General features: G+C 33.6%; 1 protein-coding gene across 1 annotated transcript; it reads left to right on the plus strand.

Moving 5' to 3' along the window:
• Positions 1-21067: 21067 nt before the first annotated feature.
• On the plus strand, positions 21068-111507 carry LOC126887982 (microfibril-associated glycoprotein 4-like). The gene is made up of 6 exons (XM_050655954.1): positions 21068-21204; positions 52750-52879; positions 76399-76617; positions 76808-77029; positions 84928-85158; positions 111227-111507. Exons 1-6 carry the CDS (start codon positions 21142-21144, stop codon positions 111391-111393), a joined length of 1032 nt encoding a protein of 343 aa, XP_050511911.1. The 5' UTR covers positions 21068-21141; the 3' UTR covers positions 111394-111507.
• The last annotated feature ends 32672 nt before the right edge of the window (positions 111508-144179 follow it).

The raw sequence follows: 144179 nt of genomic DNA on the forward strand, positions 1-144179 counted from the left end.
TGGATAGATGTTACGTAACAATACAAAAGAACCTAAATTTAACGTTAATGTAACGTTATCTTGCTAGCTGGGTGGTATACCCGCAAACTTGCCCTGCTATTTCTAAGTTTATTGCTTTGAATGGGATCCACTTTTCTTCCACATTTCTAATTTGTATTCTCTTTTAAATCATTGCAAAATGTTTTTCTGTTTTCTCTATATACTCGTTTCGTGTTTGCAAGTTTTTCAGATAAGTTTTTATTGTTCCGCTAGAGTTTTTGTTGTGTATCTGCTTGAGTTCTTCGACTTTGTTGTTATTTCTGAATACTTCCTCTAGTAGATAATGGTCTCCACCTATTTTATTGCTTCTTTTTATTCTGACATCTTTAACTTCACTCCTTTTTTTTTCGAGGCACAATTATTATGAAGTCTATTATTTTTTTTTCATTTCGTTGATACTTAGGCCCCCATATAAAATTATTATTTATGACCACACCGTTGAAACTTGTTATTACTTGTACGTATTACTTGTACGTATTACTTGTACCGTACTTGTTATTTGGGTGGAGTCGGACAAATTTCGAGCTTAGCGCATCATGGCAGTGGGGCGTTTGTCTGTCAAGCGGTCACGAAGTTGTCAATTTTATGCAAGAAAAAAATTTATAACCACATTGGTCATTTTATTTTAATCAATGGTTTTTATCGTATAAACAGCGAAAATAATTTTGTCGGACAAAAATATTGGGGCATACGACGCGTCGGACACGCTAAATATGTCAAATTTATGGAAATAAAAAATTTATTACCACATTGCTAATTTTATCAGAATATACCATAAAACATTTTTACAATAATGTGGTAACCTTGTCGGACAATTTTCACGGGGCATATGCACAGTCGGACGCGCCGAAGATGTCAATTTCCTGAAAATTTTTTATTTATTACCACAGATGTCATTTTTATTTTGTGCTGTTCTTTTACATGTGTAATGCATATTGGATCACTTGTCGGACAAAAATAATGGGGCGTTTTGGAGATACAGGGTGTCAAAGTTAAACTTTTTTTTTATTTATTATCGAATATTTCCTGACAGGTATGAGATAACAACATGAAATTTGGTATGTGGGGGTTTCTTGGGTCGAGGAAACTAAATTCCCTACCAAAAATTATGCATTGCCCAGAGGGCGCCACATACGCCTTTCAGCACTCATTTATTAAGTTCAATTTTTTTATTCCTCACTCTGTATAATTTTGACATTAAAATTTTTATTGTCCTATTAGTTTTACTTAAAAAAGGTATACTTCTTTCATCTCCCTAAACTCAACCGTTTTCGAGATAAACGCATTTTAATTCTGCGATACACCATCATTTTTAGCATAATAAAATATCATTGTAGTTACACCCGAAAAATAACTTAAAACCATAAAATTATCCAAAAATGTATCGCAAATTTCTTCAAATGGAATTTGCGATGCAATGACATAAATTTGAGAACTGCTATATATTATGCTAATATTATGCTAAAAATGATGGTGTATCGCAGATTTAAAATGCGTTTATCTCGAAAACGGTTGAGTTTAGGGAGATCAAAGAAGTATACCTTTTTTAAGTAAAAATAATAGGAAAATAAAAATTTTAATGTCAAAATTATACAGAGTGAGGTATAAAAAAAATTGAACGTAATAAATGAGTGCTGAAAGGCGTATGTGGCGCCCTCTGGGCAATACATAATTTTTGGTAGGGAATTTAGTTTTCTCGATCCAAAAACCCCCACATACCAATTTTCATGTTGTTATCTCGTACCTGTCAGGAAATATTCAATAATATATAAAAAAAATTTTAACTTTGATATCCTGTATCTCGGTTATTATAAAATTTGTACTAAGATAAGTTTAAATCTAAGCTAACTAACTAAGCTTAAATCGGTCTATTTTTACCTCAGGAACCTGACGTTAAGCTATGGCCCATTATTTACGAAATTTTACCTGTATATAAATTAAATGAAATTGAATGTATTGTTTCTCGATTCCACGTTAAGATATATATGGTCGCCTTCTATGATTATCTCTCAAATGATCTAGTGTCCATCGAATGTACACTAGAGTTTTTTTTCTATTCGAAATAGAATAAAAAATTATTTTAATGGCCGGTAAATGAACTCGTATTGCTCTATTTTTATATAAATCTATCTAAATTTAGCGTCGCAACCACTACAACTACATAAACCATTTCGGCGATAATGATCAAATGGATTATACTTTTGGAACTAGATACCTTCTAATCGGTATTACCGAATTTGATCACTAAATATGAGTTTGAAACGTATTGAGAAGTAGTGTCTGATGCATCCAAGGTCAAGTAGGATAACCGAAGGTATTATAGGACTATTGAGCTTGAAAAACCGGTTTTCCTATAGGAAATAGATTTGATCACACTTATGAAGGCTATAACTTAAAAATTCGAATTTTTCCAGATAGAGGTATACACCGATAGACGCATCTGGAGTCCTCCTTATTTGTTGGCGCAATTTGTAGGTTGAAATTTTGAGTAATTGTCTAAAAACCAAAATTTTCAAAGTTTAGTTTTTCGGTTTTTCAGCTGTACTGAGCCGTGTGTATCTCTGATCTTAACCACTTAAGCACTATTTGAAAGCTTAACTCAACGCTATTAATTTGGTGTACTTTTGGTTTTCCTGTCTCTTCTTGAACCTAAGATTTATACCCCCAAAAAATATGCCGTTTTGTACCTACCAAGTCCTATAGCTGGCTTATGGGTGGTCGAAAGTCACAAGCTATACCGGTTCTGAATCGGCCCTGACCCCCTCTTAAAACATAGAAAAGAAATTCAGATCGGTATAACTTTTCCACAAACATACAAAACATTTTCCCCTTTTTAAATAGAAATTGAGTAAAATTTCTGAGATCGGTAACTTTTGAATGATATATACAATTTTCAAAATGGCAATGGGATAAGACAGAGAGATTCCCTGAGTCCTCTGTTGTTCAACCTGATCATGGACGAAATAATAAAAAAAGTATTAAAAAAGTATATTATTAAAAGTATTATAAAATAACAAAAAAAGGATACCAAATGGGAGAAAAACCACTTAAAATAATCTGCTATGCAGACGACGCAATACTAATCTCTCAAAGTGAAGATGATTTACAACGTATGCTGCACGAATTTAATATAACCGCTAGAAAATTTAACATTTTAATTTCCCCAAAAAAGACTAAATGCATGGTTACAACAGTAGATCTAATAAGGTGTAAATTAGAACTGGAGGGTCAAATAATAGAACAAGTCATGGAGTTTAAATATCTAGGCATCAAACTATGCAACTACGGAAAGCTCGAAACAAAAGTGGAAGATCAGATGAATAAAGCAAACAGAGCCGCAGGTTGCCTGATTGAAACAATATGGAGAAATAAAAACATCAGAAAAGAAGTGAAAGGCAGAATTTACAAAAGAGTCATCAAACCAATAACGACATACGCGGCAGAAACACAACCTGATACAGAAAGGACAAAAAAAGCTATAGAAACAGCAGAGATGAAAACATTGCGAAAAATTAATGGTAAGACGCTGTGGGATATAGCGAGAAGTGTAGATATATGAAGGGGATGCAAGGTGGACAACATTAATAACTGGATGAAAAGCAGAAGGGTAGAATGGAACGACCACATAAGCCGAATGACAACAAATAGAGTAGTAAGAAAGGACAGAGACGGTTCCCCAATAGGAAGACGATCAGGGGGAAGACCACGAAAAAGATGGAATGACAACTTACTGGAGGCACATTGAAAAACAGACAGAGTAATGTCTATATAAAAAGAAGAAGAAGAAGAGAAGAATTTTCAAAATTAAACATGCGTTGAAAATCGGACTTAAATTTTCGAAATTTTTGGGAGATTTGGGGACGAGAACGAAAAACAGACCCTAAATGGGAATGGCCGTAACATCCACACCCTTGTACCAAAATGGATGGTGACATATTTCTCTCTTCCTATATTTTAAGATTGGATTTGGCCCAATGTTTTCAATTCAGTCACATTTAGAAAATCAAAAATTTCTTGTATAATATAGTGTCGCATGTACGGGAACAGCCGTTCTCTGGGATATAAAAAATAATAAGCATCAAGGAGACCAAAGCGAACTATAAACTATTTTTCTCGGTTAGATCTACATAGATCAAACTGAAAATTTGTAGAAATACTCCTTATAATGTTTATAAGGACGTAACGTAGAGAACATTCCAAAATTTTAGAAAAATTTTCCGAAATTTTCCCTCTTGTCGGAAAATCTTTTTGGAAAATTTTGGGTAAAACTCACCGTCATGCCCTTTTAAGTGTTGTACATAGCGTATGTACCAATTTATAGATAAATCGATTCAAAAGCAACCGAGAAACACTGTTTTAAATTTTTTTTTGATAATACCTCCTCCTCGATAGCCTAAAAGACTTAAGCTTTCTGTTCGTTTGCCCCAACATTTTTTTCAGACAATTAGATTTTTTGTTCAAGAATATAATTACTTGTAACTTACTGCCTTTGTCGGAAAATTGGTTTTAACGATAAGGGATGCACGAACCCAGCAGAGTTTAAAAGTATAATTTATTAATAAAAATTAAATTTTTTTGTCCGACTTTGGATTTGACCCAATATTTTTGTCGGACACTTAGATTTTTTTATTTAGAATATGTGGGTACAGCTCTACGTCATACCCTTTTAAATGTTTTACTTAGTGTGTGTACCAATTTTCATCTATATCGATTTAAAAATAACCGAGAAAAACTGTTTTAAATTTTTTTTTAATAATACCTCCTCGTCGATAGCATAAAAGAATTCAGTTTTCTGTTCGTTTGCCCCAACATTTTTGTCAAACAATTACATTTTTTGTTTAAGAATATAATTAATTGTAACTTACTACCTTTGTCGGAAAAATGGTTGTAAAGATAAGGGATACACGAACCCAGCATAGTTTAAAAGTATAGTTTATCAATAAAAATTAAATTTTTTGTCCGACTTTGGATTTGCCCCAATATTTTTGTCGGGCACTTAGATTTTTTGATTTGGAATATAACTACTTATAACCTGATACATGTGCTGAAAATTTTTTTTAATTCGAGAAAAAAATACAGAACGATGTTTGTCGTTGTTCAAGGAGTATGTACACAAATTATCAGATCACAATTTTTCTAAAATTTTCCCTCTTGTCGGAAAATTTTTTAAGAAAATTTTGGGTTCCGATCTACGTCATACCCTTTTAAATGCTTTACTTAGCGTGTGTACCAATTTTCAGCTAAATCGATTCAAAAGTAACCGAGAAACACTGTTTTAAATTTTTTTTTTGATAATACCTCCTCGTCGATAGCCTAAAAGAATTAAGTTTTCTGTTCGTTTGCCCCAACATTTTTGTCAGACAATTACATTTTTTGTTTAAGAATATAATTACTTGTAACCTACTACTTTTGTCGGAAAAATGGTTGTAAAGATAAGGGATGCACGAACCCAGCATAATTTGAAAGTATACTTTACTAATAAAAATTAAATTTTTTGTCCGACTGTCGAGTTGCCCCAATATTTTTGTCCGACACTTTGATTTTTTGATTAAGAATATAATTACTTATAACCTACTAATGTTGTCGGAAAAATGGTTTTAAAGGTAAGGGTTGCACGAACCCAGTATTGTTTAAAAGACAGTTTATTAATAAAAATTAAATTTTTTGTCCGACTTTGGATTTGACCCAATATTTTTGTCGGACACTTAGATTTTTTGATTTGGAATATAACTACTTATAACCTGATACTTGTGTCGGAAATTTTTTTTAATTGGAAAAAAAAACTACAGAACGATGTTTGTCGTTGTTCAAGGAGTATGTACGCAAATATCAGATCACAATTTTTCTAAAATTTTCCCTCTGGTCGGAAAACTTTTTGGGACAATTTTGGGTACAGCTCTACGTCATACCCTTTTAAATGTTTTACTTAGCGTGTGTACCAATTTTCAGCTATATCGATTTAAAAATAACCGAGAAAAACTGTTTTAAAAATTTTTTTTTTGGTAATACCTCCTCGTCGATAGCCTAAAAGAGTTAAGATTTCTGTTCGTTTGCCCCAACATTTTTGTCAGACAATTAGATTTTTTGTTTAAGAATATAATTACTTGTAACTCACTACCTTTGTCGGAAAAATGGTTGTAAAAATAAGGGCTGCACGAACCCAGCATAATTTAAAAGTATAGTTTATCAATAAAAATTAAATTTTTTGTCCGACTTTGGATTTGCCCCAATATTTTTGTCGGACACTTAGATTTTTTGATTTGGAATATAACTAGATACTTATAACCTGATACATGTGCTGGAAATTTTTTTTTAATTCGAGAAAAAAAACTACAGAACGATGTTTGTCGTTGTTTAATGAGTATGTACACAAATTATCAGATCACAATTTTTCTAAAATTTTCCCTCTTGTCGGAAAATTTTTTAAGAAAATTTTGGGTACAACTCTAAGTCATACACTTTTAAATGTTTTACTTAGTGTGTGTACCAATTTTCAGCTAAATCGATTTAAAAATAACCGAGAAAAACTGTTTTAAAATATTTTTGGATAATACCTCCTCGTCCATAGCCTAAAAGAATTAAGTTTCCTGTTCGTTTGCCCCAACATTTTTGTCAGACAATTAAATTTTTTGTTTAAGAGTATAATTACTTGTATCCTACTACTTTTGTCGGAAAAATGGTTGTAAAGATAAGGGATGCACGAACCCAGAATAGTTTAAAAGTATAGTTTATTAATAAAAATTAAATTTTTTGTCCGACTTTGGATGTGCCCCACTATTTATGTCGGGCACTTAGATTTTTTGATTTGGAATATAACTACTTATAACCTGATACATGTGCTGAATTTTTTTTTTAATTCGAGAAAAAAATACAGAACGATGTTTGTCGTTGTTCAAGGAGTATGTACACAAATTATCAGATCACAATTTTTCTAAAATTTTCCCTCTTGTCGGAAAATTTTTTAAGAAAATTTTGGGTTCCGATCTACGTCATACCCTTTTAAATGCTTTACTTAGCGTGTGTACTAATTTTCAGCTAAATCGATTCAAAAGTAACCGAGAAACACTGTTATAAATTTTTTTTTGATAATACTTCCTCGTCGATAGCCTAAAAGAATTAAGTTTTCTGTTCGTTTGCCCCAACATTTTTGTCAGACAATTACATTTTTTGTTTAAGAATATAATGACTTGTAACCTACTACTTTTGTCGGAAAAATGGTTGTAAAGATAAGGGATGCACGAACCCAGCATAATTTGAAAGTATACTTTACTAATAAAAATTAAATTTTTTGTCCGACTGTCGAGTTGCCCCAATATTTTTGTCCGACACTTTGATTTTTTGATTAAAAATATAATTACTTATAACCTACTAATGTTGTCGGAAAAATGGTTTTAAAGGTAAGGGTTGCACGAACCCAGTATTGTTTAAAAGACAGTTTATTAATAAAAATTAAATTTTTTGTCCGACTTTGGATTTGACCCAATATTTTTGTCGGACACTTAGATTTTTTGATTTAGAATATAACTACTTATAACCTGATACTTGTGTCGGAAATTTTTTTTAATTGGAAAAAAACTACAGAACGATGTTTTTCGTTGTTCAAGGAGTATGTATGCAAATATCAGATCACAATTTTTCTAAAATTTTCCCTCTTGTCGGAAAATTTTTTAAAAAAATTTTGGGTACAGCTCTACGTCATACCCTTTTAAATATTTTACTTAGTGTGTGTACCAATTTTGAGCTAAATCGATTCAAAAATAACCGAGAAAACTCTTTTAAAATTTTTGATATTACTTTCTCGTCGATAGCCTAAAAGAATTAAGTTTTCTGTTCGTTTGCCCCAAGATTTTTGTCAAACAATTACATTTTTTGTTTAAGAATATAATTACTTGTAACTTACTACCTTTGTCGGAAAAATGGTTGTAAAGATAAGGGATACACGAGCCCAGCATACTTTAAAAGTATAGTTTATCAATAAAAATTAAATTTTTTGTCTGACTTTGGATTTGCCCCAATATTTTTGTCGGACACTTAGATTTTTTGATTTGGAATATAACTACTTATAACCTGATACATGTGCTGAAAATTTTTTTATTTCGAGAAAAAAATACAGAACGATGTTTGTCGTTGTTCAAGGAGTATGTACACAAATTATCAGATCACAATTTTTCTAAAATTTTCTCTCTTGTCGGAAAATTTTTTAAGAAAATTTTGGGTTCCGATCTACGTCATACCCTTTTAAATGCTTTACTTAGCGTGTGTACCTATTTTCAGCTAAATCGATTCAAAAGTAACCGAGAAACACTGTTTTAAATTTTTTTTTGATAATACCTCCTCGTCGATAGCCTAAAAGAATTAAGTTTTCTGTTCGTTTGCCCCAACATTTTTGTCAGACAATTACATTTTTTGTTTAAGAATATAATGACTTGTAACCTACTACTTTTGTCGGAAAAATGGTTGTAAAGATAAGGGATGCACGAACCCAGCATAATTTGAAAGTATACTTTACTAATAAAAATTAAATTTTTTGTCCGATTGTCGAGTTGCCCCAATATTTTTGTCCGACACTTTGATTTTTTGATTAAGAATATAATTACTTATAACCTGCTAATGTTGTCGGAAAAATGGTTTTAAAGGTAAGGGTTGCACGAACCCCGTATTTTTTAAAAGAGAGTTTATTAATAAAAATTAAATTTTTTGTCCGACTTTGGATTTGACCCAATATTTTTGTCGGACACTTAGATTTTTTGATTTAGAATATAACGACTTATAACCTGATACTTGTGTCGGAAATTTTTTTTAATTGGAAAAAAAAACTACAGAACGATGTTTGTCGTTGTTCAAGGAGTATGTACGCAAATATCAGATCACAATTTTTCTAAAATTTTCCCTCTTGTCCGAAATTTTTTTGGGAAAATTTTGGGTACAGCTCTACGTCATACCCTTTTAAATGTTTTACTTAGTGTGTGTACCAATATTCAGCTAAATCGATTCAAAAATAACCGAGAAAATCTGTTTTAAAATATTTTTGGATAGTACCTCCTCGTCCATAACCTAAAAGAATTAAGTTTCCTGTTCGTTTGCCCCAACATTTTTGTCAGACAATTACATTTTTTGTTTAAAAGTATAATTACTTGTATCCTACTACTTTTGTCGGAAAAATGGTGGTAAAGATAAGGGATGCACGAACCCAGAATTGTTTAAAAGTATAGTTAATTAATAAAAATTAAATTTTTTGTCCGACTTTGGATGTGCCCCACTATTTATGTCGGGCACTTAGATTTTTTGATTTGGAATATATCTACTTATAACCTGATACATGTGCTGAAATTTTTTTTTTAATTCAAGAAAAAATACAGAACGACGTTTGTCGTTGTTCAAGGAGTATGTACACAAATTATCAGATCAAAATTTTTCTAAAATTTTCCCTCTTTTCGGAAAATTTTTTAAGAAAATTTTGGGTTCCGATCTACGTCATACCCTTTTAAATGCTTTACTTTGTGTGTGTACCAATTTTCAGCTAAATCGATTTAAAAGTAACCGAGAAACACTGTTTTAAAATTTATTTTTGATAATACCTCCTCGTCGATAGCCTAAAAGAATTAAGTTTTCTGTTCGTTTGGCCCAACATTTTTGTCAGACAATTACATTTTTTGTTTAAGAATATAATTACTTGTAACCTACTACTTTTGTCGGAAAAATGGTTGTAAAGATAAGGGATGCACGAACCCAGCATAATTTGGAAGTATACTTTACTAATAAAAATTAAATTTTTTGTCCGACTGTCGAGTTGCTTTGATTTTTTGATTAAGAATATAATTACTTATAACCTACTAATGTTGTCGGAAAAATGGTTGTAAATAAAAAAATTTCAGGAAATTGACATCTTCGGCGCGTCCGACTGCGCATATGCCCCGTGAAAATTGTCCGACAAGGTTACCACATTATTGTAAAAATGTTTTATGGTAGATACCGTTAAAATTATCCATGTGGTAATAAATTTATTATTTTCATAAATTTGACATATTTAGCGTGTCCGACGCGTCATATGCCCCAATATTTTTGCCCGACAAAATTGTTTTCGTTGTTTATATGATAAAATCCATTGATTAAAATAGAATGACCAATGTGGTAATAAATTTTTTTCTTGCATAAAATTGACAATTTCGTCACCGCTTGACAGACAAACGCCCCACTACCATAATGCGCCAAGCTCAAAATTTGTCCGACTCCACAAAAATAACAAGTACAAAAAGTTTCAACGGTGTGGTCATAAATAATAATTGTATATGCGGGCCCAAGGCCTATGAGGAATTGCTCTTGTTATCTTGTGTATTTCTTTGTGCGCAAAGAAAGTGTTGGCTAAATCGTTAGGTATCTATATAATCTAAGATCCGATATCAGGTCGAACTTCACCCATCTGTTTAATGGAAAAAAATTATTTTATATGTAAATTAGTATGTTAAACATTATAAAAAACAAGGGGTGCCTGATATAATCCTGTTCTGACTATAATTAATTAATAATTAAAAATTATTTTTTTTATAAATTTGAGTGACCTGTTTAACAAAAAAAAATGATCACTATCGGTAAGTGCAAAGCCTATAGGATATGTAAAAATAGGGTTGCCTGCAAAAAGCCTGTTCTAAATGGGGGTTGCCTAATTTTTAAAATTTTACAGCGTCTACTTATGAATAATTGAGCATGTGTAAAACTTTGTTATTACTAATTTTACGAAAAAAAGTTATTCTTTATAAAAAGTTCTGCATGATGTAAGTCCTATGATTCAACCATCAGATATCAAATGTGGTCAATCTGATACGAGTTATATCAAAAAATGTTAATTTCGGTCAAGAGTGACTACGACCTTTTGAAAATTGTTATTATGAAATGGTATTAATAATCAAAAAATATGTATTAGTGCGCAATTACATCATTACAATTAAAAATTTGCAAATTTTTCCGAAATTAGATTCTAAACTTCATTTTTATTTCTTACAAGTAGGATAACTCTTTTATTATCAATTTTGCGAAAAAAAAGCAATTGTTCATAAAAAGCTTTGAATTGTCTAAAACGTAAGGTGCAGCCATCATCAATTTTATAAATTTTATACGGGGTATGTCAAAAAATACGAATTTCGCTCGGGAAAATTTATTCAGCATTAAAAGTATGTTGCAATATAGAATTATATCCTTAAAATTGGAATATTCTGAAATATAAAAGTATGAAACAACTCTTGAGCGAAATTCGTTGGCAAAATTGGCAAAAAAAGGAAAATCACTGGCAAAAGCTCGCAATATATGTAGGTACTTATATAATTACAAGTACTATGAAATATCCAATAATTTTGAAATATATTTACATATTAAATATATTAGATTAATTTAAAAAAAACTGTAAACATTAAATATTGAAATATAATATATTTTTCAATACAAATCCTATTCGGTCAGGAATTTAGACATTTTTGACAACTTTTTTGAAAGGAACGTTCGATATTTCCATATATTTAGCTGTTGCCTGGAAACGAAAAATATCTGTATGGAAATCTTATTTACTTACAGGAATTTCCTGTAAGGAATAGTATACTGTACAGTAAATAAGAAAAAACGACATATTTCTCATGAGCGCTGACATTTGTTGGCACGAGCCGAGGAACTAGGCGAGGGCCGCAAATCAAGCGAGGGAGAAATATGTAATTTTCTCATGTGTTGTACACTGTACTTTTTCTATGGATGCGGTTTTGTCAAGAGTTCAAACTTCAAAATTTAATAGTTTAGGCGCTTTTAGGTAAATTATATGCACAAATTGAAATAAAATTATCACATTTCCGACTCACTGTAGCCTTCTTTTTTAATTTTAAGTTCAACTTCCTTCTCTTTACCTATTCTTCTCAGTACTTCATTGTCCGTAACTCTATCTACCCAGAAAACCCTCACAATTATTCTATAGGTCCACATTTCAAAGGCGTTAAGTCGTCTCATTGTCTCCACATTTAACGTCCATGGTCCATACCTTATGGTTTTGAATAATAAAATTCTTGTACTGAATCTACCGAAAAATCGGTAGCTGTGGCATCACTGTATTGTGGTAGGTTTGGCCCCCCCTTTTATGAATTTCTGGATCCGTGCCTGCTAGTGTAGATGTTAAATTTAGCGAGAGTAACTTATAGATTGACATTATATTGATTGTTATCCACCTTTAAACGTATCGGACGAGTTTGAGGAATGCCACTCTCACAGTGACAGTTTTAGTTGACATACTCCTCTGATACGTCTAAAGGTGGGAAAAAATCAATATAATGTGAATCTATAAGTTACTATCGCTAAATTTAACAACTCTACTAATTTTGTTCCCTTTTATCTCACAATTTAATATGTTCTCCATCTTTTCCGCTATTTTGCCAGTTAGCACGCTCATCACTGTATACATATATTGCGAGTTTTTGGCAGTGATTTTCCCTTTTTGCCAATTTTGCCAAGTTGGCCGATTTTGCCAATGAATTTCGAAATTTTTTATACCTTTATATATTTCAGAATCTTTCAAATTATAAGAATATTCTTCTATATTGCAACATATATTTAATACTGAATAACTTTTCTCCGGAGCGAAATTCAAATTTTTTTTATATACCTCGTGTAAAGTATATAAAATTGATGATGGCTGCACCTTAGTTTTTAGACAATTCAAAGCTATTTATGAGCAATTGCTTTTTTCGCAAAATTGGTAATAAAAGAGTTATCCTACTTGTAAGAAATAAAAATGAAATTTAGAATCTAATTTCAGAAAAATTTGCAATTTTTTTTTAATTATAATGATGTAAAACATATTTTTTGATTATTAATACCGTTTTATAATAACAATTTTCGAAAGGCCGAAGTCACTCTTGGCCGAAATTAACATTTTTTGACATAACTCGTATAAAATTGACAAAATTTGACATCTGATGATTGAATCATAGGATTTACATCATGCAGAACTTTTTATAAAGAATAACTTTTTTTCGTAAAATTAGTAATAACAAAGTTTTACACATGTTCAATTATCCATAAGTAGAAGCTGTAAAATTTTAAAAATTAGGCAACCCCTATTTAGACAAGCTTTTTACAGGCACCCCTATTTTTACATATCCTATTCGCGGTGTGCAAGTACTTGGAAAGGATACGCGAAACGATCGTGCGCGAGTAGCGGAGAAATATTGCAACTTTCTTAAATAATTCATATTGTCAACTGAAATTGTCAAATTGACGTACATTTCATACCTATTGTCATTTAAGAAGAAAAATTATATATTGATTCACAATATCGATATGATATGCAATTATTATATGTATAAAGGTAAATTTAATTAATTGTATTTTGCTTGAAATACTGAATTTTAATAACTAATTTTATTTACTACATACAATTGTTTACGTTTGAACTTACTCTTTCTTCTTATTATTTTTTTTGACTATGGCCTTGACAATTATCCAGTAACCAGGACCATATGATTGGCCAATATAATAAAAAGTGCGAATAAAAGTTCAGAGCGTAGAAATAGGTGTCGCTTTTCCGAACTTGCACGGTCCCAATAGGCTTTGCACGTACCGATAGTGTTAATTTTTTTTGTTAAACACGTCAGGCAAAATTATAAAAAAATCATTTTTTAATTATTAATTAGTCAGAACAGGATTATATCAGGCACCCCTTGTTTTTTATAATGTTGAACATACTAATTGAAGACATAAGTGGATAAAGGTCATATGTCGCATTTTTTGAGAAAATTGTTTTATTAGGTTTTTGTTCTTATAATATGTTGTTTTACCTTTTAAAATTTTAAAATATGTATCCTATTTTTAGCTAAATAAAAATAACAGGAAGGTATTAAAGCAATATGTCCCACTAGATTTTCGAATTCAAGTGGATAAAGGTATTATGTCCAAAATCGCATTTGGACATAATACCTTTATCCATGTAAAATGTGTAAATATAGAGAATTTTTTCTACTACTTTGAAGATCTGCTGACGAACCTCTATTTGTGTAAAAAGCAAACAAACACTTCAAATCAAAAGGTCAATTTTCGTGTTACGTAGACTGGATAAGAATGGACGAATTTGGCTTCTATCTCTATAAGACATAGATACCTTAATGACTACATGCGATTTCAGTAAGTAGATTTAAGAAAAAAAAGGACAGCACATCTGACCACAACTGAATATAGACCAAGAAGACTTGAAAATAAAACTGATAATTTGAGTTTGGAAAAACTGGAAAATTTAGGAGACCGAATAAAATTTGTTCCCGAAGAGTTAGATGGTTTTATGAAAACGCGATGGAGGAAAATAAAGAAAATCCCAAAAAGAAAAGAACAACCTATTTGTTAGATTTTCTAACATAAAGCTAATTATCATTTCTACTTATATAAGAATCTTAATAAAATTCGTCGAATCATTGATAATTTCAAACGAACACATCTGCCCTTTGTAGCTTCCAAAATTAACCAATTCCGAGAAAACATTTGCTTGTCCCGTGGCCTCCCATTTCAGTCGGCGATACAAGGACCCGTGCACTACGAAAACATTCTAGGTTAAGATATATCCGGTTCCCAGGGTTTGGATCGAAATTAAGAACAATTCTTTCAACTTGACAATGTGTGAAGCTGTCTTGCTGTCGGATTTATGTATCCTTAAACCAATAAAGGCCTTTGTCGTTACTGGACTAAATTAAACCTTCTGTTTATTTCTGAACGTAAATTAGACACGCATAGGACATTGATGAATGAGTTCCACTTCTTTTTGGGGACCCAAAGGAAAAAGGAATCCTTATGCCTAAGTCGTTTTTAGTCTCTCGTCTCTCAACCACTTATTCGTCAACCACCGAAATAATCGGTCGCGTCTCTCGCTCAACTCTGAAAGTATTCACGTCTCGCATTTTCCTATCACATTACACGGTTTTTCACGCGAATCTTCTCTCACTCGTTATTAATCACATGTTTCACTCTTAAATCGCGGTTCACTTTACTGTCAATTGTACATAGCAAATTTATGTATGTTTTTGTTGTAGTAAACACAATAATAATTATTTTGTACAATACTTGTAAATATTAGTGTTTGTGTTAAATAAACTAATTATACCACACGTATTTTAATCATTTCAACACCGATTTACACCTTGCTTCGACTCAACAAAGAATATCAGAGTCTAATTATATCAACCACTATAGAAGCTGGTTCCCCTCTTGTGTGAAGGACAGGAGATATTCACCAGGTCCTTTTACCACAGGTGAAGCGTCCTACACATAATTTGGTACCCCTGGTGGGACGATTCAAAGAATCGTCTGCATACCCAGAAGCAAGGCTCGCGGTGTTGAAATTGAATCGAATCGTTATCGGCTGTTCCGGTGATCCTATTACCTCTACTTGGACCGTTGCTGTCCCGCTGACCGCCTCTACCTTGGACCGTTGCTGTCCCGCTGATCGACTCCACCTTGGACCGTTGTTGTCCCGCTGATCGCCACCACGTTGGACCATTGCTGTCCCGCTGACCGTCTCCACCTTGGACCGTTGCTGTCCCGCGGATCGACTCCACCTTGGACCGTTGCTGTCCCGCTGACCGTCTCCACCTTGGACCGTTGCTGTCCCGCTGATCGACTCCACCTTGGACCATTGCTGTCCCGCTGACCGTCTCCACCTTGGACCGTTGCTGTCCCGCTGACCGCCTCTACCTTGGACCGTTGCTGTCCCGCTGATCGACTCCACCTTGGACCATTGCTGTCCCGCTGAACGTTTCCACCTTGGACCGTTGCTGTCCTGCTGATCGCCTCCAGCTTGGACCGTCGCTGTCCCGCTGACCGCCTCCACCTTGGACCGTTGCTGTCCCGCTGATCGCCTCCACCTTGGACCATTGCTGTCCCGCTGAACGTTTCCACCTTGGACCGTTGCTGTCCTGCTGATCGCCTCCAGCTTGGACCGTCGCTGTCCCGCTGACCGCCTCCACCTTGGACCGTTGCTGTCCCGCTGATCGCCTCCACCTTGGACCGTCGCTGTCCCACTGACTGCCTCCACCTTGGACCGTTGCTGTCCCGCTGATCGCCTCCACCTTGGACCGTTGCTGTCCCGCTGACCGCCTTCAACTTGGACCGTTGCTGTCCCGCTGATCGCCTCCACCTCGGCCTGGTTCTGCTCCCGCTGCCCGCCGCCACGCTGACACAGTCCCATTCTTCAAGAACAACGCTTTCTTGACGCATACTAAGGTAACATCGCAATAATAAAAAAAACTTTATGAACTTTTATTTTATTTCCTTAAATATTACTCCACATATTATCTTTCACTCAATAAGTTTGTGTACGCATGTGCTTTAAAGGACAATTTATTTGTTTACTCTTTATTTTTTATATATATCTGCTCATCTCCTTTTTAAATATTTTGCATAATTTTTATTTCTTTTTACACTACATACTCACTATATTTTCAACCACGATCTCTCTTTGTGTACCGTTAAAATCACAATATTTACAGATTGTCACTGGACAATCAATATTTTAATTTTTTAAATTTTATATATTTTAATTATGGACGCACTGAAGAGGGAGATTGGTACATGCAAATCATCATTTGAACGAAATGTAAACTGGATAAGCAATTTTCTCGAAAGTCAAACTGATACATTTGAACTTAGTCACAGAAGAACGCACTTAATTAATGCATTTAATAATTATAATGACATTTGTAATAAGATAGACACTCACAAGAATGCTGATTTGCACACAGAAAATAGAGAAGAAGTTGAAAATAAATACTTCTCTGCTATGTCTCGAATTGACGGTAAATTGGCGCAATTTTCGAAAGTTAATTCTTCTTCTTCGGTACCTTCTCAGTATCAACACGGTAATCATGGTAATTCCAACGTACGCCTCCCCCCTGTTTCTGTTCCAATATATCATGGCGAGCCCAGTAAATGGGTCTCATTTTACCAATTGTTTTCCTCCATTATAAAGGATAATCAAACACTCACCAAAGCTCAAAAGCTAATTTATTTGAAATCTTCCCTCCGCGGAGAACCCTTAAATTTAATTGATTCGCTTGACGTAACTAACGAAAACTTTGATCTCGCTATTGACATACTCGAAAAGAAGTACGACAACAGTCTTGCTATTATCAATTCTCACATCAATCTTATCATAGATTTCCCTACACTCACAAGGAGCAACTATCGGTCACTAAGTGATTTTACAAACGATTTAAAAAGAAATATTGACTCCTTAAAGGCTCTACAAGCTCCCGTCGAATCGTGGGATTATCTCTTAATTAATTTAATAACAAGAAAGCTCGATTTTGCCACCAAACGATATTATGGGGAAAGAAGAGATAGAAATTACACTCCCACAATTGTCGAACTTTTTGAGATCCTCAATGAACGCTGCAACATTCTCGCAGACCTCACAAATATCCCAGAATCAAAAAGGGACAAATCACACGCTAAATCTAACTCCACTTCTCTTCTCTCAAATACATCTCCACCTCTCTCCTCTAGTAATCATATCAAATGCAATTACTGTAATAATTCAGCGCACAAAATATATTCCTGTAGGCAATTCGCTGCCCTCTCTCACTCAGAAAAATATAATTTTTTAAAATCGCGAGACATGTGCTCTAACTGTCTTGGTACAAAACACACTCATGCTCAGTGTACTTCTCGCGGTTGTTTTATTTGTTCTAAAAACCATCACACCCTTCTGCACCAAAACTCGTATGCAGAAAACACTAAACGTACTCGTTCTTCTCACGCTTCTCACCCCGAAGATAATCGCAATGCAAGCACACATGTAAATTCTGCTAGATTTACGCCCTATGCACAAACCGATCAACAGAATAGTAACAGAAATACACGTTATAATGCTTCTCGTTTTAATAATAATGCAAATTCGCAAGCACAAGTTGCTGATGCTCGCAGTCTCTCACACCGCACCACAAATGTCATAAATTCCACTAACTCACTCCACGCAAATATTGCTCAGCCATCTTCTTTTAATGACTCTCAAGAAGATGAATGTAACCCTAACGTAGCTGTAACCGTTACAAATAAACCTTTTACACACTCTTCGACTCTTTTACCCACCGCTCAAGTAATTTTAATTGACAAATCTGGAAATGCCATATTTGCTAAGGCAATCCTTGACTCTGGTAGTCAAAATTCTTTTATAACGGAAAATCTCGCTAATAAAATTAATCCCGAAATTTCTCGCAATGAACTACAAGTTTGTGGCATTGCCCAAAGTTCTCACACTTCGAAATCAATGGCAAAAATCATGCTTTACACACCTGGTTTCGAACGTAATGTCAATTTAAACTGTGCAATAATTCCAAAGATTTCTTGCCAGCTACCGCAATTAGATATCAACCCTGATTTTCTTAAAATTCCAAAAGATCTCAGCCTGGCTGATAAATATTTTTATATGGAATCAAATATTGAAATTCTGATAGGAGCAGATGCTTACTACGAAATCCTCTTACCGGGTATCGTAAAATTAGGAAAAAATCTACCCACACTCTTCAATACAATATTTGGATGGGTAATCGCCGGTAATATTCCAAACGCAGCCCATTCTAAACAACAAAACATTTCTTTATTTTCTCACTCTACAAATGTGTATTTTGACAAAATCAATTTAACCCATAAAACACCATCCGAGAATTTGAATATTGACGAATCATTTCCTATCCCAAGAAAACGTCTAAAATCTCATTTTAAAAGGCATTAACAAAAATGAAAATATTTCTTCCCTTTTTACGAAACACAGTTCAATAACCGACCTTACCCTCAAAATATTACCGCTAGCATTGTATAACTAGACAATGCCTCTATCTACTCAAGTACCCAAGTCACCCGCACTTTCACTTGTTGACAATAAATTTGAAAAATAAAAACACCACAACAGTTCACTCAGGGCAAAACGCCTTTAATTTATGACACATTTACAGTTACCCTCGACAACTGATTTGTAAATTTAGGTCAAAACCCTTTTGTACAAAATAGTATATACACTAAGAAAAATGAAAAAAAAAACAAGTTTTGTTTATTATTGTAAAGAATTATCTCTTGATTTTTCGCAATTTATTTGTAAATATAATTTTTAAATAACTCAAAACTGAAGATAAAGTTTCCCATAATCTCTTCTTCTCTTAAGCAAATTTACTAAAAACCGCACTCTCTCTCTCTCCCTCTCTCGCTCTCTCTCTCTCTTTCGATCTCTCTCTCCCAATCGCTATCTCTCTCCATCGCTCTCTCTTTCTCTATCTTGCTCTTAACATTTATTTTTCCTCCTCTGGCGCGGGGGGCAATTTATGTTAGATTTTCTAACATAAAGCTAATTATCATTTCTACTTATATAAGAATCTTAATAAAATTCGTCGAATCATTGATAATTTCAAACGAACACATCTGCCCTTTGTAGCTTCCAAAATTAACCAATTCCGAGAAAACATTTGCTTGTCCCGTGGCCTCCCATTTCAGTCGGCGATACAAGGACCCGTGCACTACGAAAACATTCTAGGTTAAGATATATCCGGTTCCCAGGGTTTGGATCGAAATTAAGAACAATTCTTTCAACTTGACAATGTGTGAAGCTGTCTTGCTGTCGGATTTATGTATCCTTAAACCAATAAAGGCCTTTGTCGTTACTGGACTAAATTAAACCTTCTGTTTATTTCTGAACGTAAATTAGACACGCATAGGACATTGATGAATGAGTTCCACTTCTTTTTGGGGACCCAAAGGAAAAAGGAATCCTTATGCCTAAGTCGTTTTTAGTCTCTCGTCTCTCAACCACTTATTCGTCAACCACCGAAATAATCGGTCGCGTCTCTCGCTCAACTCTGAAAGTATTCACGTCTCGCATTTTCCTATCACATTACACGGTTTTTCACGCGAATCTTCTCTCACTCGTTATTAATCACATGTTTCACTCTTAAATCGCGGTTCACTTTACTGTCAATTGTACATAGCAAATTTATGTATGTTTTTGTTGTAGTAAACACAATAATAATTATTTTGTACAATACTTGTAAATATTAGTGTTTGTGTTAAATAAACTAATTATACCACACGTATTTTAATCATTTCAACACCGATTTACACCTTGCTTCGACTCAACAAAGAATATCAGAGTCTAATTATATCAACCACTATAGAAGCTCGTTCCCCTCTTGTGTGAAGGACAGGAGATATTCACCAGGTCCTTTTACCACAGGTGAAGCGTCCTACACACTATTAAAAAATAGGTTTTTATTAATTTTACAATTCGTATTGCAATTTCTTTAGGCAATAAATGCCTATTTTTGATACTTAACTCTTTTATCCACTTAACCTTAACATTTTTTAATTATTTTTATTATGTGGATAAAGGTAATATGTCCACAAAATTTAAAATATTTGGCTTAAAGTAACTTTTTTTAAATTCAATTTAAAGTGTGAAAAAAGTACCTTCAAGTACCTGTTTAAAAAAGTGTAGCAATGCAAATTTATAAAATAAATAACTAACTTGGGACAAAAGACACTAAAATGCTCATTACTCAAAAGCATTATTTTGTGACATATGACCTTTATCCACTTATGTCTTCAATTTACATATAAAATATTTTTTTTTTCATTAAAAAGATCGGTGCAGTTCGACCTTATATCGTATTCTCTACTCATACAAAACTCTAGAAATATTTTCCCATTTATATTAATTGTGTGTTCTCAGTGCCTACCTATAGCTCCTTGTCATTTCATGTTTTCGTTTCCCACTCTAGCGTTGAAATTATTGAATACAGAAGTCGTCATTTTTTAATTTATCTCTGTCAACCATTTTTAAATATAAAATGATATTTTACAATCATTATCTAATGAATTTTCCTATCTCGGAGTTCAGTAAATCGGAGCTGTTGATAATAACAAAAATTGTTATTATTATAACAGTAAATAAAGAAATTCCGCATAAAAGATATCAAAACCCTAGAAATCTGGTGACAGTGGGTGTCAAATAATAGATTAGAATGTTAAAATGCGATATTCTTTTCCTGTATAATCAAAATTATAAATAGCAAATAATATATGATTTTTGTTTAGTAAGTCATCATGATTTCGTCTATAGTTATTCTCTTATGTATTTACTCGAGTGAATATGTTGTGTCAGAAAAAGTAAGTCAGTCTTCTTTTATTAACAACAATTACCAGTGTTAGTAACACTAATATTGAATGTATCGATATTCAAACGTACTTTTTATTTAATTTTTTATTCCAAATTATTATCATTTTTAGATCACTATAACATTCATAAACGACATTATAAATTGGATCTGCTTAGTATATTCTACCATCGTACATGTATTATGTTATTATTGGTGTTTTATTCTATTTTTAAAAGAACTGTTAGTTTAATAGCATATTTTCTTGGGAATTTATTACTTCTATTAAATGAAATTTCCATCCTCATTTTAATATTTACACTGACCGGCACAAAAACGGCCACCCCACAAAATGGGTAATTTTTGATGTCTTGAATTTCCTAAAGGTGTTGTCCGATTTAAGTGATTTTTTTAATATTTTATAGCCTTATCTTTTAACAATATTGCTGTAATAAAATTGTTGCTAGACAGGTAAATTATTATTGTGTACCGGGTGTACCAATCAAACTGTGTTTTATTCTGAAAGTTCACCATACCCTGTGGAATATTATAGCATTTATAAAATTTTGAAATTAAAACTTAACTATAGCCTCAGGTTTTCTTAACATTCTGTTTTTTTATTCATTCGCTTATGTTGAATAATAAAAAAGTTGGGTAATTTAACAACTAGCCATGTTCTTCATTAGTACAGGGTGTTTCTAAATAAGTGCGACAAATTTTTAGGAATAAGTCTGCAAAAAAAATATTGGCCGTTTACTTATAAACATATTCCCGCAAATGCTTCGTTTCCGATATACGGGAGGTTGAATTTTTTCTTACAAACTGACGATTTATTTATTGCTCTAAAAACCAGTTGAGATATGCGAATAAAATTTGGCAGGTTTTAAGACGTTGTTATTGCGCATTTTTTTACGTACAATTAAGAATTTTATATTCACCATTGGCGTGCATGGGGGTAATAATACCTGTCATATAACCCGTATGCGCGCCAATGAAAAATATAAAATTCTTAATTGCATGTCAAAAAATATGCAATAACTGTATCTTAAATCCTACCAAATTTCATTTTCATATCTCAACCGGTTTTAGAGCAATACATAAATCGTCAGTTTGTAAGAAAATAATTCAACATACAGTACCTCGGAAACGAAGCATTTGCGGACATGTATTTATAAAGCAAACGGCCATTATTTTTTCATGCAGATTTACCCCTTAAAATTTGCTGCACTTATTTAGAAACACCCTGTATCGTTAAAGAACATGGCTAGTTGTTAAAGTACCTAACTTTTTATTATCCAACATAAGCGAATGAATTAAAAAACAAAATGTTATTAAAACCTGAGGCTAGAGTTCAGTTTTAATTTCAGTATTTTATAAATGCTAGAATATTTAATAAAGTGTGGTGAACTTTGCGAATAAAACACAGTTTGATTGGTACACCCGATATACAATGATAGTTTACCTGTCCTGCAAGAATATTATTACAGAAATTTTGTTCAAGAATAAGGCTATAACTTATATAGCCTATAATAAGGCTATAACTTATATAGCCTATAATAAGGCTAAAAAAAACCAATTAAATCGGACAACAGGTTTAGGAAATTCAAGACATCAAATATAACCCATTTTTGGGGTGGCCGTTTTTTGTGCCGGTCAGTGTATTTGTAGATTTTATAATACGGTGCATCGAAAAAGGCGAAAAAACCTTTTTTGCGATAGAAAAGTAAAACCTCACAAAAGTTGCCCAATCAACTGTTAAGTATTTTGGTAAATTTTTTTCTAAATTGGAAAATATCTTCTGCCCCCCAAGACAATTAAAATTTTTGAAAAAACTTTAACAGACGAAAAAATTTTTTATTTCGAAACGAAAATGTAATAGCTCACAAAAGTTGCCTAACAAACTATTTAGTATTGTAGTAAAATTGCGTTGAAATAAAAAATTAGAAATAAAAATTGCGTTGAAATAAAAAATTAGAAATAAAAATTGCGTTGAAATAAAAAATTTGAAAAAATACATTAATATGCGAATTTCTTTTGTAAGGGAAATGTAACACCTTATAGAACTTGAATAAATAAATTCGGTTTAAATTGGAAATTATTTTCTGGTTTCACAAGGCAATTAAACATTTTACTTAAGAAAAGTATACTAAAACATTTTTTATAACAAAGAACTTATCTGTCTCCCTGACGTCATCCAAGTTTTTTTTAATACTAAAATAAATATAAAGCAAAGTACAAAATTAGGTATATAAATATTACAAAAAATATGGCAAAAGCATTATATTCGAAGATGTCTTCCGATTTAGCATTAAAGTGAGGCATAGTTTTTCTGGAATCAATAATTCGAGTTTTTACAAATCCATCCCTCGAATACGCTCCGCAAACTGCTAGAGAAGCTTGTGCCACAAGCTGGACACATCGTTCTACACATTGTTTGTGGCAGTGATATTTCTCAATTTCGATGTTAAAAGGGTCTAAGTTAGGATTCTTAATAAAATCTCGCAGATTGTGACTCGAAAATCTAGAGAATATAGGTGGTTCTGTAAGGTGATATTCTTATTAGTTAATTAACCCTAAGTAGTCGTTTGAATCAAAATTTTATAGGAGAGAGTTTGAAGACCCTCACGTTTTTTGATTTAGTCACTGGCAAACTTCTTTTGATGTCCAAGTGGTAGATCAAGTGGTACAAACCACTGAAGCGGCTTTTTAAGATGTTTTTCTAACAGCCGTATTACATCATCCTTAACGCCAGTATTTACGACTGTTTCGTCACGTACAAAAGCTGGATTTGATACTTTCTGATATACCAGACAGCAGATACCCACAGGCGCGGATACAGAGGGGGGTCAACGGGTCCATGGACCCCCCTGTTGTATTTAGTTTATAAGTATTTTTTTATTATTTATTATTTTTTTCTGTCAACCAGAGCTCAATTCTTTTGATACCGTAGGTATCTGAGATGACTGAATTTTATCCTCAGAGTAAGCTTGAGTCGAATGGCTAAATCTGGACACTAAAATATTTGCGGTACGTCTGACCCCCCTATTATGAATTTCTAGAACCGCGCCTGGATACCCATATCCAAAATATTTGCACCCTGGCTCATGCACAAGTGTTATGTATTCTTCCACGATCGATTGACCATAAAACTTGGTAGTGTTTTTTACTTGGGCTAAAGTTTTGTCTTTGTGTTTACTTTCTTCTTTTACCGTTGTTTTCTCTTATTATATTTGTTTTTGTTTTTCCTATCAATCGAGCTTATCACCATTTTTCTGGGACCTCTTTGATTTAATAGAAATTCGCGCTCATCCAGAGACACTTTTTGAGATTTGCTAAAAAGACAATTAATCAGAGTGTGACATTTGCATGCTGCAAGATCGAAACTTGTAGTTTTACTTTGGTTCTTAAAGCATTGAATTTTATTTTTGTAAAATTCACTGTTTTGCCTGTGCTTAAATGGTTTCATAAGTTTCATCTATTTGTCATGATAGGGTTTTAAAAGCTGCATATTTCTTGTATGTTAAATTATTGGAATTAAAGCCTTTTTCCATATTTCCTCCAATTTAATTGCAACCTGTTCGGCAATACCAGAAAATTCTGGCTCTTTCTTGCCGAGTTTTTTATCCTCTTGCAACCACAAAATTTCATCGCTTTTTTGTATTTCGGTAAAACATTTTCAGGTATACTTTGGTGGTTGCCCAAAAATGGGGCGGTCCATAGCGCATCTTGATTTTATTCCCGATGGTTCTGGTTTATCTATTTTAAAAATCTTTGATTTACAAATAACAATAATAACAAAGTAAGGCATCGCACCAAACATAAGTGAAAATTACACGCACGGACTCACGAAGCGGGACAATTCAAAGGGGTTGGGAAACTGAAAAAACAAATAAAATAAATATCGTTTAAATTTGTAATTGACAACATTTTAAGTTTTCTTTAATTGATCTTAGATAGAGTTAGCACATATTGCTAACATATTGTAAAATAATATAAATTGAAATTTCCATAAAAATCAGATATTAAATAAAATTCAAAGTCATTGCGGCGGGGGGGGGGGGGGGGGGTCAGAAAATTCGCTTAGAAAAAAAAAATAAAAATACTAATATGCTGAAAAATATCAACACTAACAACTTTTTCACGCTATTATAACATTTCCAAATTTTATTTTTTCGATGCACCATATTTTATAATTTATTTATTTACTTACTTATCCGTGGCTTTAGACGGCTTTTCTGGCCTTTTACCACATCCCACTCGTCATTTTTTCTTGTCGAATAAATCTTCTTAAGTGAGGTCTCTTTCTTCCATTGCTGATTTTATTTGTGCGTTCCACTATAATCTAGGACTTTTCCTTTTTCTAGTTGATTTCCAACTCCAAGTTTTAGCAGTATTCTCATCTCATCCATTTTTCGCATAATATGTTGATACCAGAGTAATTTTCGTTTTTCTGTCTCATCATTAAGTGCATCCTTCACATTCATGAAATCCTTCTGATTCGTTCATTTATAACATTATTTTTCCATTAGTGTTAAACTGCAGCTTGTTCTCCAAGACATCACGTCCATTACATTTATATTGTTTTCCTTTATTTTATGTATCACACAAATCCACATCACACTGATCCATACATTGAACAGCTTTGAACTATTTTCTTTGGTGTTAAGTATTAATAGTCCAGAAAGCCACTGCGCAACCGCTAGGAAAAATATTCTGATTCGGATTTTTTGCACAATCTTACTCAAAAAGGACCCCTTTTAACAAATTTGCATGTTACCAGGACCAAAAGTAAAAAAAAAAAATTTTAAACGTTTTTTTTTGTTTTTTTCCTAAAATTATTTTTTTTGCATGGAACAAAGTTTTTTATGTTTTTTGAATCATTCCAAACAGAAAAGGTCTCTAGTGACATTTTTCTAAAGTTGATAGTTTTTGACATAATTATAAGCGATTAAAAATTGAAAAATTGCGAAATCGGCCATTTTTAACCCTCAAAAACTATGTAAAAAACTGAAAATTTGAATGTTGCCAAGGTAGGCAGATATTCTTTCAACATCGATTGATGAAATTTCGAAGAGTTTTTTGCAATTAAATATTCAAAACTCCTTTTGTTTTTAACACATTTAGCGCCATGTGCCCACCGGTGGGCATTTTCATTATTTCCATTAAGACCGAGTGCCCACCTATGAGCATTTAATGTCGATTGCTTCAAGCCACCGTGGCCACCGGTGGACACGATTTATATTAGATTGACGTATGTTGACGTATTCAGTGGTCCCAGGAAACAACAGAATTTTACATGGACCGAGCAGAATGAATGTATCAGTTGTGATTTTGAGCAGTGCAAAAAACTGATACAATTTTGTATTTTTAGATGCTAATTTTTAGCTGTATAAATAATTGTGTAAATGTTTATATTACTAAATAGAGAATTAAAGTACCTTTCAAATGAGCTAGCACATAACCCCTATTCTCATTTTAAAAAATCATCGATTACGTCATCACGCCCAGATGGATGACGTCACTAGCATACCATATATGCCACAATATCATGACTTAAAAATAAAAATCGACCTATTTCGGGATTTTTCCTTAAATTCGCCGATTTACGAAATAACGAATTTATTCCTTTCATTTGCACCATAATGTATACACACACAACGGTGGAAAATAGTGTTGCGCACGCTTGATTAGCAATTAAAAATCAAAGAAGTTTTGAATATTGTATTCCAAAAACTCTTCGGGATTTCATCAATCGATATTCAAAGAATATCTACCTACCTTGGCAACATTCAAGTTTTCAGTTTTTCACATAGTTTTTGAAGGTTAAAAATGGCCGATTTCGCAATTTTTAAATTTTTAATCGCTTATATTATGTCAAAAACTATCAACTTTAAAGGAATGTCACTAAAGACCTTGTATGTTTGGAATGATCCAGAAAACCTAAAACAACTTTGTTCCATGTAAGAAAAATAATTTTAAGAAAAAAAAAAAAACAAAATTTTTTTGACCCACTTTTGGTCCTGGCAACATGCAAATTTGTTAAAAGGGGTCCTTTTTTAAGATTGTGCAAAAAATCGGAATCGGAATATTTTTCCCAGCGGATGCGCAATGGTTTTCTGGACTATAATTGCTTGTAATATAGTCGCTCCATATAATCGAGTGTAATGGTCGGGTTAAGGTCTTTACTTTGTTATTTCAGTTGTTATTCATTTTCAGGTCTTCTACTGAGTTTCCAATGTCCATGTATTGCATTTTATTATAATTAATTCTCAATCCCGTCTCCCATGCAGACGATATCGTTTTTTGCTATGCTAAAATTATTTGATTATTTGATCAGAGGCAAACAAAAGGATATGGATGTAGTTGTTCTCAATTATTACTACCATCTGCTGTCCACGTTGATTGTTCTAGCTTTTTAGTGGTTAATCTATATAAAGTCTTCAGAGCACCTTTATCTGATTTTAATTCTACATTCCTTGTCTTTGTAAAGTATAGTTTGGCTACATTTATTTATGAATTAACTACTCCGTTCTGCTCCATTGATTTCTACAAGTTGTAACTACGACACGGCCACAGGCCTTTCGGAAGTCATTGTTTTTTCATGAGATATTTTTTAGAAAATATAATTATCAGTCAGCAGCTTGTTTCCCCATACCTTCTTTAATATTTTTTTTCCTAAAACCAACCCACATAAGACGAAACATAAATATATATCCTGTATAATTATTGGGTATTTTTTATGTTCCTTTTTCATGAAGCGTTTTACATTCTTTTAATATTATTCTACCCAGTAAGCATATGTTAAATTAATAGTTATATTAATTTTTGTAATAGTAGACCATTCATGAGCGGTAAAAACTGTAAAACCGTGAAATTTTCAGAATCAACACCGATTTTAATGAATATCTTGATTTAAGCTCTGTTGATCCTCTGCTTTAAAATCTACACTATGCCGAACCATGCTTTTTTCCTGGGAGTGAAAACAACCCATCTAGGGGACGAAAATTTTTTTAATCATAATAACTATGGAAGTCGATAGCCTGACCAAATCTGAGTAAATTTTGTTCTATATTTTTTTTTGTACAGTTGATATTTGTTTGATTGAAACTGCATTTTCCATTGAAAAAACTCACGTTCATGAATAACTTAAAAAATGTTAATTTTATAGAAAAAATCATTAAGAACAAAATTGTAGATAATAAAATAACAAAATAACAACGAGATTCGCCTCAGAAAAACCTATGTAAACCCAATAAAGACAGAGTTATTGCTCTTTAAGGGATGGTTATTTTCGAAAAACGTAGAAATGGAGAACATTCAATCTCAAATAACTCGAATCTGGTGCAATTTTTTGGGAAGACTTGGGAGACATTTTTTAAAACTCATTAAACAGCCCTTCAAATGAGCTCTGACAAAAGTTTTTTGCTTAAGTACTGAGTGACTTAATATGATGAAACTAAAGTCGCCCCCTGCCTCCTTTTATTAATGTAACAATTAATTAAACCATTTTTATTACAATCCTAATTGAAATTAATAGATTGGCACTTGAAATTAACTTTATTTAGGTATAATTATTGATACGATCCATGTGATTTGGTCGGCTTGAAATGCTTAGTTTAGAAAAAATAGTTGATTAAATCTAAAATGACATATTATTAATTTTTTAAAAAAAGTGCATTCTTCTTAAATAAACCTAAAACTGATCATGATACAAAAAAAAATGAAAATTTTTAATAAAAAAAAAATCTCACAATTAATAATTAAAACATTTTTTCATATTATGAATACGTTAGATCTATTAGTATTATTAATAAAAATTAACTTTTTCTTTAAATATAAAAATGTCATAATCAGTAGTAATTGCACAAGAGCTCTAAAATTCTATATTAATTTTAGAGATCGAGTGCAATTTGTTGGGATTATTTCATGAATAAAACTATTCAAAACCAAAATTTTATTGTAATTTATTTACGTAAGTACAAATTAGTACAATTAAACACACAGTTGTTATAAATATTTGACGGTTAAAAGTCATCGCTTTATAATTTTTAAAACATTAATTGTCATTAATGTCACTGAATGTATTTTTTCATAGCAACGAAGGGCATCTGACGTAATATACTTGACGACGGGAAATTATCAAGAATTTTCAGTTTAATTTTTATTTATGTAGCTTTTTATTGGTCAGAATCTCATATGAATAAAATAATCGATTTAATTCACTATTTCTTCGAAACTAAGCATTCCAAACCGGTCGAATCACATGGATCGTATCAATTATACCTAAATAAAGTTAATTTCAAGTGGGAAGCTATTCATTTTTTTAGGATTGTAATTTCCGGGGTCTTTCGTTGACCAGCACATTTAAAAAAAGCAGGGAGCGAATTTATTATCGTAATAAGTCAGTCAGTTCTTATGCCAAAAACTTTTATCAGAGCTCATTTAAAAGGTTTTTTAATGAACTCTGAAATATATTTTTTAAGATTTCCCCAAAAATTGAACAACTTTTGGGATTATTTAAGATTGAAGGTTCTCCATTTCGAGGTTCTTCGAAAATAACCATCCTTTAAAGAGCAATAACTCAGTGTTGTTATTGGGTCTGCATAGTTGTTTCTGACGCGACTCTGTTTGTTTTTTTAACTACAATTTTCTTCCCAATGATTTTTTGTATACAATTAAAAATTTTTAAGTTAATTATGAAAAATGGCTATAAAACGTTTTTCGTTGGACATGGAAAATGCAGTTTCAAACGCTATTAACTTGGAAAATATCAACTTTGAAAAAAAAATCTATAGAAGAAACGATATTTAGAATTGGTCAGTATATCGACTTCCATAGTCATTTTGATTAAAAAAAAATTCATCCCCTAGATGGGGTTGTTTACCTTGTTCACCCCCAGGGCAAAAGCGCGCTTCGGCGTAGGGTAGATTTTGAAAAAGGTTATAAATACTAGGTCAATCCCGATTTTCAATAAAATCGACTTTGATTCTCAAAATTCCACGAGAAAATGGCTGTTGACTGGACTATAAGGCAGATTTGCATATATATCTCCAGGGCCAGTTGCTGTGTTATTTTTCATCCTCTTTGGAGCATTTCTTCTTACAATTTTCAGATATACCTAGAAACTTTTTTTGTTTGTTTCTTATTTCGTAAGTTGGGGCACCATATAGATATTTATTTTCTTGTAGTAATTCTAAGTAATATTTTACCGGAGTCTCGTTCGAACGTTCGGACAGTAAAGTCGTTATCGTAGATAACCATTAGTTTATAATTGCTTTTTAATTTCACAAGTTTTTGTTAGTGAAGTGCAAAACAACAGATCTATTAATCATTGGGTGATGATAGATTTTGTTATCATTAGATGGTAACAAATTTAGTGAGTACCTATTTAATTTACCTACTTCATAATATTTAACATGTCACAGAACGTCAATAACCCTACTCAAATCTACTACCAAGCAGAGATCAAGCCGTAGTATTTACATCAATAGATGTTTTTAAAATACAAGACTATCTCCTACAGATTGGACCAATAGCGAACCCACATAATATAATATATTGTTCACGCATCTCTAACAATCGAGTATGCATATACTTGAGAGATAAAAACATTGTCGACGATTTTTTTAAAAATAATGGAAGTATCACAATTAATTACACTCGTATAGTTGCTCTACATCCTAATAAAGCACAGATATCGAAACTCAATTCAGGCAGTAAAGGCATATCCAGGAGCAGACGTATCCTCTGATCACAGTCTTCTTATTGCTAGGTTTCAACTTCAACTAAAAAAGACGCAAAAAAGCCGCAACAACAATAAACTTAACATACAGAAACTAAAGTCAGAAGAAACAAAAGAAAATCTGAAACACGAAATCAACACAAATCTAGACAGAAACCCAGGAAATAATTGCAACGTAGAACAGCAGTGGCAATTCTTCAAAACCTCTATATTAGAACCAAGTAAGAAAGTACTTACTACAACCAAATGTAAGAAAGAAGAATGGATGACGGAGGAAATTCTAGACTTGATGAATGAAAGAAGAAAAACCAAACCATTAATAAGACCCGCTATAAACAGATTCAAAACCAAATAAGAAGAAAAATTAGGGAGGCTAAAGAAACCTACTTCTCTGAAAAATGTAAAGAAATAGAAGAACTGCAAAACACATATGACAACTTCAACCTACATAAAAAAGTCAAAGAACTAGCCGGAATAGGAAATAGAAGAAACTCAAATATATTGCTCGACAAAAATGGAAATATTATAATGGAGACAAAACGAAAACTACGACGATGGAAAGAGTATATCGAGGAACTATTTCATGACCAGAGAGAAGCTAGTACATCCGTAGATAGCCAAACGGGAGATGTAGGCCCAGAGATAACCAAATCAGAGGTTAGTCAGGCAATAAACTCTATGAAAACCAATAAATCTGCTGGTCCAGATGAATTGCCTAGCGAGCTGATAAAGTTGGTCAACGAGAAAAACCTGGACATAATAGTAGAACTGTTCAACGCTATCTATACTACTGGAATCATCCCTAGAGAAATGTTGACATCAGCCTTTGTGTGTTTGCCAAAGAAGGTGAATGCAAAAGAATGCAGTGACTACCGAACCATAAGCTTAATGTCACATACCTTGAAAATTCTATTGAAAATTATCCACGCCAGAATACACTCTAAACTGGAGCTGGATATTAGTGACACTCAATATGGGTTCCGCAATGGTATGGGTACCAGAGAGGCATTATTCTCCTTCAACGTGCTGACACAGAGATGTTTGGATGTTAACCATCCTCTTTACGTCTGTTTTATAGACTACAATAAGGCGTTTGATAAAGTAAAACATGATCGACTCATGGAAATCCTAAAAAATAAAAACCTAGATGAAAGAGATTTAAGACTAATAACACACCTCTATTACAATCAGCGAGCAATAGTAAGAATTGAAAAAGAAACATCTGAAGAAATGGAAATAAAGAGAGGAGTCAGGCAAGGCTGCATACTATCACCTCTATTATTTAACGCTTATTCTGAAGAGGTAATGCGAGAAACTCTGGAAGATGAAACAGTCGGCATAAGAGTAAATGGAGTCTTAGTTAACAACATCAGATATGCAGATGATACAGTAATAATAGCCGATAGTTTACAAGACCTGCAAAGACTCATGAGTAAAATAGTAAGGTGTAGTAGGGAGTACGGATTCTCTCTCAATATCAAAAAGACGAAGTTTATGAAAATTAGTAAAAACAACCATAATACTAACGAAATCTTGATAGTAGAGGGCCAGCAGATCGAAAGAGTAAAAAAGTACACTTACCTAGGAACACTTATAACAGAAAATAATGACTACACTGCAGAAATAAAAGTCAGAATCGAAAAAGCACGTTCTAATTTTATAAAAATGAAAAAGGTCCTATGTAGCAAAGATTTAACATTAGCTCTTAAAGTACGCCTAACAAAATGTTACGTCTACAGTGTTCTATACTATGGAGTGGAACCATGGACGTTAAATGTAGAGACAATGAGACGACTTAACGCCTTTGAAATGTGGACCTATAGAAAAATTATGAGGGTTTCCTGGGTAGATAGAGTTACAAACAATGAAGTACTGAGAAGAATAGGTAAAGAAAAGGAAGTTGAACTTACAATTAAAGAAAAGAAGCTACAGTATCTCGGACATGTGATGCGGGGCGAGAAGTATGGTATCCTACGACTCATAATGCAGGGAAAGATAGATGGCAGAAGAAGCATCGGAAGAAGACGAATTTCATGGTTGAAGAACCTGAGAGAGTGGTTTGGATGCAGCTCGAAACAACTATTTAGAGCTACTGCCTCAAAAATTAAAATAGCTATGATGATTGCCAACCTCCGTAGCGGAGATGGCACCTGAAGAAGAAGTTGCTCGAAGATTAATTACCCCATCAGATAGATTTCTAATAGCTAATGCAAGCCCCACAATTTCTAATAAAGAAATCACAGGATGTTTACAAAATCTAGGTTTAACGTTATTATCGCCAATGATACAACTGAGAATTGGATCTACTGACCCAGCTTACAGCCATATACTTAGTTTTAGAAGACAGATTTACATCTCGCCTCCAGAAAATGCATCTTTACCGGAATACATTGATATAGAACATGATGGAATAGTAAATAGGTTATATTTAACACTAGACAGCCACAACTGTTTCAAATGCAAGCAGGCAGTACCTGCTATGGAATGTGGTACCTACAGGAAGCAATAATCAATCAGACAACATAACTCAGGCCCAGAATTCAGCACTTTCTATTTCTGACACCACTACCGCTTCTTCTTCCAATAATGCACAACCCATCAAAGACCACAGTTCACTAATAAAACAAAACGTACCCCTAGATATGTCTAAGCTATCTACGCCACAAAATCCAGAAATATCAAACTTACCCCTCTCTCAAACTTTAAATACCCCTATGAATCTTGAGACAAACAAAAATATTTTGGTGGACAATGCAAAGTCCGATCATCCCTCAACACAAAATAACTCACAAAAACGTACCGCTTCTGCTGTTTCTTCTCCTACTTCTGAGGATGTCCAATTCGCAACTCCAACTATAACACAAAATAAGAAAAAGAGCAAAACAGAAAAAAAAAACCTGAACAAAGCATAAAGTTTTCAGGCAATACTAAAACATACATAGATAATCGCTCGCCTCCTTTTTGCCTCAACAGTCAGCAAGTTGAAAGTCTACTAGAAAATTGCTACGGCTGCTCTGATGTAGTAACGGTGGCGAAGGATTATAACTCTGACATCGTAGCTATTATCACTATGTTGGATAAAATTCACCCACATTTAGAAGACAGAACAACAAAATATCGCTGCACTAAATTGAGAAAAAAATTATCTGTACAAATTAATTTACAACGTAATTTAACGAATTTCGATTCTGAAAGTGATTGATCCACTTTTTAATTTTTGTGCTAATTAATAAAATACCCGGTGTCCACTTATATTTTCCCCCATTTTAACTACCTATAACTTCTAAACGGCTCAAGATAGAAATATGCGGTTTTCACTGAAATGTTTTATTTTAGTAAAAGTTTTGTCTGAATGGATTGAATTTTTTATATCGCTTTCAAATACGAAAACAAAAATGGCGGATTATTGAAAAAAACGTTGTTGACTTTTTTTAAACGGGACACCCAGTATATTTTTTTGTAAATTGAAAGAAAGGTCATTCACCTATCCAGCGATATAAAGTTTTTCAAAATCGGTTGTCAAATCACTGAGTAATTAATTTTTAAAATGAGAGGTGCAACGTGGATATCACATACCTAAATAACATAACTAAGCAAATTGATATTATGTTATGTGATTTTCACATTGCATCTCTTAATTTAAAAATTAATTGCTCACACATTTGACAACCGATTTTAAAAAATTTTATATCTCTGGATAGGTAAATGACAATTTTTTCAAGTTACAAAAAAATATACTGGGTGTTTTAATTAAAAAAGTCAACAACGTTTTTTTTTTTCAAAAATCCGCCATTTTTTATTTAAAAGCGATATAAAAAATGGTCATTTACCTGAAAACTTGAAAAAACGGTCATTTACCTATCCAGCCATATAAAATTTTTTAAAATCGGTGGTCATATGACTGAGAAATTAATTTTTAAAATGAGACATGCAATGTGGAAATCACATAACATAATATCAATTTGCTTAGTTATGTTATTTAGGTACAGTGGAACCCCGATAAGTCGGCCCCCGATAACCCGGAAGTCCGGCTAACCCGGACCGATTTTCATCAGATAAACATTTTGATTTTCAATATTTTCTATTTTGACAAGGACCCGATTTGGGCGTCAAAACGTTAATAAAATTATTTTTCAATTTAATTGTGGCTTCCCATCAAAATAGTTAATTATCAGACAAACCTTTCAACAATAAAAATGTACGTAATATAATATTTGAGAGATAATGTGTATGTGTGTAATTTGAACTATACAATAGTAAAAATGACTCGTAGCACACGCTGCAGAAACAACAGGCACCTGTCTGTAGTACCTATTCCTTTTTATTTCAAACTTTTTTAGCATTGTTTAGGAAAGACCATTTAAAAAATCCTTTTATAAACAATGGTCTTTAATTTTTAACTGTTCTTAAATAACATAACATCCTTGTGACTGTATTGTGTGTCTTGTATTGTTCGCTTCAATTTGCTTAAGTTTGTGTTTGGTGTTTTTTTTAGTAATTTTGATGTGTAGGTACTGTGCATATTTATAAATATATTTCATGTTATTTCAATTCTAAGCGAGTTTATCTGTAAGTATACTGTATTTTATTAATTTTTACCATATTCTCCTGCTATCCCGGATTTTCGATAACCCGGATCGGCCGCGGTCCCGATTAATCCGAGTTATCGAGGTTCCACTGTATGTGATATCCATGTTGCACCTCTCATTTTAAAAATTAATTACTCAGTGATTTGACAACCGATTTTAAAAAACTTTATATCGCTGGATAGGTAAATGACCTTTATTTTAATTTACAAGAAAATATACTGGGTGTTCCATTAAAAAAAGTCAACAACGTTTTTTTCAAAAATCCGCCATTTTTGTTTTCGTACTTGAAAGCGATATAAAAAATTCAATCCATTCAAACAAAACTTTTACTAAAATAATACATTTCAGCGAAAACCGCATATTTCTATCTTGAGCCGTTTAGAAGTTATAGGTAGTTAAAATGGGGGAAAATATAAGTGGACACCCGGTATAATCATTTATGTATAACAAAATTTTACAGTGGAATTTAAATAGCTTTAAAACTCGTTTACCTATGTTACAGTTGTTAATCAATCAATACACACCACAAATTATTTGTCTTCAAGAAACTAATTTTAAAGATTCCACCTGCATGAATCTAAAATCTTTTAATTCATATTTTAAAAATAGGGATAATGCTGGTCACGCTTCAGGTGGCGTTGCCATTTATGTAAAAGAACAAATAATATCTAAAGAAATTCCTCTAAGCACAAATCTGGAAGCTGTAGCTGTACAAATTAGTACAACACAAAAAGTTAACATATGTAATATATATATATATATATATATATATATATATATATATATATATACCTCCAAATTTTAACCTAGAAGAACAACATCTTGTAAACCTAATAAATCAGGTACCTAATCCAAAATTTATACTGGGGGATCTAAATGGACATAACACTAACTGGGGTTCCTTTAAAACTACATCTACCGGAAAAAAGATTGAAAATATAGTGAACACGTTAAATCTTGCAATACTAAACGATGGTAGTAGCACCCACTTAAACTTATCGACAGGGACATTTTCTTCTATAGATATCACACTTTGTACGCCCACTCTTCAAATAAATCACAATTGGTACGTAGAAAAAGACTTATATGGGAGTGATCACTACCCGATTTTAATAGAAAAACACTTGATTAAATCTACGCCAGTTAAGCCTGATCCGAGATAGAGGTTAGACAAAACTGACTGGGGCCTTTTTCAAGAAATTATCCGTAGTGAATCTACAATGACTTGTTTAGATAATACAATAGACGTAATAATTCTACAATTCAATAAAATCATAACCGAAGCAGCTATAAAAGCAATAGGAAAAACAAAGTTCATTGAAAGAGATAAAGTTACTCCCTGGTGGAATGAAGAATGTAAAGAAGCTATTAAACTAAGTAAAAAAGCTCTTCAAAAGTACAAAAGACACAAAAATCTAGAAAATTTAATCGAACTTAAAAGGAGTAGGGCTAGAGCCAAACTGGTTACCACAAGATCTAATAGACAATCCTGGATAAAATATGTAGAAACGATAAATAATTACACACCTGTATCAAAAGTTTGGAGGAAAATAAAGAAGATAACAGGCTCGAGTTCATATCAAGGAATAGATTCATTAGAATTAGACAATAAATCATCTACAACAGACCATGCAGAAATCGTAGAAAAAATAGCCGAAACATTCCAGTTAACATCCTCAAATTCAATTTATGATAAAGATTTCCTAACATATAAAGAACAAAAAGAAAGTATTACTATCGACATAGTAAACAATAATGAACCTATAAATGAACTTATCACAATCAGATAAATAAGAGAGATGTTAGATTCTTTAAAGGATACTTCTCCAGGTCCGGATGACATTCCATCTTCTTTTCTGAAACACCTACCTGAAGAAGCTTTAGAAATTTTATTAAAAATATACAATCGTATATGGACTAAACATGAATTTCCCAGATTATGGAAATCCTCTATAACTATTTCCATCTTAAAACCTAATAAACCACGAAACAAAGCAGATTCTTATCGTCCTGTCTCTCTAACTTGTGTCATGTGTAAGCTTTTAGAAAAAATTATAAATAAACGTTTATTGTGGTGTCTGGAAGAAAACAACCATCTGATTAATGAACAATCTGGATTTCGTCCTTTAAAATCGGCCACCGGCAAGTAGATCTAGAAATGCATATTAATAACGCCTTCTGTAACAACCAGAAATGTATTGCAATTTATTTTGATTTGCATAAAGCATTTGATATGGCCTGGAATCACAAAATAATACCAACACTGAAATCATGGGTTTATCAAGGAAATATACTCGCTTTTGTTAAAAATTTTCTCCTAAATAGAAATTTCAAGTTAAAAGTAAACGGTCTTCTATCTAATGTGAAATATCAAGAAAATGGCACACCTCAGGAATCAGTGATCAGTCCGACGCTTTTTCTTATAGCTATTAATGATATAATCAAATCAATGAATAAACCCATTCAAGCCAGATTATATGCTGATGATCTCATAATATTCTTAAAGGGAAACAATATACAGAGTATGGCCAAATTACTACAAGATCAACTCGATAAATTTATATCTTGGTCAAAAAAGAGTGGTTTTCAATTTGCTTCATCCAAAACTCGCTGTATCCTATTTTCAAAGAGACCAAAGCAGATAAAGAAGATACCTACTTTAAAATTTGGAGGTCAGAGACTCGAATATGTAGAAACAATTAAATATCTAGGTCTAATATTTGATCAAGCTTTAACCTGGAAAGAACATATTAAATATATTTCAGCAGCATGTCAAAAAAGACTAAACCTCTTGAAATGTCTTTCTGGTGCAAACTGGGGAGCGGACGGTAGGACTCTACTCACACTATATAAAAATCTGAACCGTTCCAAGATTGATTATGGATGCCACGCTTACTCATCTGCTTCAAAAACAACTCTAAAAGTTTTAGATATCGTACAAAATAACGCTCTTAGAATAATATGTGGTGCATTTAGAACAACTCCTATTATAAGTCTTCAGGCCGAACTCGGTGAACTACCTTTAGATTTAAGAAGACAGGAAATAATACTCTCATATGCAGTGAAGCGGTACTCTTCACAATGTCACCAAACTATTTGCTCTTCAAGTACTCAGCATACAAAAACTCACATTCCCTTTCAAGAAAAATGCAAACGAATCATAAATGAACTACACCTTAAAGTTACCAAAATCTATCCTAACAAAATACCTACTCCTACTCCTTGGCTAATATCTTCTCCTCATTTAATAATGGATCTAGTGTCAGAAAATAAGAAAGGAACCAATCGTAATATAATTATTTCTAAATATCAAACCTTAATTTCTCAATTTTCCTCATTCGAACAGTTATTCACTGATGGATCAAAGACTAAATATTGTGTAGCATCTGCCTTTGTAACACAGAATGAAATAAAGGAATATAAACTAGAGGGGACAAACACTATTTTAACAGGAGAACTCTTTGCGATATATAAAGCCCTATGTCATGTTAGGAAAACTTCTCAAATTAACTTTCTCATAATTACAGACTCTTTAAATTCTTTAGAAATCATCTCTAAAATCTATTCTCCCCACCCTGTGGCCAAACTCATAAGACAAGAATTGCACAAACTAAATCACAAAAATGTTGCTTTCCTGTGGGTTTCATCTCATATTGGAATCACTGGAAATGAACTGGCAGATAAACATGCTCGAGAAGCCTTAGAGGATGCAACTATAGAGATCTATCCAACAACTCCAGCGTCAGATCTCAAATCATATTTCCAGAGCAAAATAGTTGATATATGGCATAGCAGATGGCATGAAAACCAGAAGCAGTTATTTTAGATAAAACCAACATTTCAACGATGGTCTGATAATTCCACAAATCGATTTTCCCAAGTGATCATCTCGCGATTGCGGCTTGGTCATAGCCGCCTCACGCATGGTCATCTGATGACACGAGATCCTCAACAGGAGTGTAATGCTTGTGAGACCCCTCTGACAATAAAACACCTTCTAGTGGAGTGCCCGTTACACAGTGCGGAAAGAGTACAATTCGGAATCCCGGGCGATTTGAAAATACTATTCTCAAAGTGCGGTTCCAAAGTGATCCTTCAATACTTAAAAGCAATAAACTGTTTATATAAAATTTAATTGTAGTATTCTATAGTTATTATTATTGTTAACAAAACTAGCATTTTCGCTAATAGCCGTACAGGCTGATGCGAGTTTGTAGATAAAAAAAAATCATATTTTACCCATTCATCTATCTACATAATATATCTTTACAAGTACATTTAAGTTATCTTTACAGTTTTTTGCCAAATTTTTCTACCCTTTATTTTTTGTTCGTTTCATAATTCTGTCTTCTGCATTCTCTTCTATTTTCTTGATCTGCTAAACTCAGTCACTTTTGGTAAGCTTTCTCCTTTTCTCTTCCGTGATTTTCTATCTTTGCTGCCTACCAATATGGTTTTTGTTACTTAAATTAATTTTGTATGGTCATTTTACCTTCAGTTGCTTCTTTTATCGGTACTTCTGGGTCTACTTGATACATTCGAGAGGAAAATACTTAGAAAGATTTTTGTAGCCGTAAATCAAAATGGTCAGTGGCGAAGAAGGTGCAAATTTAAATTATACCAGCTATACACAGTAGGGATGGCGGTTGTTGAAAAACCGGTTTTCGGTTATACCGGTTTTTTACTTACGGTTTAACCTGGCGGTTGTAACTGGTCAAAAAAACCGGTTGCTTCAAAAACCGGTTTTCGGTTTTATTAATCAAAAGCAAATACCCAATAGGTTATAATGTTACATTTATATTGCACTTTAGTTTGCTCAATTTTCCTCCCAAAAAATTCCCCAACCAATTCAACCTCTGATATACCCTCAATACCCCAATCTCTGATTTGTCGCTAGTTGTAGACGGCATCGGCGTATATTGCGTTGTCAATAATTGTGATATTCCCAAAAGTGATGATCCTACCGATCTACCGAAATGCCCCTTGGATCTATCGAGTTTAAAAAAATAACCAAATGACATATTTTACTTAAAAATAAAATCGATAAACCAATTCATTATTTACTTCTCTGTTGCCATCAAAATTAATTATTTCCTAAGAATTATTTATTGCTTAAAAATTACATAATTTAGATTCCTAATCGTATTTCGGTATTCACTTTTCATATAAAGCTGGCTATAGACTATGCGTGATTCGCGATTCGTAGTGCGCGATGCGTAGTGCGTGTAATTCGATATCAGCTCGCTACACACTATGCACGATTCGCGATTCGTAATGCGCGATGCCTGCTGATTCATCGCAGTTTCAAATTAGTTCACAGAGTGTAAGCATCGTATAATATAATTATTAGTATAAATATAATTATTTTTAAATTGTATGTATTTATACATAGTTCTGCACTGAAAATATGGAGAGTGACGATGATGTGGCAATAGCTAGTGCTATTTTTGTAATCATGGCGCAAAAGAAGAAGAAGGTTGCAAACAAACGTAAAAAACGCAGATGATGGAGTGTATCACTAAGAAAAAAGTTTATTAATGGCAAGCTAAAAATTTGTCGATAGGTTAACGGTGTCTCGTCGGACAAACTGTGATATATGGGAAACACTGGAAAAGGAGAAGTTTTAATTGTGGAACGGGTTAAAAATTTAGAACGCCAGACTACAAAAACGTCCCATGTATTTTGTCGGACAGAACTTCCAATTGATTTGTTACCCTTTTATTAAACTCTCATGCAAAAATCAGACTGGTATTTATCACCAACGGGGCATTTTAATAAGTCCGACACGTAGAACAATGTCAAATGACAGGAATTATGACAGGTGATAAATAGCAGTCTGATTTTTGCATGAGAGTTTAGTGAAAGGGTAGCAAATCAATTGTAAGTTCTGTCCGACAAAATACATGGGAAGTTTTCGTAGTCTGACTTTCCAAATTTTTAACCTGTTCCACAATTAAAACTTCCCCTGTTCCAGTGTTCCCGTAGATCAAAGTTTGTACGACTAGACACCGTTAAGCTATTAACAAATTTTCAGCTTGCTGTTAATCAACTTTTTTTTGGTACACGGGATCCAGGCCTATATACTTAAGGCAAATTTTACATAATATGTATATGATAATAATTAATAAATGGTGCTGAATTTTATGTACGTGCAAGGATGTTGTTTGTATATAAAAAAAAACAGATAATAATCGTTCGATTCAGTACAGCGAATCTCTATTTCAAGATCCTAAAATAATGGGAACCCAAATTGACATTAATTATAAAAATTATTATTGTTTGTTCCTTAAAAATTAATATGGACCGTTTTTCGTGGATGATTTTCTAAGTTCAATTGTTTATATTTAATTTGCTTAATAATTATTAAAATACTAAATACTGCACAATTGAATTACAATTTTTTTAATTCCACTAAAAAAGCAACAAGAATGCAGACTTAACACCACATTTTCATTGTAGACCAGGGCATTTAGCACTAAAAACACCCGAATAAATAAATTTTTAAATACAGCACCTAGAGACTTGCAGTTTTTTGCATTATGTTCAGGATGACGTCAGGAAAAAAGTCTACTATTCAAAAATGGGTGGAAATGCATAATTTCACTGTAAAGTGCATAAACTGCATCCAAATTTGCATAAATATAAAAATAATGTCAAAATCAGTATACTAAGGAAAAAAATTTATTATTTGGGGAGGTTTTGAGATCCACTGAATACGATTACGCCATCAGAACTGATCCCAGGATCACCTGGTGCCCAAGGTCACGGCAAGAGACGTCATCTTCTGGAGTTTCGATGGTTTTCGGCACTAAATCGATGCAAACCGATTACTCGGGAGTTTTAGGAGTCGCTAAATACGAATATGATATCCGAATTGACCTACGGAGTACCTGGTGCCCAGGGTCGCTACTAAGGCACGTCATCTTCTGTAGTTTCGAGGGATTTCGGCACTAAATTGATGTAACTGGACTACTCGGGGAGTTTTTGAGGTGGTTAAACACAAAGATGCCATCAGGCTGGACCTTAGGATCACTTGGTGCCCAAGGCTACTGTAAGGGACGTCATCTTCTGGAGTTTCGAGAGCTTTCGGTATCAAATTGATGCAAGCGGATTACTTACGGGTTTTTGAGGTCTCTAAACACAAATATGCCATCAACACCGACTCCCTGTGCACCTGGAGCTCAAGCTCACTGCAAGGGGCGTCCTCTTCTGGAGTTTGAGAGATTTCGGCATTAAATTGATAAAAATGGATTACTCGGGGTTTACTTTTTTGAGTCGTTAAACACGAATATGCCATCAGAACAGACCTCTCGACCACCTGGTGGCCCAGGTCATTGCAAGGGACGTCATCTTCTGGAGTTTCGAGGGCTCTCGGTATTAAATTGATGCAAACGGTTTACTTACGTGTTTTACGTGACGAGGACCGCTACTAGAGCACGTCATCTTCTGGAGTTTCGAGGGTTTTCGGGATAAAATGGATGCAAATGGATTACTCGGGGAGTTATTGAGGTCCCTAAACACGAATATGCCATTAGAACAAACCCACGGAACACCTGGTGCCCAGGGTCACTGCAAGAGACGTCATCTTCTGGAGTTTCGAGAAATTTCGGCATTAAATTGATGCAAATGGATTACTGAGGGCTTACTGAGGTCGCTAAATACGAATATGCCATCAGAACTGAATCCCGGAGAACCTGGTGCCCAAGGTTATTGCTAGGGACGTCATCTTCGGGAGCTTCGAGAGTATTCGGTACTAAATTAATGCAAACGGATTACTCATAGGTTTTTGGGGTTGCTGAACGCGAATACGCCATCAGATCTCACCCTCGGATCACCTCGTGCCTATTGTAGGTCATCTTCTGTAGTTCCGAGGGTTTTCGGCATTCAATGGATAATTTACTAATCGGATTTTGGCGTTGTTGAACACGATTGCGTCATCAGAACAGACACCTGATACATAGGACACGTCATCTTCTGTAGTTTCGATAGTTTTCGGTGCTAAATTAGTGCAAACGGATTACTGTTGAGTTTTTGGGATTGCTGGATATTAAGATGCCATCAGACCCAACCCACTCAGCATCTGGTGCTTAAGGCAGGTCATCTTCTGGAGTTGTGAGTATTTTCGGTACTAAATTGATGAAAACGGATTACTCATGTGTCTCTTAGGTATCTGAACACTAAAACGCTATCAGAACAGACACCGAAGCACCTGGTGCCTAAAGCACGTTATCTTTTGGAATAATAAAACTCATGTAAAAAAATTAAATAGATCAACATAGTAGAGTTTGTATTCCGTAAACCCAAAAACCCATGAGCAATTCGTTTACATCAATTTACCTGGGCACCAAGTATTCCGAAGTTCAATTATGATGGCATATTCGTGTTTAGCGACCCCAAAAACCCGTAAGTAATCTGTTTGCATCAATTTAATACCGAAATCCCTCGAAGCTCCAGAAGATGACGTCCCTTGCAGTGACCTTGGGCACCAGGTGATCCGGTGGTCTGTTCTGATGGCACATTCGTGTCTAACACCACAAAATTCCCCAGGGCTCCAGGTGCACAGGGAGTCGGTTCTGATGGCATTGTCGTGTTTAGCGACCCCATAAACCCGTAACTAATCCGTTTGCATCAATTTAATACCGAAAGCCCTCGAAAGTCCAGAAGATGACGCCCCTTGCAGTGACCTTGGGCACCAGGTGATCCAGAGATCTGTTCTGATGGCATATTCGTGTTTAGCCGCCTCAAGAACCTCCCGAATAGTCCAGTTGCATCAATTTAGTGCCGGTATCCCTCGAAACTCCAGAAGATGACGTGCCTTAGTAGCGACCCTGGGCACCAGGTACTCCGTAGGTCAATCTAATGCCATATTAGTACTTATTGACCCCTAAAACCCGTAAGTAATCCGTTTGCATCGATTTAATGTCGAAAACCATCGAAACTCCAGAAGATGACGTCTCTTGCCGTGACCTTGGGCACCAGGTGATCCGGGGATCAGTTCTGATAGCGTAATCATATTCAGAGACCGAAAAAACCCCACAAATAATAAACTGTGTTCCTTAGTATACTGATTTTGACTTTATTTTTATATTTATGCAATTTTGGATGCATTTTATGCACTTTACAGTGCAATTATGCATTTCCACCCATTTTTGAATAGTAGACTTTTTTCCTGACGTCATCCTGAACATAATGCAAAAAACTGCAAGTCTCTATGTGCTGTATTTAAAAATTTATTTATTTTGTGCTAAATGCCCTGGTCTATTTTAGTTATCTATATTTTATTGTATACATTCATATATTCTTGTACAAAAACGTATGTTATTTATTGCTAACTATAAAAATATTTGTAAAAAATAATAATTTAATAAAAAATAAAAATAATTCCATGAATCAACGGTTCTTGTTGATGCGCAGCCTTTGATATTTGTTAATTTACCGCTCCCAAGAGCGAATTACTATGCACTCACGAATCATGCTGTTTACGAATCGATTTTCAACGCACAAGACCCTACACACTATTCGTGCACTAACGTGCACCGACCGCGAATCGCGCATCGCGCATCACGAATCGCGAATCACTCAACGAACTAGCCGCTACACACTATGCGTGCACTGCCCACGAATCGCGAATCGCGCATCACGAATCGCGAATCGTGCATAGTCTGTAGCCAGCTTTAGAGTCTCAAGTACTCAAGTATAAACAATATTTTAGATGATGGTTGGAATATCGATTTCAAGGAGATCACTTACTTTTTTATGTAAATATTATCTTCTAAATCTAAATAACTATTCCCAAAATTGTTTCATAAAAGCTGATGTGACACTTTGGTCCAGAATCTATTAGTAAATAAAAGTTGAATTATTGTTGTTTTGGGTTAACTACTTATAGTCCATTGAAATGTTACATTTAGGTTGCATTTCTTAGAGGAGTCAATTGTATTTTTTTAATGAGTAGCTGGTTCAGTAGAAGCTTAAGATCAAGTTTTTGCGGTCGCCACCCTTGTCCCCCGGCCGCCATATTGGAAAAAGTGGTGGAAAGGGCTTTCGCGCTGTATCTCCTAAACTAGAAATCCTACAGAAAATTTAATAACACATGAAATGCAGCAAATTAAATTTTCTACAATTTTGTATCTATTACTTTTTATAGTCAAGTGACCAACAAAAAAGTTATAAACAAAAATAGGAGAAAATTTTGTAAAAAGTTTCCTTTTGGAGGTTATAACTTTTTTTCCGTTCATTTCACAATAAAATAATATCATAGCGATTTTGTAGAGGATTTTTCGATGAAAAATTTTCACTATAAATTTGTTTATTATCTAGGTTTTACAGCGCTAAAAACTTGATCAAATTCTCGAATTCTCATAGGAATACAATAAAAATAAATATTTTTCATATAATATCCATATACAGTAGGAAAAATGAAAGAATACCCATGAACGAACATATAAAACACGCTGTATTTTCCTGTCACCGTGTAACACAAAAAATTGGCCAGCGCAAGTACATGTAATAATTACATGTACTTGCGCTGGCCAATTTTTTGTGTTACACGGTGACAGGAAAATACAGCGTGTTTTATATGTTCGTTCATGGGTATTCTTTCATCTTTCCGACTGTATATGAGGCGAGCGGGATCAACCTTTATACCGACCACGAAAATCAAATTTAAGGTGAATGACCAATGTTGGTCTATTTTTATGTTTTCGAGGTCGCTGAATCCGAATATGAAGCTTATTTTTATCTAGAGGTGGTGGAACATGTTCAAAAGTCAATTTTTATACAAAAAATCCAAAAAGCAATTTTAATGATTTTTCAAATTTATATCGCTGTATCTTTAATCGCTGTAAATATTTCCTTTTGAAATTTTACTGTGTCTTATCTGAAGTATGTAGATAACAATGAAATTTTTCTACAACCACTATTCAAAGTGCACTTTTCTGCACGGTTTTATGTTAGCAAACTTGATATTTTCTCACAGTATAAGATATTTGACATTAGTGTGCAGAAAAGTGACGTTTCTGTGCCGCAAAGTGACGTTTCTGTGCCGCAAAGTTCTTTTCTGCACAGTTGACTACCTCATTCTGAGTAACGTTATACTCTGTTTACATCCGTGGACTACCGCATTCTGAGTAACGTTATATTCTGTTTACATCCGTGGTTAAACTTTAGACAAATATATAACCTATAAGACAATTATTATATTTAACTATAGCATATAAACTAAATTATGGATGTTACAACTGTTTTATTTTACAATTTTATTCTTATTAAACATTTTATAATTATCAAATAACCAATAAGGATTTAGCAACCTGTGCAAGAGACGTCGAATGAAGTAGGTTTTGTGTAAATCCGTGACTGCATAAATATAATGTCAATAATGTGTAATAATTGTTTAAATTTAAACAAATTAAGGCAGTGCATTAATTTTTTAACTGATTTCTGTGCAATTTGTTTAGGTATAAGGAATTTAAATTGATTAGTAGGTATTAATTAAATACAGTTTAAAATTTATTACATAGGTACTGTTGTGATCTTGATTATTGATATGAGATAATATTTTTATATGTCATTTAATTTAATCAATGCATTAATAATAATCTAATTAATTTACCAGATCACATATCAATATGTTTTCAATCTCAGGGCTTTTTATAAAATTAATTACTTACATACGTGGCTTCTAAGTATTTCTTAATGGTTCCTAATCGGGATAGGAAAGAAAAGAGTAAAATAATAATACATATGGGTTACAATTGTAATCAAAATATTGTTTATTTTATTTAAATGGCAATCACTGCTTAATATTTGCTATATCTTATTATTCTTAAACATAACATTTATACATGGGAATCTTATTTCCTTTTGATTTCCAAATTGAAAGTTTTTATTAACATTTAACTATTATGATTTATCAGCAACAATTCTATTTAAGTTTGATGAAGCTTTTCTGATATTATTGATTATGTTTTTTCAATTTTAAATGTGGTATTTACAACGAAAAAACCCATACATTCATGTCCAAACAAATGAGACTGACCTTTTTCTGGTGCACTGAGAATGTCTTCACACAAGACCCGTTTCCTGCTATCCTTGGCTGCAATCAAAACCTCGTCCTGGCTTCCAGTAATGTTCTCCTCTGAAACTAGCTCGTATAGCTCTCGTTTCCTGCTTCTGTCGTGATGCTGTGTTCTACCTTTTTCGAAACTGCAATCAGCTACCGGGAACTCTTGGCTCAAGGAGGTTCTTTTACTCTCAACCTGGCTTACCTCTCGTTCCGCGATAGATACTCCACACTCACGGAACTATACCGGCTTTCTCACTCTCCGTACACTACCGTCTACTACTCGACTTCACTTCTCGACAGCTCAAAACATTCTGATCTCTATTTGTCATTCATTCCCCTACTTTCTAAATATCCCTTCCAGATTCACAAATCAAACTTCCACCACCAATTCTCATTCGCAGTATTCCTCAAAACCAATTTTTAAACTTTCTAAATATGCTTAATGGATTTCAAAGAAAATAGTTAATTCCCATTCTAAAATTACTTTCTACTATATACAAATTTTAATGACCTATTCTCTATTTCCACTTAGTCTTATTTAGCATCGGCTAATGACCGATCCTTCCGCGAACAAACGATAATGACCTATTAACGATTTCACTTGAGTCTTATTTAATCACTTCTTAAAATTAAATATAACAATTTGTTGTATACAGGTTGTTCTAAATTTATATGCCCGTGGTTGAGAAAATTGAAAATATTTTATATTAAATTGAATTCTGTTTATAATTATCAAAATTTAATTTTCATATCAAATAGAAATATAACAGTACCTATTATAATTAATCGTCGTTTGGAAATTGTGATTTTTATTTTTAGGAAAAACTGTGCTTGTAGAAAAAGTATAGTGTGAAACACGTGCAGAAAGGTACTTTCTCACTCGTTTGAATTGCGGCACTCGCTTGCGCTCGTACCGCAAATTTTCAAACTCGTGAGAAATTAGTACCTTTCTGCACTTGTTGCACAATATACTATTTTCCAAAATGTTTAAACACATTAAAAAATTAGTTGTTAATTTTTAAACATTTTGTCATCATATTTCGATAGTTTCATGTTTAGTTAAAAAAGTTGAGTGACAAACTTTCTATATTATAATTTTATAATAGACAAATTTTAAGACAAAATATATAACTGGAAAAAGTTATGTTACTTCATAGACAAGCGGCACAACCCAAAAAACGCTTAAATCTCGAGATCCTGACCACGGTGTGGTGAATGGCTAATTTTGATCATACTTTATGATTTTGATATCAAAAATCGTTTTTTTTTGCTGTTCTTAAGAATTTTGCATTTTGCGGTTGCGTCATTCTTCTTCTGAACCGGCGAATTTGTCCTCAAACAACTTCTTGGGTCTTTTCTATATATGCTTAGGGTTATAAGTTTTATAGTGGGGAGAAAGGTCAACAACAGAATAATAATAGCATAGAAATGTTAAAATCTTAATAAATTGTATGAATAAAAAATATATATAGATACAAAAGTAAGCCTAACTTTTGTTTTTATTGTATCCCTATGAGCATTCGAGAATCTGGTAAAGTTTGGAGCGCTGTAAAACATAATTCATAAAAAGAATTAAACAACTTTATAGTGGAAATTGTTCGCTGAAAGACTCTCTACAAAATTGCTATAGTGTTATTTTATTTTAAAATGAACTGAAAAAAAGTTACAACCTCCAAAAGGAAACTTGTTAAAAAATTTTTACATATTTTTGTTTATATCTTTTTTTTTGGTCACTTGACGATAAAAAGTAATAGAAACAAAATTGTAGAAAATTTAATTTTCTACATTTTACGTTTAATTAGATTTTCCGTAGAGTTCGAAGTTTACGAGATATAGCGCGAAACCCCTTTGCACCCTCTTTCCAAGATGGCGGCCGGGGGACAAGGGTGGCGACCCCAAAAACTTGAACTTAAGCTTCTACTGATCCCTCCTACACATTAAAGAAATAAAATTGATTCCTCTAACAAATGCAAGGTAGGGCTTAAAAAATGTAACATTTTAATGGAGTATTATTATTTATAATACATATGATTGAGAAAATTTCTTCATTTTTCTTTAAATTAATTTTTTTTCCACTGGTAGCTTATTCAGTTTTTCACCGGTTATTACTTTAAAAAGAAAAAACCAGTTATAACCGGGACAAAAAAAAAGGTAAAACCGGTTGTTTCGAATTAAAAAACCGGTGTTGGGTTATACACGGTAGGTTTTTCCCATCCCTAATACACAGATCTAGATATTGTTTCTAGATAAGTTTCTTATGGTGCAGAGACTAAGATAGGCTAACTAAACACATTGCTAGGATGTCAGATAATGAATACAAAAAATTACATTCTCAGATTCAGAGGGAGCAGAAGTAGGGGACAGCCACGTAGAAGATGGATTGGTGATGTAAAAGAAGACATTAAAATTCTAAGTTTCAGAAAATGAAGACAAGTTGCTATGAATCAACGGGAGTGACCACTTCTTCGAACACAAGCCCAGATTCACAAAGTACTGTAGGAGCCAATTATGGTGATAATGAAGAAAAAGCACATAGAAATTAAAGCAGAGAGAATAATAATGATTTTTTTTAGTAATTTAAAAAAAGAAAACCAAATGTCCAATATTATGGTGCGATTTTTTTTACTATAATAAAATGTTAAATGCATCTTGTGAATATCTCTTAAGGTGAAACAGTAGCGATCAACAGGTAGCGAAAACGCGTTCCAAGATTGTGGCTGTAATTTTGAATATTTTTTCGGGATATTTGGCACACGTATTCGTAATATAACAAAGAATGGCGGTACAGAGCCCAATTTTAAAAATATATTAATATGTGGAAATTACTCTGTAATTAAATACAATATTAAAAAAACGAGCCTGTACCGCCATTAAGAAGAACAAAAAAATACACTTTCTTCAAATAAACTTTTTTATCCGATGCACAGATTTTGTGTCATTTTGGAACTACTAAAATTTTTTATTTCATTAGTAGTTCCAAAATGACACAAAATCTAGGCATCGGATAAAAAAGTTTATTTGAAGAAAGTGTATTTTTTTGTTCTTCTTAATGGCGGTACAGGCTCGTTTTTTTAATATTTTATTTAATTACAGAGTAATTTCCACATATTGATATATTTTTAAAATTGGGCTCTGTACCGCCATTCTTTATTATATTACGAATAGGTGTGCCAAATATCTCGAAAAAATATTCATAATTACAGCCGCAATCTTGGAACGCGTTTTTGCTATTTGTTGATCGCTACTGTTCCCTCTTAACTATTGTAGCATTACAAATGTAGAAAATTTAAATAGATATCTCATTCGTCTAAATTCAATAAAATTGTCAGGGTATCGCCTAAAAATGATACATTCTGGAGGGCCCGAGACGAGAAACGAGTCCAGTTCAAGATAGCGTGTATATTTTTAAAGCAAGGAAAAATTATATAATATATATACACCGGTATTTTAGGCGTCAACGCCCTCCCGGTAGGGATCTATGGGGGAGTATCAGCGAGCCGCAAGCCCTTATCCCTTACCGCACTGCTCCCTCATAGGCCGATCAGATGCCCGTGTATTCCAGTCTAAGCGCCAGATTCATATTTAGAATTTTGTACTGACTTGTTAGCCTTTTTTGTTTTTCCGATGGCCTGGTTGGGCTTAAACTCACATACCTCACGTCGGAGTGAAGTGCGGGTCAGCCGCTAGTCGCACTGAGCTATCCCATCGACGAAGGAAAAATTAGAGATAATAAATAAATAAATGTATAGCCGCTTGCCATCAGGCGTTTACTAAATAGAAAATCCACGAGGAAAAATTTCCTGTAGTTGGCTGTATACCATGACAAAAACATAAAATCCTTTATAAAAGGTATATTTGTTAAAATCCCTATACAGGGCTAAATCAAAGACAGAACTAGTTTTCAATCGGTTGACCGATCATCATCAGTGCAATCTTAGAATCTACATGCAAGCCACCAACGTAAAAATAACAGGGTAAAAACCCTTTACAATTGATCCGTCATCGGAACATATGACTAAGATGTGAATTATAACATGGATGATTAAGATATCCAATGTTTTTCGCCCGAGGTACCAATGAGCTCTATCTGACAAGTTCACATCATGACTGTATGGAAGCAAGTCACAACTGAGAGATTTGTCCGTGAATGTGTAGCACCAACGAATTTGTCTGGAGACACATCTGCCTGTGTATAGCTAACAACGGATCTGTCCGCCGTACATATCCGCCGGACAAATACGCATGTGAATAGGGCCCTTTAATAATTTGGGCCGACAAGATTTATATTATTATATTTTTCATCAGCTATTGTTAGCTAAGATGACATATATGTATAAACGATAAGACGGCGGCCATTGTGGCGCCTATTATCAAAATCTGGACAATTAATTTCAGAGTGAAAAAATCGTCTGCTGGGAAAGCATGTTTAAAATCATAAAATCCTTTATAAAAGGTATATTTGTTAAAATCCCTATACAGGGCTACATCAAAGACAGAACTAGTTTTCAATCGGTTGACCGATCATCATCAGTGCAATCTTAGAATCTACATGCAAGCCACCAAAGTAAAAATAACAGGGTAAAAACCCTTTACAATTGATCCGTCATCGGAACATATGACTAAGATGTGAATTATAACATGGATGATTAAGATATCCAATGTTTTTTTTTTTTTTGGATATCTTTTTTTCGGGCGAAAAACATTGGATATCTTAATCATCCATGTTATAATTCACATCTTAGTCATATGTTCCGATGACGGATCAATTGTAAAGGGTTTTTACCCTGTTATTTTTACTTTGGTGGCTTGCATGTAGATTCTAAGATTGCACTGATGATGATCGGTCAACCGATTGAAAACTAGTTCTGTCTTTGATGTAGCCCTGTATAGGGATTTTAACAAATATACCTTTTATAAAGGATTTTATGTAAATACAAAATGTCTACTCGGCCAACTCTATTGAACTTGAACTATAGGCAGGTACATTTGAAAAAATCTGAAGTTTTATAGCTTATATGTTAATTGGGAGTATACATAGTAACTTTTAGACATCTAAAATAGGGAAATTTTATTGCTCACTTCCTCAGTTTGTCATAATATATTCCACAAATGCTACTAGTACATTTTATTTACTTTAAAAATACATTCTATTTTTTCTAGTCGTCTGCTGCTACCCCTGCTGATAAAAAATTAACAAAACTATTGGAAGTTAAATTGGAAAGTAGAACCAGTTCGTTGAGGATTGATTTTGGAAGGTTTCTCTATCCTCAAACTGAAGATATCGATTTAGGTAAAGTTCTTGCTGGCTTCTTGAAACAACATAAATATACCTTTTTTCAATAGAAATTCATAAAATATTATTGTATTAAGGGAGGGAAGAAGATGCTCCGACACCGCACACATCTTATGGAAAATATAATGTCACTCAAATTCAATAAAATTTATACAAATAGATTCGTTTTAAATTAACGGTCAATTCTTATCATTGCGCCAACTCTTAATTATGATTAATTACGACGCAAATTGCAATTAAAGTTTATCGAAATCACATTTTTGTAGTCTATAAAAGTGTCAGTTACAATCACTATTGCTCTGGGTGCTATTCAAAACAGGTTAAACCCCGCTGGGCCTAAGCGGATTAGTGAAACTATAATATAGGGCAGTCAATGAGAGCAAGAACAGGTTATTACCTCCGAATTCTATCTTACTGCATGGATTTTAATGAAATTTAAGGAATAGCCTGAAAATATCTCCTTATTCAAAGTCTACCCTATGCCGATGTCCGTTTTTGTCTTGGGGCGGTTCCCACCCCTTCTCGTTGGTGGAAAATTTTTTGGTTAAACAACTACGGAAGTTGCTAGAGAACCCAATTCTAAGCAAAAACTGTTCCAAAATTATTTTTCGAAAACTCAATTCTTTTTGAATTATTAATGGTTGAAAATTGGCCATTTTCATTGAAATATAACACCTTTTCAAACGGTTTTTTGCGAATACCTTAACCCTTCTCCGGGCAACACGTTTTACTTACGTAACCGGGCAACTCGGGTCCGTTGGGCCCACCACTGTTCTTTAATGTACTATTCAAATTTACCCATATATTATGTCTAATATTCATTTTTGATTTTTTATTAAATTTAAATTTAAATTCCCTAGATTAAAAAAAGGTGCTATCATAGTACTTATGCGGTTTACCTGGAGGGAGCGATCTACCTGAAAGATTTGCACAAAATAATGAAATGAAAAAAAACTTTTGCAGAAAAAATATATATTTACAAGTAATAAAGATTTGGAGCCAAAGAAGACTTAATTAATAAATAAATAAAATCTTTTGTAAATCTAATAGGCCATTTTATTTAAAAAAAAGGACTGGTATTTACGCATACCCTGGAAAAAGATTACGGTGTTGTTGCCTTTCATTATTGTGTGAAAACCCTTCTGAGAAAAGAGTATAAACGAGAAAATATAGTAGGGCCATAAAACTTACTCCAAAGTATATCTACATTATGATTGTTGACACTCTGCAGTTAGTAGGAGTCCAATAAAGGCATAATCTCTGTAGAGTCGCAATATGTCCAGTTCTCTATCCCCAGGACTTTTTCGGCTTCTTTATTTGTACACTTCACTATTTCTTTCACAATTATTTCGTCCACAAACAAACAAAAGGAATCAACAGGATCATCCACGCTTTGACCAGGGGCTAACATTACTTTGTACACTTTGCTTTTTATTATGTCGCAGGATCGCATACGTCCTGTCGGTTGTGGTTGACTCTTCCAGTTAGTTCCATCCTTAGTTTCAAAAATTACACACTCTGAAATCTGGGAACTGGTAGCTACACATTCTTCTTCTTATCACTCAATACTACTTGCTGATCATCCTCTTCACTTGCTTCCGAAAGATGATCTTCAATTTCAGAGTCACCTTCAATGCCAACTACTTCAGGAGATTCTTCATTATCGGAATCCCATAAATTATTAGCAATATCTTGCTGCAGCTGATAATGGCTTTCGGTACATTTTATTCGCATTATAGTCGGTTAGCTAAACTCAGACGCAACTGGCTAGATATTTTAGTCGGTAATTTTTTTGTCTTTTGCCAATTTTGTAAAAATTGGCAAAATTACTGACTATTTAGTAATTATTAACTATTTAGTAATTATTTTTTGCCAATTTTAGTAAAATTGGCAAAATTACCGACTAAAATATCTAGCCATTTGCGTCTGAGTTTAGCGAACAGACTATATCTACTTTCACTGTAATTCAATATAATTTTACTGCCTTAGTAGTTGTCGATATCTATTCATTTAGAATAGATATACCACCTATTGTAAGCATCTCTTTGATGTTCACATCAAAGAGATGTTTAAATTGTTTGATGCACGTTTAGACTTTATTATTGGATTTCCGGAATCATAAGGGTCTTTTACATAATCCACAAAAACATAACCTGACTGCCAGATTAACTTCTGTAACAAAGATTTAGACTTTTGGGATAAATACAAGTAGGGCCCGACAGGCCCGTCTTGCCCCTTTACGTGACAAAATTCTTTCGACGCAATAATTTCAAAAATGATAATGAATTATTGTGTATCATTTTATCAATCAAAGATAGAATAAAAACTTTATTTTTTTTATAACGCGGGGGCACATAAATTTGATACACCCTGTATATTGATCTGTAACTATTTATTAGAAGGTAGCTTTTACGCAGTGGGTTTATCCTTAATGAGTTTTTCCCCGAAGAATTAAAGACATTTGTAAATAAAGTGAAGTGAAAAGACAATTTATTTCGGATTATAATTTTAAAACGATTGTTTGTTACGGGAAAGGCAAAAGCCACAGATAATTAGTTTTTAGAAAAATAAGGTAGAGAAATTTGGAATTTTAAGTTCTTTTGTTTAAGCCCAAAAAATGTTTGTAGAATTCCCGAAAAGTAATTATAATGAGTAGAAGTATTTGTTGAAAGAATCCATGGGTTTTTTTTTGAATGGAAAAAGAGAATAGGTGGAGAGAAAAAGGTGGAGAGATAAATGTTTCTGATTGGCTTGGCAATTTGGAATGGGGAGAGAGAAGTTTGAATGTTCAGACAATTTCGGAAAAAGAGATATTATTGTGTGACCGGCATCCGAGAAGGGTAGTCAAAGTTTTCGTGAACAGTTCAGAAGTAAGTACTAGTAGTTGTTTGATAGTGAAGAGTAGCTGGAAAGTGGAACGAGAGAAAAATCAAATTGGGAAGAAATACCTCTTTGATTCTGTAAAGTCCAAGAGAGTAAGTTACAAGAACTATAGTTATTAAATTATTTGTGACACCAAGTAAAAAAGATACTTGGGTCTCAGGAGATTATTATTGTGAGAAAGAGAGGAGAGAGTTTGGAGTTTATTGAACGAGTACTGGTCAAAAGAGGCCCGGCTCGTGTTTTGGAGAAATAGTTGCTGGTATGCTGCTGGATTGATGCTGAGGACAGAGAGGGCTTTGATTGGTAGCCTAATATAATCAACAAGGAAGAGCTGTTTGGGTCAAGAGGAGACATCATTGTGTGTGAATCAAAATGGTCAGTCAATAACTTATGTGATAGATGTGCTTTATAATCAGAAGTTAAAATTTTTGCGTAAAAGCATATGAATTATGATTCCAACATTTCATAAATTTAATAGGAAGTATAAGTAGTTTTGCGAATACCTAAATTTGTTTGTTTAGCTTATTTTATTAATGGTATCAAGAACAAAGCGATAAATATTTGTTTGAATTAGATTAATTATATGGTAAAAGATTTATTTGGACAGTTATGCCCACAGGATATAATTGATAAATTTTCAGAGCATTGCTTTTGATAATAAAGGTATTTGTATGTGCTTATTTATGGTATTTCTATTATTTATTCTATTATTTCCTTTTCCTATTTTATCCCGATAAGGATCAATTAAGAGATACTGAAGCCACGAGAAAGGATAAGTATAATCTAAGATAATTTAGTTATTTTTTTTTGATAAAAAGGCACCCTTAGATTTTTCTTAATTTTTGTTTATGTATGATTTGCGTCAATTCAATAATTAATTAAATAAATACTAATTAATATAAAAGTAAGACAAAGCAGATCATAACAACATGGCGAACCAACGTGGGACATGAAAGTATCTCTAGTTGTGAATTTGAAAGAATAGGAAACGAAAAAACAGGTGATAAAAAATTTATTTGCTCGTCGGAAAAAGTTGATATATTTAAAATTTATGAAATATTTTGTTTGAGTTATTTTTGTCTAGGTACAATTTTTACATATTTATTTTATTTTTGATTGATTTGAATTTTGATAAATTTAGAAATTTGTGTGATAAATTGATTATATTTGGGGAAAGAAAAATTTTCGTCTCTACAGCATACAAGGTATTTTCGAATTTCGTATCAGGCGGGGATAAAATTTTAACTAGGTACATGCCGACCACCAGAAGCAAAAGCAAAGAAAAGAAAAAACAAGAGGAACATTTGGGACAAGAAGAACATTTGGAACAAGAAGAACATATAGAATAAGAAGACATTTTCGAAACAACAATCATGGCAGCAGAAAAACAGGAATTATCAGGAATAGATAAATTATTACAACTGATGCAACTCCAGTCCCAAAAAATGGAAGGAAATCAAAGGGAAACAAAATAAGCAACGGATGAAGCAAAACGAGCTATGGATAAAAATGAGGAAGAAACATCAAATAAAATGGATGAATCACAACAAAAAATGGATAAAAATCAGGAAGAGACAAAACAAGCAATAGAAGAGAACAATAAAAAAATAGAGGAACGCATAGAAAAGTATGAAAAGAAAATAAAAGCATGTTTGACAACAATGAAAAACGAGATAGAACAACAAGAAATGAAAATTAAAGATCACATGAAAGAACAAGAAATGAGAATGAAAGATCACATGAAAGAACAAGAAATGAAAATTCAAAATAAAATGAAGGAGTTAAAGGATTTCCAGAAAAATGACATAGAGAACTTAGAAACCAAATTTGAAAACGCATTACAAGAAGACAAGAAAGAAATAGAAGAAAGACGCCGAAATAATGAAAAACTAATTGATGACATCAGAAAACAACGAGAGACGGGAGACAGGAGAGAAGTACTCATCCAAAGTCCGGGTGATATAAAAATACAGTTTAGCGGAGACGTAAAAAATTTACACGCAGTAATTTTCATAAATAATTTAAAAAAGAAAGTACGATACATCGGTAACTTCGAAACAGCCAAAGAAACGATAAGGAACCATCTTAAAGATGAGGCGAGTTTATGGTTTGATAGCAAAGAAGAAGAATTGGACAATTGGCATAAATTCGAACAAAAGTTCCTGAGTTATTTCTGGGGAAAAATACAACAGATGAAAATAAACAAGGAGTTGCAGAATGGGAGGTACCATGATAGAATGGGTATTTCAGAAAAAACATACGAACTACAATTATACAACAATGCAAAACACCTACATTACAACTATTCGTCCGAACCGCTAGTAGAACTGATAGCCAGACATTTTAAAGATACCTTAGAAGATCACATAACTTTACAAAACTACAAAGATATCGACAGTTTGTGCCAATTCTTACAAATACGAGAAGCAAAAATGAGAGAAAGAGAAATAAGAAGATCGCAAGAAAATTATAGACAACGCGAAAATCAAGACTATAGAGATAGAAGACAAAACTTTAGGAGAGATTGTACAAGAAGAGAATTTATTCCGAGGAGGGAAAACGAAAATAGAGACAACGGAAGAGGAAACTGTGAACAAAGAAATTGGCAATGGAACGAAGACAGATATCGAGAAAACCAGAATAGAAATAACACCCGCACATATCAAGAAGACAGAAATGACAATAGAAGGAATGAACAGGAAAATCGTGGAAACCGATAGGGGTCCGACAGACCAAGAGAAAATAGAAGAGCTGTAAACAATACGCAAATAGGTGAATATGAGGATGAGAGACAAAGAGACGGAAGAAGAAGCGAAAAAGAACAGCAAGCGTCTTTTCACGAAGGCGCTCACTAAATACATAGGAACAAACAGGAATTTTTTGTCACCCGAAGGAATTTATTAAATTAGCAGGAAATAATGATATAAAAAGTGGAGTAAATTTAAAATTTGTAGATGGTTTTATCACTGAGAAACCGATTAAAATTACGATTGATACTGGTTCGGAAATTACTTTGATTAACAGGAAATTAATAGAAGAGGTTGATTTAACAAATTTAATTTACAAAATTCCCAGGGTAAATTTAGTGGGCTCAAATAAACGGACTTTGGCAACTATAAATGAAGGAATACGAATAAGAGTACGATTGGGGAAGAAATTTTATGCACTACAATGTGTTATAATGCCGAACATCATGCATGATATGATCGTAGGAGTGGATGAATTGTCAGAAAAACATGTGGTGATAGATTTAAAAAATAACGCGATGAAAATCACAGAAGAAAAAGAAGAAGAACAGGACATTCTGGAAATGGACAAGGAACATGAGAAACGGAAAAAGGATAATTTAGACAAAAAACAAACGGTGGAAATGAATTTGGCAATGAAGCAAGGACAGAAAAGAAAGAGGAGAAAGCAGCAGAAGATAATTAAGGAAAATGAAGCCTGGGATTCTTCGAAAGAAGAGATGAGCCCAGAAGAAGAGATCAGAATAAAAAAAAGGAAGGCGAAAAAGATACAATTGAAACTGTGGCATCTGAAGAAGAAGTATGAGAAATGGAGGAGGCAGAATACACAATAAATATGTGTAAAGAATCGGAGGAAAAAGAAATAAAATTGATATGGGGAGAGGAAAAGGAGAAGGAACTGCGTGAAATATAGAGAGAGTATGAAAATTTAATAAATGAAGAAAACAAAGTAGCCAAAAAGTATGAACATTCATTTGAGGTGAAAGACTTAGGAAATTTTCGATCGAAAACTTACCCCATCCCATATAAGTACCGACAGGAGGTGAAAGGAGAAATCAATAAAATGTTAGAAGATCAAATCATAGAGATATGTGACTTGCCGTATATCAACCCAATCGTGATTGTAAAAAAAAGCAGTGGAGAACTGAGGCAATGTTTGGATGCCCGGAATATAAATCAACAGACGGTATCTCAATATGAATCATCTCTCAACATCGAGGCTATTTTTGGGAGAAACACAGGATCACATAATATTTTTTTCTAAAATTGACTTAAAACATAGTTTTTGGTTGACACCTTTAGCAGATTGTGTACCGTTTTAAAGTAGTGCCTTTTGGGTTACAAAGTGCTTGTGCAGCACTGGTAAGAGCTCTCCATACAATATTAAACAGGTATGAAGATTTTATAGTACACTACATCGACAACTTATAATTTTTTCACCAGATACATCGAGTCATTTGAAACACATAAAAATTATCTTAGAAGAGTTGGACAAGGCTGGATTAAAATGGAATATTGAAAAATGTTAATTTTTTCAAAAAGAAGTGACATATTTGGGTTTCAAATTGGAAACAAAAACAGTTAGTTTAGCCGAGGACCGGGTAAAGCTCATAGATGAATACCCAAGGCCAACGAATTTGAAAACATTGAGAGGTTTTCTTGGTACTATCAACTATTTCAAAAAACTAATTCCTGATTTGAGCCAGAAATAGATTCCATTGATAAAATTACTGAAGAAAGGTGTTAAATGGAATTGGAAAGAAGAACAAGAGAAAGCTTTTGAAATATTAAAAGAAGAATTCTCGAAAGGAACTAAACTATATCATTCCATGTACAATTTACCTTTCATACTACGAACTAATGCGTCCATACAAAAATTCGCGGGAGTTTTGTCGCAGATACAAAACAACCAAGAAGTGCCAATCTGTTTTATTTCCCGGGTGACAAAAACACACTAAAGAAAATACAGTGTGACTGAATTAGAGTTTGCTAGCGTACTTTTTTGTGTAAATAAGTTAAGGTTTTATCTATTGGGAGCAAAATTCACAATCGAAACAGATCATGCAGCTTTGGTGCATATCATGAAAAATCGATTGTTTAACAACAATCGTATACACCGAGGCATTTTGTTACTACAGGAGTATGATTTTGAGTTTCGATACATAAAAGGAAAAAACAACATTATAGCCGACGCTCTCACACGGGATGAAGACACTGGAAAAAAGAAAGCAATTGTTTTTCAGGTGGGACTAAATATCCTGACACAAGAGGAAGGTGTATTTTCGTTAAACGAAGTAAGAATAAATCAAGAAGATCTGGAGGAAAAAGAAAAAAGAAGAGCGGAGAGGGAAAATGACATTTTGTTCAAAAGAATCTATGGAAAGAAACTCTATTTGGTAACACAGACATTGGCAGAGAGGATCATACAAAAATTACACGATGACAATGGGCATATCGGTAGCAGGAAGGTTTGGCTGGTTTTTCGAGAAAACTATATCTGTCGAAAAGATTACCGGATTGCCAAAGAAGTGACTCAAAAATGCGAAATGTGTCAAAAATATAAAAGCAGAAATTTCAGAAATGAAAATATTGCTAAAAATATTGTATCCCGTCAAAAATTGGATATTGTAGCAATAGATATGTTAAGTGATCTGATAATGACCACGCAAAGGAACAAATATATTTTGGTGATGGTCGATATATTTTCAAAATACATAAAGTTATACAGTTGCCGTACGACAAAGGGGGAAGAAATAATGAGAAAGATTGACAATTTTATAGCCACCGTAGGAACACCAAGAAGAATTCTCTTAGACAATGCGAAATATTTCCGGAGTGAGCGTTTCAAGGTACAGCTTCAAAACAGGGGAATATAGACAAATTTTGTCAGTATCCCTCAAAGTAATCCTTCAGAGCGTTTTATACAGGAGACTACGAAATTCCTTCGCATTGCTGCAAATGGACAACATCGACGATGGGATAGGAAAGTGGCAGAAATAGAAAACTACTTAAACACCATTCTAAGTACGGTGACAAAAGAGACTCCGGAATATATCATGAAGGGTGTTATGCCAGTACGGCCTTACGTGTTACATAATCATAATAGGAGACGACGACCAGTGACTTTTCAGAAGGGAGAAAAGGTGCTTGTAAGGGCATTACGAGCATCAAATCTGACTGGGGACGTTTGCGCAAAGCTAATGCCTATTTTTGAGGGTCCATACATCGTGCACAATGAAAATGGAATAAACAGTTACGTTCTGAGGCATGTGGAATCAGAAAAGATACGAGGAGTTTACAATATCCATGATGTGTATAAATACCACGAATAAAGACAAATGCATAAAATTTAAGGTAGGGTAAGAGATTTAGGTTAGGATAACATGATAACAGGAGAAAAGTTTTGTTGTACTTATTGAAAACGATTTTATCTCAAAAGAAGGCGGGGATTTTATTGTGTATCATATTATCAATCAAAGATAGAATAAAAACTTTATTTTTTTACAACGCGGGCACATAAATTTAATACACCCTGTATATTGATTTGTAACTATTTATTAGAAGGTAGCTTTTACGCAGTGGGTTTATCCTTAATGAGTTTTTCCCTGAAGAATTAAATACATTTGTAAATAAAGTGAAGTGAAAAGACAATTTATTTCGGATTATAATTTTAAAACGATTGTTTGTTACGGGAAATGCAAAAGCCACAGGTAATTAGTTTTTAGAAAAATAAGGTAGAGAAATTTGGAATGTTAAGCCTTTTTGTTTAAGCCCAAAGAATGTTTGTAGAATTCCCGAAAAGTAATTATGATGAGTAGAAGTATTTGTTGAAAGAATGCATGGGTTTTTTTAATGAAAAAAGAGGTAGGTGGAGAGAGAAATGTTTCTGATTGGCTTGGTAATTTGGAATGGGGAGAGAGAAGTTTGAATGTTCAGATAGCTTTGGAAAAGGAGATATTTTTGTGTGATCGACATCTGAGAAGGGTAGTCAAAGTTTTCGTTGAACAGTTCAGAAGCAAGTACTAGTGGTTGTTTGATAGTGAAGAATAGCTGGAAAGTGGAACAAGAGACAAATTGAGAAGAAATACCTCTTTGATTCTGTAAAGTCCAAGAGAGTAAGTTAAAAGAACTATAGTTATTAAAATTATTTGTGACACCAAGTAAAAAAGATACTTGGGTCTCGAGATTATTATTGTGAGAAAGAGAGGAGAGCGTTTGGAGTTTATTGAACGAGTGCTGGTCAAAAGAGGCCTGGCTCGTGTTTTGGAGAAATAGTTGCTGGTATGCTGCTGGTTTGATGCTGAGAACGAAGAGGGCTTTGATTGGTAGCCTAACATAATCAACAAGGAAGAGCTGTTTGGGTCAAGAGGAGACATCATTGTGTGTGAAGCAAAAAGGTCAGTCAATAACTTATGTGATAGATGTTCTTTATAATCAGAAGTTAAAATTTTTCCGTAAAAGCATATGAATTAAGATTCCAACATTTCAAAAATTTAATAGGGATTATAAGTAGTTTTGGGAATACCTAAATTTGTTTGTTTAGCTTATTTGATTAATGGTATCAAGAACAAAGCGATAAATATTTGTTTGAATTAGATTAATTATATGGTAAACGTTTCATTTGGACAGTTATGCTCACAGGATTTAATTGATAAATTTTCAGAGCTTGTCTGTGTTTATTTATGGTATTTCTATTTATTTCCTTTTCCTATTTTATCCGGATATGGATCAACTAAGAGATACAGAAGCCACGAGAAAGGATAAGTATAATCTAAGATAATTTAGTTTTTTTTTGATAAAAAGGCACCCTGAGATTTTTCTTAATTTTGGTTTATGTATGATTTGCGTCAATTCAATAATTAATTAAATAAATATTAATTAATATAAAAGTAAGAGAAAGCAGATCATAACAGAATATTTTGAATAGCTGATGACTATGTTGAAGGAAACACACTTCTAAACAAATTCAGTGATGCATAAAATTCAATAAAAAATTTTTATCAGTTTATTTATATAACTAAAAAAATTATTTAAAACATTTTTGTAGCTCATAAAAAAACAAAGATATTCGTTCCATCTTTAGTCTTCTAGTTATAACACAAAAAGAGATATGGTAGGTAAAAAGAGTTTGTTTTTTTGGTGCATGCTCAAAGCAGTGTATTTAACTTGAAATAACAGAGAAACGGTCGATTTTATGTATATAATTCTACCAATACCTTTTATTGTGCTTGAAAAGTCCTTTCAAATAAGCAATATTAAATGTCGATTACATTCAAACTAAGCGAGATATGCTGCAAAATATTGATGACTAACGAATTTTAAGAAAAATATTGAGAAGTATATTTAACCCCTCACCCACAAGAATTTAAATGCATCGTTTTTCTTCTACACTATATTTTACTACAGTGTCATTTTTATGTTCAAAAAGTTGAGCTCGTTTAAAATGAATGGTTTTTGAAAAAAATAAGATCAAATTATAGAGCGCATATTTAAATTTTCTTAAAAATTTTTTTCTCCATATAACTTGAAAATGATAAGAGATACTGTTATAAAAAATAAAATCAAAATATTTATCTAGAAGAAACCTTCATTTTTGTATGGCACCTTTTTTTTGGCAGCTCCTATCATTTTCGAGTTACATGGACAAAAAGGAAGATTTTTAAGAAAATTTAAAAATGCTCTCAATAATTTGATCTTATTTTTTTCAAAAACGATTCATTTTAAACCCGCCCAACTTTTTGAACATAAAAGGAACACTATAGTAAAATGTATTGTAGAAGGAAAACGATGCAGTTAAATTCTTGTGGATGAGGGGTTAAATACACTTCTCATTTTTTCTTAAAATACGTTAGTCATCAAATTTTTTACAGTTTATCTCGCATAGTTTGAATGTAATCGACATTTAATATTGGTTATTTTAAAGATCTTTTCAAGCACAACAAAAGTTATTGGTAGCATTATACACCTAAAATCGACCGTTTCTCTGTTATTTCAAATTAAATACACTGACTTGAGCAAGCACCAAGAAAACAAGTTTTTTCACTTACCATATCTCTTTTTGTGTTATAACTAGAAGATTCATAAAGGAAAGGATCCCTTTGATATTTTATAAGCTACAAAAATGTTTTAATAGTTTTTTTAGTTAGATGCATAGTTTTTAAGCTATTCGCAAAAAACCGTTTGAAAAGGTGTTATGTTTCAATGAAAGTGGCCAATTTTCAGCCAGGAATAACTCAAAAAGTATTGAGTTTTAGAAAAAAAAAACTATAGAACAGTTTTTGCTTAGTATTAGGTTCTCTAGCAACTTCCGTAGTTATTTAGTTAAAAAAATTTCCACTCCCGAGAAGGGGTGGGAACCGCCCCCAAGACAAAAACACACATCGGCATAGGGTAGACTTTTTTTCTTAGGGGCTATTCCCTACCTACTGTGAAAATATCACGTAAATCGATATGGTAGGATAGAATTGGGATCCACATACCCTCATTGACTGCCCTAATAATAAGATGCTTAATAGCCCGAGAAGGTTTATGAAGTACCGATAATTTGGGTATTTTAAAATATTTTTTCTCTCTCTAACTTATGTAGGTACCAATTTGATTTCAGATTTATTTATATCAATTTCTGCTCTTATTATTGAAAATTCAGATTTGGCGCAATGATAAGAATTTACCATGAATTTGAAACGAACCTACTCATATAAATTTTATTAAATTTGAGTGACATTATATTTTCCATAAGATGTGTGCGGTGTCATAAGATGCTAAATTTGCAGTTACTCGAGCGTCATGGGGACCTATTGGGTTGTGAAGATTAGGTCCTAAAACCAAAAAACGTTAAGTTTTCCATTTATGTCGGGACTTTTCATTTTTTGATTTAATTTTCCATTTCCAACAATCGCTTATTCCGATTATAGCGCCATCTATCCACAATTCGAAAAAATATCTCAAATAAAAGTTTCTTATTTTTTACGTAAAAAATCCCCACCCCCACCGTGGGGGTCGTGTTTGGTGTCATTTGATAAATTTTTCAAAAATATTAAATACTTATATTTTGCAGTTTTTCGATCTGATGTTCGTGAATAATCGTGGGGTTTCTATTTAAAATTTTAAATTTACCCCCACCCCGCTCCGTGGGGGATTCGTGTTTAGTATCATTCGATATATTTTTTAAAAATATTGAACATGTATTTCTTAGTTTTCGATCTGACGTTCATTTCTCGAAATATTCGCTTTTGTGTGAAACTTTGTGACTTACGCCCCGCCCAAACCGTCAGATTTAAACATACTCTGTTCTGCATGTACTTAACTTATATTATCTTAATCTGACAATTTCGAGATTTTCTAAGGATAGATTTATTTTTCGGGTCCCCCTTAACGAACTCCCCTGTATTAAGATCCAATATATGGTAGGGGTACATTCACAGGGTACAAGGGATCTCCCCAAATGTGATAATCTGACATGCTCCCCTACCATTGCTACTCCTCGTATCTAATACAAAATGTCATTTTATGGTGCACGCCTAACAACGCTAAATACAGACCCACCGATTTTGGACGGTCGATTTTTTATAAACAAAATGGAGCCCGAAAATCGTGTTTTTTTCAATTTTTGCTCTATAACTACGATTTTAACTTTACACCAAAAACACCCAAATAAAAATTCATCGTAATTAATTTCTGGATAGAAACTTGTTTTTCTTGATTGACTTCGACGAAAATTTTCCCCGGAAAATGCTGGGTTTTCCAACAAAATCTTTAATTTTCAACTAAAATCTTAGATAAGTAATTGTTTATCAATCATTGAATAACTTGGTAATATAAAAGTTCTTTTCGTATAGATTATAATTGCAGAAGCCGATGGAAATTGAATAAACAGTTTAGCAACAATTGAATTGTTAATTAAAAATTCACGGTCGCTTTAATAACTACAATAATTATGGTACATAAGAATAACTATGATTTTTCTATAAAAAGGTACTGTACCTATCCAATGTACTTTACAGAATTGAAATTGGACTATTTAAGCGGCCTCGGGAATATTTTAAAATTATAAACAATTTTTGGCTTATAAACAAATAGAATATCTCGGGAAATATTAAATTAAATTAAATCATGAAAACAGCATTGAAGAAAAGAACGCGGCAGCACGCTTCTTTTAAAAGAAAAAAACGTTTAATTGTGGTGAGTGGTTTCTGAGATAAAAGCGGTCAAAGTTGACCGGTATTTACGGCGAAGATATAAATAATAGGATCATAATTTTTAAACCATCACCTTTTTTTTCGGTCCTCTTTCTTCATACCAATTTTCATATCTTTAAAGTACTCATAACATATATTATTATGATAAAAACTATTGTTATTACTAGTGAAAATTGACAAAAATAGCAAAATTTCAATCAAAAATTAGGTTGGAGAAAATGTAATCTCAAAGTTGAAAATCGGAATACGTTAAAAAATGCAGTTTCTTGGCTTCCCATTGAGCAATTTTCTTCATTCTTTTTTTGTTCCCAAGTAACTCGAGTAGAGCCATCTAACTAACGTATCATTAAATGTCAAAATTGATTTGTTTTGTTTTGTCAGTGCAAGTACATGTAACAATAATTATTACAATGGAATGTTTTCGTCGAAGTAAATCGGGAAAAACACGTGTCTATGCAGAATGTAATTACGGTGAATGTTTATTTGAGTGTTTTTGGTGTAAAGTTAAAATCTTTGTAGTTATAGAGCAAAAATTAAAAAACACGATTTTTGGGCGCCATTTTGTTTATAAAAAAGTAGCACACTATCTGCGGACTTTGCATACCTATACTATTAATATATACAATCATAAGATTCCATTCCAGCAATAAAATTGCTGGTAAATAACTTTTCCTTGTATTTTGCTAATTAGCCCAGAGTACTATGACATGTGGTAGACTATCGGAATTTGGACGGTCGATATAAAATCGATCGTAAAAAATCGTTATTTGTGTGCGTGTACTTAGCGTAAGGCATTAAAATTTAATAATACATAATATATTATCAATCAGGTTATGCCTGAAAAGAGTTTTTTTTCAAACTATTTAAACCATGTCAGCTTTTTTAGAAACGTCCTTTTATGTTTTTATAACTATAACAACTTGAGAACGACTGGATTTATTTGGCTTATTATAATGTAAACGTAGGATATATGACGCACAATTTGGGTTTTTTCCAGATCTCAAACGGTAATACCGATAATTAACATGATGATTGGTGTTTATGGCACCCAGGACTATCAGGTAGTCACAGCATAAATTCCAGCTAAATCCTACAATAAGAACTACTATGTATAATTTAAAAAATAAAAAAGTCAACTTTTGCGTCATATTCCCTACAGGGGGGGGGGGTAAGATGACGCACTAAAATCCATTCCACCTTGACTTTACAGTATAAGGAAAGGAACATAGACAATGCAGTTCCTAGAGATCAGTTCTTAGCAATCAATCGAACATTAGAGAGATTAAATTAATACTGTTTTAGAAAGGCATTCTCAAATTTTAGGATTCATATGCTTTTAAGTTTGTTTGATATACTATAGTTATTACGCATATGAATCCTAAAATTGTAGATTGACTTTCTAAAATAGTTTTAATTAATTTAATCTCTCTAATGTTTAACGTCTAATTGGCATTACGGCGCTATAACTCTCATAGGGACTGTATTGCCAATCGACGGTTAAACTGCAAAACCTCGTAAGTCGATTTTTGGTCAATTATCACTTTTATACTTTGTTGGTTTATACTTTTACATATCTTTTAAACTACGAAAGCTTATAAGACAATATTTAAGTTTATTGGTACTAGCGACATCTACAAAAACCTCATTTTTACAACCTTACAAAAACCAGATTTTAAGTTACAGAACCTCGTAAGTTGCATTTTTATGAGACAAAACTTCGTAAGTTTAATGATAGTTAAAGATTTTAAGAAACAAAACCTCGTAAGTCGCTCTTTGACAAAAAAAACAATATTACTGAATTTTACTTAATGGTAATGGAATCGTTACTTAAAAGAACCCTACACACATAAAACGAATAAATAGAATCTTACATAAAGAAACCAGATTATTTTTCGTCTCTCCTCTAAAGTTACATAAAACTGACTTACGAGGTTTTGAAGTTTACCCGTCGCTATGTTCCTTATACGGTAAAGTCAAGGTGGTACCAACTATACCACTATAGGTGTTAGAGATATGGCTTTTGGGAAACTACATGTACCCAAACCAAAAATAAAAGCTCAGAGTGATTAACTTTGCAATTTTTAATGAAATTGGATAAAATAAAGCTGGTTACACAACTGAAACAAAATTTAAATGTCCACGACAAACATTAGATTTTGGCATGATTTTCTTAATTTGATCCCTTTTGACAATGCCGATGTTTTCGGCCAATCAGCGTTTCTCAACCTTTTACCCTTTGCGACCCAATCTTCCATAATTATTTTCGCCACGCCCCCCTCGTTCAATAATTTTGACAAAAAACAGTAAAATCTTACTTTTTAGTATTGAGTGCTCTTTATGATTATAACTCCTATTCAGTGATCATGTGTATTTTATTTTTCATTTTGTCAGAATTTTGTTTTGATTTGATTTTAGTAAATTAGTTAATGATGTTAGTGTATTTTTTTATATGCTCACGCCCCACATTACTAAAAGCGCGCCCCCCTATGGGGCGCGCCCCACAGGTTGACAAACGCTGGGCTAATGGAAAGACGAACTGAACCTTTCCTTTCGTCATAAAGTTAACTTTCTCATCATCATTATTGATGCTAATGACCACGCCCACATAATATAATGGTTTGTTCTTTCCTGGAAACACAACCAATACGTAGTCGTCGACGTTAACACTTTTTACACATTGGAGGAAATCTTCCTCATCTACAATTTCATAATCGGAGGATTTTTCATCCCACTTCCCCCCAGATGATGATGGAAATTCTTCTTCTAGTGAGATCTTTTATGATATTAATTATTAATTTTTCTTTCTGATATGACGCGCGTCGTATTCCCCACAACAAAAACGTGTCGTATCCCCGATTCTACGCCATTTTAAGCAAAAAAATGCAAATACGTAGTAAACAATAAAGGTTATGTGTCTAAATAAGTCAATAGAACAAAAATTTTTAAAAGAAGACAAATTATAACACTTTGAAATTAGTAATATGTAATTTTTATGGTGTTTACCTGCAAAAATGTACATAACATCAAAGCTCCCTCCACAATGGATCGCTATACACTAAAGGCGGCTGCACAATTGCCCGGGAACGGGAACGAGAACGGAAACGGGAACGGGAAAAAAGTTAACCTCTACGTAAATTAATGTTGTATTGTAGATGCACAATAACCGAGAACGAGAAGCTGTCCGGTAACGGGACCGGGAAAGTTGACCATGTTTTAACTTTCTCGTTCCCGTTGTATTCCCGGAACCAATCAGAAGGCAGTATTAAAAATACTGTCAAATGTCCAATAAAAATTTGTTATTTATTAGAGCAAGCAAGCAAGCAATTTGATTCAACCCGACCTGTGGGATGTGTCCAACCTATCGAAAAAGTACATTCGGGTGTAACAATTCATTGGAGCGAGGTGTTTTGACCCGAGTATGAACAGGGATCACCCCACCTCGCTCCAATGCCCCAGGCCATCCCTTTCCCCCCCATAGCACGCTGATGCGCGATGGGGGCACAACTATCGTAGCCAAGTGCTCTTCACAATGGAATCCTGGGTAATAAGATTCCATGTGGTACCCTAATCGAATGCAAAAAACTAGGCCAGCGTGAAGCGCTCTGTGCCTTTATCTTCTTACTTACTTATCCGCGGAAACTAAAATTGCTTGCTTGGGCCCCAAGTCATTGTACCGAGCCCCATTGAGCTCTGTCCAATGACTTGTTGCTCGAGTTTTTTTTTTTGAGTGTTTTTTGGTTTTTTATATTTTTTTGGGGGCTTACGCCTTTTTTGTATTTTATATATTTTTTTTGGGGGCTTACGCCCTTCTGTAATTTTCTATTACTGTCTTACCTTGAGGTGATCGTGGTATTGAACCTACGTGTGTTACGTTATCTTCGGCACTTGTTGTTTTCGAGCTACGAACCGTTCACTGTTTTCACTATTTTTCCCATTTCACAATATTTGCTGTTTTGGACGTTTGTGCTTCCATCGGTGGAACGCATCGTACCCTAGCATCTCTCGCAGTATGTGACTTGGGTGGTGCTCCAGTTCCGCGAATTTGACCCTTGCCTTGTCTGTCATCATTTCGGTGACTCTCACCTGTTGAAGTTCTCTGAACAGGAATCTTTCTGCTACGTATCTTGGGACTCTGGCTGCTTCTCTTAAGCTGCTGTTATGGACCGCTTGTATCTTCTTTTTGTGGGTGTTACATACTTGGCCCCATGCGAGAGATGCGTATGTTAATACCGGTAATATTATGCTGTTTATTAATCTTAACCTTGTTTTTAGTCTTAGTTTACTTTTTCTGCCTGTGAGTCCTCATGTTGCTCTCGCTATGTTGGCCTTCTGGACTGTGGCTTCTACATGTTTTTGGAAGGTTAATCCTTTGTCCATGATGACACCTAGGTATTTAGCTTCATTTTTCCACTCGATGGGGGTGTTCTGCACTGTCAGCTGTTCTTCTGGCTGTTGTCTTCCCTTCTTGTATAGTACCGCTTGCGTCTTTTCTGAGTTGATGGCTATCTTCCATTTTATACTCCATTCCTCGATGTCTTCTAACGCTGTTTGCAGGTTGGTCACTGCTATTTCTACATTTCTGTGTTTGGCCGCTATCGCTGTATCATCAGCGTAGAGGCTCATTAGGGTCCCTGGTGTTCTAGGTACGTCAGCGGTGTATATTGTGTACAGCAGAGGTGACAGGACCGCTCCCTGTGGCACTCCAGCTTCCGGGCTCCCGAGCTCGGACAGGACTTGTCCTATCCGAACCCTGAAACTCCGGTCGCCCAAGTACGAAGAGATCAGTCTCGTCATCGCCCCGCTGTACCCATATCCTCGCATTTTATAAATGAGACCCTTATGCCATACTCTGTCGAAAGCTTTGCTTACGTCCAGGAATGCCGCTCCAGTGTACTGCTTATCATTGAAACCAGCTGCTATGTACTCAGTTAGTCTGAGTACTTGTAGCACACTGGAGTGCTCTGCTCTGAATCCAAATTGAGCTTCAGGGATTATCTCTAATCTATTTGTTTCCGCTTGCAGTCTGCTGAGGATGATTCTTTCCACTATCTTGCTGATAGCTGGGAGTAAGCTGATTGGCCTGTAGTTCTGCGGGAACGTGTGGTTTTTGCCAGGTTTTGGGATCATGATGACATGGGCCTCTTTCCATCTGTTTGGGAATCTTTTATATCTGAGTATAGCGTTCACTATGTTTGTAAAATACACTATAGCTTTTCTGGGAAGGTATTTCAGAGCTCTATTTGATATTTGGTCTAGACCAGGCGCTTTTCTCGGAGAACTGTTTCTTATATGTTCGTTAATTTCTTCCGGTGATGTTGGGGGAATAATGTCATCCGGATCCTCTGGTACCTCTTCTTGCTCTTCTACTTCTTCCAAGAAGTCATCGTCTTCGTCTACATGGAAGTTTAGCCTGCATTCACTTTCGAGTGTGGACCTCATCGCCTCAGCTTTTTCTTCTATGGAGTATACTATGCCGTTTACTGCGTGTAATGGGGGGATGGGTTTTCTATCGCTTTTTAGCATTTTCTGAAGCTTCCAGACGTTTTTCATGTTTGAGTCTGTTTCTTCCATCTCTTGTACGTAGTTTTCCCATTTTTTGCTGCGGTGTAGTCGAAGAGCCGTCTTCACCTCTCTATTTAGTGTATTTGCCCAGGTTTTGTCTACTCTGTTTCTCGTTCTTCTGGCTATTTGCTTCGCTCTGTTCTTTTCCCTTATAAGATCTTTTATTTCTTGTGTTATGTCTTTGAACCTTCCCGTGTGGATCTCGACTTCTTCTTCCGTTGTGCTGTTTCTGATTGCTTCTTGTATGATGTTTTCTAATTCTAGGACATTTTCTTCTATTTGTTCTGGGTCGGTTAGAATTGGTACTATATTTATTCTTTCACTAACTAGTCTTTTGTAATTTGTCCACTTTATTTTCTTTTTAGTTCTCTTCGGTTTGTTTGTTTCTTCCCATGTTCCTATTTCTAGTAGAATGGGGTTGTGATCTGTGGTTCCTTCATTTAGTGTGATTAATTCTGTTTGGAGTCCTAGGTTTTTAGCAACAACGATGTCTATGTGGGTGGGAAGTCCATTTCCTGGGAAGTGTGTTGGATCTTCTGGGCCCATTGCCACTGTATCTTCGTTGTTTTCTATGTAACTGTTTAATAATCTTCCGTTTCGGTTCGTAGCTCTATCATTCCAGTTGGGGGATCTTGCATTAAGGTCTCCTATTATTATTGATGGTTCTGGGATGTTTAGGAACGCCTCTAGATCTTCGTCCATTAATGGGTCTTGCGGTCTTACGTAGGCTGATGTTATTCTGACTGCGCCTTGCCTCATTTTCACTTCTACCGTTGTTGCCTCCATGTTTATTAGTGGTGGAGTCGTGAATCTTGTGTGTTTAATTCCCTTCTTGACTAGTATGGCCGTTCCTCCTGATCTTCTTGTGTGGTCGTTCCTGTAAACATCGTACCCAGGAAACTTTAGGTTGAAGTTGTTAGTGAGCTTGGTTTCCTGTATTGCTACGATGTCCATCTCGTATCTATTGACGAGTTCATCTAGGATGTTTTGGTTGGTTGAAATACCGCCTGGATTCCAGGAACCTATCCTCAAGTATCCCCTTTCTGTCACCATTACTTCTGTGCCTCCCTGGTGCCCAATATCACCTCTCTGACTACCCTAGTCACTATTCTGACTATGTAGTCTTCGTCTGGGATCGCTGTGGTGTTTTGCGCGTTTTGTGTGGCCTGGGCGTAGGAAACCCCGGCTGCTTGTGGTCGTCTTTGTTGTTGTGCTTGTTGGTGTTGTGGCCTCCTTGGCGGTGGTCTTCCCCATATTGGGCACCTAGGGCATCCTCTGTAGCTGGCTGGATGGCTGCCTTTGCAGTTTGCGCAAGTTGCTTTGACATCTCTGACACGTTTGCACTCTTTTGTTTGGTGGTCTTCACCGCACTTAACACACTTTGGGTCTTTGTGGCAAGCGTTTTGGGCGTGATGGAAGCCCTGGCAGTTAAAGCACTGCGTTGGTCCGTTTGCCTTTCGTAGGTCCTCTACCACGACCTTCATATGGCACAGGTTGGTTATCCGCTTTGCACCCTCAACGTCTTCGTGGTCCAGAGTCAGGACGAACATCGGAAGCTGTCTCTTGGGACCGGCTCTAGTGGACATGTTTTTCGCCGAATGGCAGACAATGTTATATTGTGCTGCCATTTCGTCTTTTATTGTCTCTTCTGTGGTGTTCGTTGGTAACCCTCTTAAAACCAGTCTGGGTTTTCTATCCTCGTCTAACGGGAAGGCTACCCATTGTAGCCTTTTGGTTTTGTCTTTTGCGTCGTATGCTTTTGCATAGTCTTCCACTATCCTGACCATGCTTCTGTAATCTTCGGGGCTTTTTGCTTGAATGAGGGTTTCCCTACCGCTCCTGGAGATTTTGTTTATCGTGATTATTTTTTTCTTTTGGGCGATGCTGAGGATGGCCGCTGTCTCGCTCACGCTCTGTAATTTTATTACAGGCGGTTTTCGGTGATGTGTTACCTGTTGTTCAGGCAACACAGCGGTGTCTTCGTCTTCGTTTGTTTCCATCCGACTTTCTGACTCTGAGACACTGGGACGTCTCGGGGCAGGCGTGTCGCCACCTGCGCTCGTAGCTGGATGGATTGGGGAAACTGATCCTTGGGGCAGGTTGAGGGTGTCTTGCATCTGGGGAGACTTTGCCCTCATAGCGTTGCCTGCTTGGAGTTCCCATGCCGTCGCCTCTTCCTTTGAAATCGGTGATTTCAGCGCTGGGAAATCTTCTTTGTTTTTTGGTTTAGCTTCGTTTCGGATATTTTTTAATCTCTCTTCAGCAGTTGGTTTTTGCTTTTTATCTTCAGGGCTTGGCTGTGGCTTCTTCACTTCAGAGGCTGGCTGTGGCTTCGGTTTAATCTGCTGTAGCTGTTGTTGCATCTGTTCCATGAGTTTTCTTGTTTCTTTCTGTTCTGTCAACAGGTCGTCCAATCGGTTTGTCATCTTCCGGAGTTCAGCTCTTAGTCGCTCGTTTTCTTCTTCTTTCTTTGCCATTTGTTCTTCGGCATTTAGAAACCTGGCCCTCATCGTTTCTATTATTTCTTCTAGGATTGCTACTTTGTCTCTCGGTTCATCTTCGCTCTCGGATTTTGATGTCCGTGCTCTTTTGGTCGTACCTCTGCCTGCCTCATCGGGAACTTCTTCCTCCATGGCCTCTACTTCCGAGCTTTCCTTTTCTTTCTTGTCGCTCTCTTTCTTTTTCTCCTCTTTCTTTTTTTTTGACTTTTCCTTCTTTATCTCGCTCTTGGGGAGTTTAAAACTATCGGTTTTTGCGTTCTCGTCCACGGACGAGTATCCATCATTTTCTTCCGAACTTAATCTCTGAAACACGTTTGAACCCACTTTACGTGTGTCCTCATAAGTTGGCGGGGTAGGCGCCATGGAACGGGGGGGTGATCGAGATCTAGCTCGATTCATCTGGGGTTTGGGGACGGATTTATCTAATTTTGATGAAGCCTTTTTGTCTGCCGACTGACCCGACACCACGTCGGCTTCAGGGTTGGCTCCCTGCACAAAGGCGCGGTTGTTCACGTACTCAGACAGAACTGAGTACGGGATCCTCTTGCTGTTCTCGTTCTACTGACCTAGGGGCCGGGGCTGCCCGATGTAGATTCCAAAGAACTACACCTTGCAGTGTCGATACCCTTACGGAGGCACAGTAGAAATCCCGTGACGGGCTCAAGTAGAGCCCGTCTTGCTTTTTCCGCTAACCGTTGTCTAGCTACGGCGTCTCAGAGAATCCAATAAAATCAAATTCCCTAAGTTTCACCGCATCCAGTCAATCGGCCTTTGCCTCTCCTTCTCGCCTCGGAGAGTGAGTATCGCTCAACTGGTGTTGCGCTTACATCCGCAACTGGACTGAGAAGTCCACAGTCAAGCTACCCCCACCTCGTTCGGCTGCTCTTCGCTGTTGCACCGCTCCGCTGGCACGTCTTTACTGTTCAGCGTCCGACGCTGAACTTGTTATTTATTAGAAGTGTGTGACCAAGTTTTAGTGACAATTTTTATACATTTTGCATTAAAATAAATGACGAACGATTGATTTCTTTATTGGAAAAATGTCCTCATCCGTATGATTGATGTAGATCATAGTACACGTACTTATATGGTAATTAGATACAATAATAATATAAATATTTGAATGATACGCTTTTTATTTTTATGCTGACAAACCTTTGCGATTGCACACATATTGTGTAAATTAGTTCCAAGATTATAAAAAACGAAAATATTAAAAGCTCGTCATCAAATAAATCCATATTTTTAGAGATAACAGACATGTTCTTTTAATAAAATTAGAAAAAGATCGTTCCACAAAATTTATTTTGAGAAGAAAAATAATTAATAGCACAAGTGACAGTGACACAAAACAGCTGTTTACCATTTAATTGTGAATCTGCTGATGTTTTCAGTTTCCGTTCTCGTTCCCGTTTCCGTTCTCGTTCCCGTTCCCGGTCAATTGTGCAGCCGCCTTAACTTGGACAGGCTTCACCTGGTGGCAATGATGGGTACTACCGCTTCACAAGACCTTTCTCGCGCGAGCATGCAGAATTTGAAAGATTTTGAAAATGCGTCATATTCCCCGCGTTTACCTACTAATCCACAAGTTATTTTTCACAAAAACAGTTATGAAATTGTTTTAGGAACCAAAGATGAATATTTTCAAGTTCCCTTAAAGTTGTCATTTGGGACAGATTATAGGCAAAATGGAATTAAAGGGAACGAAGGAACTGCTTCAAGTATTCTTGACCAATGTAAATATTTGGTTGGTAGAAGTCAAACACCATTTTGTCGTTTGAACCTAGTTGCGAAAAATTCAGAAACTAATCATCCAAGAAGTTGCAGAGAAATTCTAGAAGCTGGTGAGGCAATATTTTTTAATATTCGATTTATTTATCCTGTGAAACAGATCATTTTAGCTGTTTCTGTCTAGACATTATTATTTGCTTTATTTAATTGTTTATCTAATTGTTGCTTTATTTAATTGTTAGAACTGAATATTTTATATTTTTATTAGAATTAAGGGGTATACTAATAAAAATCAATATTTAGGAAACAATAAATCTGGTGTATACCAAATTAAACCACGTACCAGTAGCAAACCATTCGCTGTACTGTGTGATATGGAAACTAAGGGTGGTGGCTGGACTCATATTCAAAAGAGATTTGACGGATCACAGGACTTTTATCTACCTTGGAGAGATTACAAATTCGGTTTTGGTGAACTATTGGGTGAATTTTGGCTTGGACTTGAAAATATTTATCACATGACTGGTAATATATTATTTATAGAATTATATGGAACTAGATTAAGGCTTAAAATAGTATCATCTGCACAGATTTAACAGTTACCAACATAGAGTAACAAATTAATCAACTTTGTTACTATATGCTGGTAAATATGACTATATAATACATTTTTATCGTTTTTGTATGCACAAGCGATATTTTATTTTTACATTTTTTTACTTTTCTTTATAGAATTGCTTCGGGTTATCACTTCTTATCGAAGAATAATATTTTGTTGGAGGCAATAAAATCAAGCAACACACCATGTAGAATTTTGAATGTTATTTTCTTTTTTAAAAGAAACATTAAAATACTAGTTAGTGTGCACCCTATAGGACATCTCACTTTATTGGAAAAATATTTAAAGTTTGAACTTCCATGAATGTTATACTTCTCTTGGTCATGATTATCTATTGAAACTTTAAATCTGATCAGACCTACACTCAACCAAACTTATATGGAATCATCTAAGTACACGAATTCGTTAATCGTCTGATATCACACATCCTACTTTCGTTTGAAAATAGCACACTTTTTCAATTTCCAATGTTTTAGTTTTGGTGTTGAAGACACCAATTTACGTGATCAATCTTGTGCTGTCTGGTTAACTCGGTATCCCGTAACTGCTTCCTGCTATACAGGGTGTTTCATTGGGAAAGTAACACGTTAACTGTAGAAAGAGGACACTTAGGCGGTCTCAAAAATACCATACGTAATGGGTCTTACTCCATTAATAACAGAGATACTGGGTGTTTTATCTATTTTGTCATTTTCTTATTTCGTTCATAACTTTTTAACCACACCGTATATTTATTTTATATTTGGCACGCAAATGTCCTTTAAGGTTTACAATAAATTAATTTATTTACAAATGTAAAAAATCCAGGCCCGGATTAAAAAATGTTAGAAAATTTTCCGACCCAAAAACAACACCCTGTACATTAATTTTTTTTTAATGGATTTTTTAGTTTAAATGAGGATGAAAAACTAAATTTAGTGGTATACTTTGAATTTTCGGCAAAATAGTTTTTCTGGTCAAATTTTGAATTTGAATTCTGAAATTATGTGAATTGCGAGAGCTCTAAGTAGAAAAAAAATTAAATACAACTTACAACTTGTTAACCGCACTGTATATTTACTTTATATTTAACACGCGAATATTCTTTTAGGTGTCCAATCTATTATTTTATTTACAATTATAAAAAATCCAGGTCTGGAGAAAAAATATTGTAAAAATGTTCCGACCCAAAAAACACCCTGTATATTAAATTTTTGTAAAATGAATTTTGCATTTGAAAAGAGGATGAGAAACTAAATTTAGTGGTATACTTTGAATTTTCGGCAAAATGATTTTTCTGATAAAATTTTGAATTTGAATTCTGAAATTATGTCAATTGCGAGAGCCCTAAGTAGAAAAAATTAAAATGCGACTAAATTTTAATTAATACCATTATTTAATCTAAAGTGGTAAAATATTAAAACATTTCAGTGTTTTTTTATTATCTGTGACAAATAGTTTATGGCGAATATTCATCTTTAAATAATGAATAAATAAAAAAAAGTCAATAAAGAATACACCACTTTAATCAACAAAGTATCTAAAAATTATAACAAAACAGAGAAAATGTGCAGCAAAACTATTCAAAACTAAAGTACTTATTCAAAATTACCACCATCAAAAATTATTGTTATGTGTCAAAATGTTAATATTTTACCAATTTAGATTAAATAATGGTATTAATTAAAATTAAATCATATTTTAATTTTTTTTCTTTGACCTTCGCAATTCACCTAATTTCAGAATTCAAATTCAAAATTTTACCACAAAAGTTATTTTGCCGAAAATTCAAAGTATACCATTAAATTTAGTTTTTCAGCATATTTTCAAATGCAAAATCCATTTAAAAAAAATTTAATATACAGGGTGTTTTTTTTGGGTCGGAACATTTATACAATATTTTTTAATCCGGACCTGCTTTTCTTTTATTTGTAAATAAATTAATTGACTGGAGACCTAAAAGAATATTAGCGTGTAAAATATAAAATGAATATACAGTGCGGTTGACAAGTTGTAAGCTGTATTTCAATTTTTTTGTACTTGGAGCTCTCGGAAATCACATAATTTCAGAATTTAAATTCAAAATTTGACCAGAAAAATCATTTTGAAAAAAATTCAAAGTATACCACTAAATTTAGTTTTTTATCCTCTTTTCAACTAAAAAATCCATTTTAAAAAAATTTAATGTACAGGGTGTTGTTTTTGGGTTGGAAAATTTTTCCAATTTTTTTTAATCCGGACCTGGATTTTTTACAATTTTAAATAATTTAATTTATTGTACACCTTAAACGATATTTTCGTGCCAAATATAAAATATATATACAGTGTGGTTAAAACGTTATGAACCAATTATAAAAATGGCAAAATAGATAAAACACTCAGTATCTTTGTTATTAATGGAGTAAGACCCATTAAGTATGGTATTTTTGAGACCGCCTACGTGTCCTCTTTCTGCAGTTAACGTATGTTACTTTCCCAATGAAACACCCTGTATAGTCCTTGGACATGGCAATTCTCCTTCTTACCGTTTCAACAAAAATTTTACACCTATAGCATCCAAAAGCTGCAGGTCACAACTGAATAATGATTCCATATAAGTTTGGTTGAGTGTATTATATTATTATTTGTTAATATTCACGTAACGTATTGTTTTTCTCCTTTTACGGTTCGTATCCATTCCAAATGTTGGCAATTAGCATGGCTATTCTATATAGTCCGACTGTAGACATATTCATCCTGCCCAATATCTCACTGTTCGTCTCTTTCCAAATACTTTGCCTTAAGTGATGAATTTTTTAAAGCCTTTTTTTCTATTCGAATTGTCAAATAAAGGCCTCTCCAATTTCTCGCCATTCATCTCTGTTATGTTTGAGGCGTTTCCACTTTGGTCCTGCGACTCTTTTGATGTCGTCGCTCCAGCGCATTTGAGGTCTTCCTCTTGGTTTCTTCGCTTCGTACGGTCGCCAGTTTTTCTACCATTTTCGAGACGTTCGTTGTGTCCAGCCCATTTCCATTTTAACCTTTAACTACACGCGCTGGCGTACTTTGTACGCCAGATATAAGAATTTTACTGGAAATATATTTAAAAAAAATTTAATTTTAGACCTTGCTTATTTTTCTAACCTATCACTGGAATGTGCTTTACAATTTGGTTTTAGTTTCGTTATAATCGGCGTTCTGGAAAGATCGTAATTTACATTTTATTATTTGTTGTTTCCGGTGGTGGACAATATACCCCAGGATTATATTACTATAAGTCGTAATATAAGTACATATTTTAATTGTTTTTTAGTCATTATGGCAAAAAATATATTTTTCTTTGTAAACAATACTTTTTCTCATGTAAAAAATCACATTTAAAAAAAATTTTTATTAGTAATTTTATTTATCATGGAATCCAGTTATTCCATGATTCCAGTTATAAATCATATTTGGCTTACTGAAAAGGAACTCCAAGTATTCACTGATGCCGAATAAGGTTTATAACAAACAACTAAGTGTATTTTTTCAAAAAAAAAATTAAACAAATCCGCTGTTTTTAAGTGTATTTTCTTGTGGCGTACAAAGTACGCCCGCGTGTACTTATGTTATAACTTGATGCGCGGGTAGTTAAAGGTTAATTTAGCTGCTTGTTACACGGAATCCCTTACTTTCGTTTTGTTTCGGGTTGCTTCGTTTGTTTGCCGATCTGTGATGAGTTGCAACAAGTCATATCTCTGTTCATTTATGAATAACATGGTCAAGATATTCTAATTTTAGCTCCTTTGATTAGGGTCTAGGACGTTTCATTGTCACCAGTTCATCGCCGCCAGTTCATCGCCGCCAATTCATCACCGGAAATTCATCACCGGCAGATTCATCGCCGGCCGATTCATCGCCAGTCAGTTAATCTCTAACTGATTTATTTCCGAATTTCGGACGGCGGTGAAATGGTTTGGCGATGAATTGGCGGCATCGAAACGGCAGCGATAAACCAGCGGCGATGAAACGCCGCTTTCGTTTGGTTATGTTTGATAATCATGTATTCAATATTAATTCTACCTAGAAACTCAACACTGAACTTGCTTTCCTTATACGTTGTTTTAGTTCAGTTGAGTGCTCCCATTAACTGTTTATGTTAGGACCAAAGTATATAAAGCCGTTTATTATCTCAATTAGCTGTTGGTTAACCAAAATCCGTGTATTTAATATTTCGCAGTTATTAACTTAAGAGGTTCGCAATAATGTTTGTAAACTGTCCAAGCTCCCAGCATAAACTACTGTGTCACCGACGTCGTGACGTCGGAATAATATCTAATGTTTTTACACTTACTCTCTCGTACATAGTCTCTCTCATTCCTTCTTCCTGTAGTTTTTCTAGTGCTTGATCGAACGTATGTTGGAAGTACATATTAAGAACAACCGTATTAAGTACATATTAAGAACATAATGAATATTTGTCTTAATCCTCTATCTATGGAAATTATCTGTGTTAACTTCTCTAATGGTGGCAGTTTGATTGTAATATAAATTATACATTATCCTCAAGTCTCTATCATCTATCCAGATTTAGCCATACGGCTCACACTCCCTCTAAGGGGAAAATTGACTCATCCCAGATACCTACGGTATCAAAAGGATTGAGCTCTGGTGGGACTCTTTCCGTGTTATCGAGCCCTAGGTGACTTGGTATGCCGGAGTTTCTCCCAGAAATTTTCGTACGCATCTGGACGTCGCGAGAAGTACAGCTTTCTGCATAGTCTTATAAAGGTGTTCATTTAGACCCAGCTTTTTTATGGTTTCGAGGAGGGTCTTCGGAATGACTCCAGTAGTAGACAGAATAATCGGTATCGTCTGGGTACTTTGCATTCTCCATTGCCTTCGTATTTGAATTTCCAGATCTCTGTACTTGGCGATTTTTCAGCAAATTTACTACGTAGAATATTGTTGTTAGGTATCGCCACATCAATTATTGTTGTTTGTCTTGTTAATTTATTAACTATTACGAGATCTGGTCTATTATGTTCCACTGTTTGGTCTGTGAGCACAGTGCGGTCCCATTATAGCTTGTAGTTGCCATCCTCAAGCATACTCTCAGGGACGTATTAATAATATGGGAGATGGTCCGTTTGGAGAAGTCCCAGCTTTATAGCTATCTCTTGATGGAGGATTTTTCCCACTGCGTCATGCCGTTCCTTGTATTCAGTTGCAGCAAATGCCTGGCAGCCCCCTGTAAGATGTTGGATGGTTTCTTGGGCTTGACATCCATATCGGCATCTGTCGTTTTGAACCTGAGGGTCTTTGATGATATATTTCAGGTAATTTCTGGTTGGTATAACCTGATCCTGAATGGCCAGTAATGAACCCTCCGTTTCAGGGAACATCTTTCCTGATGTCAACCAATAGTTCGACTCTGCACTGTCGACATAGTCTTGGCTGACCTCATTGGGATGTCGCCCGTGCAGAGGTTTACCCATCCAGGTGCGCATTTTTTCGTCTTTGGTGAGGTGGTTTATGCGCATTTCTGGTTCCCTAAGTTTGATCGGTGTTGAGTCATCTACTGCGCAAACAGCGCGATGTAGAGTAGATGTCTCAGCTTGCATCTGAAAATAAGATCTTAAATTAGCAATTTGTTTATCTAATTGCTCACCTATATCCATAAGTCATCTTCCTCCTAGATTCCGTTGTAATGTCGTTCTTTCTACTGCACTTTTAGGATGGTGTTTTTGGGCCTTTGTGAGGTGTGTTCGTACTTTTTTCTGAAGATTTTCTATATCTGTTTTTGTCCTCTTAACAATACCAAATGAATAGCTAAGCGCGGAACAAGCGTAAGTGTTTAGTGCCTTAAACAAATTTTTACTGTTATGCTGTGAACGAAGCAGCTGTTTTATCCTTCGTATAAACTCAGTAGTTATCTCAGTTTTCATTTGCTTATGGTCAATTTTCCGCGCCTGCTTTACTCCAAGATATTTGTATATATCGTTTTCACCCATGGCCTCGATGTTCTGGCCATTTTGCATATCGAATATCGAATCCACCGGGCTGTATCTTTCCTCTGACTATATTTAAAACGCGGCACTTGTCTAGTCCAAAGTGCATATTAATATCATTAGAGAATGTTTTTACTGTTTTTAGCATCTCTTCTAGATTGTCTCGAGTAGAAGCCATTAATTTCAAATCATCCATATACAACAAATCTATCATCTATTATTATTATTATTATTACAAAATAAGTAAGGGTAGAAGAGCAAGCACCTATTATGCCCAAAAACAAAGAAACATTTCATTATAAACTTTATATTTCATTATAATCTTTATAACAAATTCTAAAGTTAAGATCAAGATGAGAAACAGTAGATAATGCAGTCCTAAAAATAATAATGTCCTATTATAAATCAAATAAAGAACAATCAAATCTATTTTTGAATATGTTTACGCTAGGTGCCGATATGGTATCTTGCTGCAAGTTATTCCAGATATTAAATATTCTGTTCGGCCAGAAGTTCACCCTGGATCTTGCTGTTGTCTGTTCCCTCTTTAGTTTGTAACGATGGCCTCTTAGTATTGCGCCTTGATTTAGAGTAAACATGGTATTCAAGTTTCCAATATTGTATTTTAAAATACGGAAAGACATAATTAGGTCACCGCGAAGACGTCGATGCTTGAATGTTTTCAGATGAGCCATGGAGAGTATCTTCAATTATCTTCATAATTGGGACTTACACGGCCGTAAGCCAGTCTTGTGGCTTTCCGCTGAACATTTTTAAGTAGGCTTTTATCGCGACCGAGATCTGGATTCCACACTGGCCCGGCAAACTCAAGAATATATCTGACATATATTGTGTACAGTTTACTAAGAGAGGTTAAAGATAAACGTGTAAAACATTTACGGATCAGAAACAATTTCGAATTTGCACGTTTACACACCGACACTATGTGATCTGCCCAATTTAAGTCACTATTAATTATCACTCCAAGATCGTTGTGAGACGTTACTGACATGATGGGATGTCCATGAATAACGTATGGTAGTGATGGATTATTTTTGCCGATATATAGTACAGCGCATTTTTCAATGTTAAGCGGAAGTAACCATTCGGAAGACCATTTGAATATTGTGTCAATATCGTGTTGAAGGACATGTTGGTTAATAATTGGATTCACATATAACTTGGTATCGTCAGCGTAAATGGAAACATTACTGGATACAATGAGCGGAAGATCACTAGTGTAGATACAAAAGAGTAGTCGCCCAAGTACTGATCCTTGTGGGACTCCGGTCTTGACTGGTTTATCTAGTGAATAGGCTTCCCCAACACGAACCCGGAAGTATCTGTCAGATAGAAAATTTTTAATACACATTTTTAACTTTCCTCGAATACCAAAGTGGTCCAATTTAGCAAGTAATCGACGTTTAGGAACACGATCAAAAGCTTTGGAGAAATCTAAGTAGACTATATCTACAGGAAGCCGATTATTTAACGCTGACGTCCAGTCGTTTACACAATGAAGATTGTTTGTGATGATTGAACGACCCTTGATAAAGCCATGGTGTTGTTGGGGGATGACATTTTCTTGAAGGAGAAACTCAGACATAGCTTCCGAAATAATGGATTCCATGACCTTGCCGACAATAGGAACTAGGCAAATCTAATACCGCTTTTTTATGGTGCTTATCGGGTTGTCATATTTTACTCTATCAAATGCCTTTTTGTAGTCGATAAAACAAATATATACGTCACAGTTCACATCTTTGCAACTCTGCATAAACACGTTAGTAATTTATTTTTATTTTAATGTAATTAACTCTAAATAAAATATTTAATTCATAACATTTTAATTTCAGCATTCGATAGAAACGAACTTCTTGTAGAGTTAACAGATACGGACAAGAATATTAGTTATGCACAATATTCAACGTTCTCAATTGGCTGCGAAATGGACGGCTACCCGCTCAAGGAACTTACGGGATACGCAGGCAATGCAGGGGATGGTTTAAAGTATCATCTCAATGCAAAGTTTTCAACGTTGGATGTGGATCAAGACAAAGATTCTCGAAATTGTGCACAACAATTTGGTAAATGCGTTTTTGTTCTTAGTAAATAGAACTATTAAAAATGCATGTATATCCCTTCTTCTTATTAGTAATTATGGCCTCAAACATTTCAATGTCATTAGCTGTACGCAGAGGTTCTTTAAAGTTTATACGAAAATCACAATAAAATGCACTAGAAATAAACAAATCAAGACAGGCTGAATGTTACGAGGAGTACTCCCGAATCATGATTTACAATGTATAATAGGGTGGGTCGGTTCTCTTGTTTTTTTATGCCTGTAGTGAAGAAAGTTGCCAAATGGTCTAGAATGAATAGTGATATTTTTATTTTTTTTTAATTTAATATTTAGCCCCCCCCCCCCCCAACCCCTAAAAAAATTAAAAATTTAATTCTTACATCAATGAAACCTGATGCTTCAAACGAATAAAAATAGCTTCCAATGCACTTTAAAAAATACTTATTTAATTTAAACAACCTTAAACCCATGTTTAGCCATGTAAAGCCATGTAAATTTGTCCAGGTCCAGAAGGACCCCTAATACCCATAAGCACTCTACGCCTACACCGCCTACTTTTGACTGCAATAGACCGAACTGGATTATCGAGTAGAAAAGGAGCAATTATCGCTAGTGCAGTTCTTGAAGATATTGGATTGATATCCAAAAATGACAAGTCTATGTAGTAGACAAGTCTAAATTAGATCGACAAAGAAAAAGGCAACGACTTGATTTTCAAAAAAAAAAACATAAAGTGTGATGCTAGTCTGCAATCTCTCTATTTTGATGGTCGCAAAATCTAACCCTTCACATTCAAGAACAGGGAGAATCTTCATATAGAAGAACCACTGTCGAAGAACGTAAAGTGTTGTTGAAGGAACCTCGTAAATATTATTGAAGGAGGCACGTAACACCTCAAAATGGTACTGCAAAGACCATAGCATCAACGATTTTTAACTATTTAACAGAAAATCAGGTGTCAATTAGCGAGTTGACTGCTGTTGGCTGCGGTGGTACTGTCGTTAATATTGGGCCCCAATGTCTGGACGGAAATACTGTAGTATTTTGCTCAAACTCTATCTTTTATCTTTCTGCTACGCCACTGTTCTCCCTTTTTGAACTGAAATACATGGTATTGCAGAACTCCAGAGCATGACATTTACAGATTTCATATATTTTCTAAAATGTCAATTGATGAAAAATACAATTTCTAAAAATCACGTGCACTATGTTTCAATTGAATTGGTGGTAAGCATTCGTCGTCTGAGTGTAAGTCTAAAGGTTGTTCTATGTGTGGGAAAAGACACCACACGCTTATCCATAGATATCCAAATACTTTCAATTCTAACAGGGAAAATACTTCAACGGCTCCTGATAGTAGGGGAGCCAACGCTACAAATACTACAAGTCCTCAATTTCAAAATTCTGAAATGAATAATTACTCTTCTAATGTACATAATGCTGCGGGCACCAAACCCAAGGTTTCTCATAATCCTCCAGCGACACGAGGTTATCACTCTGACCAAGATAACTCTTCTTCTAATCAAAACTGGAGACATCCTAACAGTAATCGCCAAACCTTCCGTAGTAAACCAAATATTTCCACAGCCACTCCAGATTCCGACTTCTTAGCATCCTCCCTATTTGTGGGCAAAGGAAACCCCGAAGTGTTGTTGTCGACAGCGGTCGTCACAATTACTTCCGCTTCTGGCCAATCTATAAAGGCTAGAGCTGTGATATATAATGGTTCACAGTTATCCTTCATCTCTGAACGTCTATTATCCTCCTCAATGCAAAGCCTTATCGAAAATCGTTGAGATTCTCCGACATAGAACGCACCTCAGTTATGTCCAATAAAATTGTAGATGTTGTCATTAATTCCAACATCAATATTTCCCGCTTAAATTATATAATTTAATAATTAAATAATTTACCTAGAATTTCGATAAATCCACAGTAGTTAAATATTCCTTCTGAATTTAGTCTAGCCGATCCTGAATTTCACATTCCAGCTGAAATCGATTTACTCATTGGTGCAGATGGATTTTATAAAATAATCCTTCCAAATATATACCGGTTAGGCAAAAACCTGCCCACGCTGCAATTGACGCAGTTCGGTTGGATCATCGGAGGTCACATGCCTTCGCACTTTACTGTCACTCCTAGTGAAAGGACTACGTTGTTTTGTCAAAATTAAACTACCGACGATCTCTTACAGAGCTTCCTTCCAAAATTCTGGGAAATGGAAAATATTCCCGAAGATCGCATTCCTTCCTTAGAAGCAGAGTAAGCTGAAAATCATTTCCTACAGTCTCGCAAACGACTAGAAAATGGAGTCTTTCAGGTAGACTTACCACTGAAAGTCTCCCACGGTCCAAATGAACTTGGTGATTCTTTCCATGTTGCTAAAAGACGATTCCTACACCTAGAAAAAAGGTTGCATTCCGATCTTAAACTGTTTTTCGAATACCGAAAACATCTACTAATACTTCCTTAAATGATATTCTTCACAAGGGTTATCAGGTTCAGCCCGACCTGTACGATATCCTTTGTAGATTCCGGTTGCATCCATATGTTCTTACTTGCGATATCGAGAAAATGTATCGTCAGGTTCGAATCAATCCCCCTCAGAGGCACCTTCAAAACATTCTATGGCGAAATTCTCCAGAAGAATCCCTTCAATGCATTCAGCTTTCCACCGTGACGTACGGTGTTAATTGTTCTTCATTTCTCGCCACCAGAGTTCTGAAAGGATTAGCTTCCTCTTCCCATGAGAAATATCCTCTCGCGAGCGATGCTCTATTATATCAAACATACGTGGTTGATATTCTGTATGGTTGCTCCACGCTGTCAGAGTTAAAAAATTCCTATTATGAGTTGACACAACTTCTAAACTCGGATGGGTTCCACTTGCATAAGTGGTCCTCTAACTCCTCCCATTTTAGACAGTTATTCTGCGAACAAACGCATCCGACTTCCATTGGAATCGACTTAAAAAATATTCCCAACAAGGTCTTAGGCCTTTCTTGGGATCCATCAAACGACAACTTTTCAATATCGTTACCAAAATCTCCTTCCAACGATAATATTTCTAAACGCAGGACACTGGGTACCATTGCTCAAATGTATGATCCTTTGGGATTCCTTGGACCTTTCGTAGTGATAGGTAAAATATTTTTACAGAAATTGTGGCAATCCAAATTGTCATGGGACGACCCACTTACTCCCGATCTAGCAAAGGAATGGAAAGCAGTTGCTAATTCGATATCATCTCTTAGAGAGTTAAGGGTTCCTAGATTCCTTTTTTCAAAGAGTACAATCGCCTCAGTCCAATTCCACGGATTCGCAGACAGCAGTCAAAAAGCTTTTGGCGCATGTATATTAGGGTGGGTCGAAAAACAATTTTCATTTTTTAATCGCTATACCGCGGAAAACTTGCCTTTGGGGTATATAAGTAAAATGTAAAGTAAAATAAAGTAATATATTGAACCCCCAGCTAGCGCATCATACTTGAAATTTAGTTTTTTTTTCAGAAATCAAGACATTTTTCAATTATTTTTACAATCTTTAGCCAATAATATTTAAACGTGCTATAGTGAAATTCAGTCCCGGCGCTAGGGTATGAGACGCCCGCCTGTAAAACTAGTTTAGGCGCCCTTAGGTTTTTTTTTAAATTAGTATTTTGTATAACACCAGCACAAAAAAAAGATCATTTTGGCGCCCAAAAAAGGGCGCCCGCCTGCAGTGCATCCCTTGCAGGCCGGTTATCGCCGGCCCTGGTGAAATTTGTTTAGTTAGTAGTTTAAAAATAGGAAATAAATTTGAAACAGACAATATCTTTTAATTTGCGGTAGCGAAAAATACTAACGAGTTGTTAAAATTCACATATTAGCACCTTAAAATAAGGTGTGGTCTAGTATGTTGTGTTGGGTGTTAATAGCACAATCCATTTTTTGTTCTTTTACTTTACACCCCATTTAATTGGAATATAATTATTATAGTGTGTTTAAAGTTATAAAGGATATAAATAAAACAACTTATAATGTTAATAACATGTTTCATTGAACAAAAAAGAAACCAAATTGTAGCCAAACAATGTCAACAAATTAAATGAAATTATGACTTTAGGAAGAGTCTTTTACTCATTATTTCTGAGTGGGTACGTTGAAGCTGCGCTTACTGTCAAACTTTGTACACGAAGCTCTGGATGCTACGGCAGATCTTATGAAACCATCTCGTTCCTAACCACTAGAAGGACTAGTTAATCGCAATCTTTTGAGTAAAGATGAATAGTCTTTTCTAGACATAAGCTGTGCGATAAAGTTGGGCAACTGCCCTGTGGACTTATCTGTTCGAGAACCGGGTCCACTTTCCCACTCTCGATCGTTGACTACAGCTAACAGAGTTTTGAAACTGTATGTAAGTGTGGAAACGGCTTCAGTTGAACATAAATTGTTAGTATCCTTCATTTTTAAATAATGCATGCCTGTATGGTTCATAATAAAGTACAGCAAATACATAACAGATGGACCTGAACACGTTTTTGAAGCTATCAAATCAACCAGATTTCTACCAGAGAATTTGATTATAGTAGTTGATCCTGTAATCGAAACAAATGCCACCCAGAAAATTTGCTACTGAGGATGATAGTGGATGAAAAGAAACACATAAGAGAATTAGGATTCCAAAGAATAATCAAAGCAAGGACGTAAGCTACAAAAACAGAATCAATTAGGGTTTTTCGACCTACAAAAATCACCTTTCATGCGACTGACTCTACTGAATTATTTGATTGGAACACCACTAAAATTACACCACCATCACTGTTACGGTGAGTCTCTGATGATGCAGTTTGGGCTAAAATCACTGCTGGTGAAACACCCGAGGATTGAAACTTTGGAAAATTTCCATGTCATACTCAAGCCGTGGAACGCTGCGTCAAGTTAGTGACTGAAGCATTTAAAAAAGTCGTCGGTGCTAAGTAATGAGATGGTTTCATAAGATCTGCCGTAGCATCCAGAGCTTCGAGCCCAAATTTTGACAGCAATCGCAGCTTCAACGTACCCACTCAGAAATAGTGAGTGAAAGACTCTTTCTAAAGTCAAAATTTCATTTAATTTGTTGACATTGTTTGGCTATAATTTGGTTTCTTTTTTGTTTCAATTAAACATGTTATTAAAATTATAAGTTGTTTTATTTATATACTTTATAACTTTAAATATACTATAATAATTCTATTCCAATTAAATGGAGTGTAAAATAAAAGAACAAAAAATGGATTGTGCTAATAAAAACCAACACAACATACTAGACCACACATTCTTTTAAGGTGCTAATAAGTGAATTTTAACAATTTTTGAGTATTTTGCGCTACCGCAAATTAAAAGATATTGTCTGTTTCAAATTTATTTCCTATTTTTAAAACTATTAACTAAAATGTTTTCACTATAGCACGTTTAAATATTATTGGCTACAGATTGTAAAAACAATTGAAAAATGTCTTGATTTCTGAAAAAAACTAAATTTTAAGTGTGATGCGCTAGCTGGGGGTTCAATATATAACTTTATTTTAGTTAGCATTTTACTTGTATACCCCAAAGGCAAGTTTTCCGCGGTATAGCGATTAAAAAATGAAACATTATTGTTTTTCGACCCACCCTAATGTATATACTTAAGAGTCGCTTATTCAGATACTACAATTTCATGTAACTTAATAACTTCCAAATCCAGAGTGGCTCCTCTTAAAACTACCTCCCTTCCCAGACTAGAACTCTGCGCCATGGTATTGTTGGCGAAACTCACGCAAAGGGTTCTTGAAATATTTCAAAATAAAATAAACTTCGATTCCATAAACTGGTGGACTGACTCTCAGGTGGCCCTATTCTGGATAAATTCACATCCATCTCGTTGGCAGACTTTCGTAGCCAATTGTTCATTTAAGTCATCGTGGCGGCAGACCTCCCGCAGACCTCCTATCCAGAGGGGTGTTGGCACCTCAACTGATAAGCTCTGAGTTATGGTGGCATGGTCCAAATTTTCTTTCCCAGATAAACTTGAACTTATCCGATTTCAACTTTGAAGCTACTCTTCCTAAAATCGTACCAGAACAAAGGTCTTCAACTCTCAATATGCTGATTTCCGAGGTAGGTCCGTCAAATGAGTTTTGTACAAAATTGTTTAACAAATTTTCCCAAATTAATAGGTTACTTCATACTTTAGCGTATATACTAAGATTCATTTCTAATTCTAAACGATTGGGTAACAAATCTACAGGCCCAATAACTATCCACGAAACCAATTCTGCGCTAGCGCTGGTCCTTCGACAAATTCAATCACAAAGATTTTCAAAGGAGATAGACGAGTTAAAATCTAACAAAACTATTTCTTAAAAGCACATCCTATCCCTGAATCCATTCATAAATGATGAAGGCTTTCTTTGCGTTGGTGGACGCTTACATCACGCAAATGTTAGCTATAGCCAAAAGCATCCGATATTGCTTCCTTCTAAACACCCGGTAGTTTCCCTTCTATTGAAGCAAGAGCACATCCGACTAGGTAACGCCGGTGCTCAATGTGTGCTTTCTAATTTCCGCTTGCCATATTGGCCACTTAATGGCCTAAGATGCATTAAAGGAATAATCCATAATTGCAAAATCTGTTTCCGGTTTCGAGCGCAACCCGCTCATCAAATTATGTCCGATCTGCCTAAGGACAAAGTTTCTATTTCCCGTCCATTTGAAAATGTGGGTCTTGATTTTGGAGGTCCATTCCTCATCAAAGCTTCCAGACTCCGAAAGGCACGTATCACTAAGTGTTACATGGCAATATTCGTGTGCATGGCCACTAAGGCAACGCACATTGAATTGGTGTCCTCTCTGACAACCAAGACATTTTTTCTAACATTAAACCGATTTATTTCTCCTAGAGGAACACCCTCTACTGTTTATAGCGACAATGGGTCCAACTTCCTTGGAGCTCGAAACCAATTGAAGGAACTAAGAGACTTTCTTCGAAACTCTACGGTCTCTGACCAAGTAAATATATTTGCTTCCGAAAACAATTTCCTATGGAAATCCCTTACTCCTGGCCATTTCCTAATTGGGCGTAGTCTGACTGCTTGTCCTGAACACAATCTCGCTGAGATTCCTGAAAACGGACTTTCATTCTGACAGCGATGCAGCCAAATCCAGCAATGCTTTTGGAAGCGTTGGTCCGTTGAGTACTTGAACCGCCTCCAAATCAGACAAAAATGGAAATATGCTTCCAAGAACCTGCAAATTGATGACTTAGTGATATTGAAAGAGGACAACGTTCCGCCCTTGCGGTGGCCTCTCGCACGCGTAATTGACATTATACCAGGATTAGATGGTAAGGTTCGTCCAGTGAAGTTGCGAACCAAGGAAGGTATTCTCGTTAGACCGATTACCAAGCTGTGTCCTTTACCCTTTTGTAATTAGTTACTTCACGTTAACCCATTATCGTGGAAATCCGAGATTGTCCACGGAGGGGAAGTATGTAGTACTTTGCTCAAACTCTATCTTTTATCTTTCTGCTACGCTACTGTTCTCCCTTTTTGAACTGAAATACATGTTTTTCTTGTCTCGCGCCAAAACTACTTGTTTGCGTTGCGTACTAAATCATTCATTGACATTGCCTAATATGAAGCCAAACGACCTGCATCGTTAAAAATAGTTTTAAAAGGCATATTAAAAAATGAGCAGTTTAAGGTGTAAAGTGTGAGTGGAAGGCGCAAATATTAGTATTAGTGTAAGTTCATTAACTGCATGTCACGACAAGGTATATACATTTGCTACTATTAAACGCATCACAAAAAGACCTGTTCTTAATAAAATCCCAGCCATTGGAGGTCCACGTTCACATCGAAGAAGTTAAACACATAGTAGTTCCGCTGAAAAAGAAACGATATGTCTGATAGGCATAAATCTTTATTCAAATACCATAGGACCTCTATCATTCTCATGTTCTATCTCGAAAACTGTCCAAATAATTTAGCGAATAACCCTCCAGGCAAATTATCTCATGGAAGATGGCAAACTACGGCGAATCGTATCTTGAGGGCTTACATTGCAGTAAAGAATCCGCCGCCTAGTTTAAAAATTTTAACAGAGTATATTCTTCGTGTATATGCTACGGTTTGGTTTTTAATAAAAACTGTACCAGTGTGTACATTTGGAACTCTTCACCTTTGGAGACTAATTGAATATTCCAGATATTTAAGTGACGAACTAAAAGCTGTAGTTGACACTGTGATCCAACGAAATGGCTTTTATGGCCATCCCGAAAATATTTTACTAACGATGATCTTTAACTCAAGTAGTCATATAAGAAAATTAGGATACAAAAGGATATTAAAGTGCAGATCGAAAGCGAAATAAAATCTTATAAATTTGAATAACACTGCGAGAAAATTGGAAATTCCCAAGTTCAATAATTTTGAAGCGGACCCCTAGATTTATTGAATAAATTGGCAAGAGTGCAGATAATCGGAGCGGCTAATGACGAAAAATCTGGCTGATGAAGACATTTAAGAATTTTGTAAAACTGGTAGTTATCCAGAATCAGATTTATGGAAGTTATCCTGCCATACACAGGCTGGTCAAAGAGGTGTTAAATTAGTGACGGAGGCATCTTTGGCCGTATGTGGGTTTACTAATAGGGATGGTTGGATACGTACAACTATAGCATCTAGAAGCAACATGCCAAAGTTTAATAGCAAATCAGACTATGAAGTAGGAAATTAAAAATTGCTAATATGTTTGGGTGGATGGGTGGGCAGGGATGGAGCTCGATGGCAGCTACCTTCCCGTGGTGAGTTCTAGGTTATTTTGTATATTTTAAACCACAAAATAAGCGAAGAGCTGCTCCAAGGTGGAAAAGTACTTGATTGTTTTTAGCCAGAGCTTGTCACGTACAGGGAGCTATAGTATAATGTACATATATGTAAATAATATATCATAACGCTGACTATAGTAATGAGTGAGCCTGCACACACGGAAGCATTAGTTCCGTGTATGCAGCCTCAATCATTACTATGAGAGCGATATGATATTATATACAGCGTGTCTACTTAAGGAAACTTTTTTATTATTACATTTGCGAAAAAAAGTTATTCTTCATAAAAAGTTCTGCATGCTCTAAAACCTAAGATTCAATCATCATATATCAAATTTTATCAATTATAAAGATCAAATATGTAATAACATGCTTCTAATAGAAAAAAAAATATTTTACAAATTTTTCTCTTTATGAATACCCAACGTCATTTTTATTTATTAAAATTAATATGATAACTCTTTTATTATTCATTTTACGAAAAAAGTTATTCTTCATAAAAAGCTCTGCCTGGTCTAAAATCTAAAATGCAACTATGATATATCACCTTTTATTAATTTTGTACGAGGCGTGTCAAAAAATATGAATTTCGCTCATGAGTATAGTAACTTTATATTTCACAATATTTCAATTAGAAGGATGTAATTACATATTGAAACATAGTTTTTAATTCTAAACAACTTTTTTAATAACAATTTTCAATATTGTGAAAAATAAAGGTACTTTACTCCTGAGTGAAATTCATATTTTTTGACACACCTCGTATAAAATTGACAAAATGGATATCTGATAGTTGCATCGTAGGTTTTAGACCATGCAGAACTTTTTATGAAGAATACCTTTTTTTCGTAAAATTAATAATAAAAGAGTTATAATATGGGTAATAAATAAAAACGAAGTTAAGTATCCATTTTGAGAAAAATTTGGATTTTTTTTTTCAATTGGACGCATGTAATTGGATATTTGATCTTTGTTTTAAATTACAAGCAACTTTTCATAATAAGAATTTTCGATATTCAGAGAAATAAAGGTACTTTACCCTTGAACGAAATTCATATTTTTTGACAGACCTCGTATAATATTGACAAAATTTGATATATGATGATTGAGTCTTAGGTTTTAGAGCATGCAGAACTTTTTATGAAGAATAACTTTTTTTCGTAAAATTAATAATAAAAAAGTTTCCCATATGTTTCCAACTTAAGTAGACACGCTGTATTTACTATTATATTATAGTATAGCGTAACAAGCGTGCGTAACAAGCTTTAAGGGCTAAATTAAAAATATTTTTTTTAGGTAATCAGAGAACCGTATTGCATTATTTCATATTACAGGAAAATTAATTTGTTGATTTAATTTTTTTGTTTGTTTTTTTAGGGGGCTGGCGGGGGTTCAAACAGTGACGAAAAAAATTTAAAAAAATTTGTACAAGGTAATTTTACCAATAGCAACTTTTTCAACTGCAGGCGTCTTGAAATAAAAAAAAAATATAAAAACGACCCACCCTAATGTATAAACTTTTTTTTTTGGCACAGGCTTTTGCCATTCAGCCAGTCACAACTTTTTTAAGTTCTTCCTAAAGCAAAGAAAAGAAAGTAATTATCACAATACCTATTTGATTATCAGTAAGGAATAACATGGTTACTCGCTTCTCGTCTAGGGACCCATCAAGACATTAAATTAATACACAAACTAGACTGGGTCACGGAAAGAAGGTTTTAAACAAATGGGGTAAAACTAAATAAATTCTGTTAAATAGTCATATACGGTTTTATTATTTAATGACAAAAGGTAGCAAATGTTATAAGGAGGAAGGATTTTATGTTTGATTAAATTTTTTATTAAGTCATTAGTTTGTTGTATATATTTTGTACATTCAAAGAAAATATGGTTTAAATCTGCTTCTTTTTGACAATCTTCACATAAATTGGAACTTAAAATTCTAAGTTTTGCTAGATGGGCTGGATAACACGCGTGTCCAGATCTCATTCTGATAATAGATGTAATGTATCTACGTGGGACAGAGTAATTTTTAAACCAAAATTCACTCGGGATTGTGGGTTGTATCAGTGCATATTGTGACTTGGAGTGTTGACTATATTCATAATATTCTTGTTTCCACTGTTTGTTTAGATCATTCTTGATTTTTATAAATACATCTGGAATGCAGAGCTTATAATCTGTTTTCACACCAGAAGCAATGGCTTCCTTAGCTAATATATCTACATGCTCATTATACTCGAGCCCTATGTGAGCTTTAATCCACAAAAATCTAACTGTTCTTTGCTCATGGTGTAATTCAAAAATATTTTTTTTAATTAGAAGAATGTAAATATTTGTGTTTTTACTGGGTAAAAACATAGTCTCAATGGCTAAAAGAACCGACAAAGAATCAGACGCAATTGTTACGGAGCTGTCATTGGAACTCTTAAAATACTTTAATGCTTCATAAATTGCTATGGCTTCAGCAGTAAAAATTGAAAAATTATGATCCAGTGTAAACATGTTTTCTATACTTTTTGAGGGGATATAAAAAGCGCATCCAGTGCCAAAAGAAGACTTTGATGCATCTGTGTAAATAACTGTTGATTCTGGCCAGTTTTCTAATAAATTTCTCAAAATATTGAAGCTGATTGCAGTATTTACATGGTACCTTGGTTTAATTACCGTAATAGTTTGCAAAAAAGCATCAAAATCTTCAAAGTTTGAGCTGTTATATGTATGTGAGTTGGTGTAATCGCAATATGAGAGATTCCTAAAAGCCTCACAAAGTGGAGGGGAGTTCTTGTGGATCCAATATTTATTTATTAAATCTGCATTATTAAGTTTGCTAATACTGGAGTAGAGAGAGGGGTTTCTATGACAAATATTAATCAGAAATTTTTGACTAAGATATTGTCTTCTATATCTCAATGGAAATTCAAGAGATTCAACATATAACGAATTGGTTGGAGTTGACTTCATAGTACCCAGGCAAATACGTAATATTGTATTTTGAAACACATCTATTTTTCCCAAGATATACTTAGCTGCTGAACCATACAAAACACATCCATAATCGATGATTGATCTTATGTACGATCGATAAAAAAGCAATGCCGTTTCTACATCGGCTCCCCACCAAGTTTTAGAAATTGCTTTAAGGAAATTTAATCCCTTGTTGCATCTGTTTAACATAAATTCGATGTGTAGCTTCCAAGTTAATTATTTACGGTCAAGAATCATCCCTAAATATTTAATTGAGGCACAGACATTATACTCACGACTGCTTACTGTTATTTTGTGTATTTTTGGGAGATTATGTCTCGTGAAAATACATATACTGGATTTGCTCGGTGCTATTTCAAATCCATTTTCTTTGAACCAGCTATTAGAGAAGTCGTCCATTTTTCCTAAAATTTGTATGCACTTTTCGTATGATTTGGAAGATGAGTATATCAGAAAATCATCAGCATATTGTATTATATTAAAGCTGTTATTTACCATTGAAATATTGTGCAAGTCAGCTGTATACAGATTAAATAATAGAGGGCTTAAAAATGACCCCTGTGGAAGTCCTAGGTTGTTATATCGAGGACCTATCAGTCTATTATTATTAGATCTCAGATAAATTTTTCTGCAAGTGTAAAAGTTGAGTATGGTTTTCGCTAATGCAGCTGGTATGTGAAAATTTCTAATCATTCTTTCCATTAGGATGTCAAGACACACACTATTATATGCACCTTCTATATCCAAACATATTGTAGGTAGATATGTATTATTGGTAAATGTATTCTGAATGTCTGTTACTAATGTAGCAATAGCGTCTATAGAACCACATCCTTTTCTGTATCCAAATTGAAATTCTGGAAGTAAGTTATTCCTATCTAACCACCATTCTAGTCTATGTTTGATCATTCGTTCTAATGTTTTTAGTAAACAAGACATAAGGGAAATGGGTCTGTACGAATCTGCTAAGTTGGAATTTTTACCTGGTTTGAGAATAGGAATAATAATTACTTCTTTAAATTCATAAATAACTGAATTATTAATAATTATGTCGTTAAATATATCTAATAAAAAGAGTTTAGCAATTTTAGGAAGAAATTGAATCATAGGATATTTAATATTGTCTAATCCTGGGCTTGTGTTGCATCTGATTTTGAGTGCATATTCTAACTCAGCAATTTTAAATGGTTCTAGTAAAAATTCCTTTTCATTATTTTTTGTAGTAGGTATTATAATTTCTCGTGGTTTAACAGATGGTGGTGCTATCTGGTCAAAAAATTCTTCCTCTAATGTACTGTCAAAGCATTTTGTATTCGATATTGGTTTTCTGTTTATTTTCCTGGCTTGATTCCATAAGGATGATGATGGAGTATTTTTGTTAAGGGTGGAGACAAAATTTTTCCAACTTTGTTTTGCGATTGCTTTCAGTTTTTTCTTACCGTTTGCTATGGTCTCTTGGCATTTCAAATAGTTCTCAAAATTCGAATTGTGTTTATAATTTGAAAGTGATTCTTGTCTCTCTCTGATGATTTTGTCACAATCTCTATTCCACCAGGGGGGAGGGGTTCGAATTTTGTTTTTAAAAGGTTTGTACCGTGGAATTGAAATTTCTGCTGCCTGGTTGATCCCATCTATTAATAAATTGTATTTTTCTGATATATTTTCCATTTGGTATTGCTTATCAAAAAATTGTTCTACACAAGATGTATATAAATACTAGTCGGCCTTTTTTACGTTCCACTTGCTCGCAGGATTAATCTCCTCATTTTTATTCTGGCAATTTATTTCCATGTTGATGATAAAATGGTTTGAACCTAAAGTGTCAGGATAGACGGACCAGTTTATTTTATTAGTTAGTTCAGGCGAAACAAAAGTTACATCAATGGCTGAAATATTTTGGTCAGGTCGGGTAAAAATAGTTGGTTGATCATTATTCATTACTATATAATCCAAGTCATCTGCAACTGTTATGAGTTGTTTTCCAACTGCGTCATTAAAAGTCGATCCCCAGATTGCATGATGTGCGTTGAAGTCTCCACCTATAATTGTTGGTTTACTGACTTCCGAAAAAATATTTTTCCAATCATCTACTGTGCTCTTACTTTTAGGTGATCTGTATATAGATAATATGCTTAACTCACTTTTTTCATATTTAATCTTTATACCACAAACTTGAACATCCTTATTAAAATTACAATTTAAGTTTAATTCACTAAAAGAAATTGAATTATGAATTAATATACCCACACCGCCAAAACCATCTTGGCGATCATTTCTGATAAGATTGTAACCATTAAATCGATACTGCAAATTTCGTTTAAACCATGTTTCACTTAAGAGGAGAATATATATTTTTTCTTTGTTTAAATAATTCATTAAGCTACCTTTATTGGCAACCGCAGATCTAGCATTCCATTGACTTATTTTAAAAGTATTTTTAAGAGACATTAAAATTTACTATTATCTACTTTATCCAATACTTGTTCTAAACCTGAAATTATTGTTTTATCGTCTATTGTTTTTATGTCTTCCAATGTACGAATGTTACTTAAAAGATTGATTATAAAAGATGACACACATTTAGCTAATTCATTTTTGTTGTCAGTTTTTCCATAGTTTGGTTTGTATGGGTTAGGAGGTAAGGGTTGTGAGGGTCCAAATATGAATGGAAAATGTGGTTGATGTGCTGGTGATTGCATAAGAGGGGTGTTGGCTTTTCTTTTCTTTGCTGTAGGAAGGTTTTCACTACTAGAAATAGTTTGACGGTGTGTTGAAAATTGGGTTTGTTTCATACTTATATTAGGCCGATTTAAAGAAACATTATTGTTATTTACAGGGAGTGTGGGAAATTCTTTATCATAACTTGAAAGAACAGAAAAAGGATTGTGACTGATTTGGCCGGAGAATGAATTTTCGCAATATAATTTTGCTTCTAAAAAGGTAGTTTTTTGCTCTATCATAATGGTCTTGATTTTCTTCTGCTTTTCATAAAAAGGGCAGTTTTTAGATATTGTTACATGGTTACTATTTTTACAGTGAATGCAAAACATACTTTTCTCACATTTATGATCTGGATTTTTTATTTCACCACACTGTATACAGGATTCCTGTGAGCTTTTACACTGCTTAGAGACGTGCCCAAATTTCAGGCACCGGTAACATTGAACAACCCTACCAACAAAATGCTCAACAGGAAAATAAACACGATTGAAAGCAACGAAATTGGGTAGAATATTTCCCTCAAAAGTAATGACTACGGTTTTCTTATCTACATATTCTATTGTACTTTCTTTTTGAATCCTACGTTTTGTTCTATATATATTTAAAACTTTTGACGTGCATTCAATATTCTCTAAAAGATAATTAACATCAAACGTCGTATCCACGTCTCTTACCAACCCCTTCACTTCTAACAATTGATTCGGTATATAAGCTCGCAAATTATGTTCTTTTAGAGACTTATTATTTACTAAGTTGTTAGCATCTAAACGAGAATTTAATAAGACTTTTATCCTATTCATCCCAATACTGCGTATTTGCTGTATGTGAGTAAATTTTAACTTTTTAAATAATAAATCCCCTAAAACCATGGGGTGTAATCTTGATAAATTACTTAAATCACCAATTCTTTCAATATATACCCAGAGATTATTTAAATTGTACTTATCTGACTGCAAATTAAAATGCTTTATCTCCTTTTCCTTGGACTGCAAATCATCTTTTTCCTGAGTTGTTTCACCACTAGTTTCCAATACACTATTTCCACTAGACACGTCCATATCAATTTTTTTCGTCAAAGAGGACGTCTTTAGATTTTTATCCCCCATTACGGGGTCTATTTATTTAAAAACACACAATTTATGTATTTATTTTTAAACGATCACCAAAACAAAAAGGAAAACTAGAACTAATTAACAAGCTATTAAACCAAATACGATTACTACTAGACACGTCCGTATGGCTTAAAAGTATGCGGTAGAATGATGTATAAAGTTTGTAAATCATTATTTGGGATTTACAATGTACTTATACACATTGTAGATCATGATTTAAAAGTGCTCCTCGTAACATTCAACATGTCTTGGTTTTTTTATTTCTTGTGCATCTTTACTGTGATTTTAGTATAGTCCTGTCTAGTTTGTAATATTATGTAGCCACCATAGTTATTTCTTTCAGATGAATTGAGGAATGCAGTATTATTGCACAGCAGATGACCTAAATGACTGGTTTTTCTTATTTTATTGGTTCTTGGTAGTTAGTTTCCTATATTCTAGAAATTTTTTATTTTTTTGTACCGCATATCGAAATGTAAGATTCTATAGTCGGAAAGATAGAAGCGGATTTTGTGCGTGTTAAGTAATATGGAAAAACTATACGTTATATATGTTGAATCAGTTGTGTACATGACTTTCCCCAACGGCCGGAAACCAGAGTGGGGGAAGAGGGTAAATATATGATCGAGATGCATACTGTCATTAAAATGACATGACAACGAACCTTGGACCGAAATTTGAAATAACGAACATGGAACACAAGATATGATACAATATAAATAGGGTTGCCTATTATAGAACGGGCGCCAACCGATTTTTAAAGGGGAAATGGGTAAACCAAATAGAAGAAGATAATTATTAAGGAAATAAGGTAAAATAATTATTTAAAAATAAAATATCAAAGATATGACGTTTGTAACGTTACAAACGAAAAGTCCGATTTCAACCAAATTTGGTATATTGGTTCTTTTTTGATGTTTAATATCGATCTCCTGAACTGGAAGGATCGGTTAACCAGAAGTTGTGTTTTTCCTGATTTTTTATTTGAAAATATATTGTTTTTTTTTTTCAATTCTTTCACCCTGTATATATTAATTTTTCAGAAAGGTAATACCGGCATTGAAAAGAGCGTAAAAATATTTTTTAGGAAATATTTTAAACTTTTTAGTTATGTTAATTACCATGTAATACATGCATAACTTATCTTCACATGTACCTATGTGCGGCAGATTCTTGATATTATTATAAAAATTATTGTGCATTTAATGGTAAAAGCATATAATTTGGACCACATATACTACTCATACAAGTGTTTAAATTTAGATATGAGGCATCTTAGATTTTTCCTTTTACAAAAAAGCCGGGCATTCAAAATGGCGACTTTACATATGTGACTAATAGCACGATAATCTTTGAACAAAATGTCCGATTTCAACCAAATTTGGTATATTGGTTCTTCTTTTATGTATAAAACCGAGATCTTGAACCAAAAGAATCGGCTTACCAGAAGTTGTCTTTTTCCTGATTTTTTGTAAAAATATGTTGTTTATTTTTTAAATTCTTTCACCCTGTATATATTAATTTTTTAAAAAGGTAATACCGGCGCTGAAAATAGAGTAAAAATTTTCTTTAGGAAATCTTTAAACTCGTTAGGTATATTAATTACCATTTAATAAATGTATAACGTATCTTCACATGTAGGTACCTATGTGAGTGCGGCAGATTCGTGCAAATTATAGTATAGGATTTATTGTGCGTTTAGTGGTAGAAGCATATAATTTGGACCACACATACTACACAAACCAAGATTCAAATTTAGATATGAGGCCATCTCAGATTTTGTCTTTTACAAAAATGGCGGGCATTCAAAATGAATCTGCCGCCCATAGGTACAGGTGAACATACGTTATGTATTTATTAAATGGTAATTAATATTATTTAAAAAGTTCAAAATACGTCTTAAAAATATTTTTACACTCTTTCAATGGCGGTATTACCTTTTTGAAAAATTTATATATAGAGGGTAAAAGAATTGTAAAAGAAACAACATATTTTTACATAAAAAACAGTAAAAACAAAACTTCTGGTAAACAGATTCTGTCGTTTTTAGACCTCGATGTTATTCATCAAAAAATAATCTAAATACCAAATTTGGTTGAAATCTGACGTCTTGTTCAAAATTTATCATGCTATTAGTCACATATGTATAGTCGCCATTTTGAATGCCCGCCATTTTTACAAAAGGGACAAAAACTGAGATGGTTTCTTATCTAAATTTGAACCTTTATATGTGTAGTATATGTGGTCCAAATTATATGCTTCTACCATTACATGCACAAAAATTCTTAATAATATTTGCACGAATTTGCCGCACATTGGTACATGTAAAGAACGGTACGCATTTATTAAATGGTACTTAACATAACTAAAAAGTTCAAAATATTTCCTAAAAAATGTTTTACGCTATTTTCAATGGCGGTATTAGCTCTTTAAAAAATTAATACATACAGAGTGAAAGAATTGAAGAATAAACAACATATTTTTACATATAAACCAGGAAAAACACAACTTTAGGTAAACCCACTCTTCTAGTTCAAGACCTCGACCTTACACTTCAAAAAAAGAACCTATATACCAAATTTGGTTGAAATCTGACGTCTCGTTCAAAAGTTATCGTGCTATTAGTCACATATGTATAGACGCCAAATTGAATGCCCGCCATTTTTGTAAAAGGCAAAATCTGAGATGGCCTCATATCTAAATACAGTCGGAAAAATGAAAGAATACCCATGAACGAACAATAAAACACGCTGTATTTTCCTGTCACCGTGTCACAAAAAAAATTGTCCAGTGCAAGTACATGTAACAATAATTATTACATGTACTTGCGCTGGCCAATTTTTTGTGTGACACGCTGACAGGAAAATACAGCGTGTTTTATATGTTCGTTCATGGGTATTCTTTCATTTTTCCGACTGTATGAACCTTTATATGTGCAGTATATGTGGTCCAAATTATAAAATTTCATCATTAAAAGAACAATTGTTTCAAATATCGCTGCACTAAAACTGTAATGTTGTTCTTTGCCTTTGCTTTTTTATTACAAATAAGTATTGCATCTATATACGATCTTCTGTTAAACTCATGCTCTGGTTCATTAATTCTAGTAAAAGTTTAGTTGGAAATCTTAAGGTTGAAGCTAACAAGTTTATACTTATATAGTTTTCTGGCTAGTTCGCTAGTTCTTTATTCTTCCCGTATTTTATTGAGTTGTATAATTTTGTTAATCAATATTGTTAATTGTTCTATCATTGCTGCTCCACCATATTTCAGTAGTTTATTTGGTAATATAGTCCGTTTTTTAACGGTAAAATATTGCAAAACCTAAATTTTAAAGAACAGCTTGGATTAACATGAAATTTGGCATACACATATCTAACAAGTCAAAGAACAAAAAGAATGTGTGTGTACTTTGTACGCACGTAAGAAGTTATACTTCTACTACATATTATGTGATTTTTAAGACAATACCAAAAATTTAAAAAAATAAAAGAATAAAACGCACACAAACACATTGAAATATGCCACAAAGAAAAAATTATTTCTGAACGATAATAATTGTTGGCAAAAATTTTAAATACGCATTTTCTGAAAAAAAATTATATAACAAATATACTTACAATCATAAAATGCATAAAAAAATAAAAAAATAAAAACTTGCATCGGGAATCGAACCAGTGAATTTCGGGGCGCTTTGATTCGTAATCGAAGCCTAGACTCACTCGTCCAATTCCACATTATTTGTCATGTGGAAAAATATGGTAACTGAACGTTTTACTGTTTGACAGTTGTTTTGAATATAATTAAATTATGTAGTTTAAATTTTGTGGAAGAACATATTAAAATATAACAAAACAGTAAGAAAACAATATATTAGATGAAGATTGGTAGAACTTTTGTTGGTAATCAAATTAAGTATGTAAATCAAAGCATTACATACCTACTAGATAAATAAATCTACGCCAAAAAATCATAATTTAAAAATAAAAATCCGACCTAATTTGGGATTTCTCTCTAAAATCCCCATTCTTGAGAAAGTAAATGTATGTATTCCAACCTAATCCAAATGTATAATTACAATATGATTATAATAAAAACTACTTACCAAATTAGAATGAGTTTTCCTTGTCCAAAATAGTCCAAAAGTCCAAAAATATAGGTATATGAAAACTATTTAAAAAGGCAGTATAACTATTAACTAACTTTGTTTCTTTTCCCACAAATTTCAAAACGCAACAACCATAAATAATCAAACTAGTACAGCTGTGCCACAGCCGCCATATTGAATAATTTTTGACATGTCATTTGAACATCCAATCAGAACAAAGTTATAATGCGCATGCGCCGGAATCATAGGTTTTAACATATAAAAATTGACCCTCATATCGCCGGTAAAGAAGTATAACTTCAAAAAGTGATATTGTGCCGATATGTGCTTTTGCCCCGGGGGTGCTTTTCACCCCCTCTTGGGGGTAAAAAAGTATTCGTCCAATGTAAGTCCGGAAATTGATAAACTGACTAATTTTAAGTAACTTTTGTTCTATAGCGTTTTTTCACTAAGTCAATACTTTTCGAGTTATTTGCCAGTTATTATGTTCATTTTTTCAACAAAATAACCAAACTCTTATACGGTTTTTTTCAAATAACTCAAATAGTACGTATTTTGTCGAAAAAACATTCCTAGCAAAAATATATCCTGTAAAAAACTTAAAGAAATGTTGTATATATCACGTTTCTATACCTAGTAGAAGCAGAGCTATACAGCTAATTATTAAAAATAGGTTCATATTCGTCAAATTCCAAAAGGAATATTTTAACCTGAAATAACCAAAAATGAAGCACCTTTTGGGGAAAACTCATTACATCTTATTTTAAGTGTTTAAAAAGAGCTTCATTTTTGTTTTATAAAAAAAATTTCTAGCATCAAAAGTAAACAAGTTACGCTCAAAATAAAGTTAGTCCTTTTTTTTTGGTAAAAAATCGGGAAAATCACCCCCTAATTAGTATCTTAAATGAACTTAATCGTTTCGACTTCACAAGTTTCTTGACCAGTATTGTTTATTATGATCTGTAAGTTTGATCGGTTCAAAGTCCTTATTTTTGAAAGGGCTGTAGTTAAAAGGGGTTGAACGAGTCACTCATCACGAATGTATGCAAATTTAGAAACACCAAATCTCAATCAATTTTTGTCTAAGAGAAAAACAAAAAAATACATGATATTCAGAAAAGCAATGCTGACTTTTTTTGTTTTTCGAGATTTTTGGTATCCCTAACAATGTTTAAGTTATTTTGAAAAAAAAACATATTTTTCAAAATTAAATTTTTTAAAAATTTTACTTTAAAACCAAATTTTTTCCAAAATAGGCACTTTAAATCGATGAAACTTACAGATCATATAAACACAATATAAGTAAAATAATTTGTGGAGCGGTAACGATTAATTTCATTTAAGTTGCTAATATTTGTCGATCAGGTTAGCCAAGCGGACTGAGGCGCACGATTGACAAATCTATAGTGGATATGCGGTCGAGGCGATCGAGGTTCGTGCCCCAGCCCGGTGAATAGAAAAATAAAAAGGCTGACGTCGTAGTCTAAAATTCTAAAAAGAATCTACGACTTGGTCTGGAATAAGCTGGTGTCTGATCGGCCTATGGAGGAGCGGTACGGCAAGGGATAACGGCTTGCGGCTCGGTGACACTCCTCCATAGATCCCTACCGGAAGGGCGGTGACGCCTAAAAACGGTATATATATATATATATATATATATATATATATATATATATATATATATATATATATATATATACGTACACCAAATTAAACACTGATCCAACGGTGAAAATACAAACCAAATACAACAATATTATTAAGAACCTGAAATCCATAGGTGAGATAGACGCTAATGCTGCAAAACAACTAATGATTTACAACTCGATGTTTCCAAAGTTATACTGTCTACCAAAAATTCACAAAAGCAATGTTCCTCTTCGCCCTATCATCAGCTCAATCAACTCCACCACATACAACATCTCGAAATACTTGGCAAACATTCTAACTGCCACTTTTGAATATCAAACTAATTATAATGTGAAAGATACATTTACGTTTGTAGAACTAATTAAGAATGTTACAATTCCTCAAACCTATGTACTTATATCCTTAGATGCGGTATCGCTTTTCACGAATATTCCTCTCAACTTGATCATTGAAATTTTAGAGCAAAATTGGCACTTAATTGAACCCAACACCACACTAAGTAAGAATAACTTCTTCAAACTAATCGATTTTATTTTTTCTAATGTTTACTTTTCTTTCGGGGGAACTTTTTACTCACAGATTTTTGGCACTCCCATGGGCTCTCCTATCAGCCCCATTCTAGCCACCATAGTTTTAGATCATCTATTTGATATAGTAATTCCACGACTACCGTTCAAGTTACCGTTCATATACAAATATGTGGATGATGTGATAAGTGCGATCCCCGAGGACTCTATTCAAACTACACTGGACCTCTTCAATGGATTTAACAAACACCTACAATTTACCGTTGAGGAGGAGAAAGAACAAAGTGTGCCCTTTTTAGACACTAAGGTGATAAGAACCACAGAGAACAAGATAATTTTGGATTGGTATCAGAAACCAACTGACTCTGGAAGATATATAAATTATTTCTCTCAGCACTCTAAAAGCCAAAAACACAACACTGTTGTGGCAATGAAAAACAGAATTTTACACATCAGCAATGACCTGTTCACACAAAAGAATTTAAAAATACTCTATAACATATTCTTGAACAACGGCTATCCAAGTAAAATTCTTAAGCAACTGATATATAACTCAGACTTATACGACGGGCAACGTGACAACAGACCATCAGATCCCGTGATTTACAAAAAGTTGCCCTTCATAAATGGCTTAACCAACAATATAATCAAGCTGCTGAACGGAATTCCGAAAATCAAAATAGCGAAATACAATAGCATATCCAACTATAGCTTATTCTCGAAGCTTAAAGACCAGACACCGCTTCTAAATCAGAGTCATATCATCTATCAACTTTCTTGTCTCGAATGTGATGGGCAGTATATAGGACAAACATCGCAATGGTTGAAACAAAGAATAACGCAGCACAAAAGTGATTGCAAAACACACAAAAATACTTGTGCAGCAGCACACCATTCCATAACAACAGGACACCAATTTAATTTGTCAGATATCAAGATCCTAGATTCAGAAAGCAATTATAAGAAAATATTGTTCCTCGAGATGTACCACATAAACAGTAATAAACGTTCAATTAATTACAAATCAGACACAAGTAGATTAAGCGAAATTTACTGCAATGTTTTAAAATTCTAAAAATAGCAGAATATTAAACAGATGGCTCGATATTGGAACTTTTGGCCCTTAACACATGTGAGAAAAGATACCTGATTCAGTGCCGCCCTCGACGTTCTCGTGAAACGACATGCATAGCTTTAAGTTAAATTGCTTTATATAACATACCTACAACAATTCGTAAGTTATATCATTGTAATATTATGTTTGTACCTAACTGTTAGTTAATTTTGTAGTTTGTTCCTGATGAAGATGAAAAATTAATAAATACTCATCGAAATATCGAATTCAACAGAATTAAATGTAGTTTCAATCTAAGCCACAGACCGCATTTCCCGATAATTTCAACACTGTTTTATAGTGTTATAGAATATATATATATATATATATATATATATATATATATATATATATATATATATATATATATATATATATATATATAAGTTGCTTATTAGGGGTTGATCTTCCCGATTGTTTTTGCCAAAACAAAGACGACCAACTTTATTTTGAGCGTAACTTGCTTAAATTTAATGCTAGAAACTATTTATAAAAACAGAAATAAAGCTTTTTTTAAACACTTTGAAAAAGTTATAACGGATTTTCCCCAAAAAGTGCTTATTTTTTTGGATATTTCCATTTTTTTTACTTTTTTACAGGCTATATTTTTGCTAACGTTTTTTTTTTTCGACAAAATACTTCCTTTTTGAGTTATTTTCGAGAAACCGTCTAAAAATGTAGTTATTTTGTTGAAAAATGAACATATTCACTCGTAAATAACTCGAAAAGTGTTGACTTGGCGAAAAAGCTCTATAAAGCAAAAGTTACTTAAAATTAGTCAGTATATCCATTTCCGGACTTATTTTAGACTTATATTTTTTTCACCCCCAAGAGGGGGTGAATGTCACCCCCAGGGCAAAAGCACACATCGGCACAATATCACTTTTTTTCTTTGACATGTAAGCTATGCGTATGCCACATTTCTTGTCAATCCAAGCGGTTCTTTAAAATCTAGAGCAAAAACCGTGAAAGAATAAACTAATAAAACATGTTTTTACTTTTTCCTGCAGATTTTCTGTTTTTTTACTTTTTAAGCTTTTTGAACTTTCTGTGTAGTTAGATCAACTTCTTCATTTCTGGTAAGTTGTGTTGGTTCTAGTCCCATTTGCTTTTAATATGAAGACAGATTTTTTAGATAGGCAATCCATGTGTCCTATTATATGTTTATTGGCGGTGCCGCCCAAAATCCTGACAGCCAAAATCCCGACGGCCAAAACACCGACACGCCAGAATCCCAACACGCCAGAATCCCAAGACGCCAGAATCCCAACACGCCAGAATCCCGACAGGCCAAAATCCCGACATGCAACAATCCTCGCATAAGCAAAAATTCCGACAACTACATTTTTAATATTTATTGTTTTTTTTTCAAAATATAAAAAACAGATGGCCATAAACAAAAAACAAAGAAAAAATGTAATTATATATTAAAAACAAACTTATCAAACCTGTCGGGATTCTGGCCTGTCGGGATTTTGGCCTGCCGGGATTCTGGCGTGTCGGGATTATTGGCCGTCGGGATTGTGGCTGTCGGGATTTTGGCTGTCGGGATTTTGGGGTAGACCCGTTTTTTGGTCTAGTATTTACTTTATCTCCTCTCTTTGACCTCTTATAAAGCGTCATAAGTAACTAAAAATTTCACAAAAGATTATTTTAGCGTTTCTCATGGCGACCCCTCAAGCTGAAAGGTTAAGTCAATTAGTTTCAAAATGCGCAATTCCATTTTGATTCTATATGACATGGTATAAGTCGATTTAATAAGTTCAATTTGATATAGCGTTGTTTTCCGGGATATACAGGATGTAACAAAAATACAGGTCATAAATTTAATCACATATTCTGGGACCAAAAATAGTTCGATTGAACCTAATTTACCTTAGTACAAATGTGCACTTAAAAAAAGTTACAGCCCTGTGAAATTACAAAATAAAAATCGATTTTTTTTCAATATATCGAAATGTGTCAGAGATATTTTATTGAAAATGGACATGTGGCATTCTTATGGCAGTAGTATCTGAAAAATCAAATTATGGTGCAATTTAGATAGCCCATAAAAATTTTATGGGGGTTTTGTTCCTTTAAACCCCCCAAACTTTTGTCTACGTTCCAATTTAATTATTATTGTAGTACCGTTAGTTAAACACAATGTTTTAAAAACTTTTTTGCCTCTTAGTACTTTTTCGAAAAGTCGAGTTTTATCGAGATATTTTCAATATTTTCAAATCCACCACATATTTGTATATGGTTAAGTACGTTCTAATAATATGAAAATTTATTTATGATTTACATTTTTAGGTTTATCTTGAACCATATTCAAAAAGAAGCCACATCTCGATAAAAGGTGCCTTATCAAAAAAATACAAAGAGGAAAAAAGTTTTAAAAGCACTGTGTTTAACTAATGGTATCGCAGTAATAGTTTAATTGGAACATACACAAACATTTGGGGGTTTAAAGGAACAAAACCCCCATAAAATTTTTATGTAAACATATTAAAAAAGAAGCAGCAACTCGATAAAAGCTGCCTTATCGAAAAAATAGTAAGAGCCAAAAAACATTTAAAAATATAGAATTTAACTAATAATACCACAATAATAATTTAATTGGAACGTACACAAAACTTGGGGGGGGTTAAAGGAATAAAACCCCCATAAAATTTTTGTGGGCGAACAAATTTCACTATAATTTTTTTGTAAGATGTCCCGCCATAAGAATGCTACTTGTTCATTTTCAATAAAATATCTCTAACAGATTTCGATATATTGGAAAAAATCGATTTTTATTTTGTAACTTCAAAGGGCTATAACTTTTTTATGTGCACATTTTTACTAAGGTAAGTTAGATTAAATCGAACTATTTTTGGTCCCAGAATATGCGATTAAATTTAAGACCTGTATTTTTGTTACACCCTGTATACATTGTATTTTTTTTTAAATGTGTAAAATGGACATGTACAAAAAATATAACATTTTAAGAAGTGACCTTTTAATTTTATATGTATTTAATTTTTGTATGTTTTTAGAGGGTGCTTGGTGGTATGTAACTTGCCACAACAGCAATCTTAATGGGAAATATATGACAGTAGTACTTCCTGATGCATATACAGCACATGGTCTTAACTGGCATCCCCTTAAAAACGCACACGTAAATTTGTCGGGCTCCAGAATGATGATCAGACCAATAATTTGACCAATTATATTGGAGGAGAATAAATACCTAGTTCTTAATAAAAGAATATACCTATGTACATTATTAAGTATGGCCCTGTGTGTGATAATATTTTAATATAGTTTCTATGCATTATTTTCGTATTTTATTTTCCCGAACATACATTCTATACAAGTATATCTTATAAATATTTTACAAAATTTGACGTACATTATATTCGACCTGCTGAATACGAACACGTGTAGCAAAACCCAAGAGATTTCATACTTAAATGTGATTTATCTTGTAAAAATATTTTCATGATCAACTCAAAAAAATCACATCTTAATAATCTGACAGATCGTATACGAGTACGGAGAATATAGTCGAAGACTTATATATTTATTCAGCTGCGTACGACTAGAAGTAGATATATTTTGGTAATAAATAATACAAGAATAAAAAACAGCTAAACGCCGTAAAAATGAGTGGCGCACACAATATTCCAGTAACAAAACATCTGTAATGAATATTACGTGGCGCGAAAATATATTTTCATTTTGATGCAAAATAAAATTCGAGTTTTATCTTTAAAGATTTTTTCATAATATTTGCTAAATTTGAAGTAGATCGCGCCACAAAAGAGTAACTTTAATACAGTTTGAATTTTGAAGCTCTTTTGTGGCTCGTTTACTTCAAATTTAGCAAAAATTATGAAAATATCTTTTAAAATAGAACTAGAGTTTTATTTTCCACCAAAATGAAATTACATTTTCGCACCACGTAATATTCATATCAGATCTTTTGTAGCTGGAATATTGTGTGCGCCACTCATTTTTACGGCGTTTAGCTGTTTTTTATTCTTGTATCAGGAGTTTTTCAAAAGTTATTTATAAATTAGATGTATGAAGTTGAATACAATGTTTCTCAATTACACGTTAAGCTTTATAAATGGTCGTCTTTGTCGCATTATCTCCCAAAAATGATCTTGTGTACATCGAATGTACACTAGATTTTTTATTCGAAATAGATTGAAAAACAAAATATTGGGATGGCCGGTAAATGAACTCGGATTGCCCGTTGCCTGATCATATTTAGCGTCGTAACCACTACATATACCATTTCGGGGATAATGGTTAATTGGAGTATCCTTTTGAAGCTTAATAACTTCTAAACTGCTAAACCGATTTTGATCACTAAACATGAGTTTGAAACATATTGACAAATAGTATCTGATGCATCTAAGGTCAAGTTTGATAACTTAAGGCATTACAAAAATTATTGATCTTGAAAAACCGTTTTTTCCCATAGAAAATAGATTTGATCATACTTATGAACATATTACTTAAAAATTCAAATTTTTCCGGATATGCGGTACATACCGTTAGCTGCGTCTAGAGCCCTTCTACAAACGCTTAGTTACTGGCGCAATTCGTAAGTTGAAATTTTGAGTAATTGTTGAAAAACCAAAATTTTCAAAGTTTAGTTTTTCAGTTTTTTGGCTATACTGAGCGGTATCTTTGTCTGACCCTGACGGCTTAAACACCATCTGAAAGCCTAACTCAGCACTATTGATTTAGTGTATTTGCGGTTCTCCTGTGTTTTCTTGAACCGAAGATTTGTACCCCCAAAAATATGCCGTTTCCTACCTGCGAAGTCCTATAGCTGGCTTATGAGTGGTCAAAAGTCACAAACTACACCGGTTCTAAATCGGTCCTGACAACCTATTCAAACACAGAAAAAAAAATTCAGGTTGGTTTAATTTTTCCACATACATTCATACATACATACCTACGTACATACCTACATACATATCCACAAACATTTTCCCTTTTTTTTAAATAGAAATTGAATATATTTCTGAGCTCAGTAGCTTTTTAATGGTATAACCGATTTTCAAAGTTTGACTTTGTGCTCACTATTTTAAAACTATTCCACTTATCCTTTTCATACTTGGCAGAGAGTGTAGGTATTATACACCCTATGAACTTATGATAAACAAACGTTTTTGGCTACTACCAGTGGCGTACGACAGGAGACAGCGAATGGCTGACCCTTCCCAAATTCTACTCCACTGGCGGAATTGCCATTTTACCGCAATTTTTCGATTCTCCAATACTCTCTATGTAAATAACGTACTCTTCACTCGTAACGATAAAGTTAATAGTTTTCGAGATATTTGAAATTAAACATGTAACGGCGCAGTTATTTTAATGTTGTTCTGAAGTTATTTCCTTGTGGCATTTTTATGATTAATTATTTATATGGGAAATAAGCCACAATTAAAATGAAAAAATAATTTTATTAACGTTTCGACGCCCAAATCGGGTGCCGTTTTCAAAATACAAAATATTACTAAAATAAACAAAAATGTTGTTGCTAAGTAAAAAATTCTTCTAATAATTTATTTAATCTGACTCATTTATATTGGCAATTCAGACATATATTATATATTTTAAAGTAGAAGACTTTAAAATGATACATATTGCCAATATTTATGAGTTGCGTTCCTGGGACGACTTACTGAAAGATAGTTCATTCGATTACATGAAATCAACCTTAAGTCAAGAATATCCGTAACAAAAAATATTATAGCATGTGATCTGTCTTTAAAAAGACAACCAAATGCAACGACAGTAAAATTCTCGCGTTAGAGACTTCATAGTAAATCACAAGGGAAAACCAGGAAAAACCCTTAAAAAAAAGTTTTATAACCTAAAATCCTTGATAGAAAAAGTTGTAGAACACAACAAGCTATTAATAAGGTTCTGAAACTGTACTATAGCCCAATAAATGACCGTTTTGGAGTGTAATTTTAAGAGGCAACTCCGAATTGCATGAAAATTTGGATTTAGCTTCTACTTACTCTGCACTTCAAAGTTGAATTTGTGCCGTTGGTTGCTTTTACTTGGGGGGTGACATTTACCCCTTCTCGGGGGGTGAAACACGCGTGTTTAAAATAAGGCCGGAAATGGATAAATTGACTTATTTTAAGCACCTTTTGTTGTATAAAGTTTTTTACATAAGTCAATACTTTTCGAGTTATTCGCGATTTAAAATGTTGATTTTTCGACAAAAAAACTTCGTTTTCAGACCGTTTTTCCCAAATAACTCAAAAAGTAAATATTTCATCGAAAAAAATATATTTACTAAAAGTGTAGCCTATGAAAAAACGAAAAAAATGGTGTACCAGTAAAGTCTACAAATTAAGTAGAAGCAAAGTTGTAGCTCATGAAAATACGTTCTTATTCGTCTAATTCCAAATCGAATAATTCAACGCGAAATCACCGAAGAAAGAAGCGTTTTTCGGGAAAATCTTATTAACATTTTTAAAGTATCGAAAAAAATCTTTTTATTTGTTTTTTACAAAAGTTTACAGCATCAAAAATCAACGAGTTACACTGAAAAAAAGTTGGCCCCTTTTTTTCATAAAAAAATAGTGAAAACCTCCCACTATTTAGCTCCCTCAACGAAATTAATCGTTTGGCTTTACCATCTATTTTAACTGTATGTGTATTGTTTATATGATCTGTAGGTTTGATTGGTTTGAAGTGCTTATTTTTAAAAACATTTGGTTTTATAGTAAAAAAAAATTTCTAAAAATTTTTGAAAAATTTAATTTTTTCAAAATAACTTAAAAATTATTAGTAATAAGAAAAATCTTAAAGAGTAAAAAAATGTAGGTTTTGCTATTATAAATATGCTAGTTTCATTTTGTTTCTCCGTAAGACAAAAATTGGTTAAGGTATGGATGTTCAAAATTTGCATACACTCGTGATTAGTGACCCATTTAAGCTTTCTCAATTATAACCCTTTCAAAAATAAACACTTTAAACAGCTGAGACAGACAGATCATATATAAAATAGAAAGGTAAGTAAATTATTGATGGATTCGACCGTTACTTGATGGAAGTTCATTTTATCTCACAATAAAACACTGAAAAACGTTTGTTTTTCTATACTTCCACAAAATTTATTACAACTATGTTATTACTACAGCTGTTTCGGCCAAGTGCCTTTCTCAAGTTGATAGTTGACAAGTAATAACATAGTTGTAATAAATTTTGTGGAAGTATAGAAAAACAAACGTTTTTCAGTGTTTTATTGTGAGGTAAGTAAATTGTTTGTAAAGCGGTAGCGATTAATTTAATTTGGGGAGCTAAACATGGCGAGATTTTCATGATTTTTTACACAAAAAAAGAGGGCCAACTTTATTTTGAGCGTAAACAAAGCTTTTTATAAACACTTTAAAAAAGTTTAAATGGGTTTTTCCTGAAAAGTGCTTAATTTTTCGGTGATTTTATCTTGAAATATTCGATTTGGAATTAGACGAATAAGAACGTTTTTTTCATGAGCTACAACTTTGTTTTTATTTGATTTGTAGACTTTACTGATATACCATTTTTTTGGGTTTTTTATAAGCTACACTTTTGCTAAGGATATTTTTTTCGATAAAATATTTACTTTTTGAGTTAGTTGCGAAAAACCGTCTGAAAACGTAGTTTTTTTGTCGAAAAATCAACATTTTCAATGGCAAATAACTCGAAAAGTATTGACTTAAGTAAAAAACTCTATAGAACAAAAGTTGCTTAAAATCAGTCAATTTATCCATTTCCGGTCTTACCTAGAATATATGTTTTTTCACCTCCGAGAAGGGGTGACTGTCACCCCCCAAGTAAAAGCAACCAACGGCACAATTTCAACTTTGAAGTGGAGGGTAAGTAGAACCTAAATCCAAATTTTATTGCAATTCGGAGTTGCCCCTGAAAATTACACGGTATCGCCGAATTTCCCATTCATTTACTGGGCTACTAGTCGCATGTCTAAGTTGAATAATAGCATAATCTATATACAGGGTGTCCCGAAAAGATTGGTCATAAATTATACCACTGATATTCTGGGGTCAAAAATAGGGTGATTAAACCTCACTTACCTATATACAATAGCGCACACAAAAAAGTTACAGCCCTTTGAAGTTACAAAATGAAAATGGATTTTTTTTAATATATCGAAAACTCCTAAAGCTTTTTTATTGAAAATGGACATGAGGAATCTTTATCGTAGCAACATCTTAAAAAAATTATAGTGAAATTTGTGTACCCCATAAAAATTTTATGGGGGTTTTGTTCCCTTAAACCCCCCCAAACTTTTATGTACGTTCCAATTAAATTATTACTGTGGCACCATTAGTTAAACACAAGATTTTTAAAACTTTTTTGCCTCTTAGTACTTTTTTGATAAGCCAGTGTTTATCGAGATATTTTGAATATTTGTCGAATCCACCACCTATTTGTATATGGTTAAGTATGATTATAGACACCTGTTAATAATCTGAAAATTTATTTATAACTTAAATTTTTTGGTATATTTTGAAAAAGAAGCCACATCTCGATAAAAGTTGACTTACCAAAAATACACTAAGGGGCAAAAAAGTTTTAAAAACACTGTGTTTAACTAATGGTACCACAATGATAGTTTAATTGGAACGTACACAAACATTTGGGGGGTTTAAAGGAACAAAACCCCCATAAATTTTTTATGTAAATATAGTAAAAAAGTAGCCGCATCACGATAAAAACTGGCTTATCGAAAAAATACTAAGAGGCAAAAAAGTTTTAAAAACGTTGTGTTCAACTAATGGTACCACAATAATGAATTAATTGGAACGTACACAAAAGTTTGGGGGGGTTCAAGGGAACAAAATCCCCATAAATTTTTTATGGGGTGGACAGATTTCACTGTAATTTGGTTTTAAGGTGGGCCTGTCATAATAATGATACATGCCCGTTTTCAATAAAAAATCTTTGAGAGTTTTCGATATATTGAAAAAAATCAATTTTTATTTTGTAACTTCAAAGGGCGGTAACTTTTTTTATGAGCACATTTGTACTAAGGTAAGTTAGGTTCAACCGAACTATTTTTAACCCCAGACTGTGTGGTATAATTTATGACCATTCTTTTCGGGACATATAAAAGGGTATTCGGGTATATAAAAGAAAGTCGAGGTTATGTTAGTTTCACCATTTATAACTCAAGAACGACTGAACAGATTTTTATGAAATTTTACATGTATATTCTAGCGGACTGGGAATAAGATAATATGGAGTTTCATACCCGTACGTCATAAGGGGGGTTACCCCCCTTGATATATTTTTTTAATATTTGAAAAAACCGTTTTTTGCTATTTTTATTAGATGTAGAAGCAAAAGATACATACAATCCTAAATTTTTAATATTATATCTCAGACCGTTATTTTTTAATAGCCATTTAAATATTTTACATCTATATACATATATATATATATATATATATATATATATATATATATATATATCAAATGAAATAGAGAATGTGGAGAAATCCCCTTACGAATAATTCACACATCCACCATTTTGGGTTGGGAAAATTTTTTAATAATAGAATAGAATTAAAAATCCAAACACTAGTTCTTAGAAATGTGTTTCGCCCTCTTCAACCTCTCTGGGCTCATCGGTAAGGATGAGAGGTTGAATATCCTTAGACACATTTCACTCAAAAACAACATTCGAGACCAAGACATAGCAGAAGCGTAGATTTACGCCAAATCTGAAAATGACAGTCTCAAGTTTTAATTCCCTAATTACTCGAAGTAAAACATATGTTGAAAACAAAAGATGAGAAGTTATTGGTTTAACGACCACTCGTACGATATCAATCAAATGAAATAGAGAACGTGGAGAAATCCCCTTACGAATAATTCACACATCCACCATTTTGGGTTGGGAAAATCTTTTTGCATAGAATTAAAAATCCAAACACTAGTTCTTAGAAATGTGTTTCGCCCTCTTCAACCTCTCTGGGCTCATCGGTAAGGATGAGAGGTTGAATATCCTTAGACACATTCCACTCAAAAACAACATTCGAGACCAAGATTGAGTGGAATGTGTCTAAGGATATTCAACCTCTCATCCTTACCGATGAGCCCAGAGAGGTTGAAGAGGGCGAAACACATTTCTAAGAACTAGTGTTTGGATTTTTAATTCTATTCAAAAAATGTTCCCAACCCAAAATGGTGGATGTGTGAATTATTCGTAAGGGGATTTCTCCACATTCTCTATTTCATTTGATTGATATCGTACGAGTGGTCGTTAAACCAATAACTTCTCATCTTTTATATATATATATATATATATATATATATATATATATATATATATATATATATATATATATATTTATTTTTAGCATCTTATGACGTCCCCCCATGTTAAACCGTAGTCTCTCGTGGCTTCCAGGTCTTCGTGAACTCCGATATACGGTTGCCACGAGGACTTTCCCTAAAATATATCGCAAATGAAAGGTACCACTTCCTACAATGCTTACACAAAATATTGGCCGGACGTCCTCAGTCACGTTATCTGTATAATAATATACACATTACTTGGAGCAATTGCCGTCAGGCGCGCCATGTTCGCTTGCTGTATATCTAAAATCACTTTAACGGTTTTGATGGCATCCAAATATATATTTATTCAGTTTGCGGTTGTAGTGGTCTCCGTATATTTGAGTTTATGTCCTCATGGCTTCCACTGCGCTGTTGTCACCTCAAATGTTGGAATTTAGACTTCGGATATTTTTATAATTGATTATTGTAGTATGTTGAAAAAAATATTGTTGTGATATATTAATGATATTTTTTTGTATAATTAACAATGTATTTTTTTTTCACTGCAAAAATAAAAAATTAAAAAGTATGTTCATTAAAATTGATGAATTTATCATAACCAGTTGCCGAATCTGCTGGTCTAATTGCTCAATTGTAACATATTATAGAAGTGTTAAAATTGAATTCTTAATTTTTTATTACAAAACCTTTACCTCGACAGCGTAGGGTACAAGAGGACGGCCTAAGTAAAGTAAGTACAAAATTTTTAATAATATAATTTGTTCAACTAATAGGTGCAAAGGTGTCTGGAAAATAATAAAAATGTTTAAAACATTGCTTACTTATTTCATACACTCAATGTATTTTTTTATGTAAGGATATAGAAAATAATATTTTGAAAAATATTTAAAATATAGTAGTAAGTCTTAAATTTCACATTACATAAAGTACTTAAGTCTGCTAGTCTACAAAATTAAAAACAAATAGAATACATACTTAAAAAAAATTAAAGCACTCATGCCATACCAAACGAACTACATTCTTACATATTTTAAAAAGAAAAATCTTTAATTTTGCCCAACCCGACTAAACTATCGGCAGGTAAAAAGTCTGAAGTATGCGGGGGCCCTACTGTTGAAATATATTAGAAAATTAAAATAAACTTATCTACCATTATTATGAAATTCTAATTTGACACAAAAAACTGTATCCTGGATTAAGAACAAGTGTGTAGAATACTCTCGTGAATTAAGAAGCGTTTCTACTGTAGGGTGACCATATCATAAATTTGAAAAAAACGGGACACATCCAAGCAGCAGTAGCGCACCTATAATTTTTCTCTGGGGGGAAGTTACAAAAGACAAGTTACATTTTCCTGCTATTATTTATATATTTTTCATATGCCCTGGGGGAAAGGGGGTTTAACTCCCAAACCCCCCCCCCCTGGGTGCGCTACTGCCAAGAAGGGTTTGGAGCGATAATACACAAACAGGAATTGAAACACCGTCTTTTAGCTAATTTGGAACCTATAAATCCTTTTCAATTTTAAATGTGTAATTTACGTACGATCAAGACTGCGAAACGCAGAAAACTAAAAAACTACGCTAGAATGACGTGGATAAACAACCAATCCGTCAAAACAAAACGGGGAAGAATAAAAAATAGCGAGAAACACAGCAAACTCAACAAATAAAAAGAAGAAAAATGACGGGTTTCGCTGGAGGACATTAAAAAAGACAGAAAACCATCAAATATAACAATTTTACAAAAAAGTCAGATAAAAAAATACGTCCAGCATTAAAACAAGAGTACTAAAAAACAAAAAAAAAAAAGAGAAACCCTGTTTGAAGACAAGCAGATCAGCAGAATATGAGAAGAATATTACGAAAAAATGCTATTCGGTATGAAGGAAATAGATGAAGAAGAACAAGATAACAACGAAGTAGAAATTTTCACAGAAGAAAACGTACAAAAACAAATATTAGAAACATAGAAAACGGAAAAGCAGCAGAAGAAAATGAAATAACAGTGGAAAAAAATACAGAGGAGGAGAATTACATAAGGAAATAAACCAGCTAATACAACAAAAAATATGAACAAAACAGACTATCAGCCGATTGGAACGCAGATATTATAGTAGGTACCTATATACAGTAAAACCCCGCAAATCCTAACTAATTGGGGGGACAGCCTGTTCGGATTCCGAAAAGGTCGGATTATCCGAAAGTTAGCCTAACTAATAATTGAAAGTTTACTTTGTCGTTGATTTTGAGTCGCTGTGCCTGTCTCTCTCCCTCTTCCACCCATCTCAGATTGATGTCACTGATGCAGAGCCAGTGTCATCATTTGTACTTAGTCGTTAACTCCATGGCTTGATTTCTAATTTGAATAAGCTCCATTTTTCCCCGTTCCCCTATACAAGATGGATCAGAAAACTAAGAAGAAAGTGTAATTACAGAATGGATTGAAGCTGACGACAAAGGGAGCGAAGAATTTACGGATGAATACATTGTAGACTTGGTTCAACCTCAAGGCAACCCTAATGACTAATGAAGATGAAGAAAGCGAGGAAGAAGTTTCCCTGTCATATTGAGTGTCACACGCAGATGCCACTAAAGCTCTGGGTGTGGCTCTACGTTACGTGGAGCATAACTCTGCTGCATTACCAGTAGATGTAATGTTTATGTGTAAATAGAATTAGAATTAAACAATGGTTTCGAATTCCCCTGTATAAGTTGCAAGTTGGGAGGGTCAGGTAGTAAAAAAGTCACGAATTGGCCGGTGTACATTTTGATTTGAAAAAGTTTGTCATTAAGAGTTACGAGTTGGCGCGTGTCCATTGGAAGAAGGAGAATGTCACGGTTAAAGAATTTAAGGGACTGGTTTAGATGCAGTTCTATAGAACTCTTTAGAGCAGAGGTGGATAGATTAAAGATAGTGATGATGATATCCAACCTCCGATTAGGAGAGGGCACTTGAAGAAGAAGAAGATATTAGATTTTACTGATTATGCCGCCCCCTTGTGATGCCGCCTGATGCGGCTGCCTCACCGCATCATAGAACGGCACGGCCCTGAAAATTACAGTCTTTTCGTTTAAGTCGCTACAGGTAAAAATAAGTAATTAAATATCTTATATCAGATAGAGTATTCATTTTTAGTAGATGAACAAAGGTTTAAAATGGCAGTTTTTGAATTTTGGTACGATTATTTGTTGCTTCGGAAGTTGCAAAAATAAACTTTTGCAAAAATAAACTTAAGACTGATATTATATGAAAAATTGGGTCAAACAGTCCATGTTCAGTCCAGATATAACAAAAAATTTCAAGGTGATTCGTCAATTAGTTTACATTTTATTCAATTTGTTTAATAAAAAATCCTTTTCTTTGCAATGATAAAGCATGCTTTTCTTCATAAAATAATAATGATACAGCAATTTTGTGGAAACTACATGAAAGAAGAATACTTATGTTTTCAAAGTTTTTAAAAAAATAATAAAAACTCATTTTTATCATTCCGAAAATATTTTAGTAAAGTAGAGTCATTTTTGGCTTATAAACAATTTGAATAACTTTGTTAGTATTGACTGCAAACTAAATTAATCGACTAAGGGATGGAAAAAACCTACCGGTTATAACCTAAACCCAGTTTTTTTAATTCGAAACAACCGGTTTTACCGGTTGTTTTTTTGTCCCGGTTATAACCGGTTTTTTTCTTTTTAAAGTAATAACCATTGAAAAACCGAATAAGTTGCCTGTGGAAAAAAATTAATTTAGAGAAAAATGAAGAAATTTCTATATATTTTCGATCTTAATCATATAATATTATAAATAATAAATGCGAAGTAATTAACCCAAACAACCATAATTCAACTTTTATTTACTAATAGAGAACTGGACGAAAGTGTCACATCAGCTTTTATGAAACAATTTTGAGAATAGTTATTTAGATTAATAAATATTTCAAAGACTGGTGAAATGGTGCATGTGATGATAATATTTACATAAAAGTATGTGATCTGCTTGAAATCGATATTCCAACTATCATCAGCTAAAAAATTGTTTATACTTGAGTACTTGAGACTTGAGACTCTTGTATAATGTGAATACCGAAATACGATTAGGAATCTCCATTATGTAATTTTGAAACAATAAATAATTCTTACGAAATAAATGGTAGGTATTATACAAACGTATTAAAAAATATTACCTACTGAAATTTTTTGATGGCAATAGAGAAGTAAATACTGAATTGGTTTATCGAATTTATTTTGTAAAATACCTATAAGTCATTTGGACATTTTTTAAAACTTGATAGATCCAAGGGACATTTTGATAGATCGATAGGATCATCACTTTTGGGAATATCGCAATTATTGACAACGCAATATACGCCGACGCCGTCTACAACGAGCGACGAATCAGAGATTGGGGTACTCTGGCCCATTTTTAGGGTAACTTGAAAGCGCCTGGGAAAATTTTTATAGGTTGAATTGGTTGGGGAATTTTTCGGGAGGAAAATTGAGCAAACTAAAGTGCAATATAAATGTAACATTATAACTTATTGAGTATTTGCTTTTGATTAAAAAAAACCGAAAACCTGTTTTTGGAACAACCGATTTTTTGACCGGTTATAACCGCCAGGTTAAACCGTAAGTTAAAAAAACCGGTATAACCAAAAACCGGTTTTTTGTTCAACAAGCGCCATCCCTAGACTTTAGGATTTAAAAAGCTGGTACTTTTACATTATTATTATATTATCGGTTTATAACGTTCTTCGTCTTCCGATACCCATTCGCCATTCCTCTCTGTCCGTACATTGATCTACTTGCAGACCAGACCTCTTTCATCCATGGCTTTGTTTATTCCTGCCTGCCAACTTTTCCTCGGTCTACCTCATCTTCTTCTATCTTGCAGTTTCCATTTTTGCCCTTGTTTTGGGATTCTGTCTTAATGCATTCTTTATACGTGACCAAACCATCGTAGTTGTATTTCGTTGGTTTCGTCATTTATTTTATGTGTGACCTTCATTATTTCTCGTATCCGTTCATTGATGACATGTTCTCTTCTTGATCTTCCTGCAGCCCTTCTCCAGAAATCCATTTCGGTGACCTCTAACATTCGTTTTGATTTTTCCTTCATATGCCATACTTCGCAGCTGTATGTTATAATGCTTTTCACTACGGCGTTATAGATCTTTTTCTTGTTTTGGTTGTTTACCTGCTTGTCCCAGAGTACTGAGTTTAGGAGCTTAATTGCTTTCCTGCCCTGAGTGTTTCGTTCTTTAACGGCTCCGTCTAGTGTTCCATCATTCGTGATTTTCATATTCATACCCAGGTATTTATATTCGTTACATTTACTGATTGTTTCTCCTCCTTCTATAGTCGAGGAAATGAAGCATTTTGACTCGCAATTTTTTCGTCCAGCATGGATTTACTTGAAATTTTCACAGAAGGTAGGGCGTAGGGCGTAGGGAATAGGCCAAGGATCATTTTCTATATCATGCCGCTGTACGCTAAAAGCTTGGGGTGGTTGCCACCCCATCTCGGGGACGGGAAATTTTTATTGCATTTTAACCATGTAAATCGATGTAAAAAGTAATTCTAAGAAAGAAATGTTTTTTACATTTTCTTCGTAAAACTAATATTTTTCGAGTTATTCGCGCTTGAAAGTAACAGTTTTTCGACGAAAAAATCGACTTTTTTAGAGGGTTTTTTGAGAATACCTCGAAAAATATGCATTTTATCAAAAAATACTGTAGATATGAAAAATTTATCTTTTAGTAACACAAATTACCCCTGTAGTTATCACATCGTTTTCGATGTGTACTTTTACATAAATGTTAAAAAAAACTTTTACCTTGATTAATTACGGTCAAAGTTAGGCACTTTTTTTATTTAATTCACAGCTAGTTTCTTTATAACAATTAAGAAACCTAACTAGCGCTATTTTAAAGTTCAAGGTATGTATATAGTTTATGTGTAAAAGTTTGAGTAAACTTGAACAGAGTTGTTAATATATCTTTAAAAATGACGTCCTAACGAAATCGACTCGTGGTCTATGGAGCGGAATTATTAAAATCCGTGCACTCAAAAAATGAAATTAACTTTTCAAAGATATGTTGCGCTTAATATCTCCGGAGTTTGTTGATGGACTTTGATCATTATTTTTTTAATTTATATATACTTGTAGTTTTGTAGAGTATGTTATGTACACATATACCCACCTAACAATACAAAATGTTATGTATACATATACAAGTATATGTATACATATAAAATTTCATAAAAATCGTTCAAGCGGTATCGGAGGATTATGGCAACTAACATTACGACAGGAGAATTTTATAGATGTAAATAAATAGATAACTATTAAAAAATAGGGGTTGGTGATAGAAAGGTGAAAATTAAGGGTTGTATATATTTTTAATGGTACATAATATAAAATGAAGGTAGACAATTTTCTCCAAAACAATAAAAAAGTGGCAGGGGGCAACCCCCCTTATAACGTATGGGTGTAAATAATAGATTACCACCTATTTTCAGTCCTACAGAATATACGTGTAAAATTTCATAAAAATCGGTCAAGCCGTTTCGGAGGAATATGATAACTAACACTGTTACAGGAGAATTTTATGTACATAGAAGTAACTGTGAATTAAATAAGTAATAAAAGTGGCTAACTTTGCTCGTAATTAACCTAGGCGAAAAGTTTTTTTTGAAAATTCGTGTAAAAATATCAGCTTCTCAAATCCCAACGCAGATTTAGTCAATATGTTAATATGGTTATTAAAATTGTTTAGAAGCCAAAAATGATTCTACTTTCGTAAAATGTTTTCAGAATGCTAAAAATGACTTCTTATTGATTTTTTAAATAAGTTAAAAATATAAGTATTCTTCTTTCCTGTGGTTTCCACAGAATTGCTGTATTATTATAATTTTCTGAACAATAACATTGCAAAAAAAGCTCTTTGTGATAAACAAATCGAATAAAATTTAAACTAATTGACAAATCGTCTTCAAATTTATTGTGCATTATGGACTGTTTGACTCAACATTTCATGCAATATCAAAGTCTTAATTTCATTTTTATAACAATTTTTTTATAAGTTATAACAATTTTTTTATTTTCGAAATTTAGTTTTTTTTTTGCAATTTCCGAAGTAACAAATAATCGGATCAAAATTTAAAAAAATTTAAACCTTTGCTTATCTACTAAAAGGTGAATAATCTAAATAAGATATTAAATTACCTTATTTTTACCTGTAGTGATTTAAACGAAAAACTGTCATATTTGACCCTTATTTGTTAATTACTAAAATTCTCGTCCGAACTGTGACGGGCATTGTTGTATTTATAATGTAATAGGTATAACTCCAAAAAACCCATTTGCAACCTGGCTGGTCAAGTGTCCCGACAAAAACCTTATTTTTCTGGACTATTGCAACTAAGAGAAGAAAGAAAGAAACTTAAAAAAAATGTTACAAAAAGAAGCAACCGAAGAAGGAAAAAGCAGTAGAAAGGAAATACAAAGAAAAAATATAGCGGTTAAAAAGCAAGCCAGGAAAGACAAAAGATACTATGTATATGATATGGTAAAAATGTCAGAAAAAGCTGCGCAAGAAAACGACCTGAAGATACAGTACAATATCATCCGAAATTTGGCAGGGAAAACACTAAAAAGTAATAAACAAATCAAAGATAAACAAGGAAATATAATTAAATCAGAACATAAAATAATACAAAGATGAAAACAACACTGCGAGGAAATATACTCCAAACACTAGATATAGACGAAGATAACGTAATACAGGAAATAAACATTAGAACAATTGAAATTACGAAAGAAGAAATACAAAACATACTGAATCAACTCGTCGCCTTAATACTATAACTTGATAACTCGAAATTAGTAGTTTTGAGATAAACGAGTTTAAAGATTTTAAAGATATTTGTGCTGCTTCCATGATGTTGGTAAATACGGAATTCACTCTGCGGCTCTAAAATACTGTTCCTTAACTTTTTGGCAACTGATCTATTTAGGAATATGGTGTAAATTTGTTTTCCAATATGGAAAAAAACAGGAAAAATTAAAGTTATCAACTTTTAGCACTACCGTAATGTTAACATTTGGTAATGTTGCATGTTGTGCTAAGTCACATATAAGTGAACTTTTTAACACAACTAATATTTTAAACATTATTTTGTTGAAAATTAGCCCTCTGCCATGGGGGTTGCCAGATCTGCTAACAATTCTCGAATTCTTGCATTAAAATGAACCGAATAAACAGATAGCAATTATGTGGTAAGTTCAATGGTTTCAGAGAAACACGTGCTAAAACTAGATAACTCGAGTTATCTAGTTATAGCATTCAGTGTATGTCGTATTCACGATTATTTCGATTAAATAATAGCTTGATAACTTATCTTGTCAAGTTTTAGCACTGAATATTAGTGGCATTTGAGTTTTATCAACTTTCGTCAATCATAAATAAATACTTAACCCGTTTGAAGTGAGCTATCAAGTTTTTACACAATATGGAGGCAAATGAAATACATCTTGTGAACTAGTTATCTCAAAAACGTCAATTTTGGAGTTATCAAGTTATAGTACTAAGGCGACGAACTAAAAAAATGGCAAAGCCGCTGAAAGCGACAACCTACCGATAAATTTAATAAAGGCGGGCGCAAACAAATTAGTAGAAATGTTACACAAACTCAAGATATGGGCCGACCAGGAGCTCCCACAGAAATGGAACGAGGGTGTAACCATTAAGACACCAAAAAAGGGCGATTTAAATAAATGCGAGAATTGGCCAGCAATAACACTGCTAAGTGCCACATTCAAAATAATGTCAAATATCATATTGAATAGACTGAAGCCAGAAATAGACAAGAAACTAAGACTAAGAAGCAACCAAGAAGGCTTTCGCGCAAAACGCTCCACTATCGACCACATTTGTACTCTATCAGCACCTCTGTATCTTGTACCTGTACCGCTGTATCTCCTGTACTCTATAATTATCTTGGAACAAGCTAGTGAATGGCAAAAAAATGTAAACATAATGTTTACTTTGACTTTGACTTTGAAAAGGCATTCGATAGTATAAACAGAGAACAAATGTGGAAGATTCTAAAACTATATGGACTACCGATAAAATACATCAACTTAATCAGACATCAACTTAATCAGACAAACAAGAAATATACAGCCAGACTAGAACATGCGGGAAAAATGGTAGTAGATGTAGTTATACAAAGCGGAGTTAAGCAAGGATGTGTGCTATCCCCGACATTATTTCTAATAATAACGGACTGGATCATGCAGAAAGTAAGCAATAATAAAACAGGTATTAGATTGAAATTGCATGACTAGTTGGAGGATTTGTAGTTCCCAGATGACATTTTTCCCCTAACCGAACATAGCAGCCATAAGCAAAAGAAGCTTGCAAAATACTCCAGGGTAATGGACCTGAAGATAAAGACAAAAAAAAACAAAACTTAAAAAACAGCAACCAAGAAACTAAAATTAAAATACAAGCAAGACAAATACAGGAGGTAGATAACTTTACATATTATCTGGGATCAACCATGGAAAAAAAGGCGCTAGTAGATCAGATGTAGAAAAAAGGATAGTAAAGGCACAATATGCACTCATTATATATTCATAATGCATTAAGGAAAATCTTGAACACACGCGATATATCAGAATTAACCAAAATCAAAATATTTACAGGAAGAGACAGGAAGAAACAACTAGCAAAAAATTAAAAACCTTTATAAATAAATCGTTGAGGAAAGTCCTAAAAATATACTGGCTAGATAAAATAAAAAACATAGATCTACGGAGAAGAACAAAACAAGAGAAAATAACAGTCACGATTAAAAATAGGAAATGGAAATGAATTACACGGACTCTGAGGAAGGATCGAAATAATATAACCAAACAAGCACTCGAATACCAACCAGACGAAAGAAGAAGAAGAGGAAGACCTGATAATAGCTGGAGAAGAACTGTAATAAGAGATCATGAAAGAATTGGCCTGAGATGGAGAGAAGTCAAACAGAGAGCGAGAAACAGAGAGCAATGGAAAATACTTGTATAGCAAATTTCGAAAGAATAAAACAGATAAGGATGCGCTGGGAAGGGATTACAGGAAGAGAGAGAGAGAGAGAGAGAGAGAGAGAGAGAGAGAGAGAGAGAAACAGTACCGATTATTATCAAAATAAAATTTAATAATATACCTAACTTATCGAAAGGCTCATCAAACAATTATTAACTTTAAAAAATAAAAATTTGTCAAGGGTATACAGTGGTATTGTTAAGTATATTACAATATAACTTATTCCATCGAAATCTTCCGAAATCCATAATCTTCTTCCATCGAAATAAAATAGAAAATCTAAAAGTTTAGAAAACACATCATTCATAACTACACCCAAGAAATACATTTTTCTAACCTGATTTAAGAGTATAAAAAAACGAAAACAAACAATTTACAGCAAATCCTTATCGTATATCCGAGCAAAACCACCTAATTGGCAAAAGTTATAAATAGAATTTGTCTGGGTTCTACAACTAAATTTGCACTTAAACACGACCAAGGTTAAATATTTTACTTGATATTATAAGTACGTTGTTGCCAGTATAACGGATGCCAAAGCGAGCGCTAACTGTATGAAATTATTCTTGTTAATATACACGCTGTATATTGATCGGAAGTCACGAAGAGTCAAAACTATACAGAAGCCACGAGGGACGCAAATACAATATATATATATATATATATATATATATATATATATATATATATATATTGTTATATTTCTATTTGATATAAAAATTAAAATTTGATAATTATAAACAAAAGTCACTTTAATATAAAATATTTTTAATTTTCTCAACCACGGGCATATAAATTTAGAACAACCTGTATACAACAAATTGTTATATTTAATTTTAAGAAGTGATTAAAACGATACTCGGAACAATGCGCTTAAAATAAAACTAAAGTGAAATCGAAAATAGGTCATTATCGTTGTTCGCGGAAGGTTCAATCATTAGCCGATGCTAAAGAAGACTTAGTGAAAGTAGATAATAGATCATTAAATTTTGTAATTAGTAGAAAGTAATTTTTAGAATGGGAATTAACTATTTTCTTTGAAATCCATTAAGCATATTTAGAAAGTTTAAAAATTGGTTTTGAGGAATACTGCGAATGAGAGTTGGTGGTGGAATTTTGATTTGTGAATCTGGAAGGGATATTTAGAAAGGAGGGGAATGAATGACAAAGAGAGATCAGAATGTTTTGAGCTGTCGAGAAGTGAAGTCGAGTAGTAGACGGTAGTGTTCGAGGAGTGAGAAAGTCGGTGTAGTTCCGTGAGTGTGGAGAATCTATCGTAGAACGAGAGGTAGGCCAAGTTGAGAGTAAAAGAACCTCCTTGAGCCAAGAGTTCCCGGTAGCTGATTGCAGTTTCGAAAAAGGTAGAAGACAGCATCACAACAGAAGCAGGAAACGAGAGCTATACGAGTTAGTTTCAGAGGAGAACATTACTGGAAGCCAGGACGAGGTTTGATTGCAGCCAAGGACAGCAGGAAACGGGTCTTATGTGAAGACATTCTCAGTGCACCAAAAAAAAAGGTCAGTCTCATTTGTTTGGACATGAATGTATGGGTTTTTTCGTAGTAAATACCACATTTAAAATTGAGGAAACATAATCAATAATATCAGAAAAGCTTCATCAAACTTAAATAGAATTGTTGCTGATAAATCATAATAGTTAAATGTTAATAAAAACTTTCAATTGGAAATCAAAAGGAAATAAGATTCCCATGTATAAATGTTATGTTTAAGAATAATAAGATATAGCAAATATTAAGCAGTGATTGCCATTTAAATAAAATAAACAATATTTTGATTACAATTGTAACCCATATGTGTTATTATTCTACTCTTTTCTTTCCTATCCCGATTAGGAACCATTAAGAAATACTTAGAAGCCACGTATGTAAGTAATTAATTTTATAAAAAAGCCCTGAGATTGAAAACATATTGATATGTGATCTGGTAAATTAATTAGATTATTATTAAAGCATTGATTAAATTAAATGACATATAAAATTATTATCTCATATCAATAATCAAGATCACAACAACTGTCGTCCAACGTGGAGGGCATTATAAAGTATTTCTAGTGGCAAATTTGAAGGATAGAAAGAGTAAAGCCGGTATTTGAAAATTTATATGCCTGTGGTAAAAAGTGAGATACTTACATTTGATAACATAAAATTTTAGATCTCTTTAGGTACAAATTTTACATAACTGATTTAATATTTTATTTTTACGATATTACATTTGATATATTTATTGACAATTTATAATATTTGGGTGAGAAAAAGTCGTCTTGGTAACATACTAGTAAAATTTCATATTTGGCGGGGACAGTACTTCTTGAAAACAAATGTCTGTGACAAGAAGCCAAAGCAAAGACAACAAAAAAACAAAAAGAACATTCAAATCAAGAGAATAATTCAGACCAAGAAGACATTTTAGACACGACAATCATGGCATCAGAACAGCAAGAATTATCAGGAATAGATAAAATATTACGAATGATGCAACTCCAGTCACAAAGAATGGAACAAAAACTGGATGAAAATCAACGTGAAACGAAACAAGCCATGGAAGAAACATCAAAGAAAATGGATAAAAATCAGGAAGAAACATCAAAGAAAATGGATAAAGTGGAGCAAAAAATGGATGACAATCAACAGGAAACAAAACAAGCCATAGAAGAAAACAACAGAAATATAGAGAGTATTAAGAAGGAAATGGTTAAAAAAATAGAAGAGATTGCAGAAAAGAGCGAGAAACAGGAGTTAGAGATTAAAGAAATCAAAATCAAAATAAAGGAGATAACGAATTGCCAGAAAAAAGAAATGGAAAGTTTGGAAAACAAGTTGCAAAACGCTATTCAAGCAGACATAGAAGAAGTGGAAAGAAAGATTGCGGAAATCAATACTCAACAAAATGTCGGAGAAAGAAGAGAAATGGTTATACATAGCACAGATGACGTGAAGATAAGGTTTGGCGGGGACGTAAGAAGATTACACCCAGTGCCGTTCATAAATAGCCTGAAAAAGAAAATACAGCACATCGGAAATTTCGAAACAGCAAAAGAAACTATCAGAAACCATCTCAAATATGAAGCAAGCCTATGGTTCGATAGTAAAGAAGAAGAATTCGGCAATTGGCAACAATTTGAACAAAAATTTTTGAATTATTTCTGGGGAAAAGTCCAACAATTGGAAATTAACAAGGAATTGCAAAATGGGAGATACAATGATAGGATGGGTGTATCAGAAAGGACATATGCTTTGCAAATTTACAATAATGCAAAACATTTACAATATAATTACTCATCGGAACAATTAGTCGAACTGATTGCAAGACATTTCGAGGAAACGCTGGAAGACCATATCACATTGCAAAATTACAAAGACATAGATAGTTTATGCCAATTCCTACAAATAAGAGAATCACGTCTAAGAGAAAGAAAATCAAGAAGGTCGCGAGAAGATTACAGGCCCCGAGAAACACAAGATTACAGAGATAGAAATCAAAATAGGAGGGACTATACAAGACGAGATTTTAATCCCAGAAGGGAAAACGAAAATAGAGACAACGGAAGAGGAAATTATGAACAAAGAAATAGGCAATGGAATGAGGACAGAAATCGAGAATACCAGAATAGAAACACCACACGCTCAAATCAAGAAAACAGAAATAATGGTAGACAAAATGAACAGGGATATCGAGAAAACCGAAACAGATCCGACAGACCAAGAGAAAATAGAAGAGAAGTAAATAATACCCAGACAGATGAATATGACGGAGAGAGACATTATGACGAAAATATAAACAACGATGAGCAACCGGCGTCTTTTCACGACGGCGCTCACTAAAAACCAAAAATCAAACAGGAATCTTTTGTCACCCCAAGGAGTTTATTAAATTGGCAGGAAACAACGAAAAGAAAAATGGAGTTAATTTAAAATTTGTGGATGGATTTATCAACGAGAAACCAATTAAAATTATGATAGACACTGGATCTGAAATAACATTGGTCAACAGAAAACTAATAGAAGAAGTTAACTTAACGAATTTAATTTATAAAATACCTAGGGTAAATTTAGTGGGCGCAAACAAACGGACATTGGCAACTATAAATGAAGGCATACGAGTAATGGTACGACTGGGCAAGAAAATGTATGCACTACAATGTGTAATAATGCCAAACATGTCACATGACATGATAGTAGGAGTGGACGAATTGGCAGAAAAACATGTAGTGATAGATTTTAAAAATAATACGATGAAACTAACAGAAGAAAAAGAAAAAGAACAGGACAAGGAACATGAGAAACAAAATACGGACGAATCAGGTAAAGAACAAACAGTGGAAATGAATTTGGCAGCGAAGCAAGGACAAAGAAGAAAAAGGAGAAAAGGTCAGAAAAAGATAAAAGAAAATGAAACCTGTGGTTCCTCAAAAGAAGAGTTGAGCCCAGAAGAAGAAAATTTGAGAGTATCAGAAACAAAGGAAACCTGGGATTCCTCAAAAGAAGAGACGGGCTCAGGAGAAGAAGAAATAAAGCTAAAAAATGAAAGTGAAAAGAATATGATTGAAACAGTGGTATTTGAAGAGGAGGTATATGCAAACGAGGATGCAGAATGCACGGTAAACATGTGTGAAGAATCTGAGAAAAAAGACAGAAAATTGATATGTGGAGAAGGGAAAGAAAAAGAATTGCGGTTGATGTTACGAAACTACGAAAATTTGATCAATGAGGAAAACAGAGTGGCTAAAAAGTACGAACATTCATTTGAGGTGAAAAACTTGGGAAATTTTCGATCAAAGACTTACCCGATTCCATACAAGTATCGACAAGAGGTGAAAGAAGAAATAAATAAAATGTTGGAAGATCAAATCATCGAAAGATGTGATTCACCATATGTTAACCCGATTGTGATAGTAAAGAAAAGCAGTGGAGAATTGAGATTATGTTTAGATGCCAGGAATATCAACCAGCACACTGTATCACAATATGAATCACCTCTAAACATCGAGGCCATTTTTGGAAGAATCACCGGGTCACACATATTTTCGAAAATTGACTTAAAACACAGTTTTTGGTTGATACCGTTAGCTGAAAAGTGTAGAAACTACACCGCTTTTTCTATTGATGGTATTGTCTACCGGTTTAAGGTAGTGCCGTTTGGATTGCAGAGTGCTTGTGCTGCACTCGTCCGAGCTCTACATACCATTTTGAATCGCCACGAAGATTTCATAGTTCATTATATCGATGATTTATTAATTTTTTCACAAGATACTCAGAGTCATCTGAAACACATAGAAATAATTCTGGAAGAATTGGACACAGCGGGATTGAAATTAAACATTGAAAAATGTCAATTTTTTCAAAAAGAAGTCATTTATTTGGGTTTTCAATTGGACACCAAAACAGTAAGATTATCCGAAGACAGAGTCAAGCTCATAGATGAATTCCCAAGACCAACGAATTTGAAAACATTGAGAGGTTTTCTTGGCACGATTAATTATTTTAAAAAACTGATTCCCGATTTGAGCCAAAAGGAAATCCCTCTGATAAAGTTGCTTAAAAAAGGAATAAAATGGAATTGGAAAGAAGAACAGGAGGAAGCTTTCGAAACATTAAAACGAGAATTCGCAAAAGGAACGAAAATATACCACCCCATTTACAATTTACCTTTTATACTCCGAACTGATGCGTCCATACAAAAATTTGCAGGAGTTCTGTCTCAAATACAAAACGACCAAGAAGTGCCGATATGTTTTATATCGCGAGTGACTAAAACACATGAGAGAAAATATAGTGTTACAGAATTGGAGTTTGCCAGTGTACTATATTGCGTAAACAAATTGAGGTTTTACTTATTGGGAGCAAAATTCACAATCGAAACAGACCATGCAGCTTTAGTACATATCATGAAGAATAGATTAGTAAATAATAGAATACATAGAGGCATTCTATTATTACAGGAGTATGATTTTGAGTTCCGATATATAAAAGGAAAAGACAACATAATAGCCGACGCTCTAACACGGGATGAGGACACCGGAAAAAAGGAAACAATTACTCTACAGGTGGGACTAAATAGATTAATACAAGAAGAAGGGATATATTCGTTAAATGAGATAAGGACAAACCAAGAAGACCTAGAGGAAAGAGAGAAAAGAAGAGCGGAAATAGAAAATGACATATATTTTAAGAGAATAGACGGAAAGGAACTATATTTAGTGACACAGACATTGGCCGAAAAGATAATAAAGAAATTACATGAGGACAATGGGCATATCGGTAGCAGAAAAGTTTGGCTCGTTTTTAGGGAAAATTACATCAGCCGACAGGATTACCGCATTGCAAAGGAAATTACCCAGAAGTGCGATGTATGTCAAAAATATAAGAGTCGGAATTTCAAAAACGAAAATGTTGCCAAAAATATTGAAGCCCGAAACAAACTAGACATTGTAGCAATAGATATGTTAAGCGATCTAATTATGACCACTAAAAGGAACAAACATATTCTGGTAATGGTGGATGTGTTTTCAAAATACGTAAAATTATATAGTTGCCGCACCACAAAGGGGGAGGAAATATTAAGAAAAATCGACAATTTTATAGCCATAGTAGGAACACCAAAAAAGATTCTACTGGACAATGCAACGTATTTCCGAAATGATCGTTTCAAGGGACAACTTCGAGAACGAGGAATAGAGACAAATTTTGTCAGCATCAGGCATCCACAGAGTAATCCTTCGGAACGATTCATACAGGAAGTGACGAAATTTCTTCGCATTGCAACAGATGGTCAACATCGCCACTGGGACAGGAAAATGGCGGAAATAGAAAGGTATCTAAATACAATTCCGAGCACAGTAACAAAAGAGACCCCAGAATACATCATGAAGGGTGTACTGCCGATAAGGCCATGGGAAGACCAAGAGCCAAAAGAATATCAACAGGTGATTGAAACCGTACAGAGAAGATTACGGCGAAGCAACGAAAAATATATCCAAAGACAGGAACAAAATAGAAAAAGAAGACCAGTGACTTTCCAAAAGGGTGAAAAAGTACTCGTGAGGGCATTACGAGTATCAAATCTTCCTGGGGGCATTTGCGCAAAGTTGATGCCTGTTTTCGAAGGCCCGTACATCGTGAATAATGAAAATGGGATAAATAGTTATGAGTTGAGGCACAGGAACTCGGAAAAGATCCGAGGAATTTATAATATTCACGATGTATACAAATATCACGAATGAAAGACAGAATTACATGAAGTAGATAGTAAGTTAGGATATAAGACGTAGATTAAAGTAAGGAAATATACAGGGAGTTGGTTTTGCCTCGAGAAAATTTATTTAAAAATGCAGATAAATTTTATCGAATACAAGGCGGGGATTTGTTATATTTCTATTTGATATAAAAATTAAAATTTGATAATTATAAACAAAAGTCACTTTAATATAAAATATTTTTAATTTTCTCAACCACGGGCATATAAATTTAGAACAACCTGTATACAACAAATTGTTATATTTAATTTTAAGAAGTGATTAAAACGATACTCGGAACAATGCGCTTAAAATAAAACTAAAGTGAAATCGAAAATAGGTCATTATCGTTGTTCGCGGAAGGTTCAATCATTAGCCGATGCTAAAGAAGACTTAGTGAAAGTAGATAATAGATCATTAAATTTTGTAATTAGTAGAAAGTAATTTTTAGAATGGGAATTAACTATTTTCTTTGAAATCCATTAAGCATATTTAGAAAGTTTAAAAATTGGTTTTGAGGAATACTGCGAATGAGAGTTGGTGGTGGAATTTTGATTTGTGAATCTGGAAGGGATATTTAGAAAGGAGGGGAATGAATGACAAAGAGAGATCAGAATGTTTTGAGCTGTCGAGAAGTGAAGTCGAGTAGTAGACGGTAGTGTTCGAGGAGTGAGAAAGTCGGTGTAGTTCCGTGAGTGTGGAGAATCTATCGTAGAACGAGAGGTAGGCCAAGTTGAGAGTAAAAGAACCTCCTTGAGCCAAGAGTTCCCGGTAGCTGATTGCAGTTTCGAAAAAGGTAGAAGACAGCATCACAACAGAAGCAGGAAACGAGAGCTATACGAGTTAGTTTCAGAGGAGAACATTACTGGAAGCCAGGACGAGGTTTGATTGCAGCCAAGGACAGCAGGAAACGGGTCTTATGTGAAGACATTATCAGTGCACCAAAAAAAAAGGTCAGTCTCATTTGTTTGGACATGAATGTATGGGTTTTTTCGTAGTAAATACCACATTTAAAATTGAGGAAACATAATCAATAATATCAGAAAAGCTTCATCAAACTTAAATAGAATTGTTGCTGATAAATCATAATAGTTAAATGTTAATAAAAACTTTCAATTGGAAATCAAAAGGAAATAAGATTCCCATGTATAAATGTTATGTTTAAGAATAATAAGATATAGCAAATATTAAGCAGTGATTGCCATTTAAATAAAATAAACAATATTTTGATTACAATTGTAACCCATATGTGTTATTATTCTACTCTTTTCTTTCCTATCCCGATTAGGAACCATTAAGAAATACTTAGAAGCCACGTATGTAAGTAATTAATTTTATAAAAAAGCCCTGAGATTGAAAACATATTGATATGTGATCTGGTAAATTAATTAGATTATTATTAAAGCATTGATTAAATTAAATGACATATAAAATTATTATCTCATATCAATAATCAAGATCACAACAATATATATATATATATATATATATATATATATATATATATATATACATCCCGCTATCATTATGTCATCTTTTCATGTTGCAGTCATTTGGCATCACCAAGAAATACTATCATTTTCGAATTTTAATTCGTGTATGTTTGTTGAGCGCATTTTTTAACGCCCTGTATCGTTCTCAGTTTTCTAAAATTTTAATTTTAAAAATTTAAATTATATACAAAAATTTTTACACTTCATAACCATTTTGACTTCCACCACATAAAAATGTGTATTTCCCATCATTTTGCCGCTTTTCGACGTTGCCACGAGTTAAAAATACCGATCTTTTGAGGACAGGTAGAAAAGGTCTATTGTAAACTTAGAGGATGGAATATTTTGGTAAAATATTCCATCCTCTCAGATTATAAACTACATAAAAGGTAGGTTCTTTACCTGTTCAGCTGGATTACCAAGCAAGGGTCTAAATATTTTACGAGTTGAATTGTGTTTATTTGATTTCATCTGTTAAATTAAAATTTCTCATACCGACTTAAAATATTTGTTTGAAAAATTCATTTTATATTTTCGTTTAATTTACTTAGGGTTTTTGGTCAGAATTTTGAAGAAACGCTTGGTTTGACATAAAATTTGGGACACGTACCTATAGCTAATATGTTAAAGAAAAAAAGTGATATTGTGCCGATACGTGCTTTTGATCTGGAGGTGAGTTTCGTCGGTTATAGGGTATGAAAACAAATACGTTCAAATAAGTCCGGAATTGGATAAACTGACTAATTCTAAGCAACTTCTATTTTATAGCGTTTTTCACTAAGTCAATACTTTTAGAGATATTTGCGAGTGAATATGTTCATTTTTCAACAAAAAAAAAACGTTTTTATACGGTTTTTCGCAAATAACTCAAAAAGTAGGTACTTTATTGAAAAAAAATTAGCAAATAGTAAATATAGCTTATAAAAAAGTGAAAAAATGGTATATGTGTCAGGTCTGTAGACCCAGTAGAAGCAGAGCTATTGCTAAGCTTTGTTTTAAAACCAAGAGGAGTAGGTAAACTAAATGGCAGATTCACACCCAAGAAAGTCACTAGAAATATCATCAGATAAATCTTCTTTTTTGGTTGATCATATCGGCCTTTGACGGTAATCTTGACTAAAAATCTAAAAATAAAAGGAAGAACGCAGAAAATACAAAAATTGCTGATAAAATAAATAAACTAACCTATGAAATGCCAATAGTGTCAAAATTTGATATGAGTAAAATTGCCTGAGGTTGTACCAATTACAAACAAGGTGTACGGCGCGGGAAATTTGAATGACTCCTCTTGTTTAAAAACAGACTATAGTGAAAAATAAGTTCTTATATCTCAAATTCCATATCGAATATTTTGACGTGAAATAAAAAAAATGAAACACTTTTCTGGGAAAACTTATTACAACTTTCTTAAAGTGTTTAAGAAAACGTTTATTTTTATTTTTTTTTTAAAGTTTCCAGCAGCAAGAGTAAGCAGGTTACGCTCAAAATACAGTTGTTCCTTTTTTTTGGTTAAAAATATTCTAAAAACTCCCTCTAATTAACAGCCCAAATGGAATTAATCGTTACCACTTCACAAGTAACTTTATGTATTGTTTGTGTTTGTAAGTTTCATCAGTTCAAAGTGCTTATTTGTGGAAAAATTTGGTTTTAAAGTAAATTTTTTTAAATCTTTAATTTTGAAAAAAAGACTTTTGTCAAAATAACTTAAAAATTATTAGTGATACCAAATATCTTAAAGAGTAAAAAATGTAGGTGTTGCTTTTTTAAATATTTGGAATTTTTTGATTTTCTGGAAGACAAAAATTGGTTAAGATATGGCTGTTCAAAATTTGCATATACATACTCGTGACTAGTGATTCGTTCGAGGCCTTTCAACAAAACCCCTTTCAAAAATAAGCATTTTGAACCAATGCAACTTACGGATCATATACAGGGTTTCCCCGAAAATAGTGCGTTCCTTAAAGGTATAGATAGAAAGCACAATGTAGAGCAAAAAAGTCTTATAACATTTTATTCTAAATTCAGCCGTTTGACCAAAAAACGAAAATACATTTTGATATGCAAATTGATACTCAATTAGTAAATAAACAAGGGGTCCCATTAGATTAAATTTCACAGTCACAGGTTCTTCTACGCCATGTTGCCAGGTCATATAAATTTATGAAAATAAAAATTTACTCTTATGGAGAACAACGTAATTTTTGTTGAAACGGTTAACTTTAGGAAAAAATGTTACAACACCTTTTTGTTCTAAATTGTGTATTATATCCACACCTTAAAGGAACGCACTATTTTCGGAGACACCATGTATAAACAATACATTTATCTAAAGTAACGTGTGAAGCGGTAACAATTAATTTTCATGACTTTCTTTTGCCAAAAAAAAAGGAACGATTTTATTTTCAGCGTAACTTGCTTACTTTTCACGCTAGAAACTGTTTTAAAAACACCAAAAAAAATTTTTTTTAAACACTTTAAAAGAGTTATGATGAGTGTTTCCCGAAAAGTGCTTTATTTTTTTGGTTATTTTACGTTGAAATATTCGATTTGGTATTTGACGAATAAGAACCTGTTTTTCATTAGCTGCAACCCTGCTTCTACTGGGTCTACAGACCTTATACTGACACCTCTTTTTCATAAGCTATATTATTGCTAGGAATATTTTCTTCGATAAAATATGTACATACTTACTTTTTGAGTTATTTGCGAAAATCCGTCCAAAACGTGTTTTTCTATGAAAAATAAACATATTCACTCGCACATACCTCGAAAAGTATTGACCTAAAACTTTTATAGAACAAAATTTGCTTAGAATTAGAATTAGTCAGTTTATCCACTTCCGGACTTATTTTGCACGTATGTTTTTTCACCTCCAAGAAGGGGTGAAAGTCACATCCAGGACAAGAGAACATATCGGCATAATCTCACTTTTTTCTTTGGCATTTTAGCTACGTGTGTGCCAAATTTTATGTCAATCCAAGCGGTTCTTTAAAATCTGGAGGTTTTGCGATATTTTATCGTGAGTGAATGGAATAATAATTATTACAACGGCAATTATTGCCGTTGTCACTTTTAGATAAGAAGTCATTATCACAATGATATAGTCAGGTTAACTGAATTGTATAATTATTGTTTTTATCATTAAATGTGAAAACCTAGAATTATCCATGTCTGTCCGTCAATAAACACAACTCGTCTATTAGTAGGACAGAAAGAATGACAAATAAGGTGTCAAATGAAAGCCTATAACCAAAATATGATATTACATGTGAGAAGTTTGACCTCGGACTGCCTGTTCCAGAGTTGCAACCGAAAGTACTGTTTTAAATTCGTCGAAATAGTACAAACTATTGGTCAACACGACTAAGAAAGACCAGAACAAATACATACTTCCGGTTTCATGCCTGTCTGTTCGTCCATATCTGTAGGTGAACAAAATTCATCCGTCATATCAGCTGACAAAAAGTTACATGAAGGGTTCAAATATCGACTGCCGGTTCAACTTCCGGTCACTTTTTGTGAAAAATTAGAACTTACGATGTCCAATTGCTTGTTACAATTTTTTTTATAAGTGTTCTACTCTATCTATTCTGACTTTTCATTAACTTACTTAGATCACATATAATTTAATACAGTTTTGATGTCAGGGTCTTCAAAATTTATGTGGTGAGTTCCGGTATGTGATGAATGAAAAACGACTCCATAAGCAGAAGAAAAAAGTGTTCTCAAGACCTAAGACAATACATCGACTCACAAGAGCGTTGTGACAGTAGCAAAAATTCGAGTTGGGGTTCTAATTACTTTCTCATGCGGCTTACTCTCCTGACTTGGCCCCCTCCGATTATTAAGTGTTCCCAAATCTGAAGAAATGATGGGCGAGTCACAAAGTTTCACAAAAAAGCGAATATTTCGCGAAATGAACGTCAGATCGAAAAACTAAAAAATGCGTGTTCAATATTTTTCAAAAGTCTATCGAATGATACCAAAAACGAACCCCCACGGAAAGGGGTGAGGAGTAAATTAAAATTTTTAAATACGAACCCTGCGATATTTCGCGAAATGAACATCAGAGTGCCAGTGTGTGCTTTTTTTCTGGGGATGAGTACCACCCCCTTCTCGAGTGTGAAAAAATATAGGTCCAAATAAGTCCGTAAGTGGATAAACTAATTAAATTCCTTGTAACTTTTGTTTTTAGATGGTTTTTCGCAAATAAATCAAAAAGTAATTATTTGATCGAAAAACTATTCCTAGCAAATATAAAGCTTATAAAACAGTAAAAAAAATGATGTATATATGAAGTCTGGACACACAATAAAAACAGAGTTGGAGCTAATCAAAAGTTGGTTCTTATTCGTCAAATTCCAAATCGACTAGTTCAACGTAAAATGTCCACAAAATAACGCACTTGTCGGGGAAAACCCGCCACAAATTTTTTAAAGAGTTTAAAAAAAGTTTTATTTTTGTTATATAAAAAGTATCTATTCTATCACCATCAGCATCAAAAGTAGACCGGGCAGTATCGTCGCCCCCGCTAGCGAAATTATTCCGATTCGATTTTTTTGCACAAACTTACTCAAAAAGAGGTCCTTATAACATATCCAAAGGGTGCCGGGCGGTGCATTGGTCGAAAAATTGTTTAAAAAATTTTTTTGAAACAAATTCACAAAAACAATTTTTTCATTTCGAACAATTTTTTTTAGATAACTTGTGTCATTCTGGGCAAAAAAGGTGTCTTGCCATTTTTGTTTAAAATTGATTGTTGTCGAGTTATATGCGATTAAAAATTTGAAAAATGCGAAAATGGCCATTTTTAAGTCTTAATAACTCGATTAAAAGTTATTATTATGAAATTAAAAAGTGAGCAGATCAAGTTTCAAACCCTTGCTTCAAGGTCCTTAAGAGATTTTTGTCATTATTTTATTACAAAGCTGTTATTTTTAATTATTAATAATTAGCGCTATAGTCCCGGATTTATCGTCGCCCCTGTTAGTGAAATTATTCCGATTCGATTTTTTTGCACAAACTTACTCAAAAAGAGGTCCTTATAACATATTCACAAGGTGCCGTGGTCGAAAAATTGTTTAAACAATTTTTTAAACAAATCCACAAAAATAATTTTTTCACTTTGAACAATTTTTTTTTAGATAATTTTGGACATTCTGAACAAAAAAGGTCTCTTGTCAATTTTCTCTAAAATTGATTGTTGTCGAGTTATACGCGATTTAAAACTCGACAAAAATCAATTTTAGAGAAAAATCTCAAGATACCTTTTTTGCTCAGAATAACCCAACTTATCTAAAAAATCGTTCGTAATGAAAAAATTATTTTTGTGAATTTGTTTAAAAAATTGTTTAAGGTGATACAGTAGCGATCAACAGGTAGCCAAAACGCGTTCCAAGATTGCGGCTGTAATTTTGAATATTTTTTCAAGATATTTGGCACACGTATCCGTAATATAATAAAGAATGGCGGTACAGAGCCCAATTTGAAAAATATATTAGGTAATATTTGAAAATTATTCTGTAATTAAATACAATATTAAAAAAACGAGCCTGTACCGCCATCAAGAAGAACAAAAAAATACACTTTCTTCAAATAAACTTTTTTATCCGATGCCTAGATTTTGTGTCATTTTGGAAGTACTAAAATGTTTTATTTCATTAGTCCAAAACAAAATTTAAATTTTTTAATTCGACAAAATATTTCCACGCACAGGCTGTGGTCTGTATTAATTCGAGAACCAAGAGAGACAGCTCATTAACCGCCTTTCATTTTTTCTTAGAAAATAAACGATCTCTACACAAAGTACTTATAGGATAATACGCCGCCGTTATGAAATGATTGTAGGATGTTAAAATGACGAAGGATGTTTTACCCGGAAATCCGAATTTTATATACTTTTGTTATATTTAATACCCTAATAGCACACGACGTCCTTTGGACGTCCAAAATAGGTCAATTTTTGGTCCTAACGTCCATGGACCATAAACGGACGTCCTTTGGACGTCCGACGCTGGACGTACTTCGGGTGTACTAAATATGTACGTCCTTTGGACGTCCGGCGTTGGACGTCCTTCAGGTGGACTAAATATGTACGTCCTTTGGACGTCCGGCGTTGGACGTCCTTCGGGTGGACTAAATATGTACGTCCTTCGGACGTCCGGTGTTGGACGTCCTTCGGGTGGAATAAATATGAACGTCCTTTGGACGTCCGTACTCGGACGAAATACGGACCTTTTCCAATCGTCCATATTGGACATATTCTACCAATAAGGGGATTAAACAGCAAAATTATTTAATAAAATATTAACTTAATTATGTTAATAAAATAGTTTAAATGGAAAAGATTATAAATCATATTTAATTCAAAACTGTATATGTAGTTTAATATCTAATACATGTTTTTGTTTTTATGTAAAATGTGAAAATCTGATCGGTAAATTATTCGTTATGTCCACTCTACATCAACAATAAATTGAACAAGAAATTGACTAAGTTATTCAAGGCCAAATTTGACGAGTACAAAATGTATGATTTGTAAAAGAAAATGAAGGAATTTGATGAAATAGAACAATTGGATATGTTTTATTTTGTCAAATTTCTTTATTTTCTGTTTATTCACGGCAAAATTGGAAGTAGAATTGTGTTTTGTATAAGCCAAATTTGACCTTGAATAACTTGTCGTCAATTTCTTGTTCAATTATTGTTGATGTAAAGTGGACTTTATAATGTTTTATTATTCCCGTTACCAAGATGATAGAAGTTTGGTGGTTAATTCTAATAAGCAAAAATATAATTTTTATCAATGTATCCTTACT

This window comes from Diabrotica virgifera, chromosome 7 (genome assembly GCF_917563875.1).
Source record: "Diabrotica virgifera virgifera chromosome 7, PGI_DIABVI_V3a".
Taxonomy (NCBI): domain Eukaryota; kingdom Metazoa; phylum Arthropoda; class Insecta; order Coleoptera; family Chrysomelidae; genus Diabrotica; species Diabrotica virgifera.

What these genes read in the sequence shown, in the direction of transcription:
- LOC126887982 (XM_050655954.1), top strand. Translation starts at nt 21,142, where the DNA reads ATGATTTCGTCTATAGTTATTCTCTTATGTATTTACTCGAGTGAATAT. An exon ending in AACTGAAGATATCGATTTAG is followed by an intron (nt 52,880 to 76,398) that starts GTAAAGTTCTTG and finishes AAATTGTTTTAG; the next exon opens with GAACCAAAGATGAATATTTT. An exon ending in CAGAGAAATTCTAGAAGCTG is followed by an intron (nt 76,618 to 76,807) that starts GTGAGGCAATAT and finishes ATCAATATTTAG; the next exon opens with GAAACAATAAATCTGGTGTA.